This window comes from Rhinolophus ferrumequinum, chromosome 24, assembly GCF_004115265.2.
Source record: "Rhinolophus ferrumequinum isolate MPI-CBG mRhiFer1 chromosome 24, mRhiFer1_v1.p, whole genome shotgun sequence".
Classification (NCBI taxonomy): Eukaryota; Metazoa; Chordata; class Mammalia; order Chiroptera; family Rhinolophidae; genus Rhinolophus; species Rhinolophus ferrumequinum.
In genome coordinates, this window is record NC_046307.1 from 43881681 (window position 1) to 44018009 (window position 136329).

Below are 136329 nucleotides of genomic sequence, written 5' to 3' on the forward strand. Positions count from 1 at the left end.
GTCACTCTTTCCCAATCTCTCTCTTAACAACATCTCCCAAAAACTGTCATTCTGTTCCACACTGTCCGAGATGGCTGTGACAGCCTGTTAAACCAAGTAATGAGAGGAATAAAACCCACTGAAACGCGAGGCCTCCTGGCCTTCAGCGGCGGCACACAAATCCTGAGGCAGTAATTCAGTGGGAGGGAGCCTGGAAGGGTTTTGTGGGGGGATCACAGCGCCAGGCGGTGGGAGAGGCAGAGCCAGGAGAGCCGGACTACCCGAGGGTCCTAAAATCTGCTGTGGCCTGACCCGCGGGGCCCTGCCATCTCCAAGGCTGAGCGGCTCCCTCCAGCTCCCAGGCTGCACCGTTTGCATTCAGAAGCTCAGGTTTGCGCCTCTCCTCCCAGGTGGTACGCCTATAGCCCAAGGCCCATGCTAAGTCTGCACAACAGGCCAGGCTGTCACTCCTCATGGCCTGGCCCGGCTGGCTCCCCATGGGTGGCCTTGCTCCTCCTCCTCCCACCGCGACAGGCAGGTTGCTCCTCTCACAGACCCCCTCCTGCGCTACCTGCCTGAATCCCAGTCTTCCAGAACCTTCCATAAACAGGTGGGGCTTCTGTGTCCCTCCCTTTAACCTGGACAGGCCTCTGTGATCATCTGGATGAACAGAGCAGGCAAAGGGATGCTGTGTCAGTCAGCGGGAGCCGCTATGACAAAGTACCACAGGTGGCAGCTTGGACAGCAGACATTTGTTTCTCCCAGTCCTGGAGGCCGGACGTCTGGTGTGGGCAGGGCTGGTCCCTCCAGAGGCCTCTCCTTCTCCTTGTGTCCCCACATGGTCGACTCTCTGTGCGTGTCTGTGTCCCGGTCTCCTCTTCTTACAAGGACAGCAGTCAGATTGGAGTAGGGCCCACCCCAACGGCCTCATTCTAGCTCGGTCACCTCTCTAAAGACCAGTCTCCAGATACAGTCACATGCTGAAGTCCTAAGGGTTAGGCCTTCAGCATATGCATTGGGAGGACACAGTTCCGCCCCTAACAGGTGCTATCTGACTTCTACAGGCTGGAGTCAAACAGGTGATACATCTGCCCCTTGAACCCAGCGGTCAAGCTGTGAGGGAGCCCAGGTTGGGGCCCGGGGGAAAACAGGACAGCTGGGCCACCATGGGCTGGTGGGTTTGTCCTAAAACCAACAAACCCCATTAGAGTCAATGCCATTGCTCGACTAGGCTCACCGTCCTGCAGGCCGCCTCTCCTGCCCTGACCCCAGCAGTGAGTGGCACAGGACTGGCACACGGGGCTTCTTGGTGGACATGGGGCAGGTGGGCAGGCGTCTCGTGGAGGTGTGGTGTCCAGAAGTAGGAGAAAGAGGGGAATGTCGGCCGGTTAGTCAGAAAAAGGGATGTTGTGTTTGATCCCGAGGGCCTCACTTAGGGTCACTGGCAGACCACAATGTCCAAGGGACAGGACGGTAGGGCCTGGACATCAGTGGGGGGACACGTGGTTAAGGACTTGGAGGTGGTCAGCTGCAGAGGGAGACGGAGGGCTGGCATGAGGAGGGGCACGGGAACGATTTTGTGTCTCCAGAGGGCCAGACACACAATCAACACAAGCAGGTTCTATCTCACACTGACAGACTTCTCACAGCCAAACCTGACCACATGCGATCTGGCTGCTCTGATAGGTAGTGAGCTCTCCGTCATTGGTGGTATTCAAACAGAAATAGGGTCAGGGACATCCTACAAGGTGAGCAGTTGGGCCTCGTGCTCCCTTGGGTTCTTCCCTTCTGATTGCTGCTGTCCCAGCAGGCTCTAGGGAGAGAGCATGCATTTCTTTCGGTCTAAAAATGAATCCTTGCTTCTCATCTTCTCTGTCATGTTGAGTCCTACGGTAACAGCTGTTAAGAAATCACATTTGTACCTTCTCAGGAGCTCTCTTGAACTTGGAGTGCAAATTAACTTCATGTGATCTGAAATATAAAAGGTCGCTTCTCGCACAAGTTAAAGCTGGGCGACGCTTGCCTAGCTCGTGAGCACAGCAGCTTCTGCGGGGAGTCAGTGGGGAGGGCGGGCGTCCTCCGGCTGCCACACTCACAAGGACGGCTCCACAGCATCCTCTTCCAAGGCCACTGGCCCCGGTCACAGTGTCCTCCCGAACTGTGTCCTCCTCACCCCTGAGAGCCGCATCTGCTGATCAGCCAGCCTCCCGGGCACTCGTGTCCTCTCTGTGGGGCTCGAGGCACTTCTACGGCCACGTCCCTGGCTGCCTCCCGCAGGCCCTGCACCCAGTCACGCTGGGAGAGGGCAGGGCAGAGGAGCCTTCAGTGTCCATGCTGCACTGGGGACCAGGCCCTACCCTTCCAACACCTTCCCACGTCCCCACATGCAGACAGATGCTTCCAGAGCCCCCTGGCCCTGCCCCCAGCTGTGAAAGGGGAGGGGGCGCTGGGTGCTCCCCTCCCTCCCCCGCGGGCCTTTCCCCAGCACCGGGACCAGACTCCCCTTTGCTGCACCATGTCCAGGTTGAGACTCTAGGACATAACCAGCCGGACCCTGAAGTGCTAAATGGGGGCTAAGGGAATTGAGAAACTCTTTCCTCACAGGCCCTGATTGTCCCCCGTTTTTCCCTTCCTATGAGCCCCACACAGCTGGCTCTGCGGCCCCAGGCAGACCACTCATGTGTCTGTTCTGCATGAGCTCCTCCCTCCTTCCCAGCCTGGGGTCTCCAGGCTCAGGGCTCAGCCCTGGAGATGAGAGACTTCAAGGCAACATGAGAACTTGATGGTTTTGATACTGTCAGAATGTTGTGTCATCGCATGTGAGTGGGGATGATGGACGCTCAGTGTGGCTGGAACACTGCAGTGTGGGGGTAAAGCATCCAGGCTCAGAGGTCTGCCTCAGCAGGCTTCTCACCCACAAACAGGGATCAGACGAGCCAACGTCAGAGGCCTTGTAAACGAGACAGTGTGGAGAGTGTAGCTCCACACCTGGTACCCGCTGAGTGACCCACACAGGACGTGAGGGAGGGGGCCCCAGGGTGGGGCCCAGATAGCCTTTAGAGTGTCCGGAGAGACTAGGGGCTGGGGGGTTGACCAGGGCACACCTCTGCAGGGAATCGTGCCCCAGCCACTCACCCATCTGGGGAACCCTGGGCCCCCGACTGCGGGCAGCCATCCCCTCCTGGGCAGGAGCACCCTGGTGCTGGAGAGGGACGGAGGAGGAGGGTCCGGCAGGAGTGGCCGTCACCCTAATGAAGCCATCTCACCGTCATAATGAAGACCTCATGTACCTCCAGTGACACTTAGCAAATCCGGGCACAGATAAATAACCCAAGTCCAATTGAATTAACCATCAGCTGATCAGCACAGCTAAACCAATTATCCCGCGGCCCAACGAGATTACAAGGCCCAGCGCGGACGGGCTCACTGGGCGGGAGGTTCATTGGGTTTAACGAGTTTACACAAATGTTCTTTCCCTGGTTTCAGGCCACTTAGCTCCCAGTGCAGCCTTTGGGGCCACGGCCCGGGGGGGCTGCAGCGGAAACCAGACGCATGGCAGGGCAGAAGGTGGGCCTGGGCGTGGCAGGGGCTGGGAGACACCCTTTCACATACAGGAGAGAAGATACAGGTGGCCCTTGCACACAGTGCCGGTGCCGCCGACGGAGCCAAGCCTGATTTCCAGGGACACAGGCAGGTGTGGGCGGCAGACACCATGCGACCCTCACAGCCACCTGTACTGAGACCCGGCCACCCCGGGAGCGATCTGCTTTCTAAGGTCCTGTCTGTGCCGGGCCTCATGCCGGGGCTAGTCTCCCCACTCGGTTGGAGGGTGGAGGAGCCCTGGGGGTCCCCACCCCACAGTGGTGCAGGCTGGGTATTTCCACGCCTCCCCCACCCCATGAGGCCAGCCTCTTCCCAGCTGCCATCACACGTCCACCACCACTACACGTTTTAGAAGGAAGGGCACGCGGCTGTCTGCCACTGCAGAGCAGAACGGCTGCTGGCTGCAGGTGTGTTTCTAGCCCTCTGCGCAGAGGCAGGAGCCAGGAGGAAGAGCGGCAGAGCAGAGGATGTGCTCATGAGAGCAGCGGCCGCAACGCGGCGGCAGACGGCCAGGTATATTCCAAAAGAACCGGAAGCAGGGTCTCAAAGATACCGGCACCCCACGTCCCAGGAGCACAGTGGACAGGCGCCAGGAGGCGGGAGCAGCCGGCGTTCCCACTGTGGCCTTGACCACCTAGTCCAGCTTCCATTTCCTGGCTCTGATTGGCCTGCTCACGCTGGGGTCTGACCTGTAATCCTACGTGCAGCCTGTGGGTGCCTGGCCGTCTCCCTGGAGGATGCAGCCTGGCTGTGACTCCATGCTACCCCTGCTGTACCTAGCACAGGGTCTGGCCCTCGGCATGTCTGTGACATAAATCACAGATGTCAACACCTCAGCAGGACAAAGAGCTTTATCATTAGGTGATTGTTTGGATGGGGAAGGGAGACACCCCGAGGAGAGAGACAGAGAAAAGAGAGCGAGAGAGAATTGGCTGCTGCCCTCCTGGGCAGACCAGCGAGCCAGCCCTGGCCAAGGACCAGGTGAGGAGGCCTGAGGGAAGGGGGAGCCCTCTTCCCCAGTCCAAGTAAGGAGGACAGGACACCTGGGTTCCTCCGCCCACACTGGGCCCCGCCCATCCCTGCTGTCACCTGCCAAGAGCGATCCATGGCCTCTGCTGCCCCCCAGAGGGGCTCGTTAGTAACACAGGCGATTCCGGCCCAGCTCTCCCTGGGGCTGGGGGGTCCCCCTGCAGCCTTTGGAGGAGCCCCGGTAATTTCCCTGCCAAGACCCAGCTCAGATCTCCACCCGGATCACCCGGGGAGCTCTGGGTGCTCCCACACAGTGCAGGATCCCCTGGCTACAAGGTCGCAGGTTTCCTGCTTTCCCCTTTTCTTTCTTTCTGATCATAAAAGTTTCTAGCTATAAAAAATACAAACAGTACGTAGATGTGTAAAAATGAAACCGAAAGCCCCACTTAATTCTACAACCCCACCTCCCCAAAATGGCCTCTGGGGCACAGAGTAATGACTGGCTCTTTCACCAGGCAGTAGGTCCTGTGTTTCTGGAACTCTGCTTACAGGTCAGCCTCCTTTTTCACAGCTGTTTTCCTAGAGGAGTTTTTCTCCTTCCTTTCAACCCTCTTTGAAACTCCTGCCTTTTCTATCTGTTGGAGGTGGATTATTCCTGTCCTCACCCGACTCTGCCCTGCCCTGCCCCTATCTGCTCATCATCTCACCTCTGGGGGGTGAGATGGGGGACCCAGACCAGCTTTTAGCAGAAAACGTTCACTGAATGAAAGACCAAGCTAATGCTTCTTTCCTGATGACAGACACCCATGTGAAACCATCCGATGCCAAAAGGAGAACAGATGGGCTCATGCAGCTGAGAGACCAGAGACTCACACAACTCTCTGTGGATGGTGGGGGGGTAGAGGGGTGGATGGATGGTGGGTGGTTGGATGGTGATGGATGGATGGATGGAAGGATGGATGGTGGATGGACGGATGGATAGATGGTGATGGATGGATGGATGGTGGATGGACGGATGGATGGATGGGGATGGATGGACGGATGGATGGTGGGTGGATGGATGGATGGATGGATGGATGGATGGATGGATGGATGGATGGTGATGGATGGATGGATGGTGATGGATAGGTGGACAGATGGATGGATGGGGATGGACGGATGGATGGATGGTGATGGATGGATGGATGGATGGATGGATGGTGGATGGATGGATGGATGGATGGATGGATGGTGATGGATGGATGGATGGTGATGGATAGGTGGACGGATGGATGGATGGATGGTGATGGATGGATGGACAGATGAAGGATGGATGGATGGATGGACGGAGGATAGATGGGTGGATGGGTGGATAGATGGTGATAGATGGTGGATAGACAGGTGGGTGGATGATGGATGGATGCATGGATGGATGGATAGTGATGGATGAATGGATGGCTGGATAGTGGATGGATGGATGGATGGATGGTGATGGATGAGTGGATGGATGGATGGATGGATGGGTGGGTGACTTCAGCACTTTCAGAGAAAGCCCCCAGCAATGCAATGAGGCAGTGGAAAGCAGACCTGTGTGTGTTGAGGGTGACCGTCTGGGCGGGCCCCTGGCAGCACCTGCTGTGGAAGGAGCTGACGGCACATTTTAAACCCCTTTGTGTTCTGGGGTATTATAGGCATGCACATCGCACCTGTAATGCCTTGTCTGTGTCTGCCTCTCCCTGGGCTGCAGGACCAGGCCCTCGGGACTCCAAGCACCCACCTGGGGCCTGGCCTGGGGGAGGTGCCCAACACAGGTATTCAGCAGTGAGCGAACGGAAGAGCTTCTTCCTGTAACCTTTCCAGTTCCACACACAAGTCTCTAGTCCCTGCCCACCCTTTCCCCACAGAAAGAGGGGACAGGCATGCTTTTTCTTGGTGGCAGGAAGTAAAAAATGGGTTTGAGGAGCTTGTGTGTCTCCAGGGCTTGTGGGCACAGGCAGAAAACCAAGAATTCATGGCCGTGCACAACGGATGACCATGCTGCTGGGTTTGGGGTGACGGTGGGCCTCAGAAGGCCAGGTTTGTTTCCATCTGTTACTATCATTTATTCTGATGCTCAAATTGTCCTATATTTGGCCACTAAGACCTCTTCACTGAGCTATTTTAATTGTGGTAAAATACACAGAAAACTTACCACCGTAACCATTTTTCAATGTCCAGCTCAGTGGCAGTAAGCACCTTCACACTGTTGTGCAGTCGTCCCCACCGCCATCTCCAGAACTTTCCATCTTCCCCAATCCACACTCTGTCCTCGTGAAACACTCCCTCACCGTCCCCCTCCCGCAGCTCCTCACCACCTCCTGCTTCCTGTCTGGTGAATCTGACTCTCTTGGTCCTGGCCGTGGGATCATGCGGTATGTGTCCTTCTGTGAATGGCTGATTTCACTCAGCCTAACTTTCCTTCCTTTTTAAGTCTGAATATATCGGTACGGGTCCCCGTGTGTCATCCATGCCTCCACTGCTTCCCCCTGTTGGCTGCTGGGAACAGCACTCACCACGAACGTGGGTGTGCAAGTACCTCTTCAGGTCCCTGCTTTCATTTCTTTTCCCAGAAGGAACTGCTGGATCATAGCATAATTCTGTGTTGGATTTTTTTAATTTCATGTAAATTTAAAGCCACCATATTATTTACCACAGCAGATGGACCCTTTTACTTGCAGTGCACAGGGTTTCAGTTTCTCCACATCCTCACAACACTTGTTGTTTTCATCCTCACAACACGAGGCTATCCATCCTAGTGGGTGTGAACGGCCTTAATTTAAAGCGAGAGCTTGCCTGCGTTGGAGGTGGGGTTTTTCTATCAGTTACATTTGTTGTTTGTTTGAATTATTAATTCAGTTTTTATTTACATACGCCACAGTCCACTCATGATGAACAATTCTATGAGTGTAGACAAATGCATACATCATGTAACACCACCCAAATCATGATACAGAGGTGCCCTCCCCCAAGAAGTCCCCTCGCACCCTGTCTGCAGTCAGGCCTGCCGTCACCCAGCCCCGCAGCCACTCACCTGTCCCTACACCATGAAGGGGCTCGTGCAGCAGTAGCCGCTTGCGCCAGCTGCTTTCACCGAGATCCAGGCGTGCGCGTCACCAGTAGCTTAGAGAAGTGCCCCCCCGCACAAGGCTCTGAGGGTTGGCGTCCTTTCACCTGTGAAAACCTCGGGGTTCTGTCCAGTTTGGAGCCACCACAGAGAAGGCCACTATAAACACTCATGTCCAGGTTTTTATTAAAAAAAACTTTCATTTCTCCTGGGACAATACCTAGGAATGGGGTTGCTGGCTGTTTACCTTGGTTAAGAAATGCATAAACTGCTTTTCCAAGTGCCTGTACCACCTGCATTCCCAGCAGCCACACAGGATGCTCCCGCCCCTCCCAGCTCTGGCCAGCACTTGGTGTTGCTGGGTCTGGTTTAGTGTTTTCTTTGGAACATTCTCATAGGAGTTAATAGTATCTCACTGCGGTTTTCAGCTCGACCATGACGTACAGAACCGTAGGTGTTCGGATTTGGGAAAGCCTCCAAAACTCTGAGTCCAGCCCCCAAATGTGACACCCCTGTCCTGAGTCCTTGCCCCAGATGACCGCCTGGTCACAATTCCTCCAAAGGAAGGAACCCCTCCACAGCTCCACCCCCTCCCAGTGCAGGAGCTCGGGGAGTAGACTGGAGGCAACCACCGGCCATTCGACAAACGACAAACGAACGAACAGGAGGCCCAGGCTGCGAGGGGTTGTCCAAGGTGGGCAGCAAGGTGGCACCCGAGCCCAGGACAGGGCCTGCTCTCTCCCAGCCCATCCTCCCCCCACCCTTAGCCCCTTGCTTGGCACAATGCAGCTCAACAGACGTTGGCGTGGCCCCGGGATGTGCAGCACTGGCTCTGTCCTCTCCCTGTAAGAGGAAACAGGGTGAATGAAGCACAGCGGGCCTCCATGTGGACCAGCAGCTTTTCGCCGGCTCCATGCAGGGCAACGAGATGGCTTCCTCCCTGGGAAATCATTTCTTAAGATACTGAAAGAAAGGCTTTTGGAAATTGTGTGTGGTTTAAGGTCTCACTTATTAAAGAACTAAACGAATAGCAGGAGACGTGAGTCCTGGGCAGCATTTAATGCTTCTGACGAGAGCGGCAAGCCTCGCGCTGGGACGAGAGTGTCATGTTCGGGTTTGACTCAGTTGGGCAGAAAGCAGAGTGACACACCAAAGTCTTGATTCTGGGCCATGATGGCATTGGTCCAAAACGGCATTTTCTTTGTGTTTACTGTGTGATGGTAAGTGAAAATACTCCCATCGACATAAACCTCCAACCATCCCCCAGCCACACAGACCTCGCCAGGCCGGGCTGAATCCCCCACGCCCATCAAGGAACACCACCGGCCTCTAAAGGAAAAAGATGTTTTCACTTCTGACCCTGCACTGCAGGCATCTCTGAAGCAATCTTGAAATGCTCCCGGGGAAGAGGGTTTGTTCCCTTTCTGGATGAACTGCTCCTTACAAACTAGACTCAGCTTTAACGGTATTCGTTAATTTCCCTTGGGAAAAATTTGAATTTCACATAAACCGGAGTTTTGTTTTTGTAATAAAATATATGTGATCTTCAATTGGTTGCCTTTAATTTTTTTTCTCCAAAAACCTCAGTGGCAAATGTTTTCCTTATATCCTACCCCCTCCCTCAACTTAGATATTCCTCATTTAGAAAAAAATCATTCTCTATCTTTTCCCAGATAACTGGGTGCTGCTAAGGTAAGTCTGTGTTATGGAGCACCTGATTACAACTGTTTCTATTTCTGTGCTGCTATTTATTCCAGGGTCTTTGTGACCACTGTGTTGGGGACAGTGTGCCATACAAGCAGCTCTGCAGGCAGGCAGCCCTGCCACCAGATTCAGTCACACCCACGGGGTCAAAGAAAGGGCAGCGACGAGGCTGCAGTGAACATGGGGGTCCCCAGGGCACGAGGTGTCTGTCCTCAGTGGGAAAGACGTACAGACATGAGGTCGGCCTCGGCCTTCTGCTGCCGTGGCAGCTTTTCATGCCCACTTACAGACTGACGTCCTAATACGGCACGATCGGCTTCTGTATGTCCCAACCTTTCTTCAGAGACAGGACAGTAGCATTACGACCTCACAGCCTGAATGAGAGTCAGAGGCTGCTACGATATTTACCAGACCAGCCAAGGGGAACTGGGGACCATGCAGACTGGCTAACACTGCCACTGCTGGTTCTTCTGCGCTTTGCAGAAGCCTGGTGTGTGGAGAGCTTGGAGCCACTGATCCCGTGAGGGCCTCTTATGTGGTATCGCCCTGGATTCCAATGACCCATGGAAAGAGGGAAACTATTAAACACCCTGTACGTGTCAGGCCCTAAACTCAGCCCTTCTGCAAATGAGATGTCACTTAATCGTCCCAATTATTCAGCATACAAGAATCGGTTCCTCCAAAAGGAATGCCACAGATGAACCTCATGAGGCAGAGTGAGAGAAGCCAGACATGACGGCCACACAGTGTGTGTCCACTTACAGGAAATGTCCAGAATGGCACGTCCAGAGACAGGAAGTAGATGGGTGGTTTCCAGGAGCTGGAGGGAGGGAAGGGCGGGCAGTTCTAAGTACTTTATAACTTCCATTTATGATTTCTTCTTCGACATACGTTATTTAGAAGGATGCTTTAACTCCCAATGCATGGGAAGTTGCTTTCACATTAACTTATTTTTTAAATACTCATTATCCAGGGCTGGGCCTGTGACCCAGAACTGGCCAATACATGGATTCCATCTCCTGGCCACAGTGACTGATTCAAGGTCAGGCTCATGAACCAGGCTGTTCTCCAGAGATTCAATCCTGGCACTTTTACTGGGAGAACTGGGAAAGTAAAGCTACTGAGGTGTAGAGGCCAGTGATTTTACCACAACACAGGGACAGCTCTGTGAGAATGGAGCCAACACAATGACTGCAGAGTGAAGAGATGGGAGAAGTTGTGCGAGTCTCTGGTCTCTCAGCTGTGAGAGCCCACCTACCACCCTTTTGGGCATGAGATGGTTTCACAGGATGTCTGCCACCCACACTTGAAAAAACCCTAGTGGTACATTTTCCCTCACTCTGTAACCCAAATATAAGAAAATATCCATATCTAAGGCCCATGTCTCAGGCCTGTACCATAATTGTCACCTTCCACTGTCTGCTACCAGCTCCTCTCAGAGCCCGATGAGAGACGTGAGCATGATAATCACTTATATACGGTTTCACCTCCTACTGCGTCTCACAGACACTGGAGAGAGGGTTGTGTCTGCAAGACCGTGACTCAGGCAAGCCCTGCACAGAGCCTCCTGCGAGGCCGGGCGCCCAGGCCACAGGCCAAGGCAGCGAGCGGCGCCTTGAGCATGAATCCGTCCTAATCTCAGTGCTTGACATGCACCCAGCTGTCCTCCGGCAGGCACACTTACTGAAGGATGGGAGAACAGCTGGCCAGTGATAAATGTGACAGCTACACTCATAAAGGCCTGGTGACCTGCTGCACGTGGGCCACCTCAGCCATCAGGCAGGCGCAATCGTCATCCCCAATGAAGCTGGGAGACCAAGGGTGACTGGGCAAGTTACCCAAAAGTGCAAAGTGATGTCCAAAGAGGTTGATTGTGAATGTGGAATTCTGACCCATTCCAAGACTGTCACACACTGGTGGTCCCTACTGCTGACGTTTCCGTTACCTGAGTGCCTGCAGTCATGAGGCTGCACAGGAAAATAGAAATCGTCGCAACGCCGTTGCACTAATGAACTGATTGTTTACACATGGGGCTCTACTCAAACCCCCATTGGGGGTAGACCCTGAATCTCACACGCGCGTACCCAACGTTGGAAGGCCTGCAACTCACACTGTGACGCCGTGGAGTCCAGTGCAAATCAACTGCAAAGTCAAACTGGTAACCTCAAGAAAAACGCAAGATTTAGGCCACCCATAACTGTCCGACTGGGGGATGTTCAGATGGAGCCCAAAGCCATGGCAGCTGTAGGGGAGCCTGGGGTGCTGGAAAGGTGGGCAACTGAGAACACGGAAACTGACAAGGCTGCTGACAGGATGGCACTTCAACAAGAAGTGAGCTGAACAGCAAAGGATTAAGGGAGGCTCTTGGGAAGGTTGACGGCGCCATCGTACATTTCCGCAAGGGCCAGGGACTCACAGTGACTCACAATGTGTTGAGCTATCAGTTTGTTGGAAAATTATGACCCTGCCAAACCGACACTTGATTAATTCTTTGTTGGTTCTACAAGTTAGCATATAATTGCATTCATAACCTAAAATTCCTTGAATATAAGACAAATTCAAGATCTTCTCCCCTTTTTTTATTTTTCAAGATGAATTCTCAAATTCTCTTTCCCCACTATTGACACCGTTACCACCTGATTTCCTTTTTAAGTGAATTCGCTTAGGGATCTTTCCAGTCCAATGACCGCCTTGCGCTGGAGAACAGTCTACAGCAGACAGTGAGCTGCTCCACAGTTCTGAGTGATGCATTCTGCCCGCATACCCAGGAGGTCCCCAGGAAGCCAGCCCCTGGACCGCCACCGCCCAGGCCAGGACAGCCTTCCCGCCTCTCACTTCTTTCCTGCTCAGTCTTTAGCAAAGATCTACACCAAAAAACAGTCCAATGAAAGCACTTACGTATTTGCTTAAGCGTCATCCAAACATGGCCCACTTTGCTCTTCAGCATCTCTTTTATAAAGGTGATAGGTCATTTCAGAGGTGGTATTGTGGGGGCACCAGATTCCTTGTGTCTATTTATCTAGAGAGAGAGAACGCACAGTAAGTGAATAAAAATGAATGAATCTTTTGAAGGTTTCACACAGCAAAGCAATACATTGGCAATTTGATTTTTGGATATGTGGGGGTGGATGTGTTTAAATTTAGAACCAACAAAAACTTGGACTCCCTGAGAAATTATATGCTTCTTTCGTTTTGTGTTATTGGAACCATGAAACTCAGAATATTTCCCTCTGTGAACTGGCTGTAAGAAAGCTCAAAAACAAGTTACCTCTTGATTTTTGTGTTCGTTTTTACCATGTTTTGTATACATGCCTTTTATTTTAGGCCACCAGAAATCATTTTAGCAGGAGCATGCTTCACTGGATTTGATTGGGTTTTGTAAGGAGTTAAGTTACTAGACAAAGGAGTAAATGGTGGCCAAGGCTCCCTAAGGGGTATGCGGTGTGGACAGGCTGGGCTGGGGGTGGTGCGCCTTGATGAGGCTGTCAGGAAACTAGACAGAAAGTTGTGAGTGTGGGGTTTCAAGGGATGTTAACCCCGGAGGAAGACTCTCAAGGCTCAGATTGCTGTGGTTAGCACAAGGACCCCCCCCCCATTCTGCCAATAACACTTCCGGTTTGGAGAAGGATGAGCAGTGGTACGGGATGGGGGTGCTCTCAAGGGTCCTGGGGAGAACCAGAAATCATCCTGCTACAGGGGCAGCACTGTTCTCTCCTCTTCCCCTTTACTTGGGCATATGTGACATGAGACCAGTAATTAGGGTAAAGGTTTGCAGCTCATATCCAGGCCTATCAGCTTTGGGACCTTGGGCAAATTCTCAGAACCTGAACATCCTGTCTATAAAATGGAACAATAGTGTTCCTACTTAAGGGGTTAAGATTAAATGGGTTACTATATATAAACCTCTTACAACGACGTCTAGCACATATTAAGTACCAAATAAACGTTAGCTGTTCTCGTTATTGTCTTGGACACAAAAGGACATCCCAGATGGGCTTGGGGGTGCAGAGTCCCCAGCACCAACTGGGGGGTTAAAGGGCTCTGTGTTACTTCAGGGCAGAGAGCTTTGACAAAAATTCGCTCCTAGACCGGACTCTACTCAGACTCCCCTGAACTCTAGTTCAACTAGGCCTCTACTTTTGGACTCTGTGTTGTCTCTGCAGTTTCCAATTTTAGCAAGAATCTCCCTTCCTCCTTATCTGACTACCCTCCCCCATCTCCCTGGCGGTCTGATCACCTTGACCTGCCAGCAGCAAGCCCACTGCTAGGCTGGTGGGGCTAGCCTCCCCCCGCCCCTGCTGTTTCCTCTTAGTAACTTCCAGCCCACTGACCCCTCCCTGCTCCTCCGCTGTGAATTCCCACTGGCCCACGTTGTAGTTGGGATTGAGCTCGTTCTATACTGAGGTCTCTTCTGCCCTCGTGCAATAGTCCTTGTGCATGAAAAACGGTTTCTAGGGAAAGTCACTTCACAGGGTGATCGTATCATGAATTCCTCACTGAGCAGGTCATGGTGGGTAGTCAGTAGTCACATCCCCCAGGCATGCGCCTTTAGTAAAAGGTTTATGTCTGCCTTAAGCACCCCTGTCCATCTTCTTGCGCACCGCGGCTAACACACCTCGAGGCAAGCGAGCACGTCATCTAAACTCCCCTCGGCCCGTCCCCACCTGCCTTCCTCCCACCTCCACGTCATCTTCGTTCGCGCCTTAATTTCAAATTCATAAAAGAAACTGCAAACTGTCTCTCCGGAGCCTGTGAGATCTTGCTCCCCGGCAACTGTCACCAGTCTGGCTCCAATGAACGCTTACAAAAACTCTCTACAGGTTTGGGCGTTTTCTTACGTGCACATGCTGAAAACTGTTTTCAGGAGTTAAACCTTTCAGCTCCGGTTTTTCTCTGACAGCTCCCTGCGCTATGTGAAGGGTCCTAGAACCCAAGGCCAAGGGGCCGGAGATCCCCTTCCTGAGGCGCCCCAACCACAGAGGCACAGGGCCCCCCTCAGGAGGGCTGGAGGGCCCCCTTCTGGAGAAGCCGGAAGTCCCTTCGCTGCGGGCCCGGGGCCGAGGCCCATGGGCAGGGGCCGCTGTCCCCTTCCCCAGTCACCCGGCACCGTGTCTAGAGGCGCCCAGCCAGGCCCTTCTACGGAGCACCGCACCCCGCGGCGCAACCGCCGGGAGGCCGGGCCAGCGCACAGGCCCGGGCACCGGAAGTCCCACCAGCTAAACTTCCGGCGGTGGAAGCCGGATGAGTGGGCGGGCCTGGGCTCCGAAAGTGGAGGCGGGGCCCGCATCGCCCGCGTGCGTCACTTCCGGCCGCGCTGAGCCAGGTGAGCGCCGGCGGCGTGGCGGCGCGTGGGTGCGTGCGAGCGGGATCCACAGGGGTGGGTGTTCCCCGTGGTCCCTCCTCAGCCGCCCTCTGCCCCGCGGCCTCCGGGGTCTTCGTCCGCCGCGGGGGGGGGATGCTGCTTCTGTGGGGCCGGCGGTTTCCCGAAACACAGAAAGTAAAACCTCCGTGGGGAGCCAGAGGGGCGGCGGGCGCGGCCATCGGCTCCTGCGCGGCCTGGGCTCCTGCGGAGCTTGCTTCCGCGCCGGTGGCCGTGGCATGACTCCCGGGAGGCACGGGAGCGCGCTCAGGGGGGGAGCGGGTCGCGCGGCGATGCGGCGCGCGGGGGCCGAGCGCGTGGGAAGGGCTGCGCTCAGGAGGAAACGCGGCCCCGCAGCCCGCTCCACAGACAAAAGCGTGTTTTGACATTCCGCCTTCTCTGCCTGTCGGTATATACGTGTCTCATCAACGAATCTAGGACGTTCCCGGTGAAACCTGTATTGGGCAAACACTTGCTTTTGAATGGGCCTCCGTATGGTTCTGTTTTAATGCCAAATGGTACTTAACGTTGTAGTCGCACGGCCCACCTGACGTTGACTGACTCGCGCCTTTTCCTCTCGTCTCCCTCCCTCCCATCTTTCCTTCGTACATCAACTAAAGGTGCCATTGAAGAGACTCAACCATGGAAGGCACGCCGTTGGTGACATCAAAGCAGAAGACTGAAGTGGTGTGTGGGGTCCCCACTCAGGTGGTCTGCACAGCCTTTAGCAGTCACATCCTGGTGGTGGTGACTCAGTTTGGGAAGATGGGTACGCTGGTCTCCCTGGAGCCCACCAATGTGGCCAGTGACATCAGCAAGCCTCTGCTTACTACAAAAGTCCTCCTTGGACAGGACGAGGTAACTGGTTGGGCAGGGAACGCCGGTGGGGAGGAAACGCTGCCTCCTTGGCTGTCATTTGTAAATACAGACACGCAGTCTGGTAGGCTCCCCCCGCCGCCATCGGGTGACAGCATTTTCTGGGGCCTTTTTGGGTGTGAGGGCATCCACCTGCCCAGAGTTGACGCTTTTCCCAGCCCGTCAGCATTTTACTCAGCAGATAAGTGAAGGTATTGATTTGTAACGTGGGCCGCCCTCCTCAGGTGGACCCTGTCACGGTACACTGTGCTAATGAGTGGCTGACTTTGCTCCATTGTAGAAAGATCCTCTGTGAGATTTGACGCTTTCCCTCTGCGCATTTGTCTTTCTTGAGGCCTCCCAGATTAGAGATAGTTGGAAGAGACGGGAATCAGAAAGCACTGAGAAATTGAACGATGCCTCCTCAGCAGTGTGCTTACATGACGAGTGCTGAGTCTTGTTGAACTCTGAATCGCTGTCGTATGGAACTTCTCGGAGGGCGACTTAATGGTGGTGTGGGCAGCCGGTCTGGGTTCCTGGGGGACACTTAATGAAGGCTTTGAGGGAAGAACAGATTCCTTGCCGTTAAAGTGGTTTTCTCCCCTTCCCTTCACCAGCCCCTCATCCACGTCTATGCAAAGAACCTGGTGACATTTGTGTCTCAAGAAGCTGGAAACAGAGCGGTCCTCCTTGCGATGGCCGTGAAGGACAGAAGCATGGAGGGGCTGAAGGCCTTGAAGGAGGTGATACAGACGTGCCAGGTGTGGTGACCCTGGAGTTAGCGGCCACACCTGCTGCTCAGCGGGGCCAGGTGAAAACTCAGACCCCTCCGGGCGACTTGAAGACGACCCTGCCTTCAGTCCATCAGGAGGAGGAACTGGAGCCAGAAGAAATTCTCCTGTCTCCGGCAGACTTCTCTTTGGCTGCTGATACCATCCGTGGATGGTGGGAGGATGTGGGGTGTTGGGAGACTCGTGATTGGTCCTCACCAGGGTCCAAGGAGTTGCACATACTTGATAATGGAAAGAATGGTCGTGCCAGTTGATGTACAGAATCAGTTATTGGAGGAGAATCTGTTTGTACAAATAAGCACATAACCCAGAATGCCTCAGCAGCCTTCTTAAGGGTGGTGAGAACCTCAGTCACACGGCCAAGTTCAGTGTGGTGTGCCAGCCTGGGGGAGGCCAGCGGGGCTGACTGCCCCTTCCCGGGGCGGGGGGCGCGGTGGAGTGGGAACCCTGCGTGTGGAAGAAGGGCCTTTCCCCCAATGGCCTGGAGGTAGGAGCACGGGGAGGGCAGGCAATCCTGCTGTCAGACTGCAGGATGTCCAGGCTGGCTGAGCGTGACACCTGTGGTGGGACAGGCGGAGGGCTTCTGTGCTGTGCTGCGGCCTTGCGCTTGATCCTGAGCTCAGTGAGGAGCTGCTGAAGGGTTGCACGTCAGGTCGGGTCTGCCCTTTGGAAACAATCCCAGGAAATATTCCCAAGGATTGGCAGGAGCTTGGGGTGAGGCATTGGCTTTAGACGGCATTTACACCACAGAAGTCAGCTTCTGGCTGCCCAGGCCTCTGACAGTCGCCTGGGACCCACCGGGGCTCCGTCGTCCCCCTGGTCACAGTGACGCATGTCGCTGTTCGTGCGAGAAACCAGAGGACAAGTCTATACCATTTGAGTCTTAGTCTCCCAAGAAGAGAGGGGCCACTAGAGAGTTGAGTTAGGAGATGAGGTCTGGAAACAACACCGGCTGGGGTCCCCAGAGAGGAGCAGCACCGATGACACCCCTCCTGGGAGGTCAGGGTTCACGTAAAGAAACCTGAGAAGCCCTCTGTGTGCTCTTGGGATTGTTGGTTTCTCTCAGAACCATCAGCCTCTGAAATCTGAGTTTCTTGATTTTAGAAACCCCTGTCTAGGTCAGGTGACAGACCAGCTGAAACTGCTGGTCCAATTTACAAGGAACGTAGAGTGTGGGCTCCAGTGCTCGGGCTGTGTGCCATGCAGAGCTGTCGTCCAGGCCACAGACCAGCAGCAGGTTGACACGGCAACCTTAGTGTTAGGCATCTCACAGGCTTCCCACCAGGGCCTGCGTGCTTTGGGACACCAGGGGAAACGGGCAGGCCCATCCCTGGGAGACAAGACTCAGCTTTAGCTCAAACACTCCAAATAGCTTCGTCCCTTCCCTGGGCAGCAGGGCTCCCGCCTACCTTCTTCTGCCCCCAGTGACTTGTGTGGCAGTCTGAGACCCCCCCACACCTTTGAGCTCCCGCTACCTGCTTTTACACCAGCATTCCTCCTAATAAGCTCCTACGCAGTGAACCCCCCTTAGCATCTGCCTCGTGAAGGACCAGGACCAACAAGTCTTAAGGGCACAAAGGAGCTGACATGAGAAGGGAAGGGACTGTCCACACAAGTGAGGAACCCACAGATGACTTGTGTGTTGTGACAGGTGTGGGGGCCAAAGTCGCTGCTGGGATAAAGGAAACGGGTAGGAAGTGAGAACGCAGCCTGCCTGGTCTGGGAGCAAGGGCCTGGCATCGGGCATACTTATAGAGTGCTCACTCACATAAATGCCAGTTCAACACGGGCTTGTCATTCAAATGTGTCATCTGAAAAGTATTTTTGTCCGTGAAACCCTGGTTTCTCTCAGTTCACAAATGGGGAACCTGAAGCCTGGGTGGGGTTCCGATCTGAGTCTAAATTCAGATTTGCAGCATTTGGGACTAAACGCATAACTGTGAGACCAGCTCACACTGCCTATGCCCTTTTCCCATGCCTGGTGACTTGCCTAATTCTCGTAACAGCTAGGTGAGGTCACTGCTGTCATCTCCGCATTACAGATTAGGAAACTGAGGCACGGGGAGTCACAACGGCCACTGAGGGGCAGAGCTGGGCTCTAAAGAGCTGCGACTGCAGCAAGGACCTGCCCGGCCAGAGGCACTGCTGCCTCATGGTTCTGGTCCGCCGAGCAGCTCCTGCGCCGTCTGCCCACCCTCACCAGGCAGGCAGGCAGTGGAGAAAATCGAGGCCCAGGTGAGACCAGCCTCTGAGACACGGGGTGATGGGTGGTGGCCCCGGGATGTAAACACAGCTGTGCCCATGTCATTTGCACGTGCACACGGCTGCCACCCAGAAGGTGGTGGTGTAACTAACATATAATTGAAACCAGGGTCCCAGACGCCTTCTCTAAGTCATACTTCCAGCTGCCTGAAGCTGCCTGGTAGCTCTTAAAAAATACAGACGGAGACTAAATGCTGTCGTCAAGCCAGCGCCTTGCTACTCTGCTCTGTCTTATAAATCAAGACATGTGCCTCCTGTGAAAAGTCGCTTGGCCTCTGCTTTCCGCGGTGCTCTGCTCCCAGCTGCTATCATTCAGGGGAAGAGGTACAAGCTCCACTAGACAGATCTACAAAGCCAGCAGTTTCCACAGGCAGGGCTGGCTGTCTGCTTTGTGGAATTTGTTATTCCTGTAGGTGGAAAGGCTGCATATGGCGCTCGCCCAGTGATCAAACTGTACTTACAACTCATAGCAATTTATGGCTGAATGTAAATAGTGGACATTGAGCTAACTTGCCAGCCCACCCAGCCGTGTGTTTCACTTGTTCCAGGCTGTGCCCTTGGACCAACACGGTGTGTGTAATTCGTCCAACACGGTTTCCTGCTGAGCTGCATGCAGAGGCCCCCAAACCCCCCCCATCCTCTTCCTCCCTCCCTTTTCCTGAGTGGATGTGGGGATGCTGTTCCAAACTCAGAGCCAAGGACGAACAGGGACCCTTCGAGGTCAAGAGACGGCAGGGAGGACATGTTGGCGCGTGGGAAGCAGGCCCAGGCAGGCCTTGGGGCTTCATGAGAGTCATGGCCTGTCCAGGGCTGGGGCTCCCTAGGGGGTCAGTGTGAGCAAAGGAGTCGGAAAGCAGGGTGCGTGTTCCAGGGGTCGATGGACTTACCCTGGACCCTCCCGTGCCCCTGGGGGACCCTGGACACGTGGATGAGCTTCTGAGTCCCCTGTCCCCACGTGTACAAGGGCCTCGGTAATTCCAGCAATGCGGCCCTTGATCCTATGGTCCAGGGCTGCGGGGAGGGTTGGGCGGCACAAAGGGCCAGAATTGCTGTCTCAGAATGGCACAGAGCAAACAGCCTTCCGGTGTGCCAAGGCGGCATGGACCCATTCCTAACCAGAGCGGGGCCAAGACACAAGTCGAAGCCCCCACCGCACAGTGGCCTCCAGACCCTCAGTAGGCGAGCTTCTCTGCAGGGATCCCCAGCATGGGGCTGACCTTGGGGCAGGTGAGGCAGACCCCCCCAAGCAGGGCTCAGCAACCCATCTGTGACTCCCTGTCCCCCAAAAACAGATGTTTCCAATGCACCTCTTCGGGACTAGGCTTTTTAAATTGGGGTGAAATTCTCATAACCCATTTTTTAACCCATTTTTAAGGTATTTAATACATCCTCAATGTGCGACTGCTACCTCATCTCCTTCCAGAACTTTTCATCCCCAAATGGAAACTGCGTCCATCCTGTAGTCACTTCCCATACGCCCGCCCCCCAGCTTGGAGCCTGCACTGTGAAAGCTTCCAGCCCAGCTCGTTCCACTTTGACCACCGCAGACCCCTCCCACCTGTCTCAGGCCCAGGCGGCAGCTGCCTGGCAGGCAGGTGAGGGCACCTGGCGGCCAGCGGGTTCCTGCAAGCCAGCTGCCGCTGAGCAAACCAGGGAGGGATAGAGTGTCCACAGCAGGAGGGAACAGCTCTGCTCCGCCCCCTCCTGCTCAACCCCTCCCTGCAGCCAGGAGCTCTGGTGGGCCACCCTCCACAGGCCTGGTACAGCCTCCAGATAGCCGCCGTGTCCCCGCAGTGTGGCCACCAGGGAGGGCCGCAAGTCCACACCTATGACCAGCCAGGCTTCCCTGAAGGCCGGCCTCCCAGGGCTGGGCCAGCAGCTTCCTGCCTGAGAGGTAGGCGCTGGGCCCTGTGCCCAAGGCTAGACGGAGCGGGGAGGCCGGGACTGGGCCAGGAACGTGGGAGAAAGGAGGTGCCCAGTGCCCCAGCAGGTTGGCAAGTGGCTGAGAACAGGTATGTGGGGCCAGTGGGAGGCAAAGCGGGGCACCCAGTCAGGATGGTCCCAGGGAGCCCATGGGTGTCAGGCTGCACCCCCGCATCCCCTGCTGCTGCTGCAGGTTGGGCCAGTCTGGCCTGATCCCCAGGCTCCGGCCCAGTCAGGCCAGGCAATTAGAGCTCCCCCGTTTCCCCAGACATCTTTGGTCCCTAAAAAGCGGGCTCCCCGTAAGCCCAAAGCACCAGAGTTGAGGACTGCCCAGGTCATAGTCGCCCAGGTGGCTGAGCCCCAGGAAGAAAGCAGCCCCGTCCCAGGCCTTGGAGCCCCGTCCCTATGCACAGAGGGCACCCAGGGTTGCTGGGAGTCAGAGGAAGTGGGCAGAGCGGACTCCTGCAGAAGGGACAACGACCAATGCCAGGGCAGCCCTGGGCATCTGCTGGCCGGGAGGAGCCCTCCCTCCACACTCCCCCGCCCTTCCAGGCTCTGGGCTGCTTCCAGCCTCCAGAACACCTTCGGTCTCTCCTCCCTGCCTCTGCAGATGACTAATGCCTCAGGGCTCCTGGGAACAGCTGGTGCCCCCCTGGCGTGGGCAACCTGGCCGCAGCCCAGGCCCCTGCCAGCCATGCCCGCTGTGCCCGCCAGTCTGCAGATGGACCATGTGGGGAACAGCTCCCAGGGCACCTCCCAGCTATTCCTCACCACGGCACTGGCCCGCGGCATCTCAGGCATCTTCGTGTGGACCGCCCTGGTGCTCACCTGCCACCAGGTAAGCCCTCCTATCTGCACCTCCCTCAGGACCTCACTCTCTGGTGGACGTGGCTACAGCTCAGCCGGGCTCTGCTGGGATCGTGGGGCCTAAAGCGATGGCTTTGGTGCTGACATCAGAGGCTGGGCTAGACAGAACAGTGCCAGGGCCTCTCAGGGGCATGACAGGATGTGGGGGAGAGGAGGCGCCCTCTCCAGAACGTGGCAGGGGCAGCTGGGCCTGAAGATGGAGGTCTCCTCCAGGCAAAGAGCAGAGGGCCCTTCACCCGGAGTTTTTCGTCAGCCCCTGAGCCTGTTCTCTGAGGTCAGCAGTATTGGTCCATATCACAGACGAGAAGACTGAGGCTAACAGAGGTCAGGGGTCTTTCCCAGGCGCTCATAGCCGGGAGGGAAAAGGTCCTGCTTCTTTCAGAGGCATGGCACTGCAGGAACCCTGAGACGGCTGGTGAGGGCTTGGACTTTGTTCTGTAGGGAGCTGAGAGCTGGGGGCAGGGTCTGAGCGTGGCTGGAGGGGCTGCCCCCTCAGACTCCTCAGGAGGGAAATGGGACAGATGCAACGTGGAGCAGTCACAACTGGGGAGATGGGGCAGCCCCCCAGATGGAGAAGCACCAGGTCCAGCAGCAAGAAAGAGTCAGGGAACGGGCAGCAGGAGTAGGCCCCAAGCACAGGGGCCTGGTGGGAGGGTCCTGAGAGTTCTCAGCATCACAGGAAGGCGCAGAAAGACATGGCTGCCCTGGAGAGGCCACAGCAGGGGTGGGAGGCAGGAGCTCACGGCAGGCCAGGGAGATGGTCGCCTGGACTGGAGGAGTCGGGACAGACACAGGAGGGGCCTTGAACATCAGTGTGGGGGTGTGGCCTTCAACCGGAAGTGCTGGGGACCCAGAGAAGGCTGTTGAGGGGAGCCACGAGCAGAGCTGCCCTGGCACTCGCCAAGGGAGTGGACTGGTGGGTGAGCCCAAGGCAGGGGCCAGTCAGGACCCTGGCAGGCAGGGAAGTGGGTGGCCCTCTCAGTCAGAGTCACCTGCTATGTGGCCTCAAATAACTAGATATAATGTAGTCAGGACAAGTGTGTCAGGGTGGGCCAGGTGAACTACAGTGCAGCTGTGGGGGCCACCAGGGAGGACTGCTTGGGGGAGGCAGTATTTGCACTGTCTTACCCCGCTGCCCTCGGGCATCTGAATAGGTGGACTGGACAGGTGGGTGGCATGTTTGTATTTGCATGGAGCCACGCCTTACTGCCTGGTGGCAGAATGGTTTTAGGTCGGTGTAGGCTGTGATTTGTAGGACAGGAGCAGCAAGGGGGACAGGCAGCCAGCATCCTGGGTCGGGCAGACCCAGTCCCAGCCAAGTCTGGTCTCCTCGGTCTCCCATTCTGTCTGGCCTGGACCTTCTGCAACTTGGGGACTGGCTGTGTGTGTGTGTGTGCGTGTGTGTGTGTATGCATGCTTCCTGGGGCCCCATCGCCTGGACGGGCTGACAGAGACACTGGGCTGCAGCTCCCAGCCCCACCGTCACCCTCCCTCCCACACGCCCCCACTGCCACGCCTTCTGCCTCTCCAGAGCCCAACAGGACAGAGAGGGACACAACCCCTCACTTTAGGAGAGGACAGTGGCTTGCCAGGGCCACCCAGCCAGGCGTTGCCGCTACGAGGAGCAGAGTTCAGGCCTCCTACTGGCTGGTCATGCTGTGCACTGCCCACTGAACTAACTGGGCAGTGAGCTGCTGATAAAGAGCCTGTTCCTGATGCCAACCTCCCCATGCTGCACCCAGGAAGCTGGGCACACAGGCCTCTGCACACACCACTCCTGCTCAGCCGCCCTTTGCCTGCTTCTTTCCACCTCTGCTCACAGCATGCAGGGAAGCCTTCCAGGGTGCTGTGAGACCACAGCCAGCCACCTAAGCACCCAGCTCCCCACTGCCTTTTCCTCTTGAAGCCCCTGTCACTTTCTTCATGTTCTCGTAGATAATGTAAAAAATCTAGAAAGGTTTACAGACGAGCTGTCATAACCCGTATTTCCTGTTATCCAGGAATAAGATAGCGCTGTGTTTCCTTTCATTTTGACTGTGCATTTGTAACATACTTGGGGGCCTACTTGGCTCGTGGTCCTGACATTTTCATGGTGCATTCTATCGGAGCACATCCCCATTTTCCTGGCTGTGTGACACCCCTATGCATGGCAGCTGTGCCATAGTGTAATCAGACGGCCACCACGCAGTGTCGTGTTCACTGTGTCACCAGGACAAACCCTCCGATACACACCCCTTCTTCATTTCTGAGTGAATCTCCATTGGGGTCAAAGTGTACCATCCCTTTTCATGTCCCCGTCGAAATGCCAGACTGCCTTCTGGGATGTGTGTGCCCACAGGGGCCGTGAGTGCCCCTTGGGAGAGTCTCCTTGGATGCACGAATGAGCACATGCACGCGTGAGCCCCCGGTGGGTGAGTGCCCCACCGCGGCCGGCAGCAGGCGGGCGGCGGCGGCGGGTGGAGGCCCCGTGCCCAGCCCGCCCTCGCGCATGCGCAGATCTACCTGCACCTGCGCTTCTACACGGTGCCAAGCGAGCAGCGCTACATCATCCGCCTGCTGCTGGTGGTTCCCGTCTACGCCTTCAGCTCCTGGCTCAGCCTCCTGCTCCTGGGGGGCCACCAGCACCACGTGTACCTGGACTCCCTGCGGGACTGCTATGAAGGCGAGTGTGGTGTGTCTGCCTCCACTCAGCCCGTCAGCGGGGTCGAAGCTGGAGCGGGGCCCGGGCAGGGGTGCCCCGGGGCAGCCTCCCTCCGGGCCTGAGTCTGGCTTAGCCAGGGCCTGTGGGAGGGGCTGCCCCACAGCCGGAACCAGTGGTGCTGAGGGGGAGCTACTGGACATGGGGTACAGGACTCCCAGGCTCCCAAGTGGGGAGCTAGGGCTGCAGCCGGGCCTACCCAGAGCAGGGAAGGGAAATGGGGCCCTGGACAGGGTGGGCGGGACGTCAGAGCCATAGTGACTGCTGTGGGGCACTGGCGGTGCCACGTGGTCCCAGAGCCAGGCTGGGAGCCCCCAATAGGGGAGAGTCCTGCAGTATCACCTGAGCCTCAGCTTGTCCTCCGTGAAGCCAAGGAATTCTGTGTAGGCCAGACGTCAGGGGCGGGGAGCCTCCATGCGGGCGGGTGCCCGTGTGGATGCCCAGGCTCACTGCTGCCCACCTGCCCGCCCTTGGCTCCACAGCCTTCGTCATTTACAGCTTCCTGAGCCTCTGCTTCCAGTACCTGGGGGGCGAGAGCACCATCATGGCTGAGATTCGAGGAAAGCCCGTCCGGTAAGCACCTCTTCCCAGAGTCCCCGGCCCCTCAGGCCCAGGGCAGCGGGCAGCCTGGGGCCATGTCCACCAGAAACATGACTCAGGGACTTGCACACCCAGGTCCAGCTGCCTCTATGGCACCTGCTGCCTTCGGGGCATGGCCTACTCCATCGGGTTCCTGCGCTTCTGCAAGCAGGTAGGTGGGGCTTCCGGCCACCCTGACCACCCTCACTGCCCAGAGTACTGCCCCTCCCGAGCCCTCGCCCCTCACTCCCCTCCCCCACTCCCAGGCCACGCTGCAGTTCTGTGTTGTGAAGCCTGTCATGGCCTTGGTCACCATCATCCTGCAGGCGGTCGGCAAATACCATGATGGGGACTTCAAGTAAGGCTGGCAGGGAGGGGTGGGCCTAGCGGGGGCACACGAGAGGTTGACAGGCCTCCCCTCCTCTCGGGACACTGCCAGGGTGAGGCTGTGCTGGCACACAGACCCAGAGGACACGTGCGCCCAAGGACGCCAGGGCTGTGCGGCCCGGCAGCGATGGGGTCTCCCCAGCCCCGCTCTGCAGAGGGCTGGGTCACTGCTGGCACAGCTGACGGGGTGGGGAGGGCACAGGGGGCGTGTGGCCCACCCTGACCCTAGCACCTGCTTGTATCCCAGCATCCACAGCGGCTACCTCTACGTCACCCTCATCTACAACGTCTCTGTCAGCCTGGCTCTCTATGCCCTGTTCCTTTTCTACTTCGCCACCAGGGAGCTCCTGCAGCCCTTTGAGCCCGTCCTCAAGTTTCTCACCATCAAGGCCGTTATCTTCCTCTCTTTCTGGCAGGGTGAGTGGAGCTGCTGAGTCCAGGGAACCTGGTCCCAATTCCACCTCACCCTGAGTGCTCTCAGGCCCAGCCTCAGTTTCCCCAGCTGTAGTATAGGTCAGTAACGCAGCCCTCTCCATGGGAAGCTGTACAGCCTGGGCGCAGGGCTAGCCCATTGTGGGTGGTGTGACAGGCAGAGTGGCAGAGGAGTCCATCCCCACTCTTGGCAGAGGAGGAGAGTGAGGGGTGGGCCCAGGTCTGGAGTTGGGGAGGGCAGGGTGACACGTGGGGAGTTCTTGGATATCCGCTGTGCCCAGACCCCATCTTTGGAGGCCCCTCTGAACCTCGGTCCCTGCTCTGTGGAACGGGACCCCATGGGCAGGATGTCCCAGGCCAGCCGTGGGAGCCCTGCAGATGCCTGAATCTCAGTCCCCACTCAGGTCCCCGCAACCCACGAGGCCGGCATCAGTGGGATTTCTGGCTGGAGTCAGCTCCAGTCCAGACTCTGGTCCAGGGCAGGTGCCTAAAAGGCCCTTACCACCCCCTAGGAGTGCTGCTGGCCATCCTGGAGAGGTGTGGGGTCATCCCCGAGGTCCAGGTCCTGGACGGGAGTCGGTTGGGGGCCGGCACTCTGGCCGCCGGCTACCAGAACTTCACCATCTGCATAGAGATGCTTTTTGCCTCCATCGCCCTGCGCTACGCCTTCACCTGCCAGGTGTACTCAGAGAAGAAGGGTAACTCGCCAGGTATGCGGGCCCTGCCAGCTGGAGGTGGGGCGTGAGCAGCTCCTGCACCAGCACAGCTACAGTAGGGGTGGGGAGACAGGGCGGGGGGGGGCAGGCCCAGCCTCCTCTGGCGCTCTTGGCATCTCTCTCCCCCACACGGGCCCTGGGAATGTCAGCTCGATGAACAGGGAGGACCAAGCCCCGGACAGGTGCCTGGTCTGTACCTGCTTCAGGCAGGCTGGCAGCAGAGGCTGGTGGTCTGAGCTCTGAGATGGCTGGACCAGATGTTGGGCCCCAGGGTCCCTGCAGTAATGGGGGTTGGTGCCACCTGAGCCTAGGGTTCCCCGCCCACCACACCCAGGTGCCTGGACCGGCCTGACAGAGTCAGGGGGCAAGGGCTGGCTGGTGCTGGCATCCCTAGTGAATGGCCTATTGGGACAGAGATGGCCTGTGGCTGCTCCGGCCAGCCTCAAGAGAAGGTAGGAGCCAGCCAAGGTGTTCTTTCCTGCAGCCCCAGTCTGGTCTGGGACAGCCCCAGGTGCAAGAGCTGGGCTGGCATCTGGGGGTCTTGGGAGTCCCCCCTGCTGGCCGAGGCCAGGAGCTGCAGATGCAGGAGCCCAGCCCTGGGCAGCCCAAGGCCGGCAGGGGTAGGCCATGTGCCAAGGCTGAGGGTATGAGGAGGAGAGGCCCCACTGACTCACACACGCCGCCCGCCTGCCCGCCCGCCCGCAGCCCCCGCGGCAGCCATGCAGAGCATCTCCAGCGGCCTGAAGGAGACCATGAGCCCGCGGGACATCGTGCAGGATGCCATCCACAACTTCTCCCCTGCCTACCAGCACTACACGCAGCAGGCCACACAGGAGGCCTCGGGGCCTGGCCAGCTCAGGCAGCCCTCCCCCAGCACCCACCCCAGTGTGGCCGGTGGGTCTGGCGGGGGCCGGCAGAGTCACAATATGGAAAAGAGGATGCTGACCCCCTCGGAGGAGCTGTAGGAGGGCCGGTGGTGCAGGCCTCTGCAAAAGGACAAGGCCCCTCGCCCACCAACCCTCTTGCCAAAGGTCAAGCCTCTCCCAGGAGCCCCCCTGCCAGGCCCGTGCAGCCCACTCTCCATCCTTCTCGTGCCAGGTCCGAGAGAGGGCACCTGAGCTTATGAGCTCAGACGGCTCAGAGAGGGAGGGAGCCAGTGTGGCCTCCCTAGACAGACAGATCCCAGGCTGGGCAGCTTCAGGGAAGCACAGCTGGGGGAGAGCTGTGCAGCGGGCCCAAGAGCGCTGGAGCTGTGTGTGTTGCACGCGGGCAAGTCTGCACAGGCTGCAGGGGGCCAGGCGACTCCGCTGGGCCTGGCTGTGGCCCTCCTGGGTCCGTGGGAGGGCCAGGGCTGCTCCATACACCTTCCAGCCACAGGGAGCCCTGACCAGCCCCCCAGCACAGGAAGGGGGCCTGATGTGGGTTTGGGGGTGTCTGGAGCCACCAGTGGTGCAGGCAGGGCTTCTGGTGACCCCACTTATTTATACATAAACACCTGGGTTTTCTAGTGACTCTCATGGCCTCTGTTTCTGCGGCGTCGGTACCCTGAAGGATGGACTGTGCTGAGGTGGTCAAAGGAGGCCCACTGAGCTCAGTCTGGGTGTGCAGGGAGGGCCCTGGCTCCGAGCAGGGCAGGGCAAGGAGCTCACCCTGAGAGACACTAGATGCCCTGCCCTGTGCCACCTGCAATGCGGGCACACGCCACCCCCTGGGAGCCTGTTTCCTCCATGGGTGGGCTCGGGCCAGCCCCGCCCACAGTGATCCTGAGGCCACATATGCAACGCGCAGAGGGCGCGGAGTGGCGCGGACCGCCTGTGTCCTCTCCCTGTGAGTGCCCGGCCATGCCCGGAGCGCTGGGACAGCTAAGCCTGGGACACAGGCCCCGCCCTCCAGAAGCGAGATAACAGTGGGCGGGAACAGAGGCAGACAAGCTGGGGGTGAAGGGGGCCTCCTGGAGCACCTGTGGTCTGGGTGTCTGGGTCACCTCATGGGAGGGGCATTGCAGGAGGGTGGCAGGGGCAAAGTGTAACAGCGAGTTGCAAGTCTTGGTCCGTCCTGTGTGTCTGGGTGCTGAGCAGGGTGGGGTGGGAGCTGGGGGACAGGCACAGGGGAATGGGCAGCAGCCTGGGCACCAGAGAGCCCGTAGGCACGGAGGCCCAGCAACCACTTCTCCCACCCTTTGGCCACCTGCTCCCATGTCATTAGGGAAAGGGGGAAACACACCAAGGGTCTCAGACAGAGTCAGCGGAGTGGGACCTGGCCAGCAGTGTCCCCAAGAAGTGGGGTCCCTCCTGCCCCCTTGCTCCCTGGGCCTGGGGACATGGGACTCAAGGCCAGCAGCCTCTCCCAGGGCCAGCTGGCTGCCTGATAAGATAGGCCAAGCCTCCCCCCAGCGCCTGCTGGAAACTCCCCCTCCTGCCTTATCGTGCCCTCTGCAGCTGGCAGGCCCCCAGTCGGGCCCCCGTGTGGCTCCCACAGCCAGGCCACCCACAGCTCAGTCAGCAGGTTTGGGAGAAGGCACAGCATTCCCAGACAACCCGCTGACCAAGGAGTGAGGTTTTCTGGAGGCTGCAGGATAGAGGCAAGATGCCAGCCTCAGCTGTGAGCGAGGGGTGTGTTGCCCCCCAGACCCCTGCCCAGGGAGGGACCCCTGAGGGCTCTGAGTTGCCCAAAGCTGTGCACACAGAGGGTAAGAGGGCTCCTGGCTGCAGGGTGTCCTCGGGCCAGGCCTCTGCATGGGGACAGAGAGCCCTGTTGGGCTTGGTGCTTTGGGAAGGAGAGCAAGTTGGCATTTTCCGAGCAGTGTGCCAAGGACTGGGCCAGGGTCCTCATGCACACGTCACCCTCACAACAGCCCAAGAGGTGGCCAAGGCCCAGGGAAGCTGAGCCACTTGCCCGAGGTTGCAGAGACAGCCAGAGGTGGGCCAGCTTCACAAAGTCCAGCTCGCCCCTTCCTGGCCCTCGTGACATCTCTACCTGTGGACAGAACAAAGTACAGATGTGAGGACAAGCTATGGCGCCCAGGGCGCCTGCCACGTGCAGGGGGAGCAGGGCCACAGAAAGACCCAGGGGGCTCCCTGGGCCTCACTGGCCTCACCTTCCTGAGACACCGCATGCGGCCAGGAGTAGCCAGGCAGGCAGGAGTGGCTTGTCCTGGCCTTAGTGTTCTCATCTGTGAAATGGCCCCAGTGATTCACCCCAAGAGCATTCAGGTGACCCAGGGAGCCCAGCCCCGGGCCAGGATCTGTGCCTCCCTAGCTCACAGCCAGCTCCAGGCATGGTGCCACTATGCTAAGAAGTTCATCCCCATACTGGATCGCAAAAGGGAGTTTGAGGCTTGGAGAGGGAAGGAACGGACCAGGTCACGCAGAAATCAGGGGCTGGGACGTAAACCTGCGTGGCTGGTACTGCAGCTCAGGCACAGCAAGGCAGGAGGGCTGGCCAGTTTCAGAAACCCTGAGATGCAGGGCTCACTTGCAAGCCTGACCCTCCTTCAGACCCGTCTGGTCCTGGGAGGGGCTGTGGGGGCTGCTCACCATGGAAGGGCAGACTGGGGTGGGGCCCTTGGTTTTGGCTCTTGGGGGCAGAGGGGCTTGCTTTGCCACCCTGCCGGGCCCTCTGCTCTCTGCCCCGCCCCCCAGGCCAACTCCAACCTCCTGCAAGCTCATCTTAGAGCCCCAGCAGACAAAACCAGGTGAGAAGGCTGGCCCAGCAGCTGGGTGCACCCCGCCCTGGGGCACAGGGGCGCTGCTAGCTGCAAAGGACAGGCTGTGTCTAAGGGCTGGGCATCCTGGTCAGTGCAGAGGGGGTCCTCAGAATCCCGCCCACACCCAGAAAGTGATCCCAGCTGTCCCCCCCACCCCGGGGCCATCCCCACGCAGCAACTCGCAGCCTGGGAAAGCCACCCACAGCTACAGTGACAGAGGGCAGGGCAATGGAGTGCAGCACTCAGTGGCCCAGAGCACCAACCACAAGTGAGATGGGTCTGAAACCAGAAAACTCTTTATTGCAAAGGTACAAAAGCATCACAGCAGAGATGTACAGCAATAAATTAGCTGGTGGCCGTGGGGACAGGGTGGGCGCGGGGCACGTGCCCTACAAGCGAGGGCCACCATACAGGGTCTCTTCTCAATAATTTATATCATGATAAAAGCAGCACAAAAATAAATATTGAAATGAAACAGCTGAGCGGCTGGAGGCAAAGGAAGACGGGTGCTGAGCTCAGACGGAGGCCCTGCCACGGGAGAGCCAAGGGCCCGCGTGCTTGGGGAAGCACTCGCGACCTGAAGCACAGGCAACAAAAACAAACCCACACGACAAAGAGGCCCTTGCCTTTTCTCTTAAATAAAAAACTCCATATATTAAATTGTGACAGTGAAATTCCAATGATCTGAAAGGAAAAGAGGAAAAACATGAGGGACTGCGCCTGTCTGTCTGCCTTCCGTGGCCCCTGGTCCCCGGAGATGGGGGGCCCTGGCCCACAGCCCCTGGCGATAGGAACTTGCTCGGTCCAGGGATGGGGCCCAAGCCCACGCTCGCCCACCTGTGTCCCTCGGGACAGGGCACTCTGGGGACCCAGGCAGCCACCAAGCTGGCCAGGACACCTGGCCAGGCCCCCAGGCCCAGGGGACCCAGTGCTGTCAGCGGGACCCTGTAGGGAAGAGCAGGACGACGACAAGGGAGCAGGGGGGTGCCTAGGGAGCTGCCAGCCGGCTGACATGGGACATGGGACTAGCTGATGAATCCCACTCCACCCACTCAAACTGCGGCTCTGCTCTAGATTTACAGTATCAAACAGGAAAAAGGTACAAAAACTCTGTACGATAAAATGTGTATATACTTTTATATATATATATATACTTCTCTCTCTTAAATATCTCCCACGGCCCTTACTGATATCCAATGTGGATTACGTACCACGGCTATGGCACCGACAGCTTCCTTTACAAAGCAGGACTTGGCTCCGCAAGGACCCAGCGCACCCCAGACCACTGCCTTCCCCCAAAGGCCCAGTCACCTTCTGTCCGCTGCTAACAGATGCAGCAGCAGGACGGAGGAAGCCCTGGGGATCATCTTCTGCCCCCTCCTTGGCAGCTTGCTGGGGGTCTCACTGGGGGGGGGGCTGGAGCCTGGGGCCAGTGGTGGGGCTGGGCTTGCAGCTCACCCAGCACCTTCTCAGGACGGCAGAAAGGGCCAGGGCCACACCTGGCCACACGGGAGCCCCTGCAGCAGCTCTCCGGGAAGGAAACCCCAGCAAAGGTCACCAAGGTCATCGGGGCTCCAAGCGCCCAAAAGGGCAAGTGAAGGCCCCAGGCGACGAAGCACCAAGGATACAGAGTCCCCGTCCTCTGTGCTGACTGTCCTCTGTGCTGACGGTGTGCCCAGGAGACTGGTCCGCACGCCCTTCCGACCCCGTGCCCCCCTCATCCTCCACCCCCACCTGTCATCCTGCTCTCCTGTCTCCTCAGCAGCAGGAATTGGGTGCCACCCAGCTCCACTGCTGCTCCCGGGACTATGGGCGACCTCACGCCTGTTCCACCAGAATGTGCTCCTCTTGCCCCCCTGGCCCGCGCCCGCTGCCCCCTCCGTGCGCCGGGCTCCACCTTCCCAGGACTCTGTGGGCTACAGCAGGGCGCCCACTACTGCTCCCTGCTGGAGACCTCCCTCCACTCACCCCGACACTCACGGATAATTCGTAACACTTATGGAACTCTCACAGGGACCCCACAGGGAAGAAGCTGCTTCTCCAAGGCCCCCAATGCTGCTGGTGCCCTGGCGTGCCAGAAGGTACGCCCTATGTGCACGTGCACACACGCGCCCACTCAAGAGCCTTCCTCCATCGGCTTCCTGGTACGGGGTCTGGCTAACGCTGAAGCAGGGTCAGGGTGTGTTCCGACACCAGGAACAAAAGGCTCCTCCTGGGGCACCGGAGCTCCGTCACGGCAGCGAGGGGGCTTCTGTGCTGGCTGGTGGGCCTCAGCAGGGGACAGAGGTGCTGACACGTGATGACAGGCTGCTTAGGGGAGGGGTGGAAGACGGAGCCCCTGCCATTGGGCCACAAGGCCAGGAACCTTCTGAGGACCTTCCCTCCGCACATCCCGACTCCCCTGGTGCAAGACACAGGCCTGAAGCAGAGTCTAGAGAGAGCTGGCAGGGCCCAGAGGAAGGCTGGTGGTGTGTGGTGTGTGTGTGTGCGTGTGGGAAGGCGTGCGGCACACAGGCTCACAAGACCCTACAGTTCATCCGGCACCCACAACCGTGGCCCCACCGGGTGCCCCGCGGGGTCTGCACTTCGACTCGGGTGTTAAGGGTCTGTCCCCATGGGACCCTGTCAAGCATGAGGTCCACCTGGCGTCCTGCCTCGAGCACTAGGAAGCAGCCGAGAAGGGCACGGAGGGGGACTTCACAATGGTGATGACGCTGGTGGTGGCCACCTTGGTGGGCGTGACAGGCCCGCGGGCCACCGTGCGCGCAAAGGTCTGCAGGGCTTCGTACTTGGCGCGCAGGGCGTCCAGCTCCAGCTTCATGCTGGCGTTCTCCGACGCCAGCTTCTCCACCTCCTGCTGCAGCTCCACCCGCTGGCGCTCCAGCTCCTCCTTCTGCGTCACGCGCTTGATGCGGCAGCTGGCGGCGTAGCCGCGGTTCTTGAGCGTGCGCCGGCGCTGCTTCAGGCGCACGACCTCCTCCTTGGTGAGGCCCCGCAGGTGCTGGTTCAGCTCCCGAACCGACATGGACACCAGCTCATCGTCGCTGAGCACCGGGGCGTTCTCGCCCGCCTCCTTCTTAACCTGTGGGCCACGCACAGGGTCAGCGCCGGGATCGGGCTGGGGCCGCAGGTGCAGAGGGGTGGTGGGAGGCCACGCCATGTGACCGCAGAGGACGGCTCGGCTGTCCACGCGAGAACAGACCCTGCACGGACAAGAGCCGGGCTCCGGGCCGCCGGCCCTCACTCCTCCACCAGAGGGGAACAGTCCCTGTGGGGTCCCTTGACATTGTGCACACGGGGCGGGGGATCAGCTACACCCGCCGTGAACTGGTCAGTTAGCCACCCAAACTCTGGGAGGCTCTGACCCTCTGTGACTCTCCAGTGCCTGGTGCAGGGCTGATACAGGCAGGTGAGTGACAGGAAGGCCTGGCAGCCCATCCTGGGCCTGGTGGGACGGGGCTACACCGACCAGGGCTTGGAGATGCACAGCCCACAAATACACGGAGATCCCCACTCTGCTCCCGAGACCAGAAACAGTGGCCCACGGGCCACGCCAGCCTCAGAAACTGAAAGGGCCAGAGAGGCGGCTCATGCAGGGACAGTCAGGACCAGACCCCGGGAGCTGGAGCGCCACCATTCACATGTGCCCTGCCGGCAGTTCTGTGGGACCAGGGCCATACTGCCCATACCTGGGTGCCAGGGTGAGGACACACCTACCCCACCACCCTCCACACAGGAGTCACCCCCTAGACATCAGAGCCGGTGTCTCCCAAGGCCACAAGCCCTGACTGTGTCACCACCTCTCTCAGTGAACTGTCCTCCATCCAACACTCCCCCACCCTGTTCCAGTTAGCAGGGTTTCCTTCCTGACACTCTGAGAGTGGTCCTGGCAAACAGGGGCTGCCAGGAAGTGACAGGGCAGAGACAGAGCCTGCCCACTGCACCCCCGCTTACCTTTAATGCCTTGTTCGGTTTGGGATTAGTCGTCATAACCTGGGCACAGTCACCCGGACAGAACTGCTTGGAAACTGTAACTAGAAAACCACAGAACACAAGAATGAGCGTGGTGAGGTCCACCGAGCTGGGGAAAGGGCCTGCTGCATCACCAGTGACCCGAGGAAGGTCCCCACTGCAGCGAGGCTCTGAGGAAGCTCCTCCCTTCTGTCCAGTCACGGTGCCCAAGAACCAGGCAGGCCCCCGCCTATCCTGAGCAGCTCCCCCAGGGTGGGCATCCTGGCCAGGCCTGGGCCTCTGCCCAGGGAACCCCGGTGCACGCCCAGCCGCACCCCCCACTCCAGCATCAGCCCACGGAGTGGCCCGGACCCACCTTATCCGAGTGTCCCCACCCCCCGACCCAGCCTGTGCCGGAAAGTGCCAGCACCCCAAGGTGCGTGAGCAGCTGTTGCTTCCTGTTCTGACCCTCCGCGGAGTTCACACGTTTGCACCTGTGAAGCACAGGATGCCATGTTGGAGCGCCCAAGTGTGCACAGCAGAGGCCTCCTGAGAACGCGCGCACCTGCCACCTGAGGAGCTGCGGGCCCCGGGGCAGCACCTGTCCTGGCAACAGCCCCTGCTACCCCTGACCTAGCCTGCCTCTCCGACAGAAAGGGCCCCTTCGGGAAACCCTGCCCTTGCCAAGCTCACCCCAATGGGGGGGCTGGTGGAGCCCCGCCACCCGGCCCCACCCTCCCGGCAGGCCTACCTCTGCCAAGGGCACTGCAGCTGTGACATCACCACTTCCACCTGGGCTGCCCCACAGCCATGACCTGAGGCCCAAAGGGTGGGCAGGGGCTCCCTACAGCAGCCTGGGACCAACCAGGGGGACCGGGACAGGGAGGTGGGGAGCCACTGCCACGCGAGCTCATCGACTGTCTGGCGGGAGCTGTCCCCGCCGCCCGCCAGCCCCGCCGCCCGCCCTTCTCATTTTCGCGTCTGCATTGTGTCACACATTCTAATCATTCATGAAAAAGCCAGCCAAAGCATCCCAAGCATGATTCCCCTCTGATAGTTGCCATGGCGACCTTGGGAAGTAGCCAACCTCTGGTGGTCGTCATGGAAACAGAGAAGCCCACAGCAACAATGGCTTTGGGCCGAGAGTGCAGACATCACAGGTTGTGGGACAGTAAACAAACCCCTCGTGCCCCAGCAGCTGTGGGGCAGGGGGCACAGGCCTCAGACTCGCGGGTACACTGTGTCGTCAGTTTACAGGGTCAGGGTCTGCCTCCGATGTTCCAAATACCAGACAAGGTGAACAAAGCAGAGGGAGCAGAGAAACACACCCAAGGAGGGTCCTTGGGCCCCAGACACAGTGTCGTATCAAAGCCTGCATCTCAGGGAGAACCAGACTCAGGCCGGTGGGTGGTCTGCACGCCGCCCGCCCTCGTTCACAGCCCCAGGACGCTCACTGTAGTACCTCCCAGACCCCCTGCCCACTGGCCCTGCCTCCGATGGCTCTGTGGGCCCGCTGGCCCCTCACCACCAGAGGGTCTCAGCACCCACGCTCGCAAACCCCTTATCGGCCCTTGTGCCACCGCCAGTCCTGGACGCTAAGGATGAGCAGTGGGGGGCAGCACTGCTGCAGGGCCAGGCCGGAGGGCTCCGCTGCACCCCTCACATGGTTCCACACGTGTGGAGACGGACAGGCAACAGTTTGGGGCGATGCTAGCAGGGAGGTGAAAGCTGCTTCCCGACAGTGGCTGGATCCCTGTCATCTGGGGGGGTCCAAGTGCCCCACTGCCCGTCCCTCCCTTTAGTGCTGGGGTCCAAGACCCCTGGGGAAGCCAGCGGGGGGCTGGCGGGAGCCATGAGAAACTTTTCCACGTCCAGCAAGGAGGGGTGGCGGGTACCATTCCAACTCACAACCCGGTCAGGAGCACGTCAGCGCACGAGGGCCTGGAGCCGCCAGGCATAGCTGGCCGGTGAGTCACCAGCTGTTTACAGAGCAAGAGCTCACATTCCCACAGACCCGGAGCCCCGCCCACCCGAGGACCCGCTCGGCTAGGGCCTGCCCGGCCTGCGGTCCTGCTGGAGGGAAAAGGACGGCCCCAGGGAATGAGGGGCCTTGCGTAGACCCCGACAGGCTGCTGTGCCTAGAACCAGCTCGGCGGAGACAGGGGGCCTTGGGGCAGAGTTCAGGGCAGGGACACCTCCTCTGGGGACCTGCCAGGGTTACCCCATGGCAGGATGCCCAGGTAATCTGGACTTGTGGGCTTGGCCCCCTTTCCTCCGCCACACCCACAAGGTCAAGGCTGAGCTTCTGGAGGGCCAGGACCCCAGGTGAGGAGCCCAGGCAGAGACTTGAGAGAGGGGCTCAGGGGTCCCCCCCACCGGGTCTGAGGGAGGAGGACCCCTCTCTGTACAAAGGACATCACGGTGGGATCTGAGCTCAGGACCTGCCTTTAACCCTCACACCTTCAGTTTAAGGACAGGAACTGAGGCCTGAAGGCAACCGTGCATAAGTCGGGGTGCTGGTTGTCACCATCTCCAGATCAGAATGGGGAATAACTAAGTAAAACCTCTTCTCTGTGCGTCTTAACCTCCTTTTGAAAGACTGCGGGATCAGAAGTAAGGGGCCCCAGGGTCCTGTCCAGCTTCCAAAGGCCTCAGCTGGGCCAAGTGCTGATGCCGGGACAGACCAACTTGGGGCTCTGCTCCCAGCCCCCCAGGGATTCCGGGCCTGCTCCAGGACCCCCCAGAAGAACCAGAGGACAAGAGGAGATGGGGAGCCTGCGGCAGGAGCAGACACCGGCCCCGGCTCTGTGCTCGGACACCCGCACTGCTTCAGGCACATCACCCCTTGGCTTCTGCCCACTTTCAGGGACCCACTCCACCGGTCTCTACCAACTGCTGGAAGACTCAGCAGTCCCCTGGCCCCCAGCACCCGGCGGCCCACCCGGGACCTGCTCCCTGCCTCTTCCATGAACTCAGCACGTGGACAAGAAGGACATCGTTACTTACCTCCACCCAAACTACGCACAGTACACGTAGTACTGACCTGAAGTCACCTCATACGTTAGAAGAACAACAGCTTTGGGAAAGGTTCAGAGAAGAGTTCTGTGAGACAGTTTGTAATACCACTGATTTTAATACAACCGTCCGAAACACAATCTGTAAACCACTGCACATCGGCGACCTCGGCAGCCCTCGGAGCACCAGGAATAACCTGGCCGGCATCCAGGTGGGGTTAGAGACAGTGGTCGCGAGGGGCCAGGCCAGGCCAGCGCGCGGGGCCTGCGAGAACGCGCCGTGCAGTCCACTGCCCCTTCCGCTGTGGCCGAACGCCAGCATTACAGCATCAGCAACTGGTCAGCACCAAAAAATGCCCTTCCGGCAGCTTCCCGTGAGGGTGCTCCAGGCACTGTCCCACGTCCATCAACAAACAAAACTCCAGCCACGCAGGGAGCCCGCACCCCAGTGCCAGGCTGGGACCCCGGGAAGGCGGGTCTGCACCGCCGCTGTGGACGCACACCCACCTGAGGGAGAGTGACAGTGTCGCCTCCCAGGCCCTGACGAAGCTGATCCAGAGAGTCTGCAGTCAGCACTTACCACTTGGAACACCTTTTAGGTGATTATTCCTCTAACTGAGGAGGTTGGTTTTCAACCCACAGCGAGAAACTTCATTCTGATGTACATCTAAGCAAGGTTAACAGGAAAGACCATTTCCTCTAAAAGAAAAGGAAACGCAGCAGCAGCCCAGGGGGAGTCAACTCTGGTGACTGCAGTTTGGAATCAGTTAGTTAGGGAGCCGGGCATCGTCGGTCCCCTCTGGGCCCCGTAAGAACGGGGCAGGAATTCCACCGCAGCGTATCCCGGAGGGCAGGGCAGGGAGCCCGGGCTCCACAGTCCAGGACTGCCCTTCCAGGAGGCAGGGGAGCTGGAGGCCAGGGTCTCAGACCCCTTCTGGGTCACTTTTCACTTTAGAGCTGCCAGCAAACACCGACTGCTCGCCCATGGCTCTGCCTCAGCTCATCTGGGGCAGTGTGCAGCCCTGGCTGTCCCTGCTGTGCCCCAGCCCTTGCTGGGCTGGGCCCAGGTTCAGGACCCCAGGGGGACGTTTTCTGCATCAATAAAGCCAGGTGGCTGAGGGAAGCATGACCCCACCCAGACAGCCCTAGGTTTACAGAATCCAGCAGAAAAGGAGGTTTACAGTTTCAAAAGGCTCCAGTTCTGAACCGAGATTAAACCACCAGCCACCCAGTCTAGACCGTGAGCCTCATGCGGGCAGGAAGCAGAATCCGGGGTTCAGCATGGGTGGGCTCTCAAAATTCCTGTTCCTGTTCAGTGTGAAGCCAAGGCGGTGGCCAGTCCTGCAGCCTGCCCACCGCCCTCCCATTCCGGAGCACCCTGTCCGCTCTGTTCGGGTCTTGGAAAATGGCAGGTCCAGGAAGAAGGGGCAGGGGCAGGAGGAAGACCAGGGAGGGAGGGAAGGGATTCCGTCCTAGGGGAGCAGGCCCCGACTCCAGGTCACAGAGACCGGCTGATTCACCCTCACCACCATGATGTGGCCACCTCTAGGAGGGGGAGGGGCCATTTTCACAAGTGACCCAAAGCCGAATGCCCCTGCCAGCTGCTGGCCACACACATGGTGCCGACACAGCAGGCACCTGTCACCCAACTGCAGACAGCTCGCAGAGCCAGGAGGGCTCCCACCACCCCACCCACTCCAGACACCATCCCACAGTGCTGCACTGGGCACCCCACCAGCCCGGCCCACACCCAGCTTGCAGGCTGCCCCTGGCTGGCTGCCCTCCAGCAAGATATGACTGTCTGCCGGGCTTAGAGGACATCTGGTCACCTTGCCTTTGCAGTTTGAGGAAGCTGTGTCATCCTGGCTACATCCAGAGGTGACTCAGGCGGCTGCTGGGCTGATGGCAGGCTGAACGCCACATCACCCTGGCCGGCTGTGCCCTGGCCCCTCGCTCCCACCACCCAGCTTCTGGCCACACCTGTTCCCCTCACACCTCTGGTGGTCCTCCTGCCTCGGTTCCCCTACAGAATCCTGTCCATCTCATGCCGCCCAGGGTTTCAATCAGCCCAACCTCCACGTCCAGACAGGATCGTCCCCTGGAAAACCTGACGCCCTACACCTGCCTCCTGTCCTGTGTCTCCAGCTCACGTAACGAACTCCATGTTATTCACCCAGAAATCACCCCCACGGCCTCTCCTCTCTGTCCACACCCACTAGCTGACCCAGGCTACCTGGCCTCGGCCCGAGTCTCCCTGCTCCAGCCCTGCAGCAGTGCCCCAGCTCAGGTCCCCGGCTTCTCCCATCTGGACTCTGATCTAGGTCCCCCAAGTGCAACTCCCACAGGCAGGCAGAGAGACCCCCTCAGCGTCTCTCTCGAGCCCCCCCCCATTCCCCTGGCCACCTGTTGCATTCCAGGACTCCACCTCTGGTTTCCTAGAGCCCCCCACAATCTGCGCTGGGCTCCCACCCTTCTTCCCCATTGTCCCCTGCCCTCCACACCCCCAACTTTTGCCTCATAAGGAGGACCCCTCCTGCCCTCCATATGGTAGGGGGTGCCCTCTCCCGAACACACATCTGGGGCTGCACCAAGACCAGGTCCTGGATGGACAGCAGGGGACACTCATACCTACACTGCCGCCCGCCCCCCACTCCTGGCAGATAAAAGGTTTGCTGCATAACAGATGTGTCCGCACTGCACTGAAGGGAGGAAGGGGCCTGGGGGGAGCTTCCACCCCAACCCCTCTGTGCCCCCCAGGCCCAGGCACCCAGACATCAGCACAAAAAGGCAGGCAGGTGCTGCACGAGACCCGGACTCCACTGCCATGGACCAGGCGAGGAAACCCAGGGCTCGGTTCCCTCATCTGCAATGGGGTGTGATTCCAAGTTAATCCACACCTGCCCTGAAACACAACAGCTTTCAGATGATACTTGGGCTCCCTGCCATTGTGAGAAAGAGGAAGCATGACGACTGTGTGACTTATGAAAAGCAAAAGTAAATTCAGAGCAATGCATCTTCCACTCGCGGAGAGCAGGGCTGAGGTACCGTTTACGGCGCTGAGGGGCAGCCGCACAGATTGCTCCCAGCTGGCCGGGGCTCCCATTCCTGTGTGGACTGGACTGAAATCCAGAAAGTCCACTCCAGAAACCTTTAGACTCAGGAACAGCCAGGCTACAGGCAGGGCTTCTCCCAGGTTGCCCCAGATTGTAAACAAATGCTCCCACACCAGAGTCCCAGAGTGAACGCACACACAGCTGCCAACAACGAACGGCACCGAAAGCCACCACACTGGCTCACGGCAGCCTCGGGGCTGGAACACAGCAAGCCCTCCACCCAGTAGGACCCCAGCTCCCCAGTGGCCTCGATTCAACTCCCATTTTAGCAACCACCTTGAAAGTGCATGACGCTGAACTTGGAAGAGATCCCTTGAAGTCCAGCTGTGTTCAAGCACAGAGGCCGACATGCTGACTTCTGGGAGAAGCCTCCCTTGTGTTTTCAGTCAAGACATGCTTTATTTTGGAATAATGAGAGTCTAGCTTTAGGGTATAAGGGCAGACCCCCTCTACGGAGCTCCAACTCCAACATTCCTACGGGGATACCTGGGGAGGGACCTGATTGTAAAGAGCCTAAGCTACCCACAATGCAACAGGTGGCAGGTGTGCCCCACCCACCAGCAAGCCCACCATTCACTTCCCCGACCCCCCCACTGGCTCAGACTAACACTTCTGTAAAGGCTCCATTCCCCTGAAGAACACAGGACCGGAGTCGGGGCTCAATGGCCAGCACACACCAGGTGCAGCTGCGCTCTATCAGGATACCTGTGTGGCGATCCCAGTGACAGAAAAACCTAACCAATGCCAATAAAGTGATGGGAGGGGCAGTGGGGCCGCCAAGCCACCGCACAGAGACCCACTGGTTCTATCGCCCTGTGTTGGGCATGCCCCTGGCCGAAGAAGGTGGCTGGGGGTGTGTCGGTCAACTGCTGAATGAACTGCTGGGCGGAAGATCCCCTTTCTGCCTTGCTACCAGCACTGTGTGAAAGGTAAACAAGAGTGTAATCATTAACGAGACCAGAGCACGCGACTCCCAGCAGCCACCAGCTGCCCAGGATGCGGGCAGGTGTCTCGATGAAGACTCCAGCACTGCGCTGAGTGACAGTCCTACCGGAACCAGGGCAAGGCGTTCGCTTCTCCTAGGAATCACCGACGCGCTTCCGTGCCCTCCCCTCTGAGGCGCCAGAGAAGGTGTGGAAGCCGCCAGTCCTGAACTCAGCGGCACCACACTTCAAAGTCAGAAGAAACCCCATTCACAGAGGAGAAAAATGAGACGCGCGGGCCACCGGCGTTCGGGGAAGTGACACTTGCGCCCCGTTCCCCTTCCCACCCAAAGCTTCCCGATCAAGGCCTCCCTTGGGGAACCCCTGGCAGGTCAGCTGCTCATAAGGTGACCTCGGCCAGTGAGTCCCCCCCCCATCGGTATGGACTCTGCCGCGGGCACGGTGGGAAGGGGCCGCAGGGCCGGCCGGACAGCACAGCGGGAGCGCCCAGGTACCTGAGGCCGAGTGGCCCTGCGCGACCACGCGCACCCTGCACGTGGCCGTTTATTTTCGCCCTAGCCTTCCCGCCTTGGAGTGGGTCTCCGGAGGGTAAAGGCAGACAGGTGGGTTGGGAGAGGGCGCTGGGACACGCGGGCAGCCCACCCCGCCTTGTCCTAGGCGTCCCTCGCCTCCGGGCTCCAGCAAGTGGCGGGGGGTGCGCTCCCCGGCCGCGAGAAAGAAGGCGACCCCGGCCCGCGCGGCGCGCTCTGGCGGCACACCTGAGCGCAGGTGCGCGGGGCCGGACCAGACCGGGGACTCGGGGTCCCGCCCAACTTTGCCGAGGGTTCCACGCGGCCGTGACTCAGCGGAGCGCGGCCCCCACCGCGCCCCCGGCCCACCCCGCCGAGCCCCGGTGCCCCTCACCTTATGTTGAGCAGGGAGAGCGGGTGCGCGGCTGCTACTCGCGGGCACGCGCTCTCGCGCTCGCGCTCACTCTCGCGCTCCCCCTGGGCCGCCGCCTCCGCCGCGCGCTCCGGCTCCGACTTCGCGAAGAACAACAAGTCCCCACCGCCACCCGCCGCCAGCGCGCCCGCCCGCCCGGCTCCCCAGCATCTGACACCGCTTCCGGGATCGGCGTCGGGCGCGTCACGCCGCCCCGCCCACCGCGCGCCGCCGCCCCGCCCACCCCGCCACCGCGCGCCCCATCGCCCCGCCCATCGCGCGACAACCCCCCCCTTCCCGAGGCCCCACCCCCTCGCAGGCCCTGCCCCGCCCCGCCCGACCTCGGACCCGCGAGGTGACGGCTGAGTTCGCTCCTCCAGATCCTGCGGAGTCGGGGCGATGGGAGCTGGTGGGGTGGCCCGAGGCTCCTTCAGAGCTCAGGGAGCCGCACCCGCGCCCACCTGTGCAGGGCCGGCAGAATGCACCTGTGCTGCAGGTGTCTTAGTGCACCCCACGTGCTGGTGGCCCCTGTGCGCAGTGAGCCCCGCACGTGGCGCAGGCATCCCGGTTGGTCATACCGAACCGGGATCACCCCCTTTCCCTCCTCGAGCGCGCCCTCGCTGGGCTCTGGGATGAGAAGTGAGCTCTTCTCTGGACCCATATCCATATTACCTGGGCGGGCCGCACTGCATCCCTCCAGTGTCATCAGAGCCTCGGGAGACTCTCCCATTCCCAAGGGTGGCCCCAGGACAATACTCAGAATATTACAACCAGGTCACAGGGCAGGTGGCTTTACCACAAGAAGACATGGACACATACAGGGGCATGCAGAGTTCTCTGCCGGCTGCCAGGCTGCCCTGCTGAGAGGAAAGGGTGCCTAACAGCCCCTGCTGAGGACACCCCCATCTGTCTTTTGAGATCTCATTTTTGACCAACAAATGTGTAAACAGAACAAGTTCTCTTCTGTAGGAACGCCAACAACGTAATATGGTGACAAATGTCTTTGACACACAGCTTCAGTGTCCAGGGCTCTGAGACACCTGGGCCCCCAGGAACAGTCCCACCTAAAGCACCCCTCTCCCCATGGCAGCCATGGGGAGGCTCAGAGTGGTGCCCTGGCCTCAGATAAGGGCCCAGTCCTGAGAGGGGTGCAGCCTCCTCCTGTCACAGATGGAGAACAAAGCTGGTGCAGTGACCAGTCCAAAGTCACAGGGCCTGGCCCACATCAGCAGTTGGATGGGAGGCCGAGCCCCTTGCTGGTTTTTGGACCCCTCCCAGATATAATGAGCTGCCTCCATGAGGCCGCACATCTGAGTTGTGAACAAAGAGGGAGGAAAACCCGCCAAGCCTCTAGGAGTGCCAGCAGACCTCCCATTGGCACAGCTGCCTCTACCTAAGGGTGTCCGCGGTCTCAGGCGCCTTCCAGTGGATCTTGGGAAACAGACAGGGGAAAGTGCCAAGAAGTCTGTGGGTCTTCAGTGTGCAGTTAGCCCGGCAGCATGGCTCTGTATGTAGGGAGCAGCCGCGGCTTCTTGCTGCGGAGGACAGGGGCTTCCTTCCGAGAGCGAGCTTCGGGCTCACCGGGCACACGCCCCTGTGGGCCCACCAGGTGCCCAGGGGTTTGCCGCCGACAAACGGACAAATGAAACAGCAGCAGTAGCTACACCGTCCCATCTCCCCAGGAGGTTTTCAGAGTGATCTTCCCCCTGGGACTGGAAGCGTGGTCCCCTTTCTCCTGCCAAACCCTTCTGTCCTCAGACGCAGCTCTCGCACTGCCGCCTGTGTGGCCCCTCTCTCAGACTCCTCAGTGGTCTGGTATAATTTAGTTTCTCAACAGTGTCCTCATTTCCCTAACTCGATTGCAGTCTTTTCACACTAACTTTTGGTTAGAGTGTGGTCTAACTATTCTTCACTCCTTGGAAACAGGTCATCGAGAGGTAGGAATTAGGCAGAAGTGGGAGATGCTGGTCACACTTACAGTGACGTAGGGGAGGGGGTCTCTTCCTGTCACCTCTCTGAGTCTTAGTCTCCTCAACTTTAAAATGGGCTTAATAAAATAGAATAAATGTGGAGTCTCATAAAGTATGTTGGGGCAACATGGTAACCATTTAGAAAAAGATGAAGTTGGGTCCACAGTTTATCCACACCATACAGCAGTATTATACATTTCAAGTTAGATCAAAGATTTAACATTCTTAAAAACAAACCACTAAATGACGAAAACGTTCTGCAAATGGATAGCAGTGAGGGCTGCACAATAACGTAAGTATACTTACTGTCACTGAACTACACACTTAAAAATGGTTAAAATGGTAAACTTCATGTTGTGTGTATTTTATCACAAAAATAAATTTTAAAGAAACCATTAAAATAATTGAAGAAAACATAAGTGACTTCCTTTAAAACTTTGAGAGGGAAAAGATTTTTTCTAATCATGAGTAAAAATCCAGACACCATAAACAAAGAAAAAAAAGAAACAACGCAAAAATCACCATAAGCCAAGTCAGAACACAAAGTATATACTAGGAAAAAATATTTGCAACCCACACCACAGAAGATTACCTCCCTAACACGCAAAGGGCTCCTGGAAATGTAAAAAGGAAAGACAAATAAGAAGAAGCAAAAACTGTGAATAGATGGCTCACAGAAAGAGGAATCTAAATGACAAACATAGGGAAAGATGTTCATAACAAAAAGAAATGCACATTAAAATGACACTTTAATGCCATTTCTCATCTACGAGAATCCAAGAATCAGACCACGTCCTGTGATGGCAAGGCTTGGGGAACAGGCACTCACACACACTGCTGGGCCGGGGGGCGGGCAGAGGGGCATGAGCAGCTTCTTCCATACTTACGTTACTTACCTTACTTGTCCTCAGACCCAGGAATCCCGTGGCTGGAAATCGGTGCCACAGACACTCCTGTTCATGTGAGAAAATTGGGGATGTACGAGGCTTATCGTTGTGGCATCAGCTGTAATAAAAAGTCAGAAACCACCGAGCTGTCATTGTTAAGGGCCAAGCTAAATACACTGCGGGACAGAAATATTTTAAGAAATCAAAACAACAAAGACCAAAAAACAAGTGAAAAGAAAAATAACAAGTAAACTGGGACACCCGTGGGTGGAGTACTATGCACCCGTGAACGAGGAATGCGGCCGTTTATCCCTCTACACTGACAAGGTAAACTTTGCTGCAAATGAAAAAGCAAGGTTGTATGAGGTGCTCCTTTAGTAAGGAAGGGACGGAGATAAAAACGTGTATTTGTGTTTGTCTTGACCTGCAAGAGGAAGGCTGGGAGGTAAACAAGAGGATAAAAAGGGTTGCCTTTGGTAAGTGTATTGCCTGTTCAAAACTATAAAGTTAAGTTAAAAACGAAATAAAATAGAAGGAACCACGCAGGACTGTTGTGAGGATTCAGTTTCAAAACAGCCGTGAAGACCTCCACACAGTGCCTGGTCCCTGGCCGGCCTTGATAAAGGGCCCCCTTTATTACAGCTTTATGGCAGCGGCAGCTGTGGTTCTGCCCGATAAGCTCCCCTCTTCTCTCGGGAGAGTCCTGTGGCGGGCAGGGCCTGGAACTGGGGTCGACGGGGCTCTGCCGGCCCTACCACCCAGCTGTGCAGGGCTGGTTCCCGGGGAGGGGCCTGGGGCATGCTGGGAGGGGCAGGGCCACACCGCCCCTCCCTCTCTCCTGAGAGGTGGAGGTGGGCAGTGCCCTGGGTGGACTAAGGCGGCCCTGTCCGAGGTCCAGGGAAAGAGGGGGACGCTGAGGCTCGGAGTTCAATCACAGTGCAGGGGAGGGGAGACGCAGGGACTAGCTCTCACCCTAAGGGGCAGCTGGTCTCCCTGAAGGAGCCCCCGCAGTCACTACCCAAGGGCCCCCACAAATACCCCCAGGTTTGGGGGGTTGGAACCTTGGACAGGCCAGACATGGGGACATCCTGCCACACGCTCCCCCATGGGCAGGCAAGAACAGCTGTCTAGGAGCTGAGGGGGCCAGTGCATGCACCCCACGCCCCGCAAGGGTCAGCCTGCAGACGGATGTTTGCTGACCATAGAGCAGATGACTCGTGTTCTGCTCCGCCTATCCCTTGTCCAGCTCTGCCCACGGCCACCCTTTGAGGATAAGGAGCAAGCCTTGGAGGGACAAGCACTTGCCCAGGCAGGCGGCACATGCTGGCTGAGCAGAGGCAGGCCACACGTACGCCTGGACGGTGCCCTGGAGTGTGGGTGTCCAGCCTGGCACCCTGCAGCCAGGGCCCTGCAGGCTGGGGCCTCTGCCAGGAAGCAGCTGATGGCCACGGTGGTGGTTTTCAGGGGATGGTGGGAGCCCCTGGCTGCTTGCCCCCACCTGGCTTCTGGGGTGAAGGAGATGGTCGGCTTGGGGAGCAGCCAGGCATGAAAGCACCAGTCTGGAAACGGTCATTCTTCTTCCAGCAGAGGGGAAAGGGACCCCTCCACATGTAAAATCTGGGAAGGGGGCAGGGGCCCGCAGAGGGAGGAAGCAGAATGGGGCTTCCTAAGGACCCTCTGCCCTTGGCCAGCCTGTGGCCCGGGGGGGGGGGGGGGCCAGGGCCCATCTCTGAGCCTGTCTCTGCATCCCTCTGCCGGAAAGAGGGGTGACTGACGATCAAACGGGGAAGCTCTCAAACGAAAAGGCTGTCGTTATCGCAGGCATCGTTACTATACTTTTTTATTATTAAGTAAGACAGTGGTTTCTGTTCACAATTGGAGAGCAATTCGGTCAAGATTCCTGAAGAAAATGCTTCTCCTCACCCCTCCCTTATTCCCGGGATGGCAGCCACGTCCTGTCTGTGAAGCACACCCCCAGGCAAGGTCCCTGCTGCTCCAGTTAATATGCTCAGCCCATCAGCTGCCAGCAGGCCTGCTGGAGAGGGCACGTCTGCAGCCGCCACCCCAACCTGGGGCCATAGCCCGCATATTACATGACTGCAACATGAATGCTTGGTTCCATTTTCCAGGTGGGCACCTGAGACCCAGGTAATTGCGCAAGGCCACCAGTGTCCCACTCGGACTCTCATTGCTTTCTCTAAGTGCCTGTGCCCAAACTCCTGTGAATTACAGAGGAGGTGGGTCAGCTGGGGAGCCCGAACCATCGCCCTCCACCTGGACAGCTCACCAGGGGCCTCTGGGGCGGGGTAGACGTGTATTCTGCACATAAACACGCCATTCGTGCCTGTGGAACTTAGAGACGGTCTAGGGCTGTGGCTCTCATCCAGGGGCGACTTGTCCCCCGAGGAACATTTGGCAAAGTCTGGAGGCATTCTTGATTGTCACAACTTGGGACAGGGATGGCTCCTGGCATCTAGTGGGTGGAGGCCAGGGGTGCTGCTAAACATCCCACAGAGCACGGGACGGCCCATAAAACACGGAGTCACCCAAAACAGAATGTGAGCGGTGCTGTGCTTGGGAAACTGCTCTCAGGAAATGCAAGTCACGACGCCACAGCCGCCTTCCCCCCACCCCAAACAGCAACAATGATATTAGTAGCTGTCAATTTTGTGAAGTTTGAGTTGCTTCTGTGCGCCAGACACTGGGTGAGGTACTTAGCACGCACTCGTTACACTCATCTGAAGATGCCAGCAAGACAGTGCTGTCACCTCCAAGTTAAGGAGGATGAGAGAACCAGGATGGCCTGGCTATTTGTCTGCAGGTGACATCCGGTTCAAGGGAATGGCCTGTGCACAGGTATCTTTTCTGGCCTTAGTTGTAATCTCCCCAAACTGAAACAACCCACATGTCCACCAGCTTGTGGGCGTGGCTCGTTACCTGATATTTGTGGTCTGCAGCAGGCCAATAGCCAAGGCACCGTTATGTAGTCATAACTATAGTGTTATGACTGTAGTGCGCTGTGTTTTCCAGAGATGGCTGTGACAGTGTCATCCACTGAGAGGTCGAATGTGTGTGGCCGTAAACTTGGCTAGATCTTTAAGACAGCCTGGGCTGACAGAGGACAGCAGAAGTGACATCAGGTGCCCTCAAGGCTAGGTCATGAAAGGAATGGGTTGGTTTTTCCAAACACCAACTGGGTGTCCTACAATTCAGTCCAATTCTGCCACTAACCCAAGCGTCTGCACAGTCCCCACAGGTCAAGGGCTCAGTCCCCCAAGACGGTTCCCACAACTTCAGGTGCCATCTCAGGTCTGGAGCCCAGGTTACCGGCACTTCTGCCCGTCTGAGTACAAACTCAAGGGTTTCCGTGATCCCCCACCTCAGGTTCAATAACTCACTAGAACAAATCACAGAACTCAGGGAAGTGTGGACTTAGGGTACAAGTCAACAACCTGCAGGTGGAAGAGATGCTAGAACAAAGGTGTAGAGGGACACAGAGCTTTATGTCCCCCCACCCCACCCCTGGGGAAGCACCCTCCCAGAACCTGCACGTGTTCACTGACCGGAAGCTCCTTGAAGGTCTTGTTCAAGAGTTTTCATCCCAGTGTCAGTACATGGGCAGGACCGATTTAAGCCGCTGGTCACTGGTGATGAACTCAATCTCCAGCCACCTCCCCTCCCAAGGTCTGTACGTGGGACTGAAAGTTCCAACCCTCTAATCATGGTTAGGGCCTCCGGTGACAGGCCCCCATCCTGGAGCTACCTGGAGGCCCCCGCCCCAGCCGCCTTGTCAGCAGAACCTCAGGCATGGGTGGGAGGCGCTCAATATCGAAACGTGCTCCCATCATCCCCATCGCTCAGGAAATGCCCAGGGTTTTAGGAGCTCTGTGCCAGGAACCAGGACAAAGACCAGCTACCTCTGTGTTGTTGTGTTGTACTGCACGACAACGCACATCCTGCCTGGCTCTGTCCCTCAGCCTCCTGCTCTGGAAACCCAGTGCCATGCTGTGAGGAAGTCCAAGTCACACGCTGGTGGCCCTGCTGTGGCCCCAGCACGGCTAGCACAGCTTCCAGCCCCAGCCACCACCCATCTGCAACTGTGTGCTAGACCCCACAAGAGCCGCCCAGCTGACCTGTCAACCCTGGGCCATGACAGGTCATAGCACAGGACCTCTGTGAATAATGGAGCTTGTAAACAACTGATACATGTCAGATGACTTGATGTTAGATGTCTGCAAATCGGACACTCCTCTCTCTCCACTGGCCTTTCCTTAGCCTGAGACTCATCTAGACCAATCCCACCTGGCAAAAGTTGCCCCTGACCACAGTTTCTGAGCCAAAAGTCAGGACACTGCTGTAGTGTGAGTTGGTGGTGGCGATTCTCAGTGAAAAACATTGCCTGGGAACCACGATTAGGACATGGCTTGGGTTTCCGGGATATTTATTTATTTACTTTTAAGGCAAGTGCATGAGGATATTTTTCTAATTTCAAACATAGTATATGCTCTTTGCAGGAAACTTGAACAAGCTAAAACAGGGAAACAAAATTCTCTGTAGCACCCCGTCCCCTCCCCACAACAGTGTTGGGGACATTTTGATCGTGTAGGGACAGTGAGACAGAAGAGGTAAAATCAGGTCGTCCCAGTGCCCTCCTGCCCCAGAGCTGCTTGCCTGAGCCTAAGTGAACAGAAAGGGAAACTGAGGCCTGAGGGGGTTGGTCCAGCCGAGGGGGCACAGGTGTCAGTGGGAGGGAATGTCTCCCGCCCAGTCAGCTTGTGCCCAGCGCACCCCAGGCACACCCCTGGAAGTCCTGTTTTGGCGAGCCGCAGTTTTTCCCACAGCAGCACACCTGGGGGGCAGGTGAGGTGCTGGTGCCCTAGTCCTGCTTCCTCAGCTTCACATCCCCAAACATTTGGGGTGCCCGTCATCCAAAAACTGGAGGACTCAGGGCCTCTCGGGGTCAGAGACCTTAGGTCCACCCCCTGCGAAGCAGTCTTCCTGCTCTCTCTTGCTCCCTTCCCGTGATGGGGGACTCATTTCCTCGTGAGCCGGCCTGGTCTATTTTCAGACAATTGTTGGAAAGCACTTCCCCGCCTCCCGCCAGAGGCTGCCTTGCTGGAGCTTCCGTCCAGCGGCCAGGGTCCTGGGCACCGGCCCATGAGAAGTCATTGTCGCCTCCTCCTGCTCTGGCCGAGAGCCTCAGCCCAGTGGCATCTCCTGGCAGATTCCAGCGGTGACACCGCACCCACCTGCCCCTCCCAGGAATGCTCATCAACAGAGGAAATTCTAGAAACCTCCATCTGAATGTAGATGGGTCTCCCGTGCCGCCCAGGAAAGGGCATCTGAGTCCTGATAACTGCTGACTCACTGCTTTGAAACTGTCACTGAGCTGCTGTGGGGCTTCCAGCACTGGTGAAGCACTTACTACATTTAGGGGACGAGGTAGGTGGGAGACGACCAGCCCCACAGGCACCCTGCGGTTGTTCCCCAGAGTCCCTCACCTCACCCCCACCCCCCACAGTGCTGGGAAGTGCCAGACCTGGGCTGGGCAGGGACACCTGACCCGCGCAGGGAGGCCTGGGCCCAGGCCACGCAGGTGGGAGCAGCTGCTTCCTGGCCCAGAAGCCGTTAGACCCGAGCAGCTGCAGACCTGCCACGTCACCCATCTCCCCTTGGGGGCCTGGGGCAAGTCCTTGCTCACTCTGTCCCCACCCTGCTGGCTGCCCCAGGCTGCTTTCTACTGCAGGAACTCCCTCCTGCAGTGAGGGGGAGCCCACCACACAGTCAGTAGGCCAAAGAGGGGGGGAAGGTTCTCACTGTGGCTGGGGGGGTCACAGCAAAGACGACCAGGGACCGTGGGGGTCCGAGGCCTGATACTTCCCTCCATGCCAAACCGAGAACCTAGTTCCTAACAATTATGGCTCCTGTATGGGACCTTCCGGGCTGAAGGCTTCACACTCATCCTTCCCTCATCCCACACACATCTACTGATTGTGGCAGGGCCTCTGGGTCCAGCAGGCGACGGGCAGACCAGGTGCGGCTGGTGGCTCACTGGTGGCTTACGTTGGGCAGGGAGGCAGGCCATAAAGAAAGAGACAAATAGGGGGGTAACAAGATCCCAGGGGTGGCAGTGTTCTAAAAGAAGGTGTCCAGTGGGGGCTGGGGCCGTGGTTATAGGGACAGGGCAAGAGGAAGGCCAGGCAGGGCGAAGGGGCCATGGGAATGCCTGAGGGTCCTGACACTGGAGCAGCATGAGGACAGGCCCTGAGATGAGCAAAAGGCGGGTTCCAGAAACTGCAACAAGACCGTGGTGCTGGGACAGGGCAGCGAGAAGAAGGGAGGCAGATCCCAGGCCTAGGGTCCTTGGTGCAGAGCTGCAGCACCCACACGGACCCTCAGGACGGACCTTATTTGGAAATCGGTTCTTTGTACATCATAAGGATTGAGGTCGTCCTGGATTAGAGTGGGCCTACATCCAATGACAAGTGTCCTTATAAGAGCCAGAAGAGGAGACACACACACCAAAGGGAGATGGCCCTATGACAACGATGGAGGCAGGAAGGACGGTCCCCTAGAGCCTCTGCAGGGAGTGCCCTGCAACACCTCGTCTCAAGCTGAATCAGGCCACCTGGTCTGGGGTGCGGTACAGCCACCCCAGGGAGCTCACACAAGAGGCATCTGTGGGGAGCCTTGGTGTCCCCCACGAACTGCAGCTACTGAGGCCCCTCGCTGCTCTTCCTCCTTCCTGGGCTGGCTAGGCTGACCCCTCAGGGGAAACAGTCCTCCAGAGCTGCTAGTGAAGTGTCCATCTGACCCCACGCCCTCTGACTGCCATACCCAGACCCAAGCAGCCAGGCTTCTCTAGGCTTTGCTCTGCCAGCTGGTCCTAGGGAGGCACTGCCCCTGAGCACAGCAAATGTCCATGACAGAGGGGCCAGTAGACAAGCATCCACTGCCTGCTGGGGTGGGGCAGCCTGAGGGCTTCACGGAGGAAGGGACGTAGCTGGGAGGCTGGGCTTTGAAGGATGAGGAGGAGATTGTCCAGTGAGAGAGAGCAGAGAAAGCCAGCCAAGGAGGGGCCAGCACAGGCAGAGCACTGGCCGCCGCCCTGCCTGACTTGTCCTGGGCAGGGAAGGCTGGGACCTGAGCGGCCGGCCATGGGAGGGAAGATCCCGTGACAGCCCCACAGGACAAGTGCACTCTTCTTCTTTTCCTAGTGGAAACAATTCACATAATTGCAATACTGAAACACAGAGCGAATGGATGGCTTGCATGGCCTGCCCTCCCTGTAACCTCGGGAACCACTGGGTGTATTTCTTTCCAGAATTTGTCTACTTTTAGATAGAGGCGGTCACTTACTATACACTGGTCTATAACCAGCTTTTCTGCTGACCGTGGACTGTGTTGCTCCATCACAGAAGGGTTGTTTGGTCCTTTTGCAGCAGCTTCTGAGAAGAGCGCTGACGGGACGCCCCGTGGCTGCACTGACAGTCCAGGTTGCCGCACCCCTGACTTTGACCGTTACCAGCCAGCAGACACAGCTGGTCCAGTGCATGGACGCTGACCACCTTTTGTGAGTTGTCATCTGATCTCTGCCCCGTTCCCTCTGCTCCCTCCAAAGCTCAGCTTCCCCTCGCTGCCAGTAGTCACTCAACACGATGCTTCACAGCTTTAACCCACGCCCAGTGCTGTTTACCTATGCCAGCGGCCTTTCTGCAGCGCGTGATCTGTTGGGAATGTGCTATGTCTTTACCTGCATCCGTCTCCTTTCACGCGGGCTTGAGCTCTGAGGGAGCCCTCAGGGCTTTCCCACAAGGAGGTCACCCAGCAAGTGGCCGGGCTGCAGGCAGGGCTGTTGCTCTCAGTTCCTTGTTCCTGGTGGGACGTGGACTACAGCAAGAAGCCCCAGGACTGCTGAGAAGCTCTAGGATGGGTGAGACCCTTAGCACAGAAGGGCATGAGAGTCTCCGTCAGCATGGAGCCCCCGTCCTCTGCATCAGGAGCCTTGGTGACTATGACAGTGACCCACTGTGCAGGCCAGGACACCGACTCTGATTAGGGCTTGGCCTCCATGCCCCGAGGACGGGCTGGAGTTTGTAGGCCCCTCCTGCTCTTCTGCACTGTGCCCACTCCTGGTCCCTGGGCTCCCTCCTAGCCTTCCACCTTAGGGACCCCAGAACCTGCCCCTTGAGCCATAAATGGGAGAGCAGGACTCTGAAGGACCAGCACGTGTGTATTTGAACCCCGATGCTACCCTTCCTCGCCGTGTTTCCTTGGGCACGTCACTAAATCACATCATCCTCACCTGCAGAAAAAGAGGGTGACAGCTGCCTCCTCTCCGGAGAGACACAAGCGGCAGAGAGGCCCCTCCGGACTCCCGTCGCCAGAGGGCGCTGCAGGCACCGAGCAGGCGACGTGGCCCATCTCACCGCCCTGCCCGCCCTCCTCTCGCTGCGCTGTTTTGCTTCCGGTTATCCCGGAAGTCGGGTCTGTGAGGTCGGTTTCCGGTTCCGGGGCGGCCGGGGTGGTGGTGGGGCGCTGGGTACCGTGGGCCACTTGTAGGAGATCGGCGGCAGCCGGCGAGATCCACTCTCCCGGCGGATCCGAGGCGGCGCTCACGCGGCCCGTTCGGACTCGCTCCGTCCGGCGGGGCCCATTCGCCCCCAGACCCCGAGCGGCAGAGGAACGAATGAATGAGCGAGCAAGTGGAGGACCGCCTCGGCGCTGGTCTTCTCCCGGGTGACGCGTCACAGCGAGGAGCAGCGAGGGGAAGGGGCCGGAATGAACCGAGCCAAGCCCACCACCGTGCGCAGGCCCAGCGCTGCGGCCAAGCCTTCAGGTGCGCGGCTCCTGCCTGCGGCGGCGGCGGGGCCTTAGTTACTCGCCGGCCACCGTTTTTCAGGGATCGGGGGTCGCCTGGCCCTTGGTCCGAGGCGGCTCTCTGAGTCCCAGGGAGAGTTGGGACAGCTGTGACTGTCTCCAGGACACTGCTGGTCTCGTCCTGCATCGCAGGCAGTAAAAAGTAGCTGAAGGAGCTCCCGGGCCCGGAGGCGGGTGGTTGCAGGCAGACTGGAGCCCGGCTGGCCGCAGATCAGCCCTGGCCACTCGCTGGCTGTGTGGCCGTGGGCACGCCACCTGGGCTCTCTGTGCCTTGTTGTGCTCTGTAAAGTGAGAGTAACGATGCCCATCTCACATGTTGAACAGGAAGCAAACTAACGCGTGTGCATCAGAGATGGCCTGGTGTGTAGTAAACGTGTGTGACTGTCAGCATCGTCGTTACTAACGTCATACTGGTCCCAGCTCTGCTGTGGACGTGCTGGGCGACTTGTTTTCTTGTCACCCATGACCCTTGTTTCTGCTCCTCTGGAACAGCGGGAGGTTGGATTCACCTCCACCGACGTGTGAAGGTGCACATTTCTCCCCTCCCTCCTCTGCAGGGCACCCTCCGCCAGGAGACTTCATAGCTCTGGGCTCAAAGGGTCAGGCCAATGACTCGAAAACGGCATCGACCCTGCTGAAGCCTGCCCCTTCCGGCCTGCCTTCCGAGCGCAAGCGGGATGCTGCGGCCGCATTGGCCGGTGCCTCGGCCCTGACTGGCCTCACCAAACGCCCCAAACTCTCCTCTACACCCCCTCTGAGTGCCCTGGGGCGCCTGGCTGAGGCCGCAGTGGCAGAAAAACGCGCTATCTCTCCCTCGATTAAAGAACCATCTGTGGTCCCAATTGAAGGTAAGGTTGGTCCCTGGACTTCCCAGAGAATGTCTCCCACACCTTGTCAGCCCAGCAGGGCTTCAGTGAAGGCCCAGTCCAGGCTTCGTGCTGTAAGGCTAGCAGGTTCTTGGAGAACGGAGAACAGGGGTCATCTGTGAGTTTGTTCATCAAGGTGCTTCTCGCACAGGGGACTTTACCCCACTTGTGCTTCCAAATTCTAGGACAGGGATGAGGAACGTGACCAGGGCAAGAGCAGAGGACAGGGGCTGGGTCTGGGGCCCAAATGTGCTGCTGCCGCATGGCAGGAGCAGGCGTGGACGTTGGGCGTATCACGGCTCCGGCCTCAGTGGCCTTCTGTGGGAGGCTGGCTTCTTACAGTTGAGCAGACCAAGCACATGGCAGTGCTTCATCACTGGGACGTGCTGTACAGATTGGATTGTTTCCCCTTTGGGGAGGAGCTGCTGTGAGAGTCGATGCAGATGGCCAGCAGCTGTCCTCTGGAATGGGCTGGTTCCTCTGGTTCACTTGTCCGTCAGACGTGTTTGTTGGGCCCCCCTTTATGGCAGACTCTGCTCTAAGCACTGGGGATACGCAGTGCCGAGGCTGACCGGGTGCTGTTCACTCAGGCTGTGCGACCTCGTGAGTTCCTCTCTAACTGGGATGAGGAGGTTTGCATTCCTTTTCCCTTTCGCCCCAGACACAAACAACGAAAAGTTTACCACCCTCCTTTTTCCCCTTTAGCCAAAAAGATACTAATACAACATGAAGAAAATCTGAAACTTACCTTGATCCTATTGTTTACATGAAGCTTCTGGTTCTGCACGCATCTGAAACTGCCCCTGCTTCTCTGCCTTCTTCACATTGATTATTTCTGGTGACCCCATGACATCCTGTAGATCAGACCTGTTAGGTATCTAGCCGGTCCCAGATGTGCAGGAATAGGTACTTAGCTGACAGCCTTGGGAGGAGAAGGCTCATCTGGAAGTTGTAATGTGACGTTGGCCTTGAAGGATTGATCAGATTTTCAGAGGCAGTCAGGGATGTTGGAGAAGAAACCACTAAGCAGAGGCCTGTGTCCTGGAGGTGGGACTGTGCTCAGGGCACGGGCGCATGTGGGCAGCATGCAGAGCGGTGGCGGGAGCACTGGGAGCCCCAAGGACGTGCAGAGTCGAGGACTCAGCTGGGACTGTGCTTTGGGAATGAGTCCGGCGGCGCTGCCTCTGACCTTGACCTTCGATTCAGGGGCCCTAACCTGTGCGGCCAGTGCTGGTGAGGACTGAGCCCTGACGGGCTGAGGTCCAACTCAGGCCACAGCTCTTTGAGTTACTACCTGTGCTTGTTATTTTTTTAGCATCACCTTCCGTAAAAGGTGGTTTTGAAAATTAAATAAAATATGGTTATTAAAAACCTTCTGAACGATAACATACTTCACAAACATCTTTAGAAAACAAAGGGCTGTTTATCATGTCTGGGACTTGGAATGTCTTCAAGGCAGGATCTGCCGTAATTCTAGTCCATCCGTCCGTCTGTCCCACCCATCTGTCTTTCCTTCCTGGCATCTGGAAAGCATTCAGTGACTGTTTCTGGGTGTCTTTGGTGCAATGAAGTTAGAAATCAGTAACGATACCTCCCTCCACATATTTGGATATTGAGAAGCATAGTCTCAAAAAACTCTTGGGTCAGAGAAGATAAAATGAAAATTAGAAAATATCCAAAACTGAACAGAAATAAGTGCCACATAAAGGGCATGTGCGACAGAGCCGAGGCACTTCTGAGAGGGCCTCAGAGAAGCACATGCTGACTGGTAACTAGGGGAGGCCGATGACCAAGTAGCCAGATGAAGAAGTAAGACAGCAAATGCATGAAACCCAAAGAAAGTGGAAGGAAGGAAAGATTAGAGGAGAGCAGAGGGTGAGAGCATCCTCTATCTAGAGGGTCAGAGGCCAGGACCCAAGGGGGCCCTTTGCAAGGACTGTTGAAACAGAAGAGCCTCTGGGGCTGGGTCCAGAGAGAGGGAAGGCAGGATAAACGTGTTAGAAAGAGATGACCAAAGAAGCAGTGCAGCTGAAGAGCAAAGTAAACCATGAACAGCATTGTGCCAATTAATTTGAAAACTTAGGAAAAAAATAAATGTGTTGTGGGACCAGGTAACTCCGGGTAGCCGTGCAGGACGCAGCAACGGGGGCCTGGAGGTGGCAGGGCATCCCGGGGCCACAGGGCTCCGTGCCTGTGCGTGGCCATCATCGCCTTCGTCATTGGTGTGAGCTGGGGCATACTGGCCGTGGCTGGCACTGCTGTAGCACCTCCTGGGAGGCAGCCAGCTGTGGCACAGCCCTGAGACCCTCACTTGCTGTGCTGGTGGCTGCCCCGTCGTCCTGTGGCTCGGGGGCGGGGTGGGACCCTGATGGGCAGTCTGTACTTGTGACTGACGGGCCATGTGTACCTGCAGTTCCACCCCCAGTGCTGCTGGACGAGATCGAGGCTGCCGAGTTGGAGGGCAACGACGACAGGATCGAGGGGGTGCTGTGTGGGGCCGTGAAGCAGCTGAAAGTCACCCGGGCCAAGCCAGACAGCACCCTGTACCTGAGCCTCATGTACCTGGCCAAGATCAAGCCCAACATCTTTGCCACAGAAGGTGTCATCGAGGTGAGGGCTGGGCGTCCCCTTCCTCTGTCCTGGGAAGGGATGAGCAGGGCGGGATCGCCCTCCGGCCTGTGTCACTGTCCCTCTTCCTGGCCTCCCCTGCGACGTGTGCTGTCCCTTGCAGGCTCTGTGCAGCCTCCTGCGGCGGGACGCCTCCATCAACTTCAAGGCCAAGGGGAACAGCCTGGTGTCCGTGCTGGCCTGTAACCTCCTCATGGCCGCGTACGAGGAGGACGAGAACTGGCCCGAGATCTTCGTCAAGGTGAGTCTGCCTCCCTGGGGAGGGGGGCCTGTGGACCCCTGGGAGGGAAAGACACAAACGGTGCATTCTCTAGGGGCTGTCTGTCTGGTGGCCCTGCACATCCTGTCTCCTGCACTGGCCGCTGGGGGCTTCCTGGGCGTCCCTCCAAGCAACTGGGAGTGTTCAGGGCTCCTTACCACAGCCCAGTGGGAAGCAGGCCCCAGCCCTCGAGCACCTGGGCAGGCAGAAGCGAGCTGCCTGCAGGGCCTGGAGATCAGCTTCCTCATGGCAGGTGTACATAGAGGACTCCTTGGGGGAGAGGATCTGGGTGGACAGCCCGCACTGCAAGACATTCGTGGACAACATCCAGACGGCGTTTCACACCAAAATGCCCCCCAAGAGCGTGCTCCTGCAGGGGGAGGCGGCGCGCAGCGGAGGGGACCTCAGTGCTGGTGAGAGGACCCGGCCGGGTGGGGCGGGACAGGAGTGTGCAGCAAGAGGGGAGGCCTGGGGTCACCTCCCGCCACAGAGCCCAAGTAGGGGAGCGGTGCCCACGGGACGGCCGGGTGCATGTGTCCACGAGGCCCCCGCTCTGCAGGGAGCAGCCCTCACCCTTCCCTCACTGAGGAGGACGATGGCCAGACAGAGCTCCTGATTGCTGAGGAGAAGCTGAGCCCCGAGCAGGAGGGCCAGCTCATGCCCAGGTAGGCACCGGCGAGGCCCCCCGGTGGGCGCGGCCTGAGGCTGGGAGGCAGGGCTGGGCCCCTGGGGAGGGCCTGCCTTCCTCCCGCGTCCTCCTCCGTCCTCCCCTGGCCTAGGTATGAAGACCTCGCAGACAGCGTGGAGGAGTACGTGCTGGACATGCTCCGAGACCAGCTCAACCGGCGCCAGCCCATCGACAACGTGTCGCGGAACCTGCTGCGGCTGCTCACGTCCACCTGTGGGTACAAGGAAGTGCGGCTGATGGCTGTGCAGAGGCTGGAGATGTGGCTACAGAACCCCAAGGTGAGGGCGCATGGGGCTGCAAGGCGAGGGCGCGTGGAACCCCAAGGTGAGGGTGCAGGGCCCGCCTGTGGCCCGTATGAGAGCCGCTCGGTCCCTGCAGCTGACGCGGCCGGCCCAGGACCTGCTCATGTCCGTGTGCATGAACTGCAGCACACACAGCGCCGAGGACATGGACGTTGTCTCCCACCTGATCAAAATCCGCCTCAAGCCCAAGGTCTTGCTCAACCACTACATGCTGTGTGTCAGGTGCGGCTGGCAGGGTGCAGGGTGGGGGTGGCTGTGGGCGGCCCGGCCCGTGCCGTGTCCCATTTGCTCGGCTTGTGTGCAGGGAGCTGCTGAATGCACACAAGGACAACCTGGGCACCACCATCAAGTTCGTGATCTTCAACGAGCTGTCCAACGCCCGGAACCCCAACAACATGCAGGTCCTGTACACGGTCCTGCAGCACAGCTCAGAGCTGGCGCCCAAGGTGGGCTCCCCGGGTGGCGGCGCGGCCACCACAGGCGGCTGGGGTGGGTGGGCCCCAGCCTGCAGTGCCCACCCTGGAGTGGGCTTGCAGAGGCGCGTGTGGCCATGGGTGCGGTGCCCGCTGTGTGGGGACAGGTCAGCCTGTGAGCATGCTGCCTGTGTTGGAAAGGCTGGCACAGGGCCCTTTCCAGCAGGGCTCTGGGAAGGCTGCTTGTAGGACCGAGCAGGTCCTGATGGCAGGCGTGGGCCAGGGCAGGGTGGAGGCTGGTGGCGAGCGGCACGCCTCCAGCAGCGCCCGGTTTGGTCTCTGTCCACCCCAGTTCCTGGCCATGGTGTTTCAGGACCTGCTCACCAGCAAGGACGACTATCTGCGGGCCTCGCGGGCCCTGCTCCGTGAAATCATCAAACAGACCAAGCATGAGATCAACTTCCAGGCCTTCTGCCTTGGCCTCATGCAGGAGCGCAAGGAGCCCCAGTACCTGGACATGGAGTTCAAGGTGCGCGGCTGCCCCCTCGTGCCGTGTGCGGTGCACTGGGCTCTGCTTGGCTCCCCATGTGGGCAGCGGTCAGTCCCAGACGTCAGCGGGGCTCCGTCCTGCAAGAGGCCCAGGGGAGTCAGCAGCTGCCGGGCTGGGCGAGGAGGTGGGGTCAGAGTGGTGTCCGGCAGAGCCAGGGGAGCCAAGGGGACTGAGAGAAAGCCAGGGTGACGCCGACGGTCTGCCCTGGGTAGGTTTTGGAGTGCGGGAGGGGGCGGAGGAATTGGCCGGGTTGTGGGGGCCTCGAACGCCACACAGGTAAGTTGGCAGACTGCCAGTGGGGGCGTGCTCCTTGGGGCGGTGGGCTTTGTCCAGCTCTGTTGGCTGAACCTTCTGTGGCCTGTCCTGGTCTTGCTGCCATCAGGCTCTCGGCCTCCTCCTCCTGCCTGGCTCTCCTGGCATGGTGGTCCCCGGACGCTCCTGCCCAGCTGCCTGTGTGTGGGGGCCTGGGTGATGCCTCTGGGGCACAAATGCTGCTGAGCCAGGCTGTGCTTGCAGGAGCGGTTTGTGGTCCACATCACTGACGTGCTGGCCGTGTCCATGATGCTGGGCATCACGGCCCAGGTGAAGGAGGCTGGCATCGCCTGGGACAAAGGAGAGAAAAAGAGTAAGGACCCAGGCCCGGTGGCAGTGGGCGCTCCCGGGGCTGCAGGCCGTGCCCAGGGCCCAGGCAGAGGGTAGGAGCAGGGTGGCCCCACAGCACAGCCCCCAGAGACTAAGGGAGCTTCCAGAAGCGGCTCCGTCTCGTGTCTTTTGTCCCCCTCTGTGACCCACAGATGGTTTAGAGACGGGGCTGTGCTCAGTGCCTCGTGGCGCCCAGGTCTCCCTGTGTCCGGCACTGGACTGGACGCTGAGAGGTTTGTTGCCCCGAGCTGCCTGCAGACACACAGTAATCTTGCTTGAACCTTTCAGACCTCGAGGTGCTGCGGTCCTTCCAGAACCAGATCGCCGCGATCCAGCGGGACGCAGTCTGGTGGCTGCACACGGTCGTGCCCTCCATCAGCAAACTCGCCCCCAAGGACTACGTGCACTGGTACGGGCCCAGCATCGCGTGGCGCTCGTGGCCCTAGGGAAAGACCAGCAGCCGCTTCCCTAGGCTGGCTGACAAGTGACAGGGCTCCCTGAGCACAAGCCTGTGACCCCAGAGGTGGCCACTGGCTGACCCCAGCCTCATAGGAGCCAGGAGTGCCAGGGAGCCACAGCAGGGCCATCCTGTGCTGTGAGACCTCAGGCAGGGCTTCCTTGTCCAGTGGAGGTGCGGTCTTGTCTGGCTGGGGTTAGGGCTGAAGAGATGCCACTGCTGTCGCCTCTGCTAGCCCCCAGGCCTTGCTGGGGGGAGGGGTGGAGGCTGGAGGCTCCAGAAGGTGCCTTGGGATCTCAGGCCTTAGGGTAGGCAGCTCCTGAGCCGGGGACGTGTCTGTCACCTGGGCACCCACACCTGATGCCCTCTCTGCCTCCCTGCAGCCTCCACAAGGTGCTGTTCACAGAGCAGCCGGAGACCTACTACAAGTGGGACAATTGGCCACCTGAAAGTGACCGCAAGTGAGCAGGCTTGCCCCCTAGGCTCCTGTGTGCGTGGGCGGGGCCGCTCCAGGAAGGAGCTGCCTGTCCCGGTCTGGCCTCGCAGACCCTGCTGTGCGTGGTATCTGCGCAGTGACCTCCACATCCTTGTCCCCAGGCTCAGCCCGCGCCCTGCAGCGCAGTGACACCCCAGCGACCCCCCACCCACTCCCTCCCCTGCTTCCAGGCAGCTGCACACACACGTCCTTCCCCCCTTGGCCATGGCTGTGCCTCCCCGAGCCCAGGGCCACCCTGCCCCGCGCGTCCCGCCTTTGGGTCCTGCTGCCTAGTGCCTGACCCCCCCACCCTCCCCCCGTCAGTCTGTCAGTCTGGCCTGTGCGCCCCCTGGCCCCTCCCCACGTTCCTCCTCAGGATGGGGAGCCTGGTCACCGTGGGAGGGAGGGGTTGGGTGGTGGCCCCGCCTTCGCCCTGGTGCTGGGCGCAGGCCCCGCCCAGCCCCGCCCAGCCCCGCCCTCCGCCTGCCCACAGCTTCTTCCTCCGCCTGTGCTCCGAGGTGCCCATCCTGGAGGACACACTCATGCGCATCCTGGTCATCGGGCTGTCCCGGGAGCTCCCGCTGGGCCCCGCGGACGCCATGGAGCTTGCTGACCACCTGGTGAAGCGAGCTGCGGCCGTGCAGGCGGACGGTAAGGGTCCCTCGGCTTTGTCCTGGCCCCTGCGGGTGACGGCCTTGCGCTGCCACGCTCCACTCCCCCACACCCCTGCGGAAGCCATGTGGGCACCCAGCTGGCCTCACTGGGCTGGGCCAGCATCCGTCTGCCCGGTCTTGAGTTGGCACTGCTTCAGTCCTTCGGCGGCTTCTGGAACCCGTCCTGGGACTGGCACACACCCTGCTATCGCAGGCGCTCCTGTCTGCTCCTCCTTTCAGGGCCGCTGCTGCTGTCTTGACTACAGCACCCCTGCTTTTAGAACGTGGCTGCCATCCCCGTGGGCCAGGATCTGACCCTTGGCCCTGGGGGCGCCGCCCGCGGTGATCAGGACTGCTGTCCGTCCCACCGCCTGCCACGCCGGCGCTTCTGCTCCGGACACGCCGTGCGTCCTCACGTCCCTCCCCTTCCTGTGCCTGCTGTGTTGCTCTCCTAACGGTCCTGCTTGAGCTCTAAAACCAGCTCAAACACCCAGTGAAAACTTGCCTCAGTTTCCCTAGGCTGGCTCAACAGCTGCTCCCACCTTCCTTGCTGGGGCACGCTGGTCACATTTCATCTTCTCCCGTTGTGGCCAGTCAGTCTCCCTTCCTCCGCCAGATTCTGGAGGGCAAGGCCCCCATCTGCTCTGTGACCCCTGTGCCCTGGTGTCCACTGAACGGGCTTGTGGACCTTGCATTTCAGATGTGGAAGTGCTGAAGGTGGAGAGGGTGCAGCTGCTCGATGCTGTTCTGAACCTGTGCACGTATCACCACCCGGACAACATCCAGCTGCCTCCAGGGTGAGGCCCGGCCGCGAGGCCAGGGGGTGGCTGCCCCATCCCGGCTCCCATGGGACGGCTCTTGCTGGCCTGTCCAGCGAGTGACTGAGGCCTGTGTTCCCGCCATCACTTGGGTTTTAGTGATTCTCCCGTCCTCCCATTTGCTGTCTCGTGTTCATCAGCAGTCACGCTTTATTTATCTTTGAGACAACACTGAGCTTGTACTGTTTTCTTAACCACTTTATTGAGATGAAATTCTCAGGTGCTCCACTCATTTAAAGTGTGTGATTCGGTGTGTTCAGTGCACACACAGGGTTGTGCAGCCATCACCACCACTGAATTTCAGAACATTTCCTCCTACAAGACGTGTCGTCATTAGCTGTCACTCCCCATGCCCGCCCCCACCGCCCTTAGCAACCACTCATCTACTCCGTCCCTCCAGATTTGACGTTTTTGGACATTTTATGTAAACAGTCATGAAATACGTGGTCTTTTGCGTCTGGTCCCTTTCTCTGAGCATCACCCACACTGTAGTGCGAGTCAGCGCTTCGGGCCTTTGTGGCTGAATAGCACCCCTCATGTGGACGGAATGAACGCTTTTTTTCTCCGTTCTTCCGCTGATGCACTTGGGTCGTTTCCACCATTTGACTTGTTAACAGTGCTGCCGAGAATGTTCGTGTAGAAGTTCTGTGTGGACAGCTGCTTTCAGTCCTCCTGGGAGGACAATTGCTGGGTGACACGTTTCCCTTTGGAGGAATCGCCACTGTCCTGTCCTGTTCCAGCAGCCACATCGGAGGGCCCAGTTTGTCCACATCCTCCCCAGTGCTGCTCTTCTGGAGCCGTCCTAGTGGGTGACGGGCATCCCCACCAGCTGGTGGGGGTTTCCGTTTCTTGAATCACCAATGACGCTGAGCGTCTTTTCATGTCCTCTTGGCCATCTGTGTGTCTTCTTTGGAGAAGTGTCAGTCCACGTCCTTTGAACGTTTTAAATGGGGTGGTTCCAATCTTGGTTGTTGGATGGTAAGCGTCTTAGTGAGAGTGTTCTGGGTACCAGGCCCTCCTGAGATCTGCGACGAGCAGCTATTTCCACCAACGTGGGCCTGTCTTTCCACTCTCTCGATTGTGCTCTTGGAAACACAAGAATTTAATGACTTTGATAAAGTCCAATTTCATCTCTTTTTCTTTGGTTTCTTGTGCTTTTGTGTCTCACCTAAGAGACCGTTGCCTAGTCCTGGGTCATGACAATTTACGCCTGTGTTTTTTCCTAAGAGTTTTATGGTTTTGGTTCTCACATTCTGGTCGGGGATCCATTTTGAGTTCACTTTGCATACGGAGTGAGGCAGGGGCCCAGACTCGGGGAAGTGCAGTTGCCCCTGCCCATTACTGGAAGTCTTCCTTCTCCCTCTGATCCTCTTGCACCTGGTCAGACGCCCGCTAACCATGACCGTGGGTTTACTTGTGGAGTCCCGCTGTTACTGCGCTGACCTCGTGAAGCATAAGAATTCCACCTCCGGTGAGGCCGGCTTCTCTCTCTTGGCTGCTTGGGCTTTGGTGTCCCACGTCGGAAACCACTGCCTCACCCAAAGTCACAAAGATCTACTGTTTTTCTCCTAGAAATGTTGCAGTGCTTGCTCTTCACGTTTAGGACCGTTACCCATTTTGAGTTGATTTTTGTGTGTGGTGCGAGGAGCAGCTCCAACTTCCTTCTTTGTCATGTGGATGCCCAGCTGCCCCAGCACCAGGGATGAAAAGCTGTTTTTTCCTGCTGAAGGTCTGGCACCCTTGCTGACCATACTGTGTGGGTCTGTTTCTAGGTTCTCAGTGCTGTTCCATTAACCTGTCGTCTGTCCTTACGCCAGTGCCCCCGTCCCCATTCCTGTACCTCTGAGCTGAGTTTGAATTGGGAAGTGTGAGCTGTCCAACTCTGCTTTTCCAAGACTGGCTGTTCTGGGTCCTAGCGTTTCCACGTGAATTATAGAGTCAGCTTGTCAATTCCCAGAAAGAAGCCACCTTTGAGGAAGGCTTGCATTGATGACAGGTCATTTGGCCACTGTTGCCCGGTTCTTGTGGGTTTTATTGGAAAAGTAAGTCTTGCACTCCTTCTGTTGGATTTCCTTTTTGCGGCTGTTGTAGTGGAGTTTGTTTCCTTGTTTCTGCTTTTCGGCCTGATCGTTTTCACTTTGCAGCCCGTTTGCATCTCCTTCCAAGCCAGTATCTCAGGTTCACGTCATTCTCTAACAGCTCTGTCCACTTTCTCACTGGAAAGGGCTGTGCTTGCATCATTTGTGACTTTTAAATGTTAGCACGTTACACGTTGATGGATTTGGGGCTTGTTTCGGGTTTCCTGACGTAGAACAAGTATGAGAGCTACCCATTGTTGAGCGTTTGTTACTTTGCCTTGTTCCCACTTCACAGACGGGAGAGCTGGAGGTAGGCATTGGCACAGAGCCCCAGTGCTGGACTCTGAGCCATGTAGTGGTTCCAACGTGCGCTTACCGGGGGCACAGGCATTGCTGGAGGATCGGCTCCAAGGAGGGCACAAATCCCAATGTTACGATCTTCAAAGCAGTTGTCCAGTTGGTCCATCACTGAATCGTGATGCCACCTGGCCTGGGCCTCTGCCCTGAGGCTGAGCTGTGGGCTCCCTGCGTTTCAGGTATCAGCCTCCGAACCTTGCCATCTCCACCCTCTACTGGAAGGCGTGGCCCCTCCTGCTGGTCGTTGCTGCGTTCAACCCGGAGAATATCGGTGAGTGCCGCTGGCCAGCGCAGGTCGCCTTGGCCAGCCGTTGACATCTCTTCCTTTGGGCATCTTGCTTGTCAGGACCTGGAGTAGAGCCTGGCTGGAGACTGGATGACGAGCTGGGAAGAGGGGCCCCAGAGGCCAGTGGGGAGCTGCGCGGGGATGCTGTGTGCTAGCCGTAACCTGCGGTCTCTTTGCCCCTAGGCCTGGCCGCCTGGGAGGAGTACCCCACGCTGAAGATGCTCATGGAAATGGTGATGACCAAGTACGTCAGCACGCGCTGCTGGGACAGGCTACCCGGGGTGGGCCAGGCCACGCTGTGCCGGGAAGCAGAGCGCAGGCCAGGCCCCCTGGCTGCCCTGGAGCCTGAGCTCAGCTGCCTCCTGGGCTCCCGTTACTGTGGGCTTGAGTTTGGGAACCTGAGCTACAGAGCTTCATTTGTTCCCCTTGCTGGGGGCAGTGAGGCTGTGGGGCCCTGGGCCGTCCCGAGCAGTACTTGGTGAGACGGATGGGTGGTGTGGTGCCAGGAGTGACAGAGCAGAGCCGTCAGGAGCCACATGGGGTTTGGCAGAGAGCAACAAGGGACCCAGTGGGCAGGGTGGTTTTCACAGGGGCAGATGTGAGAGCTGCTGGTGAACCGCGTCTGCACGCAGCGGGCACAGGGCTCCACCGCAGCCTGAGTGCCAGATGCCGTGGGTAGTGTGGCCACCTTGCTGCCACCTAGCGTGCTCGCTCCTCAGGAGCTGACAGGGCAGCACGCGTGGCCCAGGCCAGACATGGGCCTGTGTGTGCACACATGTGGGAGCCTCTGGCCTGTGCGTGGGTGTCCAGTTCATGGCCCAGGATGGACACACTGCTCCCGTCACACCTGTGAAGGGCTGTCCTGTGGCTGACAGCAGACTGACTGTGGCCTTAAGGACAAACCTGGGATGAGTGGGCATCACAGGAAGGCAGATTCGATTTTAGAATATGGGACAGGAGACTACTCTGGCAGCAGCCAGCCGGTCCGGGGATGCCCTGTGTGTCCTGGGCCGACTGCCTGTGGAAAGAGGGTTCCAGTGTGGAGTGTCCTAGACCACAGCTCTGGGTTCAGGATTCTGACAGCGGTCGGGCCTGGTTGTGGAAGTAGCTAGCACACTGTCGTGGGACGAGCAAGTAGCCAGGCGTGGGCTCTGAAGAGCGCTGAGCCCCTCACAGATGTCTGACTTTGCTGGCACTGCTGAAGCTGTGTGGCAGGGGGCAACCCTGAGCGCCTCTGATGGCACAGTACCAAGCTCCTCCCTGTCTGGTCCCCAGTAATTACTCCTACCCCCCATGCACCCTGACGGACGAGGAGACCCGCACAGAGATGATTAATCGCGAGCTGCAGATCTCTCAGCGGGAGAAGCAGGAAATCCTGGCGTTCGAGGGGCATCTGGCAGCCGCTTCCACCAAGCAGACCATCACCGAGAACAGCAGCCTCCTCCTGTCTCAGCTCACCAGCCTGGACCCCCAGTACGTACTGGACCCCTAGCCCTTCGGCCGCTTTGAACCAGGGTGATGGGCCCCACGCGTTGGTGGCTGGGAATGGGCAGGATGACTGGAGCAGCCAGCCCGGGCCACCGTCCGGGTCTCCTCAGAGCCAGGCTTTGGTGAGGCTGAGCGCTCAGCAGCAGGTGTCAGCAGGGCTCTGCTCCTGGGCCGGAGGCAGGCGGTCCCCTGCCCGCCCTCACCTGTGCTGTCTTGGGGGCTCTGTGTGGCTCTCTGACATGCCTGTGTTCTCTGGGACTTTCAGAGGGCCCCCCCGGAGGCCTCCCCCTCACATCCTGGACCAAGTGAAAAGCCTCAACCAGTCCCTCCGCCTCGGGCACCTGCTGTGTCGGAGCCGAAATCCTGACTTCCTCCTTAACATCATCCAGAGGCAGGCGAGTCTGCGGACGGGCCGGCGGGCTTCACGGGCTTCACAGCGCTGGCACTAAACAACACCGCAGCCAGGGGAGGGCGCCCAGATGGGTGCGAGGACCGCCCAGGACTGCGCCTGCCTGAGCGGCAGCCGATGGGCGCAGCAGGGAAGGCGACGCGGCAGGTTTGAGCCTGCGGGAGCTGAGTGTCGCCGCCCCTGCAGGCCTCGTCGCAGTCCATGCCCTGGCTGGCCGACCTGGTGCAGTCCAGCGAGGGCTCCCTGGACGTGCTGCCCGTGCAGTGCCTGTGCGAGTTCCTGCTGCACGATGCCGCTGACGACTCCACCGGCGAGGAGGAGGAAGAGAGCGAGAGCAAGGAGCAAAAGGCCAAGAAGCGGCAGGTGGGCCCCGCCTGCCGCCCACCCCATGCGCCCCCGGCCCTGCAGCCCACCCTGAGCGCCCCTTGTCCTTGCAGAGGCAGCAGAAGCAGCAGCAACTCCTGGGCCGCCTGCAGGACCTGCTGCTGGGCCCCAAGGCCGACGAGCAAACCACGTGCGAGGTGCTGGACTATTTCCTGCGGCGCCTCGGCTCCTCCCAGGTGGCCTCCCGGGTGCTGGCCATCAAGGTGAGCCCGGTGGCTGGCGCCGCCCTCGTACGCCGCTCCCCGGCACCACTCATGCTGCGCGGAGGGGGACTATTTTACACGCCCAGACCTCCTTCCTCGCCGGTTTCCATGCACAGAAGGAATGGTTCTAGTAACATCTGCCAGAGCCAGTCCCCCTCCTCGCCCGGTGTTCCTTCTCTAGTGGCAGTGTGACTGTCCCAGGTGACTTGGTGTCTGGTCCTGCATGTCTCGTCAGGCTTTGCTAAACAAGTTTCCTGAAGGAACTGCTCGTGCTGCTGCTTCCTTCTTGCATTTCCAGCAGCTCTGACGGGACGCGGCGTCTCTTACCTGGCAGCCCGCGTGCCCTCCTTGGGCTTCAGGAACCAGTCTGTCCCTGGATCCGCGTGACCAGCCGAGCGTGGTGCGGAGGCCTGGCTTAGCACCTGTGTCTGCTTGCAGGGTCTGTCCCTGGTGCTGTCGGAGGGAAGCCTGCGGGATGGGGAGGAAAAGGAGCCCCCAGTGGAGGAGGACTCTGGGGACGCAGAGACGCTTCAGGGCTACCAGTGGCTGCTGCGCGACCTACCCAGGCTGCCACTGTTTGACAGTGTGAGGGCCACCACCGCCCTGGCGCTGCAGCAGGTGAGGGCCTCGCATGGCCGTGGGGACGGGCAGTGTACTGTCCGCGGAGCGCGCTCACACAGCCCCCCCACCCCAGGCCATCCACATGGAGACTGACCCACAGACCGTCAGCGCCTACCTGGTGTACCTGTCCCAGCACACGCCCGTGGAGGAGCAGGGCCAGCACAGCGACCTGGCGCTGGTGAGGGGTGGGGACAGCAGGGCCGCCCTCGGGGGGGAGGCTCCTAGCCCCCAGCTTCCTTCTTGTCCAGAGCAGGCATCGAGTGTGGGAAAACTTGGTGCCAGACTAGCCACTGTGGTCCTCAGTGTCTGGTGGCCTTTGTCGCTCTGGAAGGTGATTTGGCCACACTCAGGGGCACTTGCTCAGAGGGCAGGGTGAGGTGTGGGCCAGCCCAGGTGGCTTACGTAGCAGGTGGGCAGTTGGACTCAGGCACGTGCCCATTTCTCCTTCGTCCACTCTTTTCTGGCCAGCTTTCTTCTCCCCTTGCTTTCCCGTCAATTCATTCTGGGCTCGGTGACCCAGCGCGGTTCCTGTGGGGTGAGTGGGATGAGGGTGTGGGCAGACAAGCAAAGGTCCCTGGACGGGGCTCCTCCAAGCCTGGGTTCCTGCCAAGGGACTGGCCAGGCAGAGACCCTTGAGGCGTCACTCCTAGGAGCCTTTGGTGTGGTGGCCGGCGTGCCCAGCACCTTTGCTGGAGTTCTAGTAGGGATGGTGCTGGCTGTTGGCAGACGGCCTTCTCCTTTGGAGCCTGAGAATTGCGCACTCCATGCACTCCATCGGTGGTGTGCTCTTGGCTGGGCACGCGGTTTTGCCGGGCGCGGTGGGGCACTAAAGGCAGCCTCACGGGGTGTGCCAACCTGGGGGCTGCCGGCCTGGAGTGACAAGGGGAGACAGTGGGGCTGGCCGAGGGCAGGCTCCCACCGGTCCCGGGAGCCCTCTGACGGCTGTGCTCGCCCCCAGGACGTGGCCCGGCTCATCGTGGAGCGCTCCACCATCATGTCCCACCTCTTCTCCAAGCGCTCCTGCCGTGCAGAGTCGGACGCCGTGCTGGCCGCCCTGCTCTCCATCTTCTCCCGCTACGTCCGGCGCATGCGCAAGAGCAAGGAAGGGGAGGAGGTGTACAGCTGGGTAAGGCGGGCAGGGCCCCCACCCCGACCCCGCGCCCGCCCGGCGCCCGAGCTGCGGCCCTTCACCCCTCCCCCTCTCCCCCCGCCCCGCAGTCGGAGTCGCAGGACCAGGTCTTCCTTCGCTGGACCAGTGGGGAGACGGCCACCATGCACATCCTGGTGGTCCATGCCATGGTCATCCTCCTGACGCTCGGGCCGCCCCGCGGTGAGCAGCCCGCGGGCCCCCGTGGGCGGGCAGCTGGGGTGGGGGGCGTGTCCCGGGGCAGGCTTCCTTTATGCTGGTGAGACCTGCCCAGCCACAGGGGCTGCTGATGGGAGGGGCTCTGCGCCCACCCTGGCTTTGGGCAGGGCCCTCTCCCTGCCTGTCCGAGAGGGTTGTGGGGAAGCGTGTGAGATCCTGTGCGTGGCAGGACCTCCTAAACCATGGAGACCCTCAAGTCTACAGGCCTGTGATTTCCAGGGACTCCTCCCAGCTTGGCCACATACTGGCGACGTGGTGAGATGCCCGGGGGCAGTGCCGGGGACACCTTCCTGTGCTGCCTCCTCACTCTCAGCCCAGCCAGTGAAATTCCTGGTTTCACAGTTGATTGTCCCCGGCCCAGGGCCTTGATTCCCGCTGATGAAGCAAGGACGCGCAGTGGTCCTTCCAGCCTGACCTCCAGTTGTTCGCGGGGCCTGGGCTCTGGATGGTGACGTTTGGAGGGGCCTCGTTGAGCCGTCCCTGCTACTCACCCTGTCGTGTTTCCTGAAGCTGGTGACAGCGAGTTCCAGGCTCTGCTGGACATCTGGTTCCCAGAGAAGAAGCCCCTGCCCACGGCCTTCTTGGTGGACACGTCAGAGGAGGCGCTGCTGCTGCCCGACTGGCTGAAGCTGCGCATGATCCGCTCGGAGGTCCCTCGACTGGTGGACGCCGGTACCGCCAGGCTGGGCGGGGCGGGGGGGCCTTCCTGCTGGGCCTGGACGCGGGAGAGGGCACCCTGCCGAGAGCCCTTACGGCCAGCTGTCAGGCTTCAGTGTGGAGGGGTGACGATGAGGTGGTCTAGGAATTTGGAGAGAGAAGGCAAGGGCTGGGGGCCTCAGGGATGGTTCTGGAAGGACGTCCCGTTGGGCAGCACGTGGGCAGGGCAGGCCGCTGGGGAGGCAGTTTGATGAGTAGTGGGGTTTCCTCGGCAAGCGCAGTGAAGGGCACGCCCCAAGGAACCTACACTGTGTAAGCTATTGGGAGCCACTGGTGACTCCAGGGCAGCTGGGAGCCGGGAAAAAAGGAGCCGCGGGGCTTGCACGCAGCCATGGAGCAGGTAGGAGCCTCGTGAGGGTCCCTGGCCGCACCCTGAGCGGCGCTCGCTGAGCGAGTGTGCCCCTCAGCCTTGCAGGACCTGGAGCCCCAGCAGCTGCTGCTGTTCGTGCAGTCCTTCGGCATCCCCGTGTCCAGCATGAGCAAACTGCTGCAGCACCTGGACCAGGCAGTGGGCCACGACCCCCAGACGCTGGAGCAGAGCATCATGGACAAGAGTGAGCCAGGCCCGGGCGTGTGCAGGGTAGGGGGGAGGCCAGGCCAGCACTGCCCAGTCTGGCACGCCCAGGCGCCAGCATGCCGTGTGGGGCAATGAGGATGGGCGCTGCTTGGTCCTGGCCGAAAGGCCCCATACGCGGTTCTGGAGTCTCAGGGAAGCATGGTGGGCTGCACTGGGGTGGCCATGTCCCAGGCATGTTCTTTGTGTGGCACAGGGAACACTGCCACCATTGATCCAGGCTCTAACCCCTGGCTGCTGTTTTGCAGATTACATGGCTCACCTGGTGGAGGTTCAGCACGAGCGGGGAGCTTCTGGAGGCCAGACTTTCCACTCCTTGCTCACAGCCTCCCTGCCCCCCCGGCGAGGTACTGGCCCAGCCTGTCCTGTCCCACCCTGCTCAGCGCACGACCGATGGGGCCTCCCAGGCCCAGTGGGAGTGGTTGCTGCTGCTCAGTGTCTGAGCTCCTCTTCCAGGGCCCTGAGCAGCCTGCGAGCCGGCTCTTCTCTCTGGGTGGTGGGCCCCTGGCGAGACTGTCCCCAGGGTCCCCACAGAGGCTGGCTGGAGTTTGCAGCTGACACCTGTTCCCTCCCTGCAGACAGTGCAGAGGCACCGAGACCCACAAGCAGCCCAGAGCCGCCTCCAGGCCAGGACCGGATCCGGGCTGTGACTCAGGTGCGGGCGCTTGGCCCTGAGGACGACTTGGCCGGCATGTTTCTACAGGTACTGCCACCGTTGCCTGGGCTGGCCCTCTCCAGGAGCCGGGTGCCCCCAGGACTCACAGCGAGATGGAGAGGGCTCTGAGGCCAGCCACTTGGGTCAGAACCCTGGCTCCCGTCCCCGGGGATAGGTGACCCTGTCTGTGCCTCAGTGTGCTCCGTCAGATGGGGCTGAGAGCAGTGCTCGTGTGGTGTGTGCAGTGTCCAGGCAGTACCCAGAGGTGCCATCACTTCCCCCACCACCCAGCAGTAGCAGCCCGGCCTCTGGGCCTGGCTCCGGTGAGCACGTGCTCTGCCGTGTCTACATTGTGAGAGACAAGCAGACGAGCCTGTGTCCTCACATGCGCAGCCCTCCCGGGGGACCAGACTCTGTTCACCTTCCGTGCTTTTTGCATCCTCACTGAGACATGGTTCCTGTGCCAGCTGACGCCTGTTCCCTACGGGGTTCAGTCCAGTGATTTTCTGTGTATTCAGAGTTGTGCGGCTATAACCCTGGCTGAGTGGAGCTTATTTTCATCAGCCCAAGGAAGCCCTGTGCCCTTCAGCACGTATTTCCCGTGTCTCCTGGCCGCCACTGCTCTGCTTCCTGCTTCTGGGCTTGCCTCTTGTTCTCACGTGTGTACGTGGAATCCCACAGCTTGTGGTCACGTGTCCTCAGCCCTTACACACACAGTCCCACTTGTGCAGAGTGTGCTTCCATCCTTTCACGCTTGCACAGACCGCCTCAGATCTCTGGGAGGGGTCCTGCTCCCTGCGTCCTCACACCCTGCGGCTAGTGCCTCTGTGGTACGTGGAGGGGCCGAGGTTGGCAGGCTTTGGCTCGCCCCTGCTCTCAGGCCAGGCTGGGATTCCCACACAGGCCCCTATCTGCCGTTCTCGGCGTGCACCTCGCTGCTCCCTGAGCAGGGAGCCCCCAGCACAGGCCTGGGGCCAGCAAAGGGACAGTGCTGGTGACGGGAGTGCAGGGTGAGATGAGACTGGGCCCCACCTCTGCGTGCCCCTGCTGACCGCCACCCTTTCTCTGCTCCAGGTGTTCCCGCTGAGCCCGGGCCCACGGGGGCAGAGCTCCAGCGCCCGCCCTGTTGCCCTGGCGCTGCAGCAGGCCCTGGGCCAGGAGCTGGCACAGGTCCGCCAGGGCAGCTCCGAGGTGACGGGCATCTCAGTGCGCCTCCTGCAGGCTGTCGCCACCCTGCTGAACTCCCCGCACGGTGGGGCCCTGGTGATGGCCATGCACCGCAGCCACTTCCTCGCCTGCCCCCTGATGCGCCAGCTCTGCCAGTACCAGGTGGGTGCGGCCAGCGTCCCGGCACACAGGGCCTCCGCCGGGCAGGCCCCCGGAGAGATGGGGTTGTGGGCCGTCCCTACCCCTCATTATGGAGAGTGTCTGCCAAGTGAAAGGGGAGGCAGGGGGGGTTCTCAGCGTGGTCCTGCCGCCTGCACTCGGTGAGTTTTCCACATTCACTTGACCTGCTTGTGTTTGTGTGAGTGTGTTTTTTTGTTTGTGTCTCTGGGTACGTATGTTTCTTTAATCTTTTTTCTTCTGAACCACGTGAGGATACGTTGCAGATAGCACACCTCGCCGCAGTGTATTTTGAATGATCTCTGATGTGTTGGGGCACCTGCGTGAGCACCGTGGAGAGTGGCCATGTGACCATGTCCCCTGGGCAGCCGGGCCACTGCTCAGGCCCCACCCTCGGGGCAGGACCCTCTGAGCCAGTGGAGCCACATGCTGCCTGTTGCCCCCACAGCACTACGTCCCTCAGGACACGAGCTTCTCGTCGCTCTTTCTCAAAGTGCTCATGCAGAGCCTGCAGTGGCTGGATAGCCCGAGCGTGGAGGGCGGGCCTCTGCAGGCCCAGCTCAAACTGTTTGTGGCCCAGTACTCGGCACGGCGCAGGCTCAGTGATGGTGAGCTGCAGGACAGGCATGGGCCAGCCAGCACCTGCCAGTGAGGTTCTTGGGCTGTCTGCTCTTCTGTCAGGGCCGTGACAGGCTCGTTAGCACAGAGGGTGGCATCCGTGTGGATGTGGCCAAGGGGTTTGGCGGTTAGGGCTTTGGGGAGGCTCCCCAGGGAGGGAAGTGCACGTGGGAACCGAGGGGAGTCAGCAGTTCAGGGACTCGCTGGACAGGCCAGGCTGACAGATGTGAGGAGTAGAGGCCAAGACCAGGCCAGCCGGTCACACAGACGTGTCCTTGCAGTGCGGAGTGGGTTCCTGCACCTGGCGGAGGCCCTGGCATTCCGTGGGGACATGGAAGTGGTCAGCTCCACTCTCCGGGCCCTCGTCGCCACCCTGAGATCCGGGGAGAAGTGTGGTGTGGAGCCCGAGCTTGTCAGCAAAGGTACCTGGGACCTGGGACCTGCCAGGCGGGCCACGCCCTGTGGCTCCCCTAGCCCTCGCCCAGGCTCTGCTCTGGGGAGTCGTGCACGTGATGAGTTCACAGCTGGCACTGGACGGCTCACTCCACGGCCTCCCTTCACCCCAAGGGAAGTCCCTGAGCCTCTGCCCACTGCTGGCCGGCCCAGGTGTGGGCACTCGAGGCATTGTTGGCACAGGGAGCAGTGGGCTGTCTCTCCCGGAGTCAGGTGGTCTGAGGGCCGCTGGGCCCCGTCCCCAAGCAGTAGGAATACAGCATGGTTTTCTGTCCTCAGTTCTGCGGGGCCTCATCAAGGTGAAGTCGCCTCACCTGGAGGAGCTGCTGACCGCACTCTTCTCTGCCACCTATGCTGTGCCCTCCTCCAGGCCCATCATGGTGGTGAGCTCCCTGCTGCTGCAGGAGGAGGAGGAGCCCCCCGCCCCGGGGGAGCAGGACGCTGACGGCTGCAGGTGAGCTGCCGGGGTGCTGGCCAGCCCTGGCTGGCGGGCAGCCCTGGCTGGCGTCTCTGAGCTCTCCCCTCCCCCTCAGCCTGGAGGCCGTGCAGCTGGGACCGTGCTCGGGGCTCCTGGTGGACTGGCTGGAGATGCTGGACCCCGAGGTGGTAGGCAGCTGCCCTGACCTGCAGCAAAGGCTGCTGTTCTCCCAGAGCCAGGTGGGCCGCCCTTGGTTGAGAGCTTGACTCATCTGCCCAGAGGGTTCCATGGCCCTTCTGAGCAGTCACACCAACCGACCAGATGTGGTTACTGGGAACCCAGATGGGGCGGGGGCCGTGTTTTGTGGGCCCAGGTCCTCACAAAGGGGACTGTAGTGCCACGGTTAGAGGAAGGGAGCGCGGAGCCCGGCACCCCCTGACGAGGAGGGACCCAGCCCTCGGAGCAGCCAGAGCCTGTGTCGAGACCCTGCACAGAGCACCTGGGGGCCCCTGCGGGTGCCCCGGCTGTCCCTAGAGAACGCTAGAAAGTACTGGCTGCCTCAGAGGGCAGGAGCTGGGAGCCTGGCCACGACCCTACCGTGCACTCACGGATCTGTCTGCTCCCACCTGTTAACCTTAATTGCTCATTGGTGGCTGTCTTGGAGAAGACCCCCAGGGGTGTGGTTTTGGTTTGTTCTCTCATTTTGGCACATGTGTGCCCCCATCTCTGAGGAGGTGGTTCAGCTCTGCACACATTTCACCTGGAGCCGTGTGCTGGGCCTGGTATGCAGGCAGCCATTCTGCTTCTCCGGCAGGAGCTTTGGGCTTTCCTCGAAATGGCTCCTTCTCTGCTGTCTGTGGCTCGCTGACCCCATTCAGCCAAGCCGGTCAGCCCAGGGGACCATCCAGGCTTCCTTTCTCCCCAGGGTAAAGGTCACTCCAGCCCCCAGGCGCCATCTTTCCGACCCTACCTCCTGGCCCTCCTCACGCACCAGTCCAACTGGTCCACACTGCACCAGTGTATCCACATTCTGTTGGGCAAGAACCGGGAGCACAGGTGAGCCCCTCACCTCCCGGCAGGTCGGTTCCATCAGCTTTGCTGGAGGGCCCTCCGCCTGGCTTCCCCACATCTCTGGGGCTCCCTGGGCCGCCCCTCCCTGCAGTGGTGCCCCAGGAAGGGGACCGTGTGGCGGGCATCGCCTCCTTAGGGTACAGAGCTTGCCTGATCCAGGTGCCACTGCTCTGAGTGCTCAGCCAGGCAGACAGCCAGGGCATGGAATGGGCCACTCCTCGGGTCACGTGAACGTCTGTCATGCACTGTGCCCACTGGGGGCACCAAATGACCTACTGTGTGGCCGGCAAGCCCGGAGGGTGGGCAGGGCTGGCATGGGGTAGGGAGAGGCCAGGCAGACAGGGTGAGCCACGTCCTCTACTAGGTGACTTGGGCCCTTAACTGGAGGTTCCTGGGGAAGGGGTGTTTGTGGCCTAAACCCATCACAGAGAGCCTCTCACCATGTGTCTTCTTTGTGTCCCCACACCGCTGCTTTTTAGTCTGTGCCCAGAAGCAGACAGGCCTCGTGCTTAGCCAGGGTTCCTTCCTTGCCTCCCTCCAGGTTTGACCCTTCGGCCTCTTTGGACTTCCTCTGGGCCTGTGTCCATGTGCCTCGGATCTGGCAGGGCAGGGACCAGCGCACGCCGCAGGCAGGTCTTGGGGTGCACCCCCCTGCAGGGTGGGGTGGCGGTGCAATGAGCCTGTGCTGTCCCGAGGCTCATGGATGGGCGCCTGTTGCAGAAGCGGCGAGAGGAGCTAGTGCTGCGGGTCCAGGCCTCCGAGCTCATCGGCCTGGCGGACCTGGTCCTGGCGGAGGCGGAGAGCAGGAGCCAGGACGGGGATGCCGCAGCCTGTAGCCTCCTCCAGGCCCGGCTGCCGCTGCTGCTCAGCTGCTGCCGTGGAGATGCTGAGAGCATCAGGAAGGTGACGGCACATCTGACAGGCTGCATCCAACAGTGGGGCGACAGGTGAGGGTGTGATGCACGGGCTCAGAACAGGCCCCTCCCCGCCCCCCACCCCCTTGCTGATGGGACCGGAGGTTGCCCCTCAGGTGCAAGCCCCACGGGCGGGAGCCCCAGCGCCAGCCAGCCCAGCCCCCCACTGTTTCTTCAGCGTGCTGGGCCAGCGCTGCCGAGACCTGCTCGTGCAGCTGTACTTGCAGCAGCCGGAGCTCCGGGTGTCGTTGCCTGAGGCCCTGATGCACGGCAAGGGCGCCACCGCCAGCAGCACCTGCAAGGTAAGGGCCAGCGGGCCGTGCTGAGGACCACCCTGACCTTCGCTTTGGAGGTGGAAACCCAGACAGGAAACAGAGAAACACGTTTTCCCAGGTGTCCTCATCACCTGAAGGCAGAGCCAGCCTCGCCATCCGATCTTGGGGGTGGTCTCAGAAACGATCTATCATCTTAAAGAAACCTGGGTGTGGGGCAGAGGAGAGTGGGTGTCATCCCCCATCCCCCAGTTTGCCTTAGTAAGGGACCGTCGACACAAGCTGTGTGGTGCGTGTGATGAGTTTTGACATTTGTACCTTGAAACCACCCACAACTAGGACAGGGAGCGTCTCCTTCCCCCTCAGTGTGCCCGCCTGCCTGTCACCGCAGATTAGCTTGCACTTTCTAGAGTCCATCAGCACAACCATGTGGCGTGCGTCTTTGCTCGCAGAGTGACCGTGTGGCACTCGGCAGTATGGCCAGGCGGCCTGCCTGTCCACCTGGGGAGTGGCTCTGACGGGCGGCACTGTCCTGAGCCTCCTACACAGGTCGTGTGACATCTGCCTTCACTTCTCTTGCTGTCTGGGGCGGGGAGGCAGGCCTGGCACCCTACCCTCTCCTCGCCACCTTGCAGACCTGCTGCCCTCCCTGCTTCTCTTGCAGTGGGAGGAACTGGTTCTTTATGGCCATGTTTCCTTCCACTTTTGTGCATTTCTGCCTCGCTCAGTTGAGATCATACTTTACATGCAATGCTGGTTTTTCCCAGCTATCAGATTATTTTGGCAAAATTGAGCTTTTGTTTGGTGTAGAGGTTGGCTTCAAATCCTACGTGTTCACGATTGCCTGGACTTGACCTGCAGAAGTGCCAGAGCGCGCTGAGGGAACAGATTTCTCTGGGTCACTCCATGGCCATGCCAGGTCCTGGGGGGATGGGGACCCTTCAGGCTGGCAGCAGAATCTGGGGATAGGCAGGTGAGACATGAGGCTCGGTGGCCCCCAGCCTCTGATCCCCGACTTCTTCCCAGCTGGACGTCCTTGCGCATCGCTTCATCACCCTCCTCGCGGACACCAGCGACTCCCGGGCGTCTGAGAGCCGCGTGTCCGATGCCAACATGGCGTGCCGGAAGCTGGCAGTGGCCCACCCCACACTGCTGCTCAGGTACTGCCCACCGCTCCAGGGCCCCAAGGACATGCTTAAGACAGCACCCTCCTGCCCCCACCCAGCGGGCACTCTGGGCGCTCAGGCCCTGCCTGCCCTACATGCAGGGTTAGGGACCGGGTCTGTTGACACATGAGCGGAAGTGCAGGCGTTGGTTGGGCTGTGACAGCCCAGCATGGCAGTTACGGCTTTGACTCAGCTGAGCTTGGTGGGAGGGACCGGGGGGGCTGTGTGGCAGCCCTTCCGGGTCCCTGGGGAGGGGAGGGTGCATCTGCATCCTGTGTCACCTGGGGCTCCTTCGAGATGCAGCCCCAGCCTACAGATCGCACCGTGGGTTTCGCCAGCTCCCAGGGCGGGTGGCATGTCCGTGCATCTGGGTGGCCAGGACCACTGAGCACCGTCCCCTGTGTTCAGGCATTTGCCCATGATCGCTGCCCTCCTGCACGGCCGCACCCACCTCAACTTCCAGGAGTTCCGGCAGCAAAGCCACCTGACTTTCTTCCTGCACGTGCTGGGGGTGCTGGAGCTGCTGCAGCCGCACGTGTTCCAGAGCGAGCACCAGGGGGCGCTGTGGGACTGCCTGCTTTCCTTCATCCGCTTGCTTCTGGTGCGTGGCCTGACCTGCCCCCTGAGAGAAAGGCCGTCCTGTCCGCTGGCCTCTGCTCTCTACCTGCCACAGCCTGGGCAGTGGGGCCCCTTCTGGCACAGGGCCGGGACCCAGGAGCTGTGTGCCCTGATCCTCGCCTGCCTCAGCCAGCTGTCCCACTATCTGAAATCACTTCCCATTCAGCTCGTCCCCCTTCTGCCCCATCTACCCAGGACTGGTGGGTCCTTCCCCCTGTCCACCCAAGGCTGCTGGGTGAGGGCACACGTGGGCCATGGGACCCTTGCAGGAGAGCAGAGCCCTTTGGCTTGCATCAAGGGCAGGGCCAGGCTGCCCGCCCTGGGGACCAGCTCTCATCCGGGGGAGGTCCCCCAGCTTCTCTAGTGCCTGGAGAAACCCCAGTGCAGCTTCAGGGCTGCCTTCTCTGCAGTCGCGGTACCCCTGCTGAGCCTGTGACCCATCTCCAGTTGGGTGTCTCCCTGTTTGCACTGCAAGTTCACGAAGGACAAGGGATCCTTAATGTACCACCTGGTGGGCAGCAGGTGGTGGCATTGGTGGTGGCCAGGGTCCCTTGTGAGGCGTCCAGGGGAAGCAGCGTGGGCAGGACGGGCGCACCTGGCTCAGCGCCCATGTTGCTGCCCTTTGCAGAACTACAGGAAGTCCTCACGCCACCTGGCCCCCTTCATCAACAAGTTCGTGCAGTTCACCCACAGGTACATCACCTGCAATGCCCCCGCGGCCGTCGCCTTCCTGCAGAAGCACTCAGACGCGCTCCAGTGAGTGTGCAGTGTCCCTCCGGCCGGCACAGGGCGGGTGGGTCAGGGCTGTGAGCCCCCGAGGCGGGTGGCCGCCAGGAACAGACACTGTCCCCAGGGCCAGCAGAGTGGCTCAGGCCAGGCTTCCCAGCCCCGGACCCACCGCTGTCCTGAACGGCCGCTGGCCACGCCCTGCCTTTCCGACACCCGGCGTCGGCCCTGCCCCGCCACACCAGCTGCGGCCCTGTCCTCACAGCCCCCTGTACCCTCCCCAGCGACCTGTCCTTCGACAGCAGCGACCTAGTGATGCTCAAGTCCCTCCTCGCAGGGCTGAGCCTGCCCAGCAGGGACGGCAGAGCCGACCGAGGCCTGGACGAGGAGGGCGAGGGTGAGTGGGCCCTGGGGCTCTGCTGGGAGGGGCCGCAGGCCAGCAGCACGGCGCCCTCGGGACCATTGCAGGTGTCCCTGGGCGTGGCACGTGCAGGCCGCACTGTGTGCTGCTGCTCCCGCCCTTCTGTGGGAGGCTAGCCGAGTTCCCTCCATCCTGTGGCCCTTACTGCCCGATGGTGACCTGGGCCCCGCAGGCAGGGCCATCGATGCTGCAGCACGTCCGTGAGCAGCTGGTGGATTAGTGAGCGAGCGACTCACAGCCACTCTGCTGCCCGGTTTTGCCACATTGTCTGTGTTGAGTGTGACTCTGCGGCAGTCCGTGGAAACACGTAGCACAGCACCCAGCACTCAGATACCTTTATTGAGCGCCTGCTGTGTGGCAGGTGAGCACAGGAAGGGAACAGAGCCGGTGAGAGGCGCGAGGGAGAAGGGCCAAGTCCCAGTCTTGCCCTGTGGCTCGTTGCATCACGTTTATGGAGCGCCCGTGGCACCAGGCCCGCTCAGCCTGGTGCGGTGCCCACATCTTCTGGGGCTGCTGGGCAAGTATGGCCCGCACTCGCCCTCACAAATCCTGAGTGTTTCCTGGACTGCTCCCCCGGGTGCCCTTTGTGGACAGCACTCCGGGGGCGGCCGCCTCTCTGGCCAGCAGCGTTGGCTTCCTGTCTTCCAGACGAGAGCTCAGCTGGCTCCCTGCCCCTGCTCAGCGTCTCCCTCTTCACTCCTCTGACCACAGCTGAAATGGCCCCCTACATGAAGAGGCTTTCCCGGGGCCAGACCGTCGAGGGTGAGTTTGGGAGCCGGGGTGCCACGGGCTCCGGCCATCCAGGCTCTCACTGCAGAGGCCCCCAGACAGCAGGTCCCTGCTGGGCCACAGGGCAGGCTGGGCGGTTTCCTCGTGGTGGGGGCAGAGAGCATGCTGGAGGAGGAGACAGGGACTCGAGGCAGGGAAGGGGCGGCTTGCTGGCCGGTCTCACGGGGAGCAGTCTCCAAACAAAGCAAGTCGGGGAGCCCCTGCAGTGGTGAAGAGACCTGTGGAAGGGAGGCTGGCAGTGGGCTGGCAGATGGCCACTGGCGTCTTGAAAGAACGGAGGCCTGGGTGGTCCTGCGGTGTTGGGCTGTTGGGCTCCCTCAGTGGTGCTGGGAGTGCCCGGAAGTGCGTGTGTGTGGGGTCAGCCCCCTCACCCCAGACGAGCATGGGGGCCGGGCAGCCACATGGCAGGAGGGGTGGGGCCAGGGCAGGCCTCCGGGGATCGCGCTGCAAAGGCAGAGCCGTAGCCCCTCAGATCTCGGGGAGCAGGGGCTGGGGTCTGCACCTCGAAAGCTTCCCAGTTGGCCAGTCCCGTGGTTGAGGGAAGCCAGCAGGACTCCTGGGCCTTACCAAGCGCCAAGGACGGTGCAGACGGTTCCAGGAGGCACTGCTGCTGTGTTGTGATCTGCCGCTGTATCCAGGGAGCCCACACAGAGGCTGGACCAGGGCCCCTCAGGGGTCCCTGCGAGGCCCTGGATCTCTCTCCCTGCCGGGCAGATGGATGAGGCTCAGCACGGCCCAGGGGTCCTGGCCCCAGGACGACCCCTCCTGCCTATGGGTTGTTGGGGGACAGAGGCTCACTCCCTGAGCCCTCACGTGGCCCTGTGCCCGTCTCAGATCTGCTGGAGGTTCTGAGTGACATAGATGAGATGTCCCGACGGAGACCTGAGATCCTGGGCTTCTTCTCGGTGAGGGAGCGGGGAACCTAGGGGCGGAGCCGCTGGCAGCATTTCAGGGACTGGGACGGGGAAGCCTTCGGGGCTGGGGCAGCGTGTATCGGAACCTGGCCCCGCGTTCCCAGGCGAGCACGGAGCCCAGGCGGGGCCAGCCCTCTGCTCTGGCTGGTGTTCCATGCTTCCCAACGGGCCCTGAGGTCCCAGAGCTGTCCTGTGGGGGGGGAGGGGGGCGGGCGGGGTTCTTGTGGGTCCTCTCCTGTGTGCCAGCCAGCTGCCAGGAGGCCAAGGGCCTGAGAGCTTGAGTAACCCCCTGCCTCCCCCGCCCCCAGACCAACCTGCAGCGGCTGATGCTGTCAGCGGAGGAGTCCTGCCGCAGCCTGGCTTTCAGCCTGGCCCTGCGCTCCATGCAGCACAACCCCAGGTGAGCGCCGAGCCCGCTGCCGAGCCCGCTGCCCCGCCTGTGTGGCAGGGCCTTGCCTGGCTTGGGCATGAGGACAGGTGCCCACTGAGTGTGTGGCTTTTCCAGCATCGCGGCCGACTTCTTGCCCACGTTCATGTACTGCCTGGGCAGCCGGGACTTTGAGGTGGTACAGACAGCCCTCAGGAACCTGCCGGAGTACACCCTCCTCTGCCAGGGTGAGTCTGCCCGTCCCCCCACCCTGCCCCACCCGGGCACCTGGGGCCTCTGGGGCCCAGCCTCTGTGGCGGCTCCGTGTGGCCTGAGCGTCCTGTCTCTCGCACAGAGCACGCGGCCGTGCTGCTGCACCGGGCCTTCTTGGTGGGCATGTACGGCCAAATGGACACCAGCACCCAGATCTCCGAGGCCCTGAGAGTGCTGCACATGGAGGCCGTGATGTGAGCCAGACGTAGCCCGACCGGCCGCCTGCCAGCCCTGGGCCCTCGGCTCGTCCACTGTGGTCCCCCAGGCCTCCCAGGAGGCCCCTCCGGGAGGAGGGAGGGCGCTGAGCCACCCAAGGCTGTGTCCATGCTCCAGCCGGCCGCTGGGGCGGGGGCCGTCTGCGCTGAGACTGCTTTGCCAGCAGCGACAGGGACGCGACCCTGTCAGCTAGGAGGACACGCCCTCCCAGCGAATCAGGAGGATGGGTGGGTTTTAAATGAAATGTGGACCCCGAGTGCTGGCTGCCGTGTGTGTTCCCTCTGCCCTGAGAAGCTGGCAGTTGAGTGGGACCCGGGAGTGGGGAGCCCCACCTGCAGGCCTGGCCAGCCTGCTCCCGGGTGGGCATGTGGGGTGACATGGGGTGTCCATCTGAGGCAGGAGGGCCCCTGCCGGCCTGTGCACACAGTCTCGGCTTCGTCTCAGGCAGAATCAGGAGACAGATGACCGTCCTTGGGCCCTTCCTGGCCTGAGTTCTCTGCCACAGTCCTGGCCTCTGCTGAGTAGGAGCCGCGAGGGAGTGGATTTGCTGGGGGGTCAGCTGTGGAGCAGCCCCTCAGGGCTCACGCCGACCAGTGAGCCCTGGTGAACCCCTTGACTGTGGGCATTTCTCCAGGAAACCAGGGCCGGCGAGGCCTGCTTGCAGTGCTGGCTACGGGACAGAGGCCAGGAACCGTTTCTGTCCCTACAGGCTCTGCCCCAGAACTTGGGCCGGGGCCCGGCTGCATTGTTTCCTCCGGGTCTCGCCTTTCCTTGGGGTAAAGCATCCCACCCCGTCCACACTCACAGCAGCCAGAGGATCCTTCCGGCACACGGATGGATGTCCCCTGTCCTCCCTTCCGGCTGGTGGCTCCCCGCTGCCAGGGGCCGTCAGGATTCTAGCACTGGGTCCCTCACCTGCCCGGCTCCTGCTCAGCTGGGGCCACCAGGGGACACTGTGGCTGAAACCAGACCCAGGCCCTTCCTGGTCGGGTGAGGCTGGACAGGTCCTGGCTTCTGGAGACTGGCCCTCCGAGGGCCAGGAGTCATGTCCCCCCTCACCCAGGGGACCCTGGGGATGGGTCGGTCACTGCACCCTCCGAGCCTGGAGCAGGCCTGCGCTCAGCCCCTCCTTCCTCTCCAGATCCTTCCTGTCAAGTGCGCCCACCCCACTTGCACTGCCCCAGCCTGAGCGCTTGGCCTGTCAGCCTCCAGGCCACTGCCCGTGTGATGGCCCCTCTGTCCAGCCGTGGAGTCCCAGGACCCCCGGCCCAGTGGCTTGTTTTCAGCCCTGTTTTGTGGCTCACAGAGCCTAGTTCGGGCATGTGGAGCTGGCCTGATGGCCACTCCTGAGGTGAGGGTCTCAGTCCCGACCCAGAGAGCCGATTCTGAGTCAAGGAGCCAACATATCCCTCCTGCTGCCAGCCCAGGTGCCATGAGCACCACGCCCTCCCACCCTGCCCAGTGAGGGCACCGAGCCTGGCCACCAGGAACTACCACGTCCAGAAAGTCCCCTTTGCGTCATGTTATTTACACAGTGCCATGGCACTGTCCGTCTGGGCTTGGGTAACAGCCACTGGGACACCCACATGCCCCAGAGTGCTACCACCTCCCTCACCCAGGGCCCCACAGCCACCCGCGGGCAGGTGGTGCATTCCATCGTGGTCTAGAGCACCTCACCCGGGATAAGTGTGAGGGGCCCCTGGACCCCTTCTCCCCGCTTGCACCAGTACCAGGGCCCTGTGCCCACGTTGGCCTGCTCCCTCGTAGAATGGCAGCATGGGGGTAAAGGGTTGGGTGAGTATGCAGGAGGGGCTCAGCCTCACCAGGAGGGGAATTCCATCAGTCCCAAGACCCCACCTCCCACCCTCAGGCTGACCGCCAGCCAGCCAGCGACCATGGAAGGTCCCCACAGAGGGTGGTCTGGCAGCACCTACAGCCCATGCGTGTGGCCGGTCCAGTCACCACAGCATTTCGGGCCGTTGTCCTGGCCCTCGAGAACGGGCCGTGCATGCCTGTGCACTGTGGCGAGAGCGGGTTGCAGCAGGTGTGCAGGGCTGTCTGTGCTTGCACGTCAGCTGGTCAGGCTCAGGCATCGTGCGGGAGGGGCTCCTCGGCCAGCACTAGCACTGAACGCCGGCCCAGCCATGCTGAGCGGCAGCCTCTGGTTGCACTGTCCCATTTCACACACAAAGAAACTGAGGCCCAAGGAGGTGGGGTAATGGGCCCCCAGGTCACCAGCTAGCACTGGGCAGAGCTGAGTACAGCAGCCAGGGTCTGCCCCCTGACCACTGACCATGTGCACTTGGGCCTGGGCCTGCGGTTTATGCAAAGCGAAGGCCAGGAGCTGCCAGGCTGCCCGGGAGGCAGGTGTGTGTGGGGGTGGGTGATGGAGCACACGTGGTGTGAGGACGTGCAGGGCATGCGTGCAAGCTGTACTAAGGGGCCAAGTGAGCCCCTCCCAGTGTCCCAACATCTCACCTGGGTCTCAGGACAGAAACGGCAGGGGCGCCTGGCCTGGCCTGTCTGCTACAGCCCCTCACCTGAACTCCAAAGCCAGGGGGGCTCGGACCCGGCAGACCTGTGGGCTTGGCTGCTGAGGGGGGTAGACCAGCACGTGTGTCAGAACCCTCTGATCCTCAGCCTTTCCCCCGGCTCAGCATCCAGCCACGTCCGCTCTGAAGCCCAGACTTGGCCACGGCGCCTTGGCACGAGCCCTCTTCCCTGTCACTGCGCTCTGCCAGCCCCCTTTCATACTCAGCTCTCAGCTCTTGGGGCACCTCCTCCAGGAAGCCTTCCTGCACCCCACCGCAGCTGCCTTCTCTCTGCTGGGCTCTGTGTTTTCACTGCTTGCTGCTCCACACCAGACTGGAGTGGGGTCTGCCTGGCTGGGGTGCACCGAGCAGGTGAGGGAGGTGCAGTGTTTGAGAGCCCAGAGCCTGGACCTGGGTGGGAGCGGGGCAGGGGGCACTGGCCCTGCCTGTGTCCCACCCCAGCCCTCAGCCAAGCTCCCTGGGGCTGCTCTTGCCAATTCCGGGAAGGTCACCAGGTTTGGGGAGGGGAGTCCTTGAGTGTCGGGAAGGTGGCGAGGTGAGTGGGGGCAGGGCGGGGCCCACTCAGACTCCCTTGTCTGGGCCTCAGTTTCCCTCTCCTTAAGAGGGGCTGCACTCACCCACCCACCCGGTGAGGAAATGGAGGTTATCTGAGCTGAGGTATCTCGTGAAACACGTGCTGGGTGGGCAGGTGGTGGGTGCGCCTCTGCTGCGCACTGAGGGAGCGGACGGCCAGGTCAGGGCACTCACACAGCAGGCCCCTGGAGGACGGCCCCTGACCATCCCGGACAGACGAAGGGGACCTGGGCCAGGAGTGGGCGGCAGGAGGCCTGAGGCAAAGGGGTGCCACTCAGAGCGATGGTGCTAACCCGAGGGTGGACGGACAGGGTGTGGATGACGGGCCACAGTCTGGCCGCGACCCACGCCCCTGACCTCCCTCTCAGCCCTCAGAGCTCCTCACCCGTGGTCACTCCCCACAGAGCTGTTGGGTCCAGGGAGCAGCCGTGGGGAGGGGACACTCAACGTGAACCCTGAAGTGGGGTCCCTGTCTCTCTGCTCTGGGATCAGTGAGTGCCAGTGGCGTGCTCCAGGCCCGACAGCTCCAGGGCTCCACGGGAGTCCAGCCCCAGGCCCTGCAGTGCCCTCCACTCTGGGAGAGAGGGTCGCCCAGGGGAGGAGGGCGGCCAGGTCCAGGCAGGGGGAAAGGACAACTACTCACAGGTCTTCCCTCCCCAGGTGGGGAGGGTGGGGCCAGGTGTGGTGTTGCCATGGTGACGAGCTCACCTGCTTCCTTACAGCTTCATAGCAAACACTTGGTTTCATTTTCAGTTCTGGGAAGGAGTGGGCCCTGACCTTCAAACAGGTCAGCCAGCGGCCAGCTGGGCTGATAGGCAAGGCAGCCTGGGACCCTGGGGTCCCTGGGTCTCTCCGTGGCGGCTCCCCAGGACCAGTGCCCTCACGTCCACCCTGGGAGGACTGGCTGATGGCCTCATTTCACAGATGAGGGCAGCAGGTGCCCAAGGTCACACAGGGTGGAGCTGCTTGGGGGTCCTGGTCCAGGATGCTCCCTCCCCCTTCGCCCAGTGTCTTTCCTCAGAGGGACTTTTAGCTCTGACCCAGTTAGGCCAGGACAAGCAGAGCTGGGGTCATTTCAGGTGTCTTGGCAGAGGAGGGTGTGGCTTGAGGCCTCCCCCAGGGGCTGCCACCCCTTCTCTCCTGGGGGAGGTGACCTGTTAGGAACACCCCTGGGAGGGCTGGCACACAGAGCTAGAAGTCCAGTCTTCTCACCCCAGAGCCCTCTCCGGTGCAGACCTGGTCCCAGTGCCAGGCCCAGGCTGTACCTCCAGGGGGCCATGCCTGGGGGAGTCAGAAAGGGCTGCTCAAAGAAGGTGGAATGGCAAGTGGGTCTTGAAGGATGAATAGGAGTTTTCTAGGTGAGGATTCTCAGCTTATCAACCTACAGTTGGGGGCACATCTGCCATCACATGTGAGTGGTGAGTCTACTGCCCTGGTTTCCCACCTGTGCCCTCCTGGTGGAAAGTCCAGCCTGGAGGGGACTTAGCTCGGTGGGGAGCAAGGGGTGGCCTTGCACACAGTAGGGCTCAGTGGACATTTGTCCAGCAAATGGTGTGGTTCCAGCTGCTCTAGGTAGGGAGAGCAGACCCCGAGAGGAAAATTGGGGGAGCCATCCCCCGACAAGATTTGGTCGCCGGAGTCACACAGCCACATACAGAGAGGAGCTGGCTGGGTTAGGGCAAGACTTTGGCTGCAGAGCCCAAGGGCCCACTGACCACTCTGATGGAGGAAGCCGCCACTGACCACCTGCCACCTGTTCTGCACACCACGGCCGTGACTGCTGTGCTCAGTCTCCTGGGGGCCCCCTGAGAACACAGAGCTGGGGTGCTGTGGAGGGGCTGCTGGGTCCCAAACCCCTCAGGCCCCTTCCTCCCCACTTAGCACTACAGAACTCAGCCCACAGTCCAGAGTTCCAGCTGGGAGAGCCTTTGGGATGGCAAAGCATGTGGCTGCAGGAACTGAGGGCTGCCAGGTCAGAGGCCAGAATGCAGGCCCCTCACCCCAGGGCCCCCACCTCGAGCACCCTAACCTTTGTCTGAGTTCCACTCCCTGAGTCCTGCAGTCCTGCTCCCCTTAAGGCCAGGGACAGCCTTGTCTGACCTCTCACCCCAACCTAGGACAGGTAGCACTAGAGGTACAGACAGATACCCCAGGTTCTGATGCCAGCTCTCCATAGTTATGGCCTTGGGCAAATCCTCTCCTTTCCAGTCTGTAAAACAGGTGTGAACATAGTGTCCGGGGCTGAGGGCTGTGAGCAATGCCTGACACACAGGAAGTATTCAGCAGAGGGTGGCTGTCTCTGACCTGTATGAACAGAGAGGTGCTGTGTCTGGCCAAGGACACACAGCGATCGCAGGCAGGGCGGGGCTCCCATGCCCCCTGGCCACCCCTGCCAGCCCTGCTCGCTCCTCATCAGGAGCTGGAGGGCCGAGCCCCGTTCCACGGGGTTCCTATAATGGTGTGAAGAGGATTAATAATGCATTTATGACACGTCGTTGTGGTAGCCAAAAATGATCTATAAATGGGCGGTAAATGTTTTATAATGTTTTTGTAACCCGTTATAAATGATAAATGGCAGACTATAGATGTGGATCAAATATTTATAACGCATTGTGTGCGACGTTAGGCTACTACAGTTCAGGAAAGCCATTAATAATAAAGTGGATGGAAATGTAAAAGTTGCAGACATGCCCAGCAAAGCCATTTATAATGAAATGTAAAGCTGGGCTGTTGGAAGCAGCCCACGAGCCCCGCGGAAGCCCTGGCCGCTTTTCCCCGAGCCTGCGGAGGCCCAGGGTCTGAATTATTTGTGAGGCGTTCCGACGAGGATGTGCACTGCCCATAGCACGCCTGTGAGTACCCCATTAACACACCGGAGGCGGCGTGCGTTATTCATGGGGCCTAATTAATTAATGGTGGCCCCTTAAAGTGGGGTGTCACAGCCTCCAGCCCCCTCTCCTGTCTGGGGCCAGGGCCTTGGGAATCGGGGGGAGGAGGGACATCCCTTGGGTGTCCTGTTGTGAAGCCACTGTTACCCCTCAATGGTCCTTCTGGGGAAGGTGGTAGGGGGCTGGTGTCCGCTGTGGGGACTCTGGCCACCTCTCCCCGAGTGCCTGCCTCCTACAGCCACGACTGCTGTGGGAGAGGCAGGGAGCTACATTTCCTTCCACAGGTTGGCCCTGGTGCCACCTTCCCAGAATGTCCTGGACGAGGGGCTGTCTTCCCAACAAGAGCAGGAGGCTCAGGAAAGTGAACGGCCTAATGCAGGTCACGGGCCAAGCCAACGTCTGAGCGTGGGTCCCAACTCGGGCCGCTGTCTTGACTCTGAACCCTGTCATTTGCACCAGGCCCACTTCTGTTCTGTGCAACTCTCGTTGGTGACATGCTCCTGCAGCAGGGGTTCCACAGGCAGGTTGGTTTGGGAACCGAGGTGTCATGTGGCCGCTCCCTTGGGGTGAAGGCTTGCACAAACACCTCCCTCATTCTTCTTTCCATCCCCCACCCCTTCTTTCCTGGTTTGTCCCCCTCTGCCTCAAAGCACTGCAGGGCTGCTGTGTTTGGGCAGGTGACCTGGATCCATTCTAGCTCGGTCCCTTGGCCTTGGTCGAATCAGTTACTTGGGTTGAATTTACCAGCTGAAGGGTCTCCACTCCAAGGTGTGGGACACAAGCCCCATCACTGCAACCCCTTTAGGGGCGCAGAAGCCATCATGTCCTCCAGGAGCTAAGCTGATGGGCAAGCTGGAGCTGGCTTTGAATAAAAATTCATGATGCCTTTGGCCCTGCCTCTCCCGGGGCCCCAGCTCTGCCCCTCCACCCTCACTGAGGGTCAGGGCACGTGCTGGCAGCAGCAGTAGGGAAAAGAGACTGTGTTGCCTGGAGGTCCTGACCAGAAGGGTTGGCATTTGTGCAGGATGCTGGCCTGGGCTGACCCTGGCTCCTCGGGCCCTCACCCCGCGTTGGGGTTAGCCCTCAGTCCGGGTTCTGCCTGGCTGATCAGGTCGTCCCTTCTCTTCTAAGAATCTGTTTCTTGAATTGCAGAATAGGTAGAGTGAACCCACTTTTAAAGAGTGGCTGTAAGTTTAATGAGAAAGTGGGCGGGGAAAGTGGTAGAAGAGACTGGAGGGGCTGTCTGGGCCCTGCTCCCTCCTCCCCACTTCCTCCACCAAACTTCCATGGGCTTCCTTCCCTCCTCCCGCCAGTCCCTCTGCCTGGGAAGTTCTTCACATCTCCTGACACACCCACTTATCTTCAGGTCTTAGTTCTCAGGTCCTTCAGGTAAGCCACCTCCGCCTTCCAGGCCAAGACAGAAGCCCGTCTTTCACCATTGAGTGGCACCGTGTGTCCCCTGGGAGCACTGTGACAGGTGCAGCACAGCATGTGTTTGTGTCCATGTGTCAGTCAGGGAAGGATGCTAGCGAGCTGCTGTAACAAACAGATCCCAAGTTTCCAGCAACTGAACCCAGCTCACATTTATTTCTCACTCATCCGGAAGCCAGTATAGCTGTTCCTGGTCAGTGGTGGCCTCCGCCTGCCCCTGCAGTGTCCAGGCTTCTCCATCTGTGGCCCTGTCATTTAGTAAGTCCTTTTCATCCAGCCAGAGGACGAGGGAAATGGAGAGTCTGGAGGTGCACACATCACCTCCATTGGGTGGAATTCAGCCACACCGCCCATCCACCAGCAAGGGAGGCTGGAAAATTTGCTCCAGACAGAGTGCAAAAGTCCTGAGACAGGGGCACAGGCGTGTCTGAGGGCCAGTCATAGGGGAGGTGGGAGAGGTAAGGACTGGGGGCAGGGTTGGGGAGCCCATTCTAAGGCCTGTGCTTTCACCTTGAGGTGGGAGACTCTGGAGGGGTTTGAGCAGGGTGGTATGCTCTCACTCCCATTGTTAAAGATTCTGTGTTGAACAATAGACCAGCTGGTAAGGCAGAAGCAGAACAGCTTAGAAGGCTCCTGGACAAATCCAGGCTCTCAGCGGGGGGGGTTGGGGACGGGGCCATGGAGGGCTGGCCGTGGTCAGTTTCCTCCTAGATCTGATGTGGCCAGCGAGAGGACAGGAGGCAAGGAGTGCACCCAGGCTTTTGACCTGAGTAACTGGCAAGTGGGAGTCACCATCAGTGACCCGTCTGCCAGCTGTGGGTGCAGCTGGCATGGGCTCCAGGAGGAGGGGGAGTGGCTGAGTTCAGGGACCTTGGGCAGGGCAGTGGGGAGGGTGAGGCCAGAACGTAGCAGGGCTGATGAAAGGCCTGAAGATGTGATAAGGTCCTGGACTTTATTCAGAGTGCTGTGGAGGCCAAGCAGAGAAGGGCTTGTCCGATTGGTTTTCTAGAACCCTCAGCTGCTGGGGAGGGGTGGATTATGGGTGCTGGAGGGAGGAGGGAGCCTAGGAAGTCGGGCGCAGTGGTCAGGGCAAGATGGCCTGGATGGGAGGGGTGGCAGTGGGGAGAAGTGGGTAGGCTTGGGGTGTCCTGGCTTGTGGGCTGTGGAGAGGAGCTGCCGATAGGAGGCAGTGCTTTGTATGAGGTGCTGGTGGGGACACGACAGTGCTGCCTCCGTCACTGTCCCCAGAGGAGGCCATGTGGTGATTGGTGGGGGCAAAAATACAACTTAAACTTCTAAAAATCAGAGCTCGGGCTGCCTCCGCACTCTTCCTTCTAAGGGAGGTGGGTCCCAAGCCCTGTGCTCCGCACCCTTTCTTGGCCTTTCCGTTCCTCACTGGCTTTTCCAGTTCTCCTAACTGCTGCCCTGGGGGTCAAGAAAACCCAGTTGGTTCCTGGTTGGTTCCTGTTCGGGGACCAGCCACCAGCATGACCCAATTGGCACGACATCACTCTTTGGCCTCTTGGTAGGAACATCCAGCAAGTCAGGGCAGCAGCCATGGCCAGCTGCAATCCCAGGACACAGGGGCTCCCTGTCGAGCACCTGCTTGCAGGCCCTGTGCAACAGGGAGCTTGCCATCTGTGCACAGGCCTCACTCACACGGTGGGGCAGCTGGGTGTCCACACCTCAGGGTCCAGCTGCAGGAAAGAGCCAGAGTGCCACAAGCTGGCTCTGGGCTGGACGACCTCAGTGTCTGCTTCTTCAAGTGGGCACAGAAGCCATCCTGTCTCCTTGCCACAGGCCACTGTCAGGGAAACACGTTCCTCCCTGTGGGCCTTGTCTGAACAAGCCCTGGAACTGGGTGGCCAGGTGGGTGTGCTCTCACATTCACGGCCTTTAGGGCTGTCCATCACATGGCCACAGACAGGGCTCCATGAGGAGAATGTGTAGGGGACTCGTTCTGATAATTGAGGGCCCCCAAGAGGTGTTTTTCTTTAGTTACTTGTGTCACAGAAGCTCAAAGTGGGACACTGGGAAACACAACAGATCATCGTGCCCCCCAAGGATTTCGTGCTGCAGAAGCAGCCTGAGTGGACAGGTCCCAGGAGGGAGACTCTTTGGTGTGCATCCTCCTAGCTGGGCCACCCTGGGCACCGTGCCCCTGTCCCAGCCTCAGTTGCCTTTTCTGTAAATGAGGAGTGAGGCCCGCCTTGCCTGGCACCCCCACCGGCATGAGAACCCCGATGGGAAAGACCTTTGAGAGGGGCTCGGTGGGCTGGGGGTGGAGATCTCCCGGGAGACCACAGGCAGGCAGACAGGCCAGCTCCATCATTTCCCAGGCGTGACCAGAGGCAAGTGTCAGTTTCCCCTTCAGAAAGGTGGCCATGTCTTCCATTTCTTAATGAGGGTTGGTGGTGTGCGTGTGTGTATGTGGGGGGGGGTGGACTTGAAAAGAAACAATCTGAAAGCCTCCCGGGAGCACTGGTGGCCAGGACCCCAGCGCGGGCGCCTCCCCTGGCAACTGTGAGGGGAGGGAGGTGGCGTGAGGGCTCCCCGGTGGATGGGCGGGGCTTGGGCGGGGCCGTGCTCTGGAGGGGCGGGGCCGTGGCACAGCAGGGGCGGGGCCTGGTCGAGGTCGGAGCCTGTGCCTGGGGCCGGTGGGGCGGGGGCGGGGCTTGTTGGGGGCGGGGCCGTGCGAGTGGACTCCCGCTGCACTCCGCCCGCTGCGTTCCCGCCGGCAACAGGGCAGCGGCTCCTCGTCCTCCCAGCTCCGGGATCGGGCTCCTGGTCCTCTGGGGTGGCCGGCCCGCGGTTCCCGGGAGACACCATCCGGTCTCTGCCGCCCGGGCGGCCAGCTGTCCGCATGGCCGCCATCAAGGCGCTGCAGCAGTGGTGCCGGCAGCAGTGCGAGGGCTACCGGGACGTGAGCATCACGAACATGACCACGTCGTTCCGCGACGGCCTGGCCTTCTGCGCCATCCTGCACCGCCACCGGCCCGACCTCATGTGAGTGCCCCGACTCCCGTGGGGAAACTGAGACAGGAACTATAGGACCACGGCCGGGAAGGGGAGCGCAACCCGCTATGGCCCTGGAGGCTGCCCCTGATGGCCTCAGTTTGCCCATCCACCAAGTGGAGCGGGGCCGGAGCCACGACGTCCGGCCACCCACGCTGGCTTAGTCAGGCGGTGACTCAGGCCGGCGTCCTGGGCTCTGGTCACAGCCTCCCCTCCCGCTCACCTAGGAAGGGGCCGGCAGAGTTGTCCTGCGGGGTCCAGACAGCCTTACTGTCCTGGAACCTGCCCAGCAGCTCAGGGGGTGGGGTCACTCAGGGTTTCCTGTGTGGTACTGCCCCTCTTCCAGCCTGTCCAGGCACCTTGAAGGATGCAGCTCAGGGACACTGACCCCCAGGTCCTGTCAGGCCTCCGCACCTTAGGGTGAAGGGTGACAAGCGATGAGGTAGAGGCAGGGTCCCACCTTGTTTTGGGACCTCATCCCCACCCTAGACCCACTTCCGCCGTTATTCACTCAGCAAATGCTCTTTGGCTGGGACTGTGACCCGGCTTGCTGAGGCAGCTCTGTGTGGGGAGGCCCTGGTCCCCGCCTCACCTCCTGTGAACTCTGAAGGGGAAAAACTGTAAGGGGGCTGCCTGGGCTGGCTGGACAGAGGCTCTGGAAGGGCATCCTGGGAAAGCCACCTGAAGCTCAGGCGCCTTCTGGAAAAAGTAGGCTTGAAGGAAGGCATTCATTCTCCTGAGAAGTCCAGGCTGGAGCCAGGGGTGGGTGGAGTGTGTCTGCAGGGAGGTCTTCAGGTTGGGAGAGGCCAGAGGCCACACCTTCTAGATGCTGCCCTCAGGCCTCTTGTTCCATAGGCGGGGAAACTGAGGCCCAGAGAGGAGACACCCTTGTTCAGGTCACAGAGGATGTAAGGCAGAGTCAGGGCTGGCAGTTGGGGCTCCTCCCCTGTGCCCAGGTGTCCTTTCTACCCCACGGATTGTCCCCGAGCACCACTCAGTACGAGGAAGCTAGTTTTGAGAGAGGCCTGCCTGCATGTAATTCCTCTTCCCGCCTGAGGTTGTGAAATGCATTTGTGGAGCCTCGTGGGAAGGCCCCATTTTGCAGTTGGGCAGCAACCTCTGCTTCCTGCCTGGAGAGGTGTCTGGTCACCACTGGAGGCAGAAGATGAGGCAGAATATGCTTCCACATTGAACACCCAAAGCTGAGCTCTGACAGGTTGGGCTGAGGATGTGAAAACTGGGAGAGGGATCAGGAGCAGAGGTGGGCAGGCTGAGCCCTGCCGGTGCATGCAGAGTCCTGCATAAGGCTGGTGGGGGACTGAGCTGAGGCAGCCTGGACGAGGCCAGCGTGAGAAGTCTCTGATTGGTGGGAAAGATGGTGGTCTGCCGGCTCAGCAGCCTCCGGATGATGGCACAGATGTAACTGGAGATTTGGGGCCTTTCCGAGACCCGGGAGCTTCCATCTGCTCCCAGTTGTGCTGGGTTGGAGGCTGAGTGTGTGTGTGTGTGTGTGTGTGTGTGTGTGCGCCTGTCCCAGCATGCACTGCCTGTGGGTGAGCACAGGCATGCACATGTGGGTGTGTACACGAGCTGGCACAAGCAGGCGTCATAGAGCCGTTCATTCAACCATTATTGAGTGCCGGCTTTGTACTCAGTACTGAATACTTTACAACATGGCCTTGGCCCCTGCCTTAGTAAGTGACATTTGAGTCACAGAGACAGACAGTGAACAGATAAATGCCTAAAAGTTCAAGGCAACTCCAGAGAGTGGTGAGGGCCAGGACTGGGAAGAAGAGGAGGCCGTCCACCCTCCCCGTTACATGAGGGCATCGCGGTATCTTGCTGCCGATTTGACTGTTGTCTATCTCCCCACTGGACTTTCAGCTCCAGAAGGGTGGAGGTGCCTGTTGTGCTCACGGCTGTGTCCCCAGTGCCTGGCGTGTCCGGCACATGACAGGTGTTCAGTGGCTGTCAGCGTGTATTTGGAGGTCTACAGATAAGGGCTCAGTAGGTACAGCAGGAGTTCGGTAGGAGTTGTAAAGTAAGGCTCTGCTCGTGCAAGTGCAGAAGGGAGGCGAAGCTGGCCACGTGCCCGCAGAGGCAGGGATTGGAGTGATGTGGCCACCAAGCGAAGGCAGGTCTGAAGCCACCAGAAGCTGGGAGGGACAAGGAACAGAATCCAGCCAGAACTCCAGAGGGGGCGGGTCCCGCGACACGGTCAGACGTCTGACTCCAGTACTATGGAGAATAAATATCTTGTTTTAAGCCACCCAGTTTGTGGTCATTTGTTACGACCAGCCCAGGACACTAGCATGGGCCTCGAGACGTGGTGAGGAGCAGTCGGGGCTCCATGGATCTGGCTGAAGGAGGACACACGTGTGCTGCGGGTGTGTTTGCACTGGAGTGTGGGCACACGCATGTCCCTGTGCCCCAGCCATTTGATGTGCCTGTGTCTGTGTCTTAAACACCTGTCCCCACTCTGTTCCCTGCAGTGCCTTTGGGCAAGTTGGTGGCCGGGAGGGGGCTGTCTCATCAGGAAGCCCTGAGCTGCCCGACCCGCCCCCAGTGGTGAAGGTTGACGCAGGGTGGCCGTCCTCTTGGGGTGAGGCACACCCCCACACTGCCCATCCTGTGAAGACCCTCTGGCGGCAGGAAAGTGGAGATCCTGTCTCCATATCGTCTAGCTTTGCCACCAGGAAGTCCTTCCCTTTGTCTCATCTCAGTCCTTCCTGCTGCACGGGAGCCCATTTCCTCCTCAGAGGGAGAGCCGCTGTGAAGGAGCCGCTGGGCACTGAGCCAGCCCAGTGGGGCCTTGGGCTGCCTGACGCTGACTCCTACTTCTGCCTCTGCCCAGGAGTTCACGTGTGGCCCTGCTCCAGGAGGCAGTGTGACCTGCTTTGGTGGCCCCCCAGGGAGGTGTGCGTGAATCACTGTTGTTGGGAGACAGCCTCCCCAGTGCTGTCCAGCGGGGAAGCAGCCGGCCCATGCCCACCCCACGGCTGTGGGGTTTCTGCATGTGTGTGTTAGGGTGCCTGCCACAGTGCTGGCTGCCCGGCGGCGCTGCCCTCAGAGTCTGTTTTCCCATGAGGCCAGGTGAGCGCAGGAACCACCCAGAACAAACAACCTGTCTGGACTGTAGCAGCCTTCCGTGGTTTCCAGGAGCAGGAGGAGGGGCCGGTGCCCAGCCAGTGGCTGAGCAGGGCGCCCTTCCCAGCAGGAGTCCCAGGGTTCCAGGGCTGGTCAAGGAAGGAGGTGCCGTGGAGGCCAGGCCGTTTGTGGCGGTTGTGGACGGCCTGGCTGGGGTGTCAGGAACGGGGCTGGGAGCCTGCTGGCCTCTGCAGCCCGAGCCCCAGCCCCATGGAGGGACTGACCTGATCTTTCTCTGGAGGGTGTCAGGGCTGGCCAGAAGCAGGGGGCGGCCCCCTGACCGTCTTCTAGATGCGCCTGCTGTTGGGGGTCAGGGAGACTCACTCCCAGAGGCCCCACCCCGAAGCTCTGAGGCAGTACTGCTTCCCTTCCTGGGCCAGGCTGACCCCCTCCTGCATAAGGTCAGCAGGAAGATGCGTGGGACAGAGGCCTGCTATGCCCCAGCCTCAGGCTTGCTGCCCAGTCCCTGCTGCTGCCTTCCAGCCAGAATCTCCAGGATGGATGCGGGAGGGGTTGCAAGCCCCCTCCTTGGGGGCAGTCCAGGGCCCTGGGGACCCCCATCCCAGACCACTGCAGAAGGCCCAGGGCTGACCCCTCCTGGCTGGGCCCTGCTCTGGGCTGAGGTGGGGGTCAGGGTGAGCTCTGGCTTGGGGGGAGGCCTGCAGCCAGGCAGCTGGCAAGGGGCCTCATTTGTCCACCGGGCGCAAGAAGGTGGGGGCCCTGGGACCCTGCCCTCTCAGGCCCCCTTCGTCACCCAGTGCTGTCACCCTCTCCTAGCATGTCTGCCTTGGGTCTCTTTCCTGAGGCACATCTCCACCTCTGCCTTGTGGCCTCTCCCTTCTGGTGTCTGTCCCTCTCCATCTTTTTCTGTTTGTGTCTGTCTGTCTCCAGCTCTTTCTCTGTCTGTCCCTCTGTCTGTCCCCACACCCTCTCTGCTTCCCTTCCCGCAGGATTAACTCCAGATGTGTTGGAGGTGCCTGGGGAAGGCCCAGGCACTTTCCCTCTGTCTGCCCCGCTCGCCGCCCCAGCACTACCCCTTACCCCGGGCTGCATTTTGTTGCAGGAAATAAGCAGCATAAGGTCAACTCTCTGGGAATTTGGAAGGGGGCACACATTCTCCAGACCCCCAGGTGCTTGACCGTCTGAGGTCAAATTGTGGCCTCATGAGGCAGAGAGGGCCGGGCTGGGCGCGTGGTAGACTCAGCAGACAGTCCCGGCATGTAATCACGCAAGGACGACGATGTGTAGACCTGAGGCTATTCATTCCAGTGTGGAAATGATACACGAGTGCCACGAGAGTCTGCTCACTCCGCAAGCATTAATGGAGCGCCAGCTGTGTGCCCGGCCCGTGGCAGGTACCTTGGCAGATTAGAACACACCTGATTATAAATTTCGGGAATTTGACTGAAACCACGACCTAACTCGGAGGGTGCCCAGGCCCCAGCCCTCCTGGCAGCAAGTTCTGAGGCTCAGGCTGCCTCCCCGAAGACCAGCTGCTCACAGCCGAGCGAGGGTGACAGTGACGCACTGTGGTCCAACAGGGCATTAAATGCAAGCCAGTGCCTCCCGAGGTCCCGCCAAAGCTGGGTGTTCATCTGCCGAACAAAGCACCGCAAATGGGGCGGTTGAACACCGCAGAGCATGCAGAAGCCCGAGGTCAGGTGTCGGCAGCCGGTCCCTCCTGAGGCTTCTGTCCTGGGTGTGTGGACGGCTGGCTTCCCCGTGTCCTCACGTTGTCTGCCCTCTGCATCCCTCTGTCCAGACTTCCTTTTTATAAGGACAGTCAGTTTGGATTACAGCCCACCCCAGTGACCTCATTTGAAGTCGATTCTCTCTGTAAAGATGCTATTTCCAAATAAGGTTGCATTCCAAGGTTTCGGGGGAGAGGACTCCAACATATATCTTTTTTGGGGACACAATCCAGCCCATCCCACCAGGGGTCTCCTGGCTGGCAGAAAGCGTGTCAAGATGGACTTCCTGAGGGCCGGGCAGGGTCTCCATGTCTCTTTCACTCTGGTGATTCCCACCAGCACTGGCCTCAGACTCCCCCATGGCATCAAGGGATGTGTGCTTGGGCCTCAACCATCCAAAGGCAGGAAAGTGTCCACTTGGGGATACTTGGAGGAGCCTGGTCCCGGAGGGCTGGCCAGGGTGGTCCGGCCCAGCGTGGACTTGGTCCTGAGGGGCTGCGGTCCTTGAACTTGAATGGAAGAGCAATTCTGCGGCCCCAACTTGCTCGCCTCTGACCCTGCCCAGCAGGGCTGGCTGGCCGTGTGGGTACCTGATGTACCGGGAGCCCTGACCTCACTCTAGGTCTGGAGGAAGAGAGGCCCACCCAGGGCACCTGGCCACCCCCAGGGGCACACTGAGGCCCGTGCAGAGGGCCTCCTTCTCTCGTTTGTTTGGAGACAAAACAGAACTTGTTATCTTGCCCTCCCACCACCGGGCATCGGTCAGTGACCCAGGGCAGGTCTGGAGAAGAGATTGAGCTTTCAAAGGGATGGGGGAGGGGGCTTCCAAGCCCCGACACCAGGGACGAGGGCCAGCGTGGCTGAGAGCCCCCAGGGCGTTGGATGGAGACCCGCGCTCCACGAGCCTGTGGACACTGGTGGGACACACTCAGTGCATGGGGGAGGTGCAGGCTGTTCTGACCGATGCATCGCCCACCCTGCCCACTCCTTCCGGTCATTTGTCCACCCAGAGACAGATGTGTCCACCATCTTGTCCTGTGCACAAAAGCACCCTCTGTGCTCGTGGGGTGGTCGTACCATCTGGAACGCGTTACCTGGGAGGTGGTCCAAGCGGAAACGGGGTGGTTTCCGGAAGAGCCGGGCAGGCTGATGGACGGCGGGGCCTCTAGGAGGCAGGTGGGCAAACCACGGCCCCGGCCTCTCCCACTCCCCACCGTGTGGCTGTGGGCCCGCCACTGCCCCGGCCTCAGTTTCCTCATCTGTAACAGGCTGCCCAGGGTTGCGATGAGATCCCAGGCCAGGTAGCCACAGCGTCACCCCTCCGTTTGAGACTCCCCGGCCTTCAGCCAGGGCCCTTCAATTCATCACCAGAAGCTGCCCTGTCCTCTCGCATGGGACACTGGGGCCCCAGTGAAGAGAGGGCTCGCCCAGGGTCAGACAGCATGGCCTGGAGGAGTGGGGACGCGGCTCTCAGCCTGAGCTGTCCTGTGCTGTGAGACTTCCAGAACAATCTAGGTCACACTGAAACAGCAAGGCTGCCATTCTGGCCCCACAGACACTGTTTAACCAGCCTTTCCGGAATCATCAGCCCGAGTCAGGCTGAGCATCCGGGAGGCTGCGTGCCTGCTGGGGTCCAGCTGTGCATTCTGCTAAGAAAACCCTCCCGGGTGTGCGAGGCGCTCTGACGCCCGTGCTGGGCCTGTGCACAGAGCCCCGGGTGTGCGAGGCCACGTGCACAGGGTCGCGGGCAGCCTGGAGCTGCCCAGGGCTCCTTTCAGAACGATTGTGCTCCTGGCCTCTCCAGGAAGTCCTGCTGTCTGGGCCAGGCCTGGGACTCCGGCCGCTGGGGATGTCCCACACCCCTGTGGTCAAGTGTGGGGTTGGGCAGGGACTCTAATAGTCTCAGCCACGTCGGTGAGGGTTTTCCCCCCTCAGGAGGAGGCTGGGTACCTGGTGAACCCTTAACGCCACTCCCCAAATGGTCAAACTTCAAACGCCTGGACGCTGGGGCCCTGGCCTGGCTTTGGTCTTCCTGCTTGTGACCTCAGGCACGTCCCAGAGCCGCTCTGTGCCTGTTTCCTTATCTGTGAGAGGTGGACGTTGGCAGTGTGTATGGGTGTGAGCACTGAGTGAGCAGGTGTCGTGGGAGGTACCGGGGCAATGAAGTGAACGGTGGGAGGGAGGTGGCTGAGCTCTGTCCGTCACTGCACGTCGCTGTCCCCGTCCTGGATCCTGCCACATCCACCCCGTGTTCTCACTGGCCTACGAGCTTCGCAGGGGTTTGGAGGCAGCCCTGTGAGCTGTGCCGTGGCCGGCACAGGAACAGTGGTCAGGACTGGGCTGCGGCGGTGAGGCCATCAGTGGCCAGGTCACCGGGGACGCTGGAGCATTGCTGAGCCCAGAGCAGGGCCAGAGCCCCTGGTGCTGGCCCTGGGCTCCTCAAGGCCGCTGTGACCTCCTTGCTTCACACGGCTCCTATCACCCCACGTCGGTTTCCCAATTTAGGTAGGACTTCTGAGGTCTTTCCGGTCCTCCCTCCGTTGGACACTTGTGTTTTATCTTCCAGAAACTTCAGTGCTCTCAGGAAGGAAAACATTTATGAAAACAACAAACTGGTGAGTTCTAGTCCTGCCCCGCGTCACGGGAGTCATGGAGGCGGAGCTCGCTGCCCGTGACCTCAGCTCCCGAAGTAGCCTCTGATCTGCAGCCAGGCCCACCTGGTCCCCTGTTCCTCATGCAGGCGGGCGGGTGAGGGAAGGGGTGGCGAGTGGTTGGACCATCCTTCCTGCCTAAGGCAGAGCAGTGTCCAGAGGTGGTGCTGGGTGGGTCCTGGGACGGCCAGCAGCTGGCTGTTCCAGCGACCGCCGCCCCGGCCCCACCCACTCAGCCGTGGCCACTAGGGCCATGACCACACTGCTCTGACCGTGCTGTCAGGCTGCCCTGCCGTTCCAGCTGCAAGACGCTTCCCATGCCAACCAGCTTCAGTGTCCTTGCTGCAAAATAAGCTGTTTCCAACGGGCACAGAAGGCAGAGCCCCCTGGCCTGTCAGGTGTGCACCGCACTCCTGCCAGGGGAGGCCGTGGGTGAGGACCACGGGACTGGCTCCCGAGCTCCTTCAGTCCTGTGTGGTCGAGATCTGATCCCCACTGTGCAGACAAGTGCACTGAGGCCCAGAGGTCACGCAGGCCGAGCCGAGCTCGAACCCTGAACCCAGACCTTTCTGGGCTTCAAGAGGTGTTCCTGCCTCTGGCCCTTGTCTCCCTTCATCCCCCTCCTCCGGGGGGCAGCTGGTGGCCTGGCCAGGGGGAGGAGGGGTCTCCTGGCCTGCTCCCTGCTGACCGCCCCTCCCCCAGGCCTTCCAAGTGGCGGAGGAGCAGCTGGGTATCCCTGCCTTGCTGGACGCAGAGGACATGGTGGCTCTGAAGGTGCCAGACCGGCTGAGCGTGCTGACCTACGTGTCACAGTACTACAACTACTTCCACGGACGCTCCCCCAGTGAGTTGGGACTCCCACACAGCTGTGGGCAGGTGCCAGCTGTCCCCCCAGCAGCTGGCACCCAGCACTTCCTGGCATGCAGGCATGTGCAGCTCCCAGTGCTGGGGCTTCTTCCCAGGGGGCCAGAGCCCCTCGTCCTGCTGGGAGTGCTGAGCAAGGCACTGGCCACTGGTCCTGCCACACACCCTGCTGGGAGCGGCCTCAGCCGTCCCCACTCCACTCCCGCCTGTCCACTGATCAGAGGCACGCAGCTCCCGCCTCTCCTTGCCCTCTGGGCCTCGGTTGCCTTGCCTGCACCCCTGGGGCTCTGTGCCCAGCAGTCCTGCCTCCAGTAGCTTGGTAGACCCCATGGGGGCTCCCAGACCCTCTCTAGATGCGCCGCCACCCACCCTCATCTGGTCCTGACATTTGGCCCTGTGGAAACTGGGCTGGCCCTGGCTCCAGGCTCTGTGGGCAGGGGAAGGGTGGCTATTCCAGCTGCTTTGTACTTCCTTCCCTCCCCCCACATTCCTCATCCAGGCCTTAGAAATCCCCGGAATCGCTCTGGGCTCAGGGCCAGCCCTGCCTTTATATTCCCACTTTGTGGAGAAATAGAAAAGTCCCTTTTCTCTGACCCCAGATCTGGGTCTCAGAGGGAGGGAGAGAGGGAGAGGAGGCAGTGGGTGAGGCCACACTCCAGCAGGGAATCTGGCTGGGGCTGCCCCTCCCCACCGGCCCCCCAACTGGCATGAGCTGCCCCCACCCCCTTCCACGACTCTAGGCCCCTGCTGGACACGTGCACCTCCAGGAGACCCAGGCAGGGGTGGCCCAGGGTGTAGGGCTGGGCTGGGCCCCCTGACCCTGTGTGTCTTGTGCCAGTTGGGGGCATGGCTGGCATTAAGAGGCCCCCGTCCGACTCTGAAGAGGAGCTGTCCAGGAAGAAGGCCCCACCTCAGCCGGCCAGGCCCTCGCCCACCCCAGCCCGCGGACACCCACTGTCTCCAGTCTGCACAAATCCCATCGTCAGGCAGAAGGATAGGGGCACAGAGGGCCCCCTGCTGACGGCTGTAAGCTCCCAGCCCCACCCTCCCTGTGGTTCTTGGGTTTTCCACTGGCTGTCACTGAGCAGGCTGGAGGGAGGGACTGAGTGTAGACCCACCATAGTGCATGGGAGGGGGCGGAGTCCCCTCGGGAGCCCACTGTACAGGCTCCCGAGCTCCTTCAGTCCTGTGTGGTCGGGATATGATCCCCACTGTGCAGACGGGTAAACTGAGACCCAGAGGTCACAGGCCAAGCTGAGCTCAAACTTTGAACCCAGATCTTTCTGGGCTCCGAGTGGGTTTCTCGCCTCTAGCTGCTCCGTGTTGGGTGAGACTGGGAGAGAAGTCTGGGTGTGTCTACTGCTAGGCCCTCCCTGCACAGTGAGCTTGGGTGTCCCCACTTTTCAGAGGTGGAGACTGACGAGGGTGATAACTTGTGCTTGGGCGCCCCCTGCTGTCCCCGGGCTGTCATACCAGGCTCCAGGACGTTGGGAATTGGATTGGATTTCTGTACCTTGGGGTGGGGTCTGGACCTCCTGCCTCCACCCCACAGTCGGGCCCCCAGTCCCAGCCCCTTGGGCCAGGCTGGAGACCCAGAACTTGGCGTCCAGTGGCCTGGGCATGAACCCTGGCTGCTCCTCTGCAGCCTCCCATCTGTAGAATACACAGGGTCCTCTCGAGGCTCATGGGGCAGCTTCAGGACAGTGGGCAGGGCCCGTGGTAAGAGCTCAGAAATGTCAGCTGGCACCCCTCCCAAGGGCCAGGCCTCGGTGGACAGCTCCCCCGCCTCCATCAGCAGCACCTGTGGGGTCTGCGGCCAGCATGTGCACCTTGTGCAGCGACACCTGGTTGACGGGAAGCTCTACCATCGGAGCTGCTTCAGGTAGGGCCTGTATATGTACGTGCATGTGAGCTGACAGGTGCAAGCACTTTTGGGGGTGTCTGCACCCCTAGTAAGGTTCTGGGTGGAGTCTGTGACTCACAATGGTTAACAGCCATGAGAAGAGGTGTCTGTTGAGTGAATGAACAACCACAGGAGTGGACACAGGAGCCTAGGTGCATGCTCCCAGGAAATCGTGAGTGAGGGAATAAACCCACGGCCACAGCTGCCCCGGCTTCCTCTGCCCTCACAGGTGTAAGCAGTACTCCAACACGTTGCACTCAGGCACCTACGCGGCCACGGCCAAGCCCGGCGTCTTTGTCAGTTCCAGCCACCACTCCACACCTGCCTCTGCAAGCCCCAGGTTGCCAGGCCTGGTCCCCACACAGCCAGGGGCCGACCCCACGGACTCCAAGCCTCTCAGCACCCCACAGAAAGCCCAGGAGGCGTGTGGGCGGAGAGATGCTGGGCCAGAGCGCAGGGCCACTGCCTGGGAGCCCATGGTGGGCAACTCAACTGCCAAAGGCTTTGTCCCTGCTGCAGCTGACCCTCCGGCCACCACCCCCTCCCATGTCCCCCTGGGGAGCCCAGCTGCGCCCAGGTTCACGGTGGGTCCCCTTGGTGGCAGAGCCAGCATGCGTGTGACCAATAATTCCCCAACAGGGTGGTCACGGCTGGCACAAGATGCGGCAGCAGTCAGCCCCCGTCCTGCTGTGACCCCGAGTGCCCCAGACCCTCGCCCGGCCACACCACAAAGCCGGGCAACCCAACTGTCAGCCCCGCAGACCAAGCCCAGTTTGAGTCCAGCGTCTTCAGGCCCAGCAGACGCCCCGGCCTGGACCCCATCGGCCGCCAGGACGCAGCAGACCCGGGAGAGGTTCTTCCAGATGCCCGCAGCTGCCCCTACCACTGGCACAACCAGCAGGGCCCCAGCTCCAGCAGAGGCGTCTTCAGGGGTCAGCAGCAGAGAGCAAGCGCAGAACTGCCTCCGGAAGGCCCTTGCAGGGCCTGTGGAGACCTGCGCTCAGGCGCCTGGCAGGTGGGTGGGGAAAGAGGGACTGTTGGGGGGGCAGCCCCAACCTGCCCAGCAGCCACTGGGGCCTGACGGGTTGGGGGTGGCTAGGAGGGTCCCGAGTTCTGCCCGTCTGCTGTGTGACACTGGTGCTTCATGCCCCAGCCTCAGATTTCTCATCTGGAAAACGGGGCAAATGAGACGGGAGCTGGAGTACCTGGGTCAACAGGAGGGAGACATGGTTATCAGTGTAAAACCACTGTCTCCACGCTCTGGGTGGGGGACCAGGTACAGTGACACTGCCACCTGGAGCCCCCACAAGACATACACTCAGTCCTGCTGAGGACACCTGTTTAACAGATGACGAAGCAGAGGCTGGGGTGGTCCAAGTTTCAGTTCGTCTTTCCCGAGCGGGGCTCTGAGCCGCCCTGCCCATGTCCCAGAGCCTTCTGCACACTGGACATGGAGCAGACTCTGTGACGGGATGGAGGGTCCCCAGGGTAGTGTTCTGGGGCTTCCAGGACAACGTACCACCGACTGACTGGGGGCTAAACCAACAGACACTTATTCCTTCTCGGTTCTGGGGTCAGAAGTCTGAGATCAAGGTGTCGGCAGGGCCACACTTTTTCCTAAGGCTCCAGGGGAGGGTCCTTCCTGCTTCTTCCAGCTTCTGGGGGCCCCAGGAATCCCTGGGCTCGTGGCTGCATCCCTATCTCTGCCTCTTGTCACATGGCCGTCTCCCCTCGGTATGTCTGTCTGTCTGTTTTTCTGTCTCTTATAAGGACACTTGTCATTGGATTTAGGCCCATCCTAATCCAGGACGACCTCATCCTAACTTGATTACACCTACAAAGAGCCCATTTCCAAATAAGGTCATACTCTGAGCTGCGAGGTGGACACGAATTTTAGGGGACCCCATTCACCTCACTACAGTCGCCTAGCGAGTAAGGAGATTCCATACCAGGCGCGCTGAAAATGCTGTACCCACTGTCTCATTCTGCCTCTATCTGGGGGGTGGTAGTCCCAGCTCAGAGCTGCCCAACCCCCATTGGGTCAGCGGAGGTGCCCAGAGGCTCCCAGGGGCAGTGAGCTAGGCAGGCCCAGGCCAGACCATGGCTCTAGGCAAGTGGGTGAAGGAGGGAGGGACTGGGGGTGCAGCCCTGACCCACACAACACATGCATGATGTGTTTTGGGATCTTTTTAATCCCACTAACAGCAGAGTTAAACAGCAGCGTAAAGTCAGATGCCAACACAGGCCAGTGCCAGAAGTGTGTGCCCGTGGCATGTCCCTAGTCCCTCAGAGGGGCTGTCTGGCCTCCCACAGGATGGTGGGCATTGGGAACCAGCCACCAAAGGGGCTTCTGCCTGGGGGTCATCGGGGGAGGGGCTCCTGGATCCACCTGTGCCTGATGCTTGCTCTCACACCCACAGACCCTCCTCAGCCACCACCCCTGGTCTGAACTGCCATCCCAGAACAGAAGGGCTACAAGCAAGTCCATCTGCCAAGCTGTCACAGTCGACGTCTCCCCTGGCTCTTAGGCCCGCAGCAAGGACTGAGCCACAGGCCCCCTTGAGTATGGGCACCACCTCGGGGGCCTCCACATCGTCCCAGGCGGGCATGAAGAGCTCAGTGGTATCTTCAGGGGCCGGCAGGGCAGGTGCTGGCTCCAGGCAGCAGCTAGAGACCCCATTGGGAAAGGGTAGGTGCTCCCCTTATGTGGACGAGTGAGGGACAAGGGTGTAGGAGGTGACCACAGAGGCATGGACAGTCCGTGTCCATGGGCTCACCTGGACACACGCTCGCCTGTTTGGCAGCAGGGGAAGTTGAGGTCCAGAGACAGGGTGTGATTCCCCCAGGCACACACAGCACAGGTGGCCAGGCTGGAAGTCCTATGCCTGACTCCCACCAGTGCTCCTTCCTGCGACCCTGGCTGGCTGTGGGGCACCTGAGGGAGAGACAGCTGTAGGAAGACGGGACAGGTGAGGTCCTGTCCCCCCCAATATGACCCTTCTCCCTATGTTCTACCCAGGCACAAGTGCCAGCCCCCAGGAAGGCCAGGATGCTGGGCCGGCAGGATGGAGGGGCCTCCTGAAGCCCGTGGAGAAGAAAAACCCTGCTGACAGGTGAGGGGCGGGTGGGCGGAGCTGTGTGGGGACTCACAGTGCTGGACCTGAACTTGTTTCTATTGGTTTGTGCTCAGGGAGCCTGAGCAGGAGCCCATGTCCTAGGGCTGCACAGGGCCCAGCACACAGTAGGTGCTTAACAAATGCTTGTGGGTGAAAGGCAGCGTGCGCGCACACACACACTCACTCACACATCGACTGACACACCGCAAGCAGTGGTGTGCACGTCACCTGTGCATTGTAGCTGAAGTAGGAGAAGCCAGTTCACACCGCCTGAATGATGGCACAGTCACACCAACCTCGATAATGGGGCGGTTCACACTGGCTCGAGAGAGAGGAGTTAGCTCACACCAGCCTGAGTGATGGGTTAGTTCATACCAGCCTGAGTGACAGGTGCCAGTTCATATGGGCCTGAGTGACAGGGGACTGCTCACACCAGCCTGAGTCACAGGGGATGGCTCATAGCAGCATGATTGACAGGTCACAGTTTACACAGGCCTGAGTAACACAGGGCCACATTCCTGTTGTGCAACTGGCAAGTCAGGAATGTGGGCGACTGGGGAGGGTCCATCAGCCCCAGGATCCTCACTCATGTGAACCAGACTTGGTGGCTAAGGGACAAGGACGTATGCAGTGGGCCTGACCCACTTGTCAGCGTGGCAGTAGGGGAAGGGCGGCTCCCCACAGACAGCTTGTTAGGACGGGGCAGGAGAGAGCGCCACTGCAGCCTCCCTCGGACATGCCACAGGCTGGGTGTCCACCCTGGTCACTGGGCACGGGGCTCCAGGGCCAGCTGTGCAGAGTGGCTGCCTGTGCACAGGGGCACGCCATGCACGGGTGGGCAGCAGGCTGCATGTGCACACTGGGGTGCTGGCCTGAGTGGGGCGTCTGCGTGTGTTCACTGGCCGTGAGCACGTGCTCACACCTGCCGAGGGGTACTGCGTAAACACACCTGTTGCTCTAGGAGGGTCACAGGTGGGCAGGTGTGTGAGCCCCCGGGCACAGCACGTGGTCCTCCCTTTCCCTGGCCTGTGTGCTGAGCTCAGGCTTGTGTGTGGCTGTGGGACTGCCTGACCCTTCCTCAGCTGACCTGCCTTCTGTCCAGAGACCTGGAGCTGAAGGAACCGCAGGGTCCTGGAGGGCTGAGGGCGGGGCATGCGCCCCTGACGGTCCCTGGGAGCTCCGAGAGGGGTGTCCGCGTCACCCTGAGTCCTGTGCAGCAGGACAGGACACCTGGCCCAGCCAGCCCCCGGCCCAGCCTCTCAGGTAATGTTGGGTGGGAACCCAGGGGCCCGATGCTCGCCTGCCCCACAAGCCAGGAAACACGAGTCTAGGAAGTCGTCTCCTCTGGGGGCAGCTGTGAAAGGCCTGGGCCCTGTGGGGCCACCCTACTGAGGGGACGGGCAGGACAGGAGCCCGGGTCCGTGGGAGGAGCTGGCAGTCCTGGCCGGCAGTGGGGGTACACGAGTGAGCCTGAGCTGAGCACACGTGGTGGGGGTGTCTGTCCCCAGCACTCAGTGGCCCCTGTATCCACGTCTAGCTCCCACCTACTTCCTGTGTGACCTTGAGTGGGTCACCAGCCCACAGGGCAGAGGATTCTGCCCTCACTGTGTAGACGTGGCAGTCGGGCAGCACGTGGGCACAGGGCTGTGGGTGACGCCGTGTTGGCTGGGGAGGCCCATGGTGCCCTCTGGGTGTCTGGCTCAGGGGAGCAGTGAGGGAAGGGTGCCTCGCTGCTGGCCTGACAGCAGCTCTGTCTCCTGCCTGCGGCAGCTGCCTCCCCCTCCCCCGCCCCGCCCCCATGCCGCAGGAGGGTGGCCGTCCCTGCCAGCCTGGACATTTCTGGTGACTGGCTTCAGCCCAAGTCTTCGGGGCAGGGAAGACCGGCCCCGAGCTGGAAGGAGGAGAAGCCCGCTTCTCAGGGCAAACCAGGTCAGTCCAGAGACCCCGCTCCGTTTCTGTTGGGATGAAGATGACGGTGGCTCCTGAGGAGGAGGTGCCTGGTGGGGACTTGGGGGATGAAGAGGAGCTCATCAGGCCGAGTGACAGGCAGGCACACGGGAGTGGGGGGTCCCCCAGGCAGGCACACCTGGAGGCGGCTGAGCTGTGCAGGTTTGAGGTGGGGCAGGATGCTTGGAGGACCCAGCCCCTGGCCCTTCCCCACGAGCAGAAGGGAGGACTGCACAGAGCCCGGGGCCTCCTGGCGCCTGGGGCACTGAGACCTGATGACACGGAGGGTTTGTTCTTGGCAGCTGGTGGGCCCGGCGGCTGGGGTGCTGGTCGGGTGTCTGGTGCTGCTGACCTGGACGGGGTCAGGGGCCAGGGTGGGTGTGGGGATTTATGGGGACGGTTCCTGGACCTGCTGTGAGCTATGCCCTTTGGGCCCCAGTGGGGGGCTGCCCAGAGAACTGTGTGGGGGTAGGGAAGTGGGGTGGTGGTGCAGGGGACATGGGGGGCCTGGGTGGGGACCCAGCTATTGGAAGTCAGACCCCTTCCAGGCCATGTCTGGGTCGTCTTGGGCCTGGTGACCCTGGTCCAGGATGTGTGTCCTGCCCCTTCCCCAGGGAGGCCCTTGCTCCCGGCTGGTGTCCCTGATCCACCTGGCAAGGCGGTGACTTCCCCTGTCAGGGTGAGTAGGCCAGTGGGGGTTGGGGGGGTGGGGGTCGGCGAGGAGCTCAGCCTCCCCGGGAGTGTGGCCCGGCACCCTGATCGCCCTTTAACCACCCCTTCGTCCCCAGCTGCACCCTGACTACATGCCCCAGGAAGAGATCCAGAGGCAGATGCAAAGCATCCAGAGTCAGCTGGATGCCCTGGAGCTCAGGGGCGTGGAGCTGGAGAAACGCCTGCGCGCGGCTGAGGGGGGTAAGCTATGCCCTCCCCATCACAGGCCCCCAAGCAGCCAGGCGCGGGCCAGCCCCCTGCCCAGCCCTGGCCGCGGCCACTCTGACCCTGGGGACCCCGTGTGAGTCTCCCAGCCTGGCTTCTCTCCGCAGACGACTCAGAAGACGCGCTCATGGTGGACTGGTTCCGGCTCATCCATGAGAAGCAGCTTCTGCTGCGGCTGGAGTCGGAGCTGATGTACAAGTGAGAGGCCCAGCCCGCAGGCCCTCCTAGTGGCCACCTGTCCCTGTGAGGGCTGGGCACGGGCAGTGGGCCGGCCTCACGCCTGCATCATCTTGGCAGGGCCAAGGACCAGCGCCTGGAGGAGCAGCAGCTGGACCTCGCGGGGGAGCTGCGCCGGCTGATGGCCAAGCCCGGTGTGTCCCGCCCTCCTGCCGGGGAGCCCAGGCCAGCCGGGGGAGGGGGCTTCAGACCAGGAGGTACAGGCTTTCCAGGGCGCCGTCCTGCTGGATGCCTGGGTTGGTCACCCATTGGAGAGGCTGATGGGTCCTGTTTAGGGCACACATCTCTGGAGCCCCAGTCAAGTCAAGTCTCAGCTGTTCCACTTCCTGTCTGTGCATCCTTGGCCAAGTCACTCACCCTCTCTGTGCCTGGGTTTCATCCCCACAGAGTGGGGACATCACTAGCTCCCAGGTTCTCCAGCTGTTGTGGGGATTAAGGGTTAACGCCTGCAAGGTGCTGATAAGTGTGTTGTGTTGGCGCCACGGATCCTGATCCTGGCAGTCCCCCCTCTGCCCTGAGCCTCAGTTCCCACTTCTCTACAATGGGCAGATGTGTGAGGATGGGTGAGGTGACCCAGAGAGGGGCCAGCAACACTCAGTCTCTGATATGGTCATTCATTCATTCATTCATTCATTCATTCAATCTCCTTTGCCAAGAGCCCAGCGCAGGCCACACACTCTGCCCCAGGTACCCCCAAGACCCTACCCCCTCCTCCAGGGACGAGCCTGACGTTTGGGGAGTGGTAACGCTGTGGCCTGAGTGGGGTGTGACCGCAGGGCTCCAGCTGATGACAGGCTGTCCCTGCAGAGCGTCTGAAGTCACCCCAGGACCGGCAGCGGGAGCAGGACCTGCTGAACCAGTACGTGAGTACAGTCAACGACCGCAGCGACATCATCGACTGCCTGGACGAGGACCGGCTCAGGTGGGCGGGGCCCAGGGGAGGGGGGCCCCAGACCCCGCTGACCTCACTCCCAGAACCTTCCTGGCCTGAGCTGTGCATTTCACAGGGGGCCCTGAGGGCAGGCTCCGCCCAGGCAGCCTGTCTTAGAGGTTCCCTGGCACAAAGCCCTTTGCACCCCGTGTGCCTGATCCGGAACTTCCCGCAGTGACAGGATGTTCTGTAATCGTGCTGTTCACGATGGCAGCCATGAGGCACACATGGTTATCGAGTACTTCCAGGGCGGCCTGTGCAACAGACGCAGGGACAGAATTTTACATTTTATTTACATTTTAAATACACGTAACAGCGTGTGTCTCCTGGTGCTGCACTGGACCACCAGCTTTGTGACCACCCCACAGAGCTTTCCTGTCCCATGTCTAAACAAGGGACCTGTCCAGGCCACAGAGGGCCAGTGGCCAAGGTCACGTGCCACTATGAGCTTGAAGGACCCTTGGCCCAGGATGTCCCAGGGACCTTCCACCCCCATGTCACTGTCCCAGGTTGTTCCAGGGCCCTTCTGTCCCCATATCAACCATGAGGGTCTGGGCCCAGGGAGAGAGAGGGTGGCGCCAAGGTGTGGCTTGTCAGGTGAGAAGGCAGGTGACCATGGTGTCAGATGGACTGAGGGCTCAGGTGTGAGGCTGACTGACAGGGACCCGTGCCCCTCACTCACAGCCCTGGGTCCTGTTCCAGGGAACAGGAGGAGGATGAGACACTGCAGAGCATGATCCAGAACCTGGGTAAGAGGGGGCAGGGCAGGCGGTCGGGGACGGCTGGGCTCTGGGAGGTCGGGCGCTTCTGACTCCTTCGTGGGAAGGCAGGCAGGCCCCCCCTGAAGGAGGGCGTTCCTTCACTGCAGGGGCCTGAGAAGCAACTGGTCACCTCCCGGTCAGGGTGAGGGGCACACGTGGCAGGGCCTTGCCCTGCAGGGATGCCCGGACCAAGTGGACACTCTAAAGACAGGCGTCTGGCTGGTTCCCCTGGGGAGGGCAGAGGGTCTGGGCTTCTGCCGGGGCCTGGCTTCCTACAGGCTCTGGGGGCCCAGAGGGGTGGTGGTGGGTGGGAGGGAAGAACACGCGCAGTGGCCGAGAGGTGAGCCAGCGTCCTGTGTCCCCGCCTGCAGACCTCCAGAGGAAGAAGCCCAAGTCCCGCTTGTCCAAGATCTGGTCCCCGAAGAGCAGAAGCAGGACCCCCGAGTGAGCTCCTGGCCGGGCTGCAAGACCCTCGCCTGTGGGCTGGGCATGGTGGGCACCAGGGGTGGGAACCAGGGCAGCATTACCTGCACATGTCTCCGTGGGGTCCAAGCAGCCTCAATAAAGAAACTGACCATGTGGCCTGGGCACCATCTCGCGTTTACCCATGTGCTTCTGGGCGGTTTGGGCCAAGTGCCAGGTCTGCAGCAGCCTGGATCTGCCTATGGCCTTGGGCAGGTGCTGGCCTCTTCTGGGCCTGGCCTGGGCCCTATGACATAGGCATTTTAGCCGCTTCCTGGCCTGGCCACAGGGATGGGCTAGACGTGAGCCTCACAGGAGCCAAGGGTGGGTGGGGCCTATGTAAGCTGCACTCAGGTGCCAGCCCCACATGGGCATGTCCATGGCAGGACATTGTGACTTTGGTCCTGGGATGGAGGAATCTGAGTGCTGAGCCCTGATGGCCGAGCTCCTGGTGTCCAGCAGAGGAGAAGGGCTCGCCTTCCCGACTCCTGGCAGAGAGGACACAGTTGGGCAGAGAGGGACTGAGGGTGGCAGAGTCCCTTGTAGCTCAGCCTGATTCCGCGCTCAGCGCTGCCCCACTCTCAGTTCCCTGGGGGACTGGCTTCCCCTTGGGCCTCAGTCTTCCCACCTGTGTGAAAGGAGGGCTTGTAGCTGTCTTCCTGCGTGGTATCCAGCCACTGTGGGAGCCCATGACGGTGGTCCTGGGCCCTCAGCAGTGGCAATACACCAACACTCCCCCAGCACGTGGCAGATGGAGTCCAGAACCCCTGGGTCCCAGTGGGACCAGCTGGGAGGCCCTGGCTGAGTGCAGGGGGCCCCACAGAGCTCTTGCTGTATCCTGTTGTCTTGATGGGTGTTGGAGGGTCTCAGCTGGGGATTCTTGAGGTTGGGGTGTGACATGGGACAGGGAGGGCAGCTGCCTGGTGCAGAGGTGGATTCGGTCACAGCTCTACTGCTCAGCTGGGTGGCCTTGGGCTAGGGCTCTGCCCTCTCTGAGCCTTTGGTGGCCAGTGGACTGGCGCATGTGGGCAATGGGGATGGATAGGGTCACATGGGTTTGTCTGCACTAACAGTGATGGTGAAGGGACCACCTGCTTGCCCCGTGTTCACAGCGAGCCCCCACTGGAGAGATCTGAGGGTGGGTCATGGGAACCAGCTGCCTTGGACCCTCCGCAGGACCTGGGCCACAGAGGGACCCAGCTGTGTGGAGCCGCTGGAGCTCGTTCCTTGGGCAATGGATGCCGTGGGCGCTTCTGAACAGAGGCCCCTGGGTGAGACTTGCTGTCAGGATGATGGCCTAGAGGGCCTGCCTGACCCTCTAGCTGAGACCCGCCCCCCTTGCTATCCAGGGCTTGCCCCACCTGACCCACGCAGTGTGGCCTCTTCACCACCAGAGGGAGGCAGAGGGCCACACATCTGGGATGGGGCGGCCTGGAGTGCCCAGTGGCTTCATTTTACAGATAAGGAAACTGAAGTTCAGAGAGACTATTGGACTGCCCTGAAGTCACACAACAAGTAGATGTGGCCCGGGACTGTAATCTGGGGTCCACTTCCCAGGGGGCTGGGGTATATATGGGGTCTTTGAGAGGGGCAGGGAAGGGTTCCACAGAGGGTATGTTGTCCAGCTTGTTACAGCCGTGGGCAAGTGGGGCTGCTCCTGCCCCTGGGGACACGCATGTCAGAGGCATTCTGCAGGGCGAGGGCGCTCCCCTCCATACAGCTGCACCCTGGGACCCCAGAGGCTGCCTGGGGCGCCAGGTGGGCACAGGTTAGTGCTCAGTAAATATAACCCCTACTACTCACCCCAGGCCCTGAGCCACTGGCGAGGTGTCCTTGCTCTCCACCAGGGCCCAGGGCCCATAGACCCCGTACAACACCGTGATGGCAGGACTGGGGTCACGGGAGTTACCGGGTCCTGTGACATCTATTCAGCCCAGAGACAGAACAGGCGGGCCATGGGGACCACTGGGGTGGCCCCTGGGGTACATACAAGTGGGGCCTGGCTTCACCGCAGCCCCACCCCCAACCTGGAGGAGAATCAGCCCAGGTCCCATCCACCCTGGGGACCCTCAACAACTTTCAAGGAAGCCCAGGGGGCCCACACCCCAGATAAGAGACAGACTCAGCTGTTTCCAGAGGCCACAGCTACAGAGCGAGAGGCCTAGCTGGACGCAGGCCCATGTTTGCTGCGTGGCTCCCTGGGCTGTGCTCCCGCCTGCATGCAGGAGGCGCTCAATATGTGCCAGGGCCTTTTTCTCCCTAGATGTGGCCCAGAAAAACCAGTGTTCTCATCAGCAGATGTGGGCGTGGGAAGAGAGCACGTCATGGTGGGAGCAGACATGTTAGGCGTGCCGGACAGCACTCCTTACCCCCACATCCACACATGTCCTCGAGCCCCACAGCCCTGTGGGTCTGGGGTATGGGGCCTGAACTGGGGGACATTCAGGGCAGAGGGGCCCATGGGCAAAGGCCGGGCTTTGTAGAGGTTCACATGGAGCTGGGGGGCAGTGGGTTCCTGCGGCAGGAAGGGGGGACACTGGGTGGAGGGTGGAGGCAGGCCCTTCACAGAAATTAGGGAGTCATGGGCAACATTTTGTCCCTTCGACAAGAGGGGAAACTGAGTCACAAAGGAGTGCCCAGGGTCACATGTCAGGAGTGGCAGGTCCTGGATTGCCATGTCCTTGGCCCCATATGGGAGGCTGCAGGGAGTACAGCCTGGAATGCCCGGCGAGGGGACCTCCCCTGGGGGTTCTGCTGCCCCTGCTCCATTTTCAGGCTCCCCAGGGAAGGGACCCTGTGTGACGGTGTGGGGGAGCTACAGTCACCCATAAATGGAACCTCTGTGTGGCCTCGCGTCTCCATACCCCAGCATCTCCAGGATTCCTGCAGTAAGAAAGGGTTGCCCAGGCCGGCAGCTGGCGAGAGCTGACCGACGACCAGCGACCGAGGACCGGCTGCTTCAGCCGGGGGAGCGCAAGGCTCATAAGACCACATGGGCCAGGAGCTGTGTCCTACACAACTAGACTGAGACACAATGGCTTGAACTGGAGTGGGGGGAGGAGGCGGAAGAAGGGGGAAAAGGAAAAGAAAGAAAGAAAGGGTCGGCCAGGTCTCTATGCATCCTCTCCAGGATCCCACCCAGCTTCCACCCACCCATGTCCTGCTGGGCCACTCACTGGCCACAGGGCTGGCCTTCCCTTCATGGTGGGGTCACTGAGAGGGTGCCCAGGGGCCTGGGCTGCGTCTGCTCACCCCACAGAGGGCCTGTCATGCAGGGTGGCCTGTAGGGTCTCTGGTCCCGCTCCCCACATAAGAACGCAGGACATGGTGAGACCAAAAAGGGACACCCACGGAGCCATAGATAGGGGAGTCATACCGCTATATTCTCACTGGTGCCTGGGTTGGAGACACAGGAAGCAGGAGCCACACTATCCGCAACCTGCCGTCCACTCTCAGACAACCAACCTCACTTGCTAGCTGCAATCCACCGTGCTAACTGCAATCCGCGCTTGCAGGCTCAGCCACCACCTTCTTGCTAGCCTCCATTTTCTGCTGGCATAGCCACAGCAGTTATATTAGTGACCAATGGCTCACTGGTTACAGCTGACGGCCAACTAGCCACAGCTGATGGCCATCCAATCACAGTTGATGGCCATTTTCTACCCAAGTGAGCACCTTTCCACGTGAGGCCAAGAGCCTGGGAACTGCACTCCTGGCTCTGTCCCCCCAGGGCCCTTAGGGGGTCCCGGGGCCACCCGCTTCTCTTCCCACCTGGGGCCTGTCCTGCCCTGGGGGCATATTTCTCCCACGTCGCCTCTGCTTGTGCACACCAGTGGTTGGGGGCGCATGCAGACCCCGAAGGGGGTTTCTGAGCTGTGTGGTTGGTGCATTTGGGTTTCCCAGTACCTGCAGCACACTGTGGGTGGTGGACATGACCTCTGGGTGATTGTGTCTCCTTGGCCCAGCCCGCCTCTAACCCTGCAGGGAGGGGTGCAGTCCAGCCTCTCCTCCTATCAGGTATGTGCTGCAGACCTGGCTCTTTGGCAGCCTGGAACCTCCCTCCCCCGGAGGCTGCTGTGGCTCCCACTCACCCCAGCAGTCTGGAGCTCTGATTCCCGGGGCCCTCCTGCCCTGCCTCCCTGGGGACCACCACCCTAGCAGAGGCCTTACTCAGGTGTCTGTGACAGGTCCTAAGAGCCTGTCTGTCACCTGTCCACCTAGTTACCTCATTCTGGCCCTCTGGTCCCGGGTGGGAAGAGAAGGGGGTGGCCCTGGACTCCCCTAAGGGCCCTCTGCTGGGTGAGCAGAACCAGCCCAGGCCCCTGGGCACCCGCTGGTCCGGGGTTGGAGTTCCAGACTGGGCGCTAACCAGGCCTCCCAGGACCAGAAGCGCTGAGGAAGATAATGGAGTGAGCATAGCCCGTTACGTTGTTAATAAAAAGTATCATGCACACACCTTAGTCTGCAGCCAGCTGACACTTTACAAAATGCGTTCAGATGTAATCCAATTGAAACCACAATATCGGGAACATCTCATCTCATCACAAATTGAAATTATATCACATTTCTCTTTTCTTAAATTAAAAAGCTAAAACCTTTCGTTTGCTCTCCCATGTTTGTGTAAAACTTAATCAGTGGTTTTAACACCATTATGTTTCCATACGGGCCATTTCTATTCTCATGTACAAGACAGAACTTTCTGGAAAGGGGTGAGTGGCTTGTGTGTGGAGGTGCAGGCGCTGGGGCTGGTGCCTGAGTGGTCGACTTGCCCGTCCATGTGTGTGGGGTGGCTGGGGGCAGCGTCCCAGGCCCTGCAAGGGACGGAGCGTCGTACTGGCTGTGTTTTGATACTGTCAGTGTTCACAATGGAGGGAAAAGTGTGGAACTGACCGCACAGTAAGGGTAACAGACAAGCTGCACAGCCAGCAAGGGCGTGGGGACACAGGGCAGCCCACTGGGCATCAGTAGGTGGCCAGTTGAGCCTGAGGACACGTGTGGGTCTGCTGGGCAGCCTGGAAGCAGAAGGTTTTCTGCTGCCACTTTGAGGGAGGACAGGGCCCCTCCCTGCCAGATGATGATGAGTGATGGGATGGCGTCTTAGTCTGCTGAGCTGCCCAGCACATGAGGCATTGCCCATGTGTGGCTGTTGGCACCTGCAATGTGGCCAGTCCGAGGTCAAGGTAGGGGCAGGGCCGCATTCTCCCTAAAAGCTCTCAAGAGGGTCCTTCCGGCCTCCTCCAACTTCTGGCTCTCCTGCCATGCTGGGCGTCCCTGGCTGCAGCACTCCAACCTCTGCTCCATCTTCCCTGTGGCTTCTCCCTGTGTGTGTCTGTGCCAAATGCCCCTTTTGATAAGGACACAGTCATATCGGACCAGGATGCACCCTAATGACTTTATTCAGCTTGACCAGCTGCAAAGACCCGATTCCAAATACGGTCTCAGTGTGAGGTTCCGGGGGACATGAAGTTTGGGGGACACTCAGCCACTGCATAGGGGATGGATGACAACCCCTGTTTGTTTACACTTTTACTCAGGTTTTCTTTCCTTTTTTTTTTTTTTAAAGATTTTATTGGGGAAGGGGAACAGGACTTTATTGGGGAACAGTGTGTTCCAGGCCTTTTTTTCCAAGTCAAGTTGTTGTCCTTTCAATCTTAGTTGTGGAGGGCGCAGCTCAGCTCCAGGTCCAGTTGCGATTGCTAGTTGCAGGGGGCACAGCCCACCATCCCTTGTGGGAGTCGAACCAGCAACCTTGTGGTTGAGAGCCCACTGACCCATGTGGGAATCGAACCAGCAGCCTTCGGAGTTAGGAGCATGGAGCTCTAACCACCTGAGCCTCCGGGCCGGCCCCCCATGTAGACTTCTTGTCCTGAGGATAGGATTGTTTGAGTTCTTTGACCTGAGTGCTCTGCCAGCTCAGAAAGGGGAGCCCTTTCTTCTCCCCCTCCAGTGTCCCCAGTCAGGCTGTTAGCACCTTGGTGAGGAGGGCCTGACACTGGCCTCATGACCACACGTCCAGCTCCTGTGAGGACAGAGTGGCTCCTGGTCCTCTCTCAAGTCTGTTGTGTAACTTTGAGCAGGGCTTTGGCTTCCTCATCAGGAACATGGGGACACCAGTGACAATGCATTCCATGCTCTACTGTGTACAGGCCGGTGTTATAAGCGGAAGGTGCCATCACCAGCAGACTGATGGCCGGGCCCAGGGAGAGCAGGCCACAGGGCAGCCCCAGTGTGCAGGGGCCGTGGCAGCCCCTTTACTGGGTAAGGTGTGTGTGGGGTCAGCTGCCCCTCTCCCCTGGTCTCAGGTGTACCTGCCACTTGGTGGGGAGCGTTGGTAATGGGGGCCCAGCTCAGAGAACTCCTCCAAACCAGCTCCTGCCCCGTGGACATCAGACCTTGAGGAGCACGGTACCGCCCCAACCCTTCCCTCCTCCCTCCCTCCTGCTCCCACATTCTCCCTGTCACTTTTCGCTGTGTGGGATAATCTGTTCCAGCTTCCAGCAACTACTGCAGGAGGCTGGGGTGTTGCCAGGGGTCACTTCACCCCTTGGGCTTGGATATGGGGCTGGGGGGTCCCTTCCTCCTCCAGCTTGCTTAGGCTGACCTTCAAGTGACCCCAGGCCAGAGCTCTGTGGCAGGGGCTCAGAGGGCCCCAGAGGACAGTGGTGGGGGAGGCTGTCACTGCTGAGGGGAGTGGGGGGAGGAAGAGGGGCTGGACCAGCCAGCAGCGCTTGGCGGGGCTCCAAGTAGCAGCCAGGTAGCCGGCTGCGTGACTCCCTCCCCTGGAAGTGGGAGACCCCTAGGGACCCCCATGTCACATGACCCGTCAGCTGACAAAACAGGATGACTCAGCCGGCAGCTGTCGGCCCCCTGAAATAATGACAAAAACAATTAGCAATCCAAGCAGTAGCCTTTCCTTAATTATCTCCTCCGAGTTTAATTAACTAGCTAAATTATCAGCAGTAATGTAGGCATTAATTATGTCAAATTACAGTGTAAAACTCACAAAGTGTGGAAAATGTCAATTCAGCTTGGCTCACCTGCCAAGCGGGGCTGGCGAGCGTGTGACGGACCTGGGCGCGGACCTGGGCACCGATCTGCAGATGCCCAGCCGCCTGGGGCCACTAGGGCGGGGGCCTGGGCAGGGGCAGCGTCCACCAGGCCGGAGCATGAGAAGGTACAGGGACGGGCGCCGGGTCCCAGGGACACCCGGCAGGGTGGTGGGGACGCTTTGGCTGGGACCGAGGGCGGGAAGGGAGCCTGCTCCCCGACCAGATGGCCAGGATGCTGAATTATTAAATTATGAATATTAATACAAATCAGACACAAAAGAGGTAATAATTTTGCTGCCCTACAGAAATAATTAACATAATTTTGATAAATTACATGATAAGAGAATCTCAAAATTGAGGTAGATTTATCTTAATTAATATCTTGGACTGGCTCTGAAAGGTAAATTGTTCCTTGGGGGGGTTGGGGCAGGATGAGGCCAGGGTGGGACGTGGCCCCCGGCCCAGGTTTCCTTTTGTCACTGAGGCTAGGTGGACAGGGCAAGAAGATGTAGGGACCCAGGTACACTGGAGCATCTTAGGCGAGGGGCAGGCCTGCTCCATGCCTCAGTTTCCCTTTCTTGGAGCCAGTTGGCTGGCCCAGTTGGCCTCCCCAGGTCTCTAGCTGTGACTGGTGCACTGGCCAAATTCTCCCACCAGGACACTCTGCTGTGCCCTGGGACACCTGCCCACCAGGTAAGCCACACACCTGCCTGCTTACCTATACACACCTGACCCCCTGAGAGGCCCCTGCTCCCTGGGCCTCAGTTTCCTGCCTGTTTTGGAGGGAGCCCTACTGTGGGCCCTCCCAGGAGTGGCCAGCCGGCAGGGAGAGCTCAGAGCTGTTGTTCCAGATCAGGAAGTGCCTCTCTGAGGGCAGAGCATATGCATACGACTGGCAAGTACTAAGGCCCTGTGACAGGTTGGCATGGTGACGAGATAGGCAAGAGGCCACTGAGGCCCAGTGGAATGAGGCAGGAGGGGGACACGAGGGACGAAACGCAACAGGGCCCAGAACACAAGGGCCTGACCATTTCTTCTGTCCAGGCTGGAGGCTAGATTCTTGGTCCCTGTAATATTTCACCAGTGGGAAACTGGGGCTGGGAGGGCAGTGCAGTCGAGATCCTTTCTATTTCCTGGGCAGCCTCAGTTTTCCCATCTGTGAAATGGGAGAATGACGCCTGCTTCACAGGTAGCCCCGGGATCCCGGCCTGGGGGTTAGGAGGATTTTGTGAACCACAACAGGTGATAACCAGTGGGGCAAACTAGTGGTGGCCCCTCCCTCCCAACGCTGGACCTACAAAAGTGGTGGACTAGGAGTCTGGCCCAGGGACTAGAACAGGTCGGCAGGAAAAGCCTCCCGGCCCTGTGTGACGTCAGAGGGTGGGAGGTTCCTTGTCCATCTTCATTGGACATGATCCCAAGGGCTCCTGGGCACCTTTGCAGGGTGTTGGGTGTCAGGCTAGGTTGACATACTTAGTCTGGGTTTGGTTTTTCTTTTTTTTTTTTTAATTGGGGATTACTGGGGAAGAGTGTGTTTCTCCAGGGCCCATCAGCTCCAAGTCGTTGTCCTTCAGTCTAGTTGTGGAGGGCGCAGCTCAGCTCCAAGTCCAGTCGCCGTTTTCAATCTTTAGTTGCAGGGGGCGCAGCCCACCATCCCATGTGGGAATTGAACCGGCAACCTTGTTGTTCAGAGGTTGCGCTCTGGGTGGCCAGATGGCTCAGTTGGTTAGAGCGCGAGCTCTGAACAATAGGGTTGCCAGTTCGACTCCCATATGGGACAGTGAGCTGAGCCATCCACAACTAGATTGAAGACAACAAGCTGCTGCTGAGTTTCCAGAGCGGTGGCCGGATGGCTCAGTTGGTTAGAGCACGAGCTCTCAACAACAAGGTTGCCAGTTCGATTCCCACATGGAATGGTGGGCTGTGCCCCTGCAACTAAAGATTGAAAATGACAATTGGACTTGGAGCTGAGCTGTGCCCCACACAACTAGATTGAAGAACAATGACTTGGAGCTAATGGGCCCTGGAGAAACACACTGTTCCCCAATAAAAAAATAAAAAAAAAAAAAAAAGCTCGCGCTCTAACCAACCGAGCTATCCGGCCGCCGGGCGCTCTGGTTTGGTTTTTCTTAAATGCTTAATTATGAAGCATTTCAAACACACAGGAAAATACAGAAAACAGTATAACAGACACCCAGCTACCTACCACCAGACTGAACAGATGTGAACATTTTGCCATATTTTAATCAGATCGCTTGTATGTGCTCTCTGTCTTTTTAAAACAAATGTTTCATTTTAGATTTACAGAAGGTCGCAGACAGCACAGGGAGCTCCTGTGCACGCCGCACACAGTCTCCCTGACCCTGACAACCTGTCTTGCGCTGGCCTATGTCACAGCCACAACACCAACGCCTAGCACTGAACTCCACACTTTGTCTGCATTCCTCAGTTTCCCCAATGCCCTTTTCTGTTCTGGGATCCCACCCAGGAGGCCACGTGACACTTCCTCTCAGCTCTCCTTGGGCTCCTCTGGTCTGTGACCTCCCTTGCCTGGATGACCTTGGGCCGTACTGAGCAGGTATTTTGCCAAATGCCCTTCGATTTGGGTCTATCTGAGATTTTTCTTGTTGTTAGATTGGGGTATTGGATTTGGGAGGAAGGTTCACATGATCACATCTGGGTTCTGAGAACATGAGTCTGGCTACCTGGGGAGGTAGCTGGAGGGGCAACAGGAAACCCGTGGGCACTGTAGGGGGGGCTGGGGCTCCGTGGGAGAGCGGAGTGGGAGGGGTTGGGGGACAGTGAGGGAAGGAACAGATGGGGGTCAGGTTTGGAACTCACAGAGTTTGAGTCTGAAGCAGCTGGAGACGTGGGGAGGTGGGAAAGCAGCCAGGAGGACCTCCTGTTTCTGGCCTGGGTCTTGGGTGGGCGAGGGGCTGCTGACAGAACCTGGGGAGGGCTGAGGGTGCTGAGAGCTGGATCTACTGCCCCTGCACCCTGGCTTCCCAGAATGTGTCCCCCACATGAAGGCACAGTGCCACCACTCTGCACTCAGGGGTGAGGGCATACACCTGGAGTCTGGCGTCCTCATCATTAATTCATCAGGCACAGGATGGGACGTCTGATGAGGCTCAAGTCTTTTATTACAAACTCCTGTGTAACAAAGCCTTTAATTGCCTTGGTGAGGAGAATCCCCGGGGCCCCACGCTGCCATGCCCTGCTTCTCAGCCCCTCAAGTCCAGCCCAGGTTGTGAGGGGAGCTCTGGCGAGCAGCCAGGGCAGGGGGTCCCCAGGCCACTGAGGCTGATGTGCAGACCTGGGGGAGGAGGAAGACGGCCTGTACAGGACTGTGGGCAGTGCAGGGGCGGGTGCCCCAGCTGGGCGCTCTGAGTCCTCGTGGCTATGCTGTGGTGACACCACCTGTACCACCAGTCAGATGCCTCCAGGAGGACAGCATCTTGGGCTTCACTGAGATCTGCTGTGTGACCCTGTACCAGTCACTTCCTATCTCCCACCTCAGTTTTCTCATCTATAAAATGGCGCTCAGAGTAGGCCTTAGAGTAACCCGCCACCACTACGAAGCAGTGGGGGCATTAGCTGTGCACTGACTTTCAGCTTCTCTACTCCTCGATCCATCTATTCACCCACCCAGCCACCATCCATCCATTTCTCCCATCCTGCCCTCCCGTTCCCTCCCTCCATCCATCCACCCACCCGCTATCCATTCATCATCCAACTACCATCCATTCACAATCCACCCATCCACCATCTATCCATCCAACCATCCACCCACCATCTGTCTGTCCATCCCTCCCCAAGTCCTCATCTATCCGTCCACCCATCCAAAAAGTACAGTGGATGTTGTAGGGTTAGACTGACTGCCCAGCATCTGAATATTCAAAAGCAGGTACATGACTTAGCTCAGACTAGCAGACACACTTGTGGTGGAAAGGTGGGCAGGTGTGAGCCTGGGCACACCTTTGTATGTGTGTCTGTGTGTGGGGGTTCAGGTAAATGGTTACAGTCTGGAAGGCCCTCACGGTCCCCCCAGCATGACAACCCCCAACCCCCAGGTGCACCCGAGTGCAGAGCCAGCCATGTGCTTGGCAGAGGCTCTCAACAAGCAGGCTGTAGCTGTGCTGGCACCTGGGCCGATACCATCTGCCCCTGGCAGCCCCTTACCCTCCAAGATGCTCCCCCCTTGGGGGGGCCCTGGGTCATGGCGGGAGATGTGGACAGTGCTGGACAGAGGTGCTCAACTTCCCATCGTGATAGTCATGGGAGCCAGGAGGGACCCCTCAGGGGGCTGGGTGTAGCAACAGACCACCTGAACCCCCAGTTCCACAAGGACCAGCTCATCCCTTCATGGATTCCTGGAATCCTGTACTGTCTGGAGGAGCAGGGTCAGAACCTGAGCAAATATCTATTCTAGCTGTCCCCCTTATACAGCTGGGGAAACTGAGGTCGGTGGGGTCAAGGACTTGCTGAGGGCTACTCAGTGACATTGCGGCTGGAGCGGGGCCCCTGCCTTGCGGTCCCGACCAGGAGGTGACCTCCCACCTCCCACTCCTGACTTCTGCTGACTTTACTCTGAAATGACAGTCTTGGCCTCCACCCCAAATTCCTGCCATGTCAAGGATGGTGACAGCTCAGAATGCAGGGGTGAGTCCTGCCCCGGTCACTTCTAGATACAGGCAGGTCTCTGCGCCTCACTTATGAGACGGGTGTCAGCACACTTATTACAAAACATGTGTGAGGGTTACATGGGGTTATACTTGTAAATGAGAATGAACAGGGCCAGCCCCAGTGGCCCAGGCGGTTGGAGCTCCGTGCTCCTAGTGCGGAAGGCGGCCTGTTGGATTCCCACGTGGGCCAGTGGGCTGCGCCCTCTACAGCTAAGATTGTGAACAACAGCCCCAGGAGCTGGGCTGCTGTGCGCTGCCATGGGCCACCGCAGGCTGCCATGAGTGGCCGGCAGCCATCGTGAGTGGCCGGCAGCCAGCGAGAGCTGCTGTGAGCCGCTGACTGACATCCGGTGACCAACTGCCTCAGCCAGGGGGGGACAACAAGGCTCATAATACCAGCATGGGCCAGGGAGCTGTGTCTACACAACTAGACTGAGACACAACGGCTTGAACTGGAGGGGGTGGGGGAGTCGGAAGAAAGGGGGAAGAAAAAAACCCAAGAATTAATAATTATTAAGTGCATCTCAGTTTACTAGGGGCTGGAGATCAGTGTTGGGTGCACACTCTGTGCCCAGAGTGGCTGCTGAGCCCAAGGCCCGCTATGCCACACCTTGCCACACCCTGTAGGACATCTTGTAGGACATTGGGCTGCCTGCTGGTGACTTCTCTGCCTCAGTTTCCTTATCTGTAAAATGGGGCCATATAAGGGCAGGATCATGTGACACAGGGAGTGTGCATAGAGGAAGTGTGCTTATTGTACTCCTGGTAAGTGTTTAGTCCTCGAAGCTATCCCCACTTCTCAGCGGGGGCCCCTAAAGCTGAGTCCCAGCTGCCCACTTCTTGGAGGCACTACTGGGTGAGGGTCCCCAGGCTTGCCTTCTGGACCGCGCCCCACACAGGGCAGGGCGGGCCTTCGTGTGGGGGGTGGGGCCTGGAGGGGCGGGGCCTCGGAGCCTCGCGTCCAGCCGCGCGCCCTCGGTGCGGCCCAGAGCGCAGCCGGCAGGTGGCGCTGTGGCGTTTCCTAAGCCGCGCGGGCTGCGAGGCCCGGCTGGATGCGCGGGGCAGACGCTCCGGTACCCTGCCAGGAATCGCACCCGCGCGTAGGCCGCACGCCTGAGTATCCAGTGCACACATGCACACACGGGCGCAGTCCTGCGCAGTCCACTGGTTACCTTAACCAAACGCCTCCTCCCCACTGAACCCCCTGCTTCAGGCTGCCTTCCCGCACCTGGCTCTCAGCAGAGGTGACCTCCGGTTTTCCCCATGCAGGGCACTCAGAGTCTGGGACATCAGCGTCCACGTTCAGCTTCCTCCCCAACTCACAGGTGGGGAGAGTGAAGCCCACCGAACGTCCTGGGGCCTGGAGCCAGAACCCGGATTTTGTAGCTCTGATGGGCAGACAGGCCCTGAGCTGGAGCGGGGGCTGCAGTGGGCGTTGTCCTACACCCCGCACACTGCGGAGCACAGCCCCACAACCCCCGCAGGGCAGTGGGTTTGCTAACCCCAGAGCTGTGACAACTGCAGCAGTGATGATGGCAGCTCTGAGTGCCACCTACTGGGTGCCATCTGGGGACAGAGACTGACAGGCTATAATGCTGTATCAACCCTGCCTGCTGGGTTCTCCCAGGGGGACTAATTGGGGCTGGAGAGGGGCACTTGCCTAGGTCACCTGTGTATGGGGCCAGAATCCCAGGCTGCCGGGCCCCGGAGCCCCCCTTGGACTGAAGGACTCTTATTCCTGGCCTTGGGCTCTTGGTCCTGTCCAAGTTTAAGTGAAACAAAAGGGCTGTGGCCTGCAGGGTCAGGGAGGGCCATCTGTGCCAGCAGCCCAGTGTGTCCTGGGCAAGCCCTTGCTCTCGGTAGCTCAGTTTCCTGTCTGTCCAAGAGGAATGACATTTTTGCCTGGCCTGCCCCTGAGAATGGACTGCAGGCTCTGTGTGTCATTATTTGCCTGGGGCCAAAGCCAGGCCCAGCCCTCTCAGATGCAGGTTTGCTGGGACCTGATGGCAGCTGAGAGGTGGCCCAGGGCTCCTGTTTTAACACACGCATCCTCCCAGGGCACCACAGGCCTCGGCTTCCCCATCTGTGCAAGGGTCATTATGCCCATCTCCCAGAGCACTGGTGGGGAGGGCTGTCGGGGCAGGAGGTGCTTGCCCGGGGAGGCCTCGCTCGTGTATGCTGTGCACGTGTGTGCGCATCTGCACGTGTGTGTATACACACATGTGTACACACAGATACACATACAGAGAGTCGCTGCTATGATAAACACCCCCAGTGAAGATGGGGACACTGCTGCCTGTACAGAGTGGCCGGCATGTGGCCAGGCCGGTGCCCCATCTGGAAAGAACAGCCCTGGTACCCCGCCTGCCGCCCTGAGTCCTCAGTGAGCAGTTATCCATGCAGGTCAACAGCTTGCATTGTCTGCTCCGCGGGATTGTTCGAACACCCCGATACGCCAAGAACACGCCTTAATTAGATTCCGCAGAACTCTGACACAAACAAAAGATATTACTATCAAACGGCACGACATCAACTGCAGGTTACACAGATCAGAGAACATTTGGGGCGCAAAGAGGTTGTGGGTGTCATGGGTTGTTACTTCACAAGTAGGGGACGCGGCACGTGACAGGCTTGCCTGGGGTGGCGGGGAGGCAGAGCTGCAGGCCAGGGGTGTTGTTCTTCCAGCGGTGGTGCTCGCCCACAGTATCTGATTGTTGTGGCGTAAGTGTGCAAAGGCCTCCCTGAGTGGGGTCTCCTGGCTGCTCTGTCGGTCACTCCGTTAACCGATTCCAGCTCAGGGTTCCCTGCAGTGGGGCGTATTTCTTCTCTTTTTGTATTTTATTGCTTAAAACTTAAAAAAAAAATTGCTTTATTGAGCTATAATTCACACATGCTGTGGACTGAATGGTACCCCCTCAAAGATATGTGGAAGCCCTAATCCCAGGCCTGTGGGATTGACCTTGTTTGGGAATAGGACCTTACAGAAGTAATCAAACTAAGGTGAGGTCAGTGGGGGGGCCCTGATCCAGGACGCCTGGTGACTTTATGAGAAGACAAGGTCACGTGCAGATGGAGGCAGACATGGAGTGATGCTGCCACAAGCCAAGGAATGCTGAGGGTTGCCGGCCACCTCAGGAGCTGATTGGGTAAGGAAGGGTCCTTCCCTCGGCCGTTTGGAGAAAGGCTGGCCTTGCCGACACCTTGGTCTCGGATTCTGGCCTCCATAACTGCGACACAATACATTTCTGTAGTTTCAAGTTACCTGGTTTGTGGCACTTGATTACAGCAGCCACAGGAAACTCATACAGCATAGTGTACAAGTCCGCCTCTGAAGGGCACAGTTCAGTGTATTCGCAGAGCTGTGCAGCCACCCCCCTGTCTAATCTGAGAACATTTCATCACCCCTATCGACAGGCACTCCCCATACCCCCCAAGCCACAGCCTCTGTCTCTACATGTCTCTGTCTGAACATTTCACATCAATGGCACCTTACAGCACGTATTCTCTGCGTCCAGCTTCTTTCTCTGAGCAGTGTGTTCAGGGTTCGTCCACAGTGTGGTGTGTGACTGCTTCGTTCCTCTATGGCTGGACAAGGTCACGTTTATCCGTTCACCTGCTGGGGGACATCTGGGTTGCCTCCACTCTTGGACTGTTGTGAGAGATACTGCCATGAACGTGGGTGTGCAGACTTTGCATAGACGGACGTTTTCAGTTTTCTCGGGTGTACACCTGGTGCACCTGAAGCGTACTTAACGAGAGTGCACTGAGGCTGCTGGGAGGAGGCGACCGCAGTAACTCAAGGGCTAGAGGTGACGCTTCTGTCCCTGCAGACCCAGGCTGCCCGGCCGCAGGCTGCCGCTGACAGATCCCTGTGTGTCCACAAGTGCTTGGCATCTGAGGACTGAAGTACTTCTCACCTGTCCCAGCAGTGGCAGTGTGTCATGCACATCTTGCTTCTTGCTGGCTTCTCTGTGACCGGCCATGCTCCCCATGGCGTCCTCTCAGCGACTGCATGCGTAGTATTCCCGCCAGGGCCACACGTGCTGGGCCTGTCCAGGCATTCGCCCCCTCCATGTCTGGGCCTCAGTGTCTTTAGCTCCAGGAGCAGGAAGCCCCCTCCCAGCCCCACTGGGTGACTGTGGGGCCATCTCTCCACGGCCGGTGAAGAGGGCTGAGCGCCCGGCAGGACTTGGTCCCTCAGCGGCCGGCATCTGCTTCACTCCCTTGTATATATTCACTGTTTTCTTACTGTCTGTGTTCTGATGCCCTAACTTCCGGGTCCCTGTTGACCCTGCAGGGACAGCCCCTCCCAGGGCCAGCCGAGTAGTAGAGAGAGTGAACCTCTCACCCAGGCGCACACCTTTCAGATGCAAACCCACCGGCCCAGAGCCCACACCCTCCCCTCCTCCGTGGGCTCTCACCCTCTGGGCCACTGTCCACCTGCCCTCATCCCCCAGGGCCAGTACCGGACACCATGGGACAGACCTGTGCCCAGAGCCCACTGCAGTTGTGGCTAGTCCTAAGCCCATCATCCTGTCTCTCCCACTCCTGCCACAGAAACCACAGTAAAACTCGTGTCCCCATTCCCCTCCCTCTGCCTCCTGACGACCCTGGTGCTTCCCTGAGTGGCCCTGCGTGGCGTCCAGCCTCCTATTTCCAGGGGATTGTGAGTATAACACAAACCTCTTCCTTCTGACTGTCATCTTCAATCTGTGTGTCTTCCCTACCTGGTTAAAACAAACCCCGGCACCATTTGAAACCCCCAGTACTAGATGCAAGGTGGCAGTTGAGGACACTCCTGGTGGCTGGAGACTGTCCTCTGAACAGACACTCAGCACAGGCACCATGCTGGTGGCAGTCCAGGCATTCCCTTCTTTAGACTTCATGCCAGCCAGCCATTTGAGTCAGAAGATATCACAGACGAGAAAACTGAGGCTCAGAGAAGTTAGGCAACTTGCTCCAGGTCACACAGCAAGCCAACCAGAAGTGTAGAGAGGGTGGTGCAGCGAGGGAGGATTCCAAAGATCTCTGGCCCCCATGGCTGAGGTGGCCTGGGTTGTCTGGAGGCCTTCCTCCTCCTCCCAGGAGATTCTCATGTCAGGGGTTCAGAGGTGCATTGTGGGACGAGGGTGGCCCTGTAGTTGGGGAGTAAAAACACGACTGTTTAAAATAAACAGCCTCTGATGGATTCAATTATATGTAATTTATATAATGGCTGCTGGAGTTTCCAGCACCCCCCCCAAAAAAAAAACAATAATCGCATGACTTTTCTTCTAGGGCCCCAGAGACAAATTAAAATAATGTAAAGTGGGTTCCTAATTGGCCTGGGCTGCGGGAGCCTGGGCGGTGGCTTCCAGGTGTGCACCTGACACGGTGACGGTCGCTCCCTGAGGCCTGCCTGACTCCTGCCACTGTCCTGTGTGTGCCCGGCGTGACCAGACACGCCGTGTGCCCTGCCACATAGCCCTCCCTTGACAGAAGCTCCCAGCTCACTCGCTGGCCCCCTCCCATGTCAGCAGATGGGGACCAAGGATGGCCTGTGTGGCTGCCACTTCCAGTCCCCCACCCCGCATTGGTCTGCATGTGGAGGACAACTGGTGCCCAGGATGGCAGCCCCAGGGACACCCAGGTGAGCCCAGTCCCATCTCCATAGCCCGTCCCGCCCCAGCGGCCCCTCCCAGCCCTGCTTGTCCCCGCCCTGCTGTCCCCGCCCCCAATGGCCCCTCCCAGTCCTGCTGTCCCCGCCCCAGCGGCCCCTCCCAGCCCTGCTGTCCCCGCCCCAGCGGCCCCTCCCAGCCCTGCTGTCCCCGCCCCCAACGACCCCTCCCAGCCCTGCTGTCTCCGCCCCCAGCAGCCCCTCCTAGCCCTGCTGTCTCCGGCCCCAGCGGCCCCTCCTAGCCCTGCTGTCTCCGCCCCCAGCGGCCCTCCCAGCCCTGCTGTCCCCGCCCCCAACAGCCCTCCCAGCCCTGCTGTCCCCGCCCCCAACGGCCCCTCCCAGCCCTGCTGTCCCTGCCCCCAGTGGCCCCGCTCTGGGAGTGGGAAGCTCAGTGGAGGGAGGACTCGCCTGAGCCAAACAATCCTTTTCTTCCTGCTGGGAAGCGCAGCCCTGGAAGAGTCCAAAGGAGAGCTGGCATCTAGGATCCTTGTGATCCTGAGCAGCCCCCCGCCGCCAGTCTCACACTCCCACCTGGGAAGCAAAGCCAGGTCCGGGCCTGGGAATTTGGATCTGTAGGGCCACACTCTCCCACCGAGGTGGGCACGGCCGCGGCCCTCCTGAGCGCTGCGTGACGCCCCCTCTGTGGGCCTGCGGCTGCAGCGGTTTGGGCGGCAGCACGTCTCTCCCTGGAGACTCTGAGCCTCCTCCTTCCTTAGAAGCACAACTGTTATTCCCCATTTTGCAGGTTGAGGACTGGCTCTGGCGTTCGGAGTACGGTTTGGAGACAGGCCCCCAGAACCCCAGGCTGAGGGTCTAGGTCAGCGGCCCACTAGCTTCTTGCAGGGTTCTGTGGTCCATGCGCTCACAGTATGTGGGGCACCCGCCTTGGGGGAGCAGTGTGGCTCTGGAAGGTGAGGGGCCAGGCCCCTTAGGGTCCCACCAGCCCCCTGCATGTCTTCTCAGGCAGCCCCTAGCTTTCCTGCCCCAGAACCTCCCGCACCCCAGCTCTCCCCCTGCCCATTAATCTGCATGCTATGCCTCCAAAGCACCCCCTCTCCTCTGACCCCCCAGGGTGCCCCAGCACCCTGTTCTTACACCATTAGTGCATATGTCACAGGCTGCAATTGCTTCTTCCTGTCACAGCACACAGGAGCCTGCAAGGGCAGGGACAGTGGTTAGTTACCTGGAGGGTCCCTGGGGGCTTGGTGCCACCCAAAAGGGGCAGAGCTTATGACCAGAGGGTTATGAGGTGGCACTGCCTCACTTCCTGTTTGGAACTGGGTGGAAATGGATATATTTTAAATGAATCAATAAGTTGAAAAACAAACAAGTGGATGAACATGCGTGAGTAAAAAATACACAGACACAAGGGAAGGAGAGAGCGAGGGAAGGAGGGAGAACGAAGGGAGGGAGGGAGGAATAGAGGAGGCAAGGGGGCGAGACTTCTGCAGGGCAGGCAAGAGGGTGGGCCTGGAGTCCATGGGGGAGGGGCACTTGCCAAGCTCCTGTGTCCCGAACCCCATCTGTGGTCCTCGCCTCCTGCCTTGCTCTGGGGAGAGCCACTCTCCCCGGGGCGAGGCAACCCCCAGGCCAGCGGGAAGGGCCACACTGATCAGCTCCTTCCTCTCCCCAAATCAATCACCTCGGAATTGATCGGGTCGGAAATGAGCAAAAAACACCCTTGACTTGGGAGACTGAACTCATTGTAAAAGGTGAGAGGATGGGAGACTGAGGGAGGGGGTGTCCGGACTTCACTGCCCACCAGCCCTGTGCCCATTGGGCAGCTGCTGCAGCCCCTGTCTCTTGGCACCGACTGTGTACAGCTCTGGGCCTGCTCCTACCCTGTTTTCCCGAAAATACGACCTGGTCTTACATAACTTTCGCTACAAAAGACGCCTGAGAGCGGATTGTCCGGCTAAGTCTTATTTTCGGGGAAACACCTTAGTCCTGGCTCAGGGTCACGGCCTCCCCCCCATCGGCCAGGCCACTGGCCAGGCTGACTGTACCCCCATTTTATAGATGGGCCTGCAGAGGGACACGCCTCCCCTGAGATGGTGTGGCCTGCAAGGCAGTCACTTTGGGAATCCTGCCAGTCGTGGGTCCTCACCCACGCGCGTGTGGGCGGGCTGACCCCTCAGGTCACCTCTGCTTCCCTCCTCACCTCCTCTGGTTACAGGTCCTCCTCTCTGCACCTGACTGGCACCTCTGCCCTGGGCCCGCCCTCCACAGGCCTCGCGGGGCCGCAGACTCCCGGATCCCATCACGCCCCCTCCCCACCCCCTTCCCATTCCGTCCTCACCCTCTCCCGTCTCTAGCTGCAATTACAGCTAATCAGATACCTGAGCCGCTCGAGAGGCTATTAGCAGCTCTCCCTGCCCGGTGGGAAATCAGCCGGGCCGGACAATTAGCTTTTCACATGCAACTCAGATTCTGATGCAAGCAATAAACAACTCAGCACTCACTGCTCCCCCGCCCGCGCCCGCCTCCCTCTCTCCCTTCTTCTCTGCCTTCCTCCACCTCCTGCTCCTCAGCCCTCAGGGCCAGCCCCACCCCGCGGACACCCGGGGAGCGGCGGGAGCACTCCCGTCGTCCCGCTCCCCGCCTGCCCTCCTTCGCGGGTTTGGAACAACGAGGGGTGGCGAAGTGACAGTCACCTGCGCCGTTCCGGGGGATCTGGCGGTCGCATTACCCCCAAACTGGCCCTGGCGAAACCCTTCCGCCCGCCCGCCGAATTTCTCACCGGCGTGTGCGTGCGCCCGGCCGCCCGCCCGTGCGCGCGCCTGTTTGTAATTAAGCAGTTAATTGCGCTGGGTTCTTGATTAGCTTTGGGGGATGGTGATGTTCTAGCGAGATGAGGTGTTGTGTACAGTTCAGAATCATTTAGAGAAATTGGAGCTAATTTTGCTGTCTGCGCTTATTACTGCATTAATTTAATTTGGGTTGCTTTTAGCTCATTAACACATCTAATTAATTCGTTGACATCACTATTAAGATGTCTCTTTGAAATTGGCGTCTCCAGATAATCAGGACGGAGAGGCTGACACATCAGGCGCAGAGCTGCCTGGGAACGCGGGAAGGGGAGGGAGAGACCAGACTGACGGATTTTCCATCAGAACCGCACGGTTTGTCGGAGGAGGCGCGAGGGGCGGAGGGGAGCCGAGACAAAGGAAGGGGGAGCCCTGGAGCTTGGCGGCGGCTGGCCGGGTCTTAAATATTGAGTTGGTTACGAAAACAAACAGCCGGGGAGATGCGGGAATGTGCGCCCGGCAAGGCTGCGGCTGCCTCCGCCAGCCTGGCCCGAGTTTCCTGGCGGCCCCCTGGTGCTGGCCCGGCCAACGTCAGGGTCAGTTTGTATGGAGGCTGCCAGGGCCTGCGAGGCCAGGAACAAAAAGAGGGGTAAGACTGCCCTGGGCGGGGATTGAGCTGCAGGGGAGTCAGGAGGGTTTAGGTGAGACCCCTTCGTGAACAGAAGGGGAGCGGAAGCCCAGGGCCAGAGCACTATTGCCAGAGGTCGCAGGGGAGTTTGGGGACATCCAGTTGAGAGCAGGGACAGCCCAGGTGCATGCTGGGGAACAGCCATATCCATGGCAACCAGTAAGCCCAGTGGGCCCCAAGTCGGCACTCACACCCCTCTGTCTCCTTGAAGCCCTGTAGGGTTAGGCACATACAAAGATGGGACCATTGATCTTCCAGGGTTTGGGGGATGGGGCTGTGGGAGGGCAGGGACTGCAATATGGGGTACAGTGAGCAGGTTCTAAGTGTGGCACCTGCCAGGATGGGCCCTCCTGGAGGCCCTGGGCAGCCACCCACTTCTCCCCCTTCCAGTCTTGTACCCCACCATTTCACTTCCTTCTGGAAAGTCCTCCCTTTCCTCATGTCGGGCAGAGTAAACCTATCTGTGCTTCAGAGAGTGGTCTCAGATGTCCCCTTCTCCAGGAAGACCTCCTGGATTTCCGCTTAGACTCTGGTGGACAGCAGGTGCCCATGGCAGGGCACCAACTGGCCACATTCTTGTATTTAGCAAAGTGAGAACTTGATTGTCTCTTTAAGAGCAAACTCAGAGACTCAGCCCAATTCCACTGCCACATCCGCTAGACCAAACATCTGTTCATTCAACAAACATTTATTAAGCACCTACTGTGTGCAAGCCTTTGTGTCAAGTGCTTGAGCACAGAGATGAAAAAGATTCTCAGTGCTTACAGCTTCTTGGGAGGACCACATAGTTGCTCTGCACTTTTTGTTTAGGGTACTACAGTGGAAACTAAGAGGATGACCAAGTGACCTAGGTCACACAGGGTGGGGGTCTTCCCTCTCTTTGGGAGTCGCTGCAGGGAAGCTTTCATGGAGGAGGTGACTCCTGAGCTGGGTTTCAAAGGGTGAACAGAAGTGTCTGTCCTCAAGTTTGAAGCCTGTGAGAAGCACACAGCAGGTGCTCAATCAATGATAGTTGGCCCCCGGAAACTTGGTGCTCAGTGGGGCTCATTTGCCTCCTGCTGGGCAGATGGTGAGAACACAGCTGGGACACAGAGCTGGCTCCAGGTCCCAGGTGTCAAGACCCACCAGCCTCCTACCTACCTGCTTCCACTGGGGGCACGACTGGCCAGAAGGGGTGTGGAGGCGCCAGCCAATGAGTAGCTTCCACTGGACAGCTCCCACCCCCGGCCCCCAATCAACAGATGGGAGACTAAGGCTTGTAGCAGTTTCCTGTGACTGCCATAACCAAGTACTGCCGACCGGGCGGCTTGGGCAGCAGGACTTCATCATCTCAGGTCTGGAGGCTGACATTCAAGATCACGGTGTCGCAGGGCTGGCTCCTCCTGGGGGCTCAGACGGAGGGTCTGCCCCAGGCGAGCGGCTCCCCTCGCTGCTGGTGGGTGCCGGCAATCCTGGGCGTTCCTGGGCTTGTGGACGCACCACCCATCTCTGCCTTCATCACAGGGCCTTCTCCCTGTGCCTGTCTGTCCAATGTCCCCTTTTTATAAGGACCCAGTCAACTGAATTAGGGTGCCCGCCCTACCCCACTGTGAGTTCGTCTTAGCTGAGCACATCTGCAACGACCCTGCTTTCAAACAAGGTCATATTCTCAGTGTGCCACAGCTCAGCACGCAGCCTTCCAGGACTGCCCCTTGTCCCCTGTCCAATCCCACCCACTTGGCCACTCTACGCCTGAACATGTCCTGAATCTGCCCACTGCTTCCTGGTCCCTCTGTCTATGTCTGGACAGCAGCGTGCAGTGCTGGAGGGTTTCAGGTGCATCAGTTACCAACTGCTGTGTAACAAACCACCCCAGAACTTAGTTGGGCCTCCTCGCAGCATGGCAGCTGGGTCCCAAGAGAACAAAGCAGCAGTGTCTGGCATTTTCATGATCTACCCTTGTCAGTCACTTCTGCTGCTGGTCGCGGCAGTCACTGAGGTCTGCCCAGGTTCAAGGGGAGGGGACATGGACTCTACTGTTTGACAAGGAATGTTCTGGAAGAACATGTGGGATGTCCACCATCCTTGGGAAATGCAGTTACTGTTCCGATAAGAAGGAAATACGCATGACATATGATAAGGAAATACCAATCATGTAATATGGTGGTTGTGCATTCTAGTTACATGTCCTCAGTTTGCGTTTAAAACTGACATTGCACAATATAAAGTGAACGGTAAAATTCATGCTAATATTTTAATTTTTAAAGCTTAGAATGACATTAAATAGCAAATAAAAACCACTATGGTGCCAAGACCATTCAACAGGGAAAGGACAGTCCTTTCAACAATGGTGCTGGGACAACTGGACATCCGCGTGCAAAAGAATGAAGGACCCTTACTTCACACCACACACAAAAATTAACTCAGCATGGATGAAAGACCTAAATGTAACAGTGAAATTATAAAACTTTTAAAAGAAAACAGAGGATAACCTTTGTGACTTGAGATTTGGCAATGATTTCTTGCATATGACACCAAAAGCACAGGCACAAAAGAAAAACCAGATAAATTCATCACAATTAAAAACTGTACATTAGACACTCTCAACAGAGTGGAAAGGCTCCCATAGACCGGGAACAACTATGTGAGTCAGATATGTGATAAGAGGTTATTGCACAGAATCGATAAAGAACTACAACTCAACAACGACCACAGAAACCCAATTGGAAAGGAGGCAAAGGACCTGAATAGACATCTCTCCAAAGAAGACATACAAATGGCCAATAAGCACCTGGACAGATGCTCAACTGCCAAGCATTAGGGAAATGGGGATCCGAAGCACGGGGAGGTGCCACCGTGCGCCCATGTGGTGCCCTCATGACGTGGCCATCTGGGAAGTGCCTCCTGGAGCCGTGCAGCGTGTTCCTACCCATGTCAGCTTCATGTACTCCCCAGCACGGCTGAGACTCGTCCGTCGTGTGCACCCTCAGCTGTTCCTTCACTGCTGCGTATTCCGTAACACGAGTGCACCACACTTCAGTCACCCCCCTTTTTTGTTGCTGGGTGTTTGGGTGCTTCCAGTTTCTGGTAGATAGCCGTTTGCTTCTTTTGGGTGCATACACTGGACCCTTCTCTACTTTTAAAACCGTAAACTTTGTGAATACATTAACTGTCAACAAATAGATAAACGGAACAAAGTTACTATGGATGGCTGGGCCCCCGGGACTGGAGGCTTGGATACTCAGGTCTGGGGGGTGGGCCCCGGAATGGGCTCCTGTGCTGGTCAGGGCGGGCTGGGAAGCCAGTGCTGGGTCCGCCCCAGTGGGGGTGTTGACCCAGAGTGCTGCGTGAGGACGTGAGGACAGGGGCAGAACCAGTGAAGTGTGATAGGCACCTTCCCCTCCGCGGGGCTCTCCCGAGTCTCCACCCAGGGCGGGTCTGGGACTCTGGCAATGACCAACTGTGGGGACAGAGCCCCAAAATCAGTTTCCAGGCTCTCAGCCTCACATAGAAAGGTTCTGGCTCAGGTAGTAAATGGCCATCGACTGTGATCAAATGGCCATCAGCTGTGGCTAGTTGGCCGTCAGCTGTAACCAGTGAGCCATTAGCCATGAATATAACTGCCGTGGCTAGGCTAGCAAAAAAAGAAAAAGGGGGGAGCTAGCAAGAAGATGGTGGCTGAGTCTGCAAGCGGCACAGTGAGAGTTGAGAATTGTGTTGCTCCTGGTTCCTGTGTCTCCAACCCAGCCGCCAGCGAGAGTATAGTGGTGTGACTCCCCTACCTATGGCTCCGTGGGTGTTCCTTTTTGGCCTCACCATGTCCTGCGTTCTTATGTGGGGAGCGGGAGCAGAGACCCCGCCAGACGCCCCGCACGACACTTGGCGTAGTCGGCAGGATCCCCTGCACTACACATGGCGCAGCGAGCAGGGTACGGTGTCGGCCAAAGCTCCCCGAAGGGCGGTGGAGCAGTTTGTGCCTATGAACACTCAGTTGCAGGAAGACCAGGAGGAGCAGCTGCCTGAGAGCTGGAACCCCGTGGAGGGGTGGAAAGACATGGACGGTTCCCCAACCAGCAGAGGCCGGAGAAAGCGAAGGTCCTTGCGGCCCTGTGGGCTGGGAAGTGCTTGCTGAGACAGCCCGGATGCAGGACTTGTAGTCCCAGGAGGAAACGCTTGCTGAGTCCTCCGTGGGAGCTGAGGGTGAGGTCAAGGTCATCCCTCACCCCCAGGACAGCCCTGGAGAATGACTATGGACTATGGGGAATTGCCTTCCATCCCTAATTTAATGGACAGCTTGACTGTTTGTTTGGGAACATACCATCATGTAACGGAACTGGCGGATATTTGCTTTTGTGTCTT

General features: G+C 59.7%; 5 protein-coding genes and 1 long non-coding RNA gene across 15 annotated transcripts; 4 read left to right on the forward strand and 2 right to left on the reverse strand.

Annotated features, from left to right (window-relative positions):
- Positions 1 to 7797: 7797 nt before the first annotated feature.
- On the reverse strand, positions 7798 to 14535 carry LOC117016983 (uncharacterized). The gene is made up of 3 exons (XR_004422004.1): positions 14176 to 14535; positions 12236 to 12356; positions 7798 to 10157 (listed from the first exon to the last, which is right to left on the reverse strand). It is a non-coding gene; the product is annotated as an uncharacterized LOC117016983 (long non-coding RNA).
- A 65-nt stretch (positions 14536 to 14600) lies between these two features.
- PSMG3 (proteasome assembly chaperone 3) lies at positions 14601 to 16649 on the forward strand. 3 transcript variants are annotated; one of them, XM_033096873.1, is made up of 3 exons: positions 14601 to 14660; positions 15317 to 15554; positions 16169 to 16649. In XM_033096873.1, the coding sequence occupies exons 2-3, from the start codon at positions 15339 to 15341 to the stop codon at positions 16319 to 16321; spliced, it is 369 nt and encodes a 122-aa protein (XP_032952764.1). In that variant the 5' UTR covers positions 14601 to 14660; positions 15317 to 15338; the 3' UTR covers positions 16322 to 16649. The 3 variants fall into 3 exon arrangements, with proteins under 3 accessions (XP_032952764.1, XP_032952762.1, XP_032952763.1); XM_033096871.1 differs by having other exon boundaries at positions 14650 to 14714; XM_033096872.1 differs by having other exon boundaries at positions 14650 to 14689.
- A 3643-nt stretch (positions 16650 to 20292) lies between these two features.
- TMEM184A (transmembrane protein 184A) lies at positions 20293 to 27717 on the forward strand. Of its 3 annotated transcripts, none has more exons than XM_033097015.1 (9): positions 20293 to 20616; positions 21138 to 21365; positions 23891 to 24056; positions 24575 to 24665; positions 24768 to 24843; positions 24938 to 25029; positions 25399 to 25475; positions 26003 to 26200; positions 26912 to 27717. In XM_033097015.1, exons 2-9 carry the CDS (start codon positions 21138 to 21140, stop codon positions 27169 to 27171), a joined length of 1188 nt encoding a protein of 395 aa, XP_032952906.1. In that variant the 5' UTR covers positions 20293 to 20616; the 3' UTR covers positions 27172 to 27717. The 3 variants fall into 3 exon arrangements, with proteins under 3 accessions (XP_032952906.1, XP_032952904.1, XP_032952905.1); XM_033097013.1 differs by having other exon boundaries at positions 20294 to 20616; positions 25306 to 25475; XM_033097014.1 differs by having other exon boundaries at positions 20294 to 20498; positions 25306 to 25475.
- Positions 27718 to 30192: 2475 nt separating this feature from the next.
- Positions 30193 to 42032, reverse strand: MAFK (MAF bZIP transcription factor K). Of its 2 annotated transcripts, none has more exons than XM_033096575.1 (3): positions 41838 to 42032; positions 33867 to 33946; positions 30193 to 32994 (listed from the first exon to the last, which is right to left on the reverse strand). In XM_033096575.1, exons 2-3 carry the CDS (start codon positions 33900 to 33902, stop codon positions 32575 to 32577), a joined length of 456 nt encoding a protein of 151 aa, XP_032952466.1. In that variant the 5' UTR covers positions 33903 to 33946; positions 41838 to 42032; the 3' UTR covers positions 30193 to 32574. The 2 variants fall into 2 exon arrangements, with proteins under 2 accessions (XP_032952466.1, XP_032952467.1); XM_033096576.1 differs by lacking the exon at positions 41838 to 42032 and adding an exon at positions 34615 to 34767.
- An 11188-nt stretch (positions 42033 to 53220) lies between these two features.
- On the forward strand, positions 53221 to 82317 carry INTS1 (integrator complex subunit 1). The gene is made up of 47 exons (XM_033096280.1): positions 53221 to 53551; positions 54150 to 54440; positions 56872 to 57068; positions 57190 to 57327; positions 57599 to 57758; positions 57905 to 58010; positions 58125 to 58311; positions 58412 to 58557; positions 58640 to 58781; positions 59101 to 59277; positions 59815 to 59923; positions 60229 to 60349; positions 60781 to 60858; positions 61366 to 61523; positions 62226 to 62322; positions 64958 to 65049; positions 65248 to 65308; positions 66340 to 66537; positions 66818 to 66947; positions 67148 to 67324; positions 67399 to 67548; positions 67987 to 68166; positions 68243 to 68347; positions 69128 to 69295; positions 69388 to 69499; positions 70046 to 70207; positions 70660 to 70806; positions 71075 to 71173; positions 71405 to 71529; positions 72556 to 72810; positions 73274 to 73433; positions 73725 to 73865; positions 74176 to 74350; positions 74430 to 74553; positions 75240 to 75370; positions 75927 to 76014; positions 76106 to 76332; positions 76478 to 76601; positions 77598 to 77731; positions 78146 to 78338; positions 78984 to 79111; positions 79366 to 79478; positions 80151 to 80264; positions 81126 to 81196; positions 81514 to 81605; positions 81711 to 81820; positions 81928 to 82317. The coding sequence occupies exons 1-47, from the start codon at positions 53494 to 53496 to the stop codon at positions 82041 to 82043; spliced, it is 6567 nt and encodes a 2188-aa protein (XP_032952171.1). The 5' UTR covers positions 53221 to 53493; the 3' UTR covers positions 82044 to 82317.
- Positions 82318 to 92214: 9897 nt separating this feature from the next.
- On the forward strand, positions 92215 to 111287 carry MICALL2 (MICAL like 2). Of its 5 annotated transcripts, none has more exons than XM_033096996.1 (17): positions 92215 to 92511; positions 99925 to 99973; positions 100712 to 100853; positions 101712 to 101899; positions 102631 to 102755; positions 103006 to 103791; positions 105197 to 105465; positions 105796 to 105889; positions 106995 to 107155; positions 107663 to 107821; positions 108454 to 108518; positions 108628 to 108751; positions 108883 to 108973; positions 109073 to 109146; positions 109820 to 109934; positions 110646 to 110692; positions 111076 to 111287. In XM_033096996.1, exons 1-17 carry the CDS (start codon positions 92369 to 92371, stop codon positions 111150 to 111152), a joined length of 2709 nt encoding a protein of 902 aa, XP_032952887.1. In that variant the 5' UTR covers positions 92215 to 92368; the 3' UTR covers positions 111153 to 111287. The 5 variants fall into 5 exon arrangements, with proteins under 5 accessions (XP_032952887.1, XP_032952890.1, XP_032952888.1 ...); XM_033096999.1 differs by having other exon boundaries at positions 105197 to 105339; XM_033096997.1 differs by having other exon boundaries at positions 110653 to 110692; positions 111076 to 111215.
- The last annotated feature ends 25042 nt before the right edge of the window (positions 111288 to 136329 follow it).

What these genes read in the sequence shown, in the direction of transcription:
- PSMG3 (XM_033096873.1), top strand. Translation starts at nt 15,339, where the DNA reads ATGGAAGGCACGCCGTTGGTGACATCAAAGCAGAAGACTGAAGTGGTG. An exon ending in TCCTCCTTGGACAGGACGAG is followed by an intron (nt 15,555 to 16,168) that starts GTAACTGGTTGG and finishes TCCCTTCACCAG; the next exon opens with CCCCTCATCCACGTCTATGC.
- TMEM184A (XM_033097013.1), top strand. Translation starts at nt 21,138, where the DNA reads ATGACTAATGCCTCAGGGCTCCTGGGAACAGCTGGTGCCCCCCTGGCG. An exon ending in TGGTGCTCACCTGCCACCAG is followed by an intron (nt 21,366 to 23,890) that starts GTAAGCCCTCCT and finishes GCGCATGCGCAG; the next exon opens with ATCTACCTGCACCTGCGCTT. An exon ending in GAAGAAGGGTAACTCGCCAG is followed by an intron (nt 26,201 to 26,911) that starts GTATGCGGGCCC and finishes GCCCGCCCGCAG; the next exon opens with CCCCCGCGGCAGCCATGCAG.
- MAFK (XM_033096575.1), bottom strand. Translation starts at nt 33,902, where the DNA reads ATGACGACTAATCCCAAACCGAACAAGGCATTAAAG. An exon ending in AACCGAACAAGGCATTAAAG is followed by an intron (nt 32,995 to 33,866) that starts GTAAGCGGGGGT and finishes CGTGGCCCACAG; the next exon opens with GTTAAGAAGGAGGCGGGCGA.
- INTS1 (XM_033096280.1), top strand. Translation starts at nt 53,494, where the DNA reads ATGAACCGAGCCAAGCCCACCACCGTGCGCAGGCCCAGCGCTGCGGCC. An exon ending in ACCTGGACATGGAGTTCAAG is followed by an intron (nt 59,278 to 59,814) that starts GTGCGCGGCTGC and finishes CTGTGCTTGCAG; the next exon opens with GAGCGGTTTGTGGTCCACAT. An exon ending in GGGAGGAGGTGTACAGCTGG is followed by an intron (nt 69,296 to 69,387) that starts GTAAGGCGGGCA and finishes CCCGCCCCGCAG; the next exon opens with TCGGAGTCGCAGGACCAGGT.
- MICALL2 (XM_033096996.1), top strand. Translation starts at nt 92,369, where the DNA reads ATGGCCGCCATCAAGGCGCTGCAGCAGTGGTGCCGGCAGCAGTGCGAG. An exon ending in CGCCACCGGCCCGACCTCAT is followed by an intron (nt 92,512 to 99,924) that starts GTGAGTGCCCCG and finishes TTTATCTTCCAG; the next exon opens with AAACTTCAGTGCTCTCAGGA. An exon ending in CTTCCACGGACGCTCCCCCA is followed by an intron (nt 100,854 to 101,711) that starts GTGAGTTGGGAC and finishes GTCTTGTGCCAG; the next exon opens with TTGGGGGCATGGCTGGCATT.